Source organism: Nicotiana tabacum, chromosome 8 (assembly GCF_000715075.1).
Source record: "Nicotiana tabacum cultivar K326 chromosome 8, ASM71507v2, whole genome shotgun sequence".
Taxonomy (NCBI): Eukaryota; Viridiplantae; Streptophyta; class Magnoliopsida; order Solanales; family Solanaceae; genus Nicotiana; species Nicotiana tabacum.
In genome coordinates this window covers 155,227,552-155,371,730 of record NC_134087.1, presented here as the reverse complement: position 1 = coordinate 155,371,730, position 144,179 = coordinate 155,227,552, and the positions used below count along the sequence as shown (strand labels likewise).

The window sequence follows — 144,179 nt, the reverse complement described above, 5'->3', positions numbered from 1 at the left end:
TGTGGGAGAAATAGATATTAAATTAAACAAGCTAATGAAAGCCACATAACAATGTAATAATATTATTTATTGAATAATAGAATAGCAAAAATAAGGAATAAATAAAGAGAAATTAATAAAAACTTTCATCATAAAGAAAAATGATAAAACTTATTTAAATTTGAGATGAGAAAGTTGTTATTTATCTATTATGATAAGAAAGATGATATTGTGGATAATACCACACAACTTATGTCTAACAGATAAAATAAGAACTTAAAAATATTAAAAATAGTGTGAGAATATTTATGCTAAGAATTAGTTTAGAAAATAAAATAAAGTGAAATAAAATATTTAAAAATACTATTGATAAATTTAAAAAACTTAAGAATTCAAGCAATATTTTTAAAATAAATAGATATTTATTTTAAGATTAAAAAATTTCTAAATTTATCTGTATTATATTAAAGGATAGTAATTGATAATAATACTAAATAAAGTGGCAAATTAATTAAAAGTCGTATAAAACTGTGATAATATCATATATTTGATAACATAATAGCAAAAGTAAAAAAATAATTAAAAATTAAATATTAGAAATGAAAGGAAAAGACTATTTTGCTTAATATTAGAAAGTTCTTAAATTTATGATGAGAATGCTCAAACTATGGATATGACCACAAAAAATTAAAGTCTTACTAGATAAGAATTAAAATTTAAAAAAAATAAAATAAATATCTAATATAAGTAATTTTACTAACTAAAATTAAAAGTAAAATTTTGTATCTTGAAACTAAAAGAGATTTTTTTATTGCATGTAATACAAAAACTAAATATAAAAAACTTAATAGATCTGAAATATAATAATCAAGGAACTTATATATTAATATTTTATACTAATCAAAGTTACAACTTAAAGTCAAATATGATATTATTTTGATTATAGGTAAAATATTAATTAAAAATTTCTTAGTAGGGAAGAGACTGTATAAAGAAAAAAATAGATATAATGTGAGAATATATTAAATTAATTTAAAATAAAATAAATTAAATAATTGAATAATATTCCAAAATATTATTTATAGATTTCAATAGTAAAATAGTTTCGAGTAAGAGGATAAAAGCGTAAAATATATTAAATTTCAAGAATAAAAAAATAATATTTATCGATAATTATTAAAAGGATAATAAGCAAAATATTAAGTCAATTAGTAAGCCGAAAAACTCACATGAAAGTATAATAATATTAAATAATAAATAATTTAATAACTATAAGCAAAGAAAAAAAATTGTGTAAAATTTAAAAGAATAAGACTTATTTAAGCTTTAGACAAAAAAAAAATAAACTACTATTGAGAATTTTATTAAAATAATATAATTTAATATGTATAAACGAGACAAATCACCACATGACATAGTTAGTAATTTTTAATATTGATAACGAAACGAAATTCAAGTACTAAAATTAACCCATTGGATTATAGAAATATAGATAAAGAAAATAGGTTATCCAATATGAGATTTGCGAAATGGTTTCATGTCTTGCTTCTTAATTAATATCTAATGATTATCTATAAATTTAATCTGAAAGGTTTATATTTTAAAGTTATTTATACATAATTCAAATAATCCAAATCACAATCCGATATGATTTGTGTGCGCCCATCATACGGGTACTAATACTAGTTAATTAATTTATTAAGCCAGCCCAAATTAGGTTGGTTATTTTACCTCATTTTTTGGCTTGATTGATGGAGGAATGGAAAAATATCCGACAGAGTTGGTTTTGGACCCGGTGATGTCGGCAGCAGATTCGAGGTTGGCCAGAGTATCTACTTTTGCATTTTCTTCCCGGGCTATTTGCATTTCCTTTCACTCATTGAAGGAGTTACGTAACTCTGGCCAACTACTGTTGCATGCGAGCTTCACATACTACATAAGTCCCTTTTACTTGGTTCACCACTAATTAAGAGGCGTTCTTTAGCTTTATGCACTCTGCCCCTAGCCCCCAGGCTAATTCGAATCCTGCGACAACAACCTCATACTTGGCCTCATTATTATTTATAGAATAGAACTTGAGAGACTATCGTACAATTTATTTTGATGGTCTAATAAGCGAGTCCGGACCTTTTAGATGATTCGTCCTAGGTCTTGGAATCGCTTCGAAAGTAATAATTGCTTCCTTCTCTGCTTCGAAGAGTATGCTCATATTAAAATCAGCAACAAAGTCCGCTAGAACCAAGGACTTGATGGCAGTATAGAGTTGATATGAAATATCATAGGCACACCAACTCGACTGTCCACTTAGCGAGCTACACCAAGAGTTCCTGATTATGCAAGGTACTCCATAATGATAAAGTAGTGACCACAAAAATAAGATGACACTGAAAGTAAGGTTTTAATTTTCGTGTGTCACACTTCCTTTTCCTATCCCGGGAAGGGTATAAGAGAGTTTTTTCCAATTTAAGTGACAATCGAAACAGGATTATCTTTATTTAAAAATTAGAGCCGCCACTTGGAATAATTTATGCTGTCCCAAGTCACCGGTTTTAAAATCTCGAATCGAGAAAATATTGACTCTGTTTTACAGTCTGCGAACACAGAAATCCGGGTAAGGAATTCTGTTAACCTGGGAGAAGGTGTTAGGTATTCCCAGATTCCGTAGTTTTAGCACGGTCGCTCAACTATTATTAATGGCCTATTTATCTAATTTTAAAACATCTTTGAAACCTATGAGCATTTTTATTCCTTTTAAACCGCTTTTAATAATCCAATTGTTATATAACTAATTATTTGATTACACATTGCGAATCATGTCATGGGAACCGTACCCACGATCCACAACGTGATTATTTTATTAACAAGATTAAATTGTGGCCGGGTCACATAAATGTACCCCCGGATTTTTAGAAACTAAATGTCACGACCACGTCACGGGAACCGTACCCGTAGCTATGACAATTATTTAATTAAACGCGCCTAAAGCAAACTACGAAAGTTCAAGGCATTTCCGTACTAATTTTTGTATTTATGTGAGGGCCATATGTTATGGATTTTATTTGCGTATGACGCACCTCAATTTATTTAAAAGAAAAGGTTTGTATATTTTTTTGAAGGCAAACTAAAGATATTCCTACTTATATCTAATTTTTAAAAAAACAAATATCACAACTACGTCATGGGAATCGTACTCGTAATTGTAATAATTTAATTATGTGCCTAAAGCAAACTACGAGATTCATTTTTTTTAGTGTCTAAGTTATAAATATGAGGGCCTTAGGCTATATGATTCAAACGTATGAATGGCACGCTTTCAAACTATTAAATTAAATGAACTACGGATATTCATGTTAAAACTAATTGAATTAGGTGTCACAACTACGTTACGGGAACCGTACCCGTAGCAATGACGATTAAGAAAATAGAAATAAAATTACCTAAAGTAAATAAAACTCGTTTCATGCTCATCTTCTTTTAACTTCATTTCATGTATTTGGCCGAGCCCAATTCCTAAACATGAAAATAATTATCAAATGGGTTGGTTATGCCCCCAATCTCATGACAAAACAACCATTCAAATGAATATTAAACAAAGTAATTATCCAGACTATACAAACTGAAAGAAAAAGATAATCCCAGTAAACTCAACAAATAAGCCACGGGAACACATCTCTATGCCATGGTGTCAAATTACATAACTTGGCATGCTAACTGAACATGAACAAATATCAAACTAATTTCAATTAGAAGACCCATACTGGCTAGGCAATGCTGCACTCTTACTTTGGATTCCCGCCCCAACCCCTCATTAACTTAATCATGTTAAATTCATCATGGTCAATTTTGATTCACCTAAGTAACAATCTGCTTGCTCGTCAATTTACAGGATATTGGAGCAGTTCGACTAATCCAAATGTTAATTAAGAAAGCTCACAGAACCTTCACAAGGCATTTCACTAAGTGATTGTCGACAAAAAAGAAACACGAGAAAGACTTCAACTCGAGTTCTCATTTCAAGATATAAAAACTCTCAAACTTCATGACACCAGTGGTACCTTCTAATGACATTTAAACATGACGAACTTGAAGAATAATTATGAAGGATTCACGTCAAAGCACCCAGACTGCCTAGGCAGTACTTTCATGAACATGAACATTAACTTGTGTGGCCTACTTACTCCTTTGGTTCGATTAAACCAAGTAACCTAAAAGATAAAGGCTGTCATGAAAGTGAAGGAAGATTTTCAAACATGGAGAAACTTGGAGAATTAGAATGACTACTAGTCTGGCCCTACTGTTCAAGTCATAGTCGAATGGTCGAAGGAAAATGAGTACTAGTTTAGACATCAAAGCAGCATACTTTCAGAACCCAACCAACCAATTGGTAAAACCAAAAAAAACCAACAAAACAACATATGAAGAGGTTAAGGATCAGAATTAGCGATGACAAAACCAAAACATGAATTAAAGCCATCAAAAGAGCTGCTTAGGCATTCTACAACTCAACTCGGGTCAAACTCCTTGGTTCATTCTTAGCCAAATTCAAAATTACAGGGCATTGAGCAAAACTGCATTAGCAACTTATATTAAATTCTGTTTTTAATAAGCTCAATGGTAGAAATAACTGTTGGAAACATGAACCTCAACCCCTGTGGCCTTAGAGACGAAACTAAATGTGTGTCAACTCACTAATTCAAAAATGAACCAAGCACATTAATTACTTAATGCCCAAACTTCAGCTAAAACCAACATAAATGATCAAACAAGCAGGCTTCAAACTTAAAAGTTTCACGAATCTGTTTCAGTGCTCGAATTTAACAAAACAAACGGATGAGTTTGTACAACTGAAGCCACTGTATCAATGCATACAAACAGTTATCCAGCATAGAACCAACAAGAAATACAAGCAGACCTGAATCAAGGCCCAAAGGGCTCAACAGTTAACCAAAAGAAAACGAGCATTGACTTTCATGGTTTTAAAAACAAAATCGTGACAGAAATGAACACATGACACCAAATCACGATCAGTGACAAATGGAGAAGAAATGAACCTGGGATCAGTAACACCTCCGATTTACTTTGCTTAAACGCTAATTACAAATGAAATCCAAAAGCTAATACTAATCCCAACAACAACAGAATCGAGTAGAAATCAAAAGCTTGGACAGCAACAAACTCAACAACTCTCAATCGAGCACCATTTTCAAACAGCTTCCAGCCTAGAAAGAAAGGACGGACTATATTTTTTTTTGATTTTCATTTTTTTTTTTAAAAGTAATTGAAAATGAAAACAAATTCAAAGAACAATGAATATTTTTCTTTATATATCTTTCTCTTGTTCTGGAAAAACTAAGCCAAAATTAGAAACGACGAAGAAGAAGAATCACTTTTTAACCCTAGCCTTTCTGCCAAAAAAAAAAGTCCCCCCTCCAGAAAATCCTATGCCCTCTTTATATATCTATTACCTCCAGGTTCTTTCTCTCTCTTCTTCAAACGGATAAGGCTCTTCTCAAAAAACGAGCACACGATGAATGTGGGGCTCGGATACCGAGATCGATCCGACGCCTCTCACTCATCCAACGCACTTCTTCTAGAGCCTTCTAATCGCGTGAAGTAGCTCGAAATCGAGCGAGTGAGGGGGGATCTGGGAGAATCTTTGGGTGTCAGAAACCGTTACGAAATAGCAAGAGGAGAGAAGAAGGGAACACGTGGTGTGAGTTTGTATTCACTCGCATGACTTTTGTCGAGTTTTGGGAACGAATTTGGGCGAGAACGATGGTGAACAGTAATATAGCGCCGCTTCTTCTGAACTTTTAGGATTTAGGGTTCATTTCAGGGCAAATACATGAGGCTCATATGCGAAGGTTTGTGGGGCGGGTCGGTTTAAAGGGTCAGGTCCGATTTCCTTGGGCTGTTTTGGAGGGGATGTGGGCTGGGGATTAAATGGATGAAATGTTTGGGCTTCAGGTCTTTTAGTTTGGCCCAAATTCGGGTTTTGCTCAAGATTTTCCCCTTTTCTTTTGTTTTTCTTTTCTTTCTTTAATTAATAAAATCCTAAAATTAACTCCTAAATTAATCTAAGTTATAAAATTCAACTAATTTCCTAGTCACAATAATTGTAAAATTACTTAGTCCTAAATCAAAAGGAAAAATCAATAGACTAAAATTAAAAGGTGTAAAATGAGCTATTTTTGTGATTTTCGTGTTTTAATAAAAGAAATAATTTACTAATTAATTTCAAAAATGTAAAATCAAACCTAAATGCAATGCATGGTATTTTGGTATTTTTTTTTTAATTTTTTATGGAAATTAAATATGCACAAAAATGCAAATAATTAGTAAAATTTTACAAAAAATCCTATAAAATTGCAAAAATTGGAAATAATTTTTTTTTCTTTTATTTTATGGGAATAATTCATATAGGGCAAAAATCACGTGCTCACAGCTGCCCCTCTTTGCTCGAAAACACAAAGAGTTTTCGTTCAAAGATAAAGTGAGCTGATACGAGCGATTTTTGCACATTTGAATACTCCGTGGGAAGCATTTTTGAAAGATTTGACCGCACCTTGCTTCCAAGGTTGACTACATATACTTGGCCATAAAGGAATCATATCAGTGTAGTTCGGGGAGTTTCGGTAGCTGGGACTACTAGGAAGCTGTGATTTCACTGTTGTTGTTGTTGTTGTTGTTGCTGCTGCTATTACTTGCTGAACTCCTTATTACACCAAGACAAAAATAAAAGAAGCTAGACTGAACTATGATCTATGAATTACAAGAATCCTATCTATACATCTTCAAACTTGATCTTGCAATTTTTGTTGCTCCATTGACTTGCACTCTCCCGGTGAGCTTCCTTTGTTGCTGACTTGAATTGTATTCTGAAGTGAATTCCCTTATTCTCCGGGTGGGCGTCCGATTGCCGATACTTTCAATTGTATTCCCTTGTTCTTCATGGGGGCGATTGATTACCAAAACTTGAATTGTATTCCATTTATTACCTTAAACTATTTTTCCTTGAATCCTGTGTTGTCTTCCTTTGAAACTTGAACTGCTTTCCTTGTTCTCCAGGTGGGTGCTTGATTGCCAAAACTTTAACCGTATTCCCTTGCTCTCTAGGTGGGTACCTGATTGCCAAAACATTAACTGTATTCCCTTGCTCTCTAGGTGGACGCCTGTATTCCCTTGCCCTCCAGGTGGGCGCCTGATTACCAAAACTTTAGTTGTATTCCCTTGCTCTCCAGGTGGGCGCCTGATTTCCAACACTTGCACTATTTTTCCTTGAGACTTCAACTGCTTCGCCTCATTCTCCAGGTGGGTGCCTGATTTCCAACACTTGCCCTGCTTTTCCCTCGAAACTTGACTTGTTTCCCTTGTTCTCCAGGTGGGCTCCTGATTGCTGACCTTGAACCATCTTCCTTTGAACATTGCCGCTTTCCCCTTTGTTCTCCAGGTAGGTGCCTGATTTCCAATACTTGAATTGTATTCCTTTCCTCTAAAACTTGAATTGTTTTCCCTTATTTTCCAGGTGGGCTCCTGATTACCAACACTTGAATTGTTTTCCCTTTGTTCTCCAGGTGGGCTCCTGATTACCAACATTTGGATTGTTTTCCTTTTGTTCTCCAGGTGGGCCCCTGATTACCAACACTTGAATTGTTTTCCTTTTGTTCTCTAAGTGGGCTCCTGATTACCAACACTTGAATTGCTTCCTCTGAAACTGCTGCTTTCCCTTCATTCTCCAAGTGGGTGCCTGATTTCCAACACTTGAACTATTTTTCCTTTGTTCTCCAGGTGGGCTCCTGATTACTAACACTTTAACTGCTTTGTATTCTTGAAACTCGTGTTGTCTTCCCTTATTTTTCAGGTGGGCACCTGATTTCAACAAAACAAAAGAAATTTTCCTGCCCCAGTTTGGTATTGGGAACATCTGTGAGTGTTAACCGATTCTTGTTATCAAAATAAATTCTAAACTAAATTCCCTTATCCTAAAAATTTCAAACCAAGTCTCATCTCAAAAGTGAAAAACTTTAAATGCTGAATTATACTTTCCAAAGTAGAACTTACGCTAAATCTTGTTATCTACGAAGGTATTGAAATTTAACTAGATCCCATTATCCAAGAGGGTCCTGAAAATTAAAATCAAATCTCATCTTAAGGGTGAAAACTTCAGAGCTAAATTCAACTTCTTAACTGTGAAACTTATGCTAAATCGCATCATCTAATGGAGGTCTTAAACTAAGTCCCATTATTTAGGGGGGTCCTGAAAATTTCAAATTGAATCTCATCCTAAGCATGAAAACTTCAAAGCCAACTTATATTTCCACAAGGTAGACCCTATGCTAGATCTTGTTACTCATGAATGTTTTGAATTTTAACTAAGTCCCATTCTGCAGGAGGGTCCTGAGTATTTACGGTCGAACATGTCAGTACTTGCTTTCCTTATGGAGGTTTCTTCGAAACAAATGAAATTTTCTACCCCTATTTCAAATCAGAGAAAATCTTGTCAGTTTAAAAATGTGGTGGTTAGTTTGTGGCATTCTTGCTGAAGGTGGCCTCCCCATTGCGGTGCTTTGCTCCAACTGGCTGCTTTGAACTGGCCAAGAATGGTTTGACTTCTAACTGAATCTTAACTGCAGGACCCTGAACGACCTAAATGCTCTACACCCAACTTGTTGTTTTACATTTCTGTCCTTCCAATTTGAACCTCTATATCTTCCCCAAAATTTACAAACCACCCGACCGCTTGAACTTTCATTAACACTATACTTTCATTTTTGCATCATGCTATTTCTCGCATGCTTTGGCCGCACTTTGCTTCGTGCAATTTGACAGTTGGTAGTAAGCTTTGCAATCCTTTATTTTGCTTAGCAAGTTTAACATTGAAAGAGCTCTAGAGGGATAAACCCAAAAGGAAATGAAATGCAATGACTTTGAGAGTTATGAATAGAGAAGAAAAATCAAAACAGAAGGACTGCTTGAGGAAGTAAAAGAAAATGGACTTATCTGAGTGAAGCCGCTAGCACCAATGATCATGACATGCATTTCAGATTAATCAGCCCAGCATATTCAACCAATCACCTTTCAGTTGTCATACTTTATGCCCCGGGATTTTCATAACCCAATTTCTCCGCCAAATCACTGACCTTGTTCGGCTCGCGGTGCCCTGAAGGGTTTTCACCAACAAACCTATCTCATTTGTTCATCTCTAAATTCATCGTCGCCTTACGGTGCCCATGAGGGTTTTCACCAGTAAGACTCTCTCATTTTTTAATTTCTCTCAGCTTTCCATCGCCTTGCGGTGCCCATGAGGATTTTCACCAATAAGAATCTCTCATTTTTTATTTTTTCTCGCTTAGACCGGAGTGTTGCCCCTGATATGAATCACACTTCTACTTGCTCGACTTGGCATCTCTCGAAGACTGATCGGAAGGTCTTTCTTTGGACCGTAATGTGGGCTTTTGGATAGGGTTAGAAAGAAAGGATATCACAAAGACTCAAAACAAACTGAATGGGTTCAAGATTACAACTTTTGGAATCAGATTTCTTACAACAAACTACAACTTTCTGCCCCAGTTTCTTTGCTTGGGGAGTTTTGGATTTTATTTTGATAGGACCGAACCGTGAGGCTACATACGTATCCTTTAAAGGAATCAGGTCGAACATAGTTCATGTCATAGGAATTGCTTTGCTGTTGTTACTTTCCTCTTTTCTTTTTCTTTTTTTTCTTCTTCTATTTTTTTTCTTCTTTTTTTCACTCTTTTTCATTCTTTTCTTTCTCTTTTTCTCTTATATTTTTCTTTTTTCTTTCCCCCTTTTTTTTCTTCACTTTCCTTTTGTGTCCGTGTTTCCGAATTTTGCTACTGATTACAAAAGAGGGGTATGAAAGGAAATAAATAAGGCTCAAAGGGGTGTCAAGGGATAAAGTGCTTAGATAGCAGAATAAAACGCCTTCGTCATTCCAATCTTCAAAATATGCCAAGTACAAACAACAATTTAGACAAACCAAAGAAATCATACATAATATCTTTTAACTACATCAAAATTGATAGCCATATCTACACATTTGCCTTTTACATATGTTAAATATAAAGCACCATTGGACAACACTCTCGTTACGATGAACAACCCTTGCCAATTTGGGGCGAACTTGCCTTTCGCTTCTGCCTGATGTGAAAGGATGCGTTTCAATACTTGCTGACCCACTTCAAATTTCCACGGACGCACCTTCTTGTTGTATGCTCTTGCCATTCTCTTTTGATACAATTGGCCATGACACACTGCTGCCAATCTTTTCTCATCAATCTAACTCAATTGCTCCAAACGGGTTTTAACCCACTCATCATCATCAATTTCGGCCTCAGCAACAATACGAAGGGATGGGATTTCAACTTCCATGGGTATCACTACTTCAGTGCCATATACCAACAAATAAGGAGTTGCATCTACTGAAGTGCGGACAGTAGTGCAATAACCCAACAGAGCAAAGGGCAACTTCTCATGCCATTGCTTGGAACCTTGTACCATTTTCCGAAGAGTTTTTTTATGTTCTTGTTGGCTGCCTCGACTGCTCCATTCGCCTTGGGGCGTTATGGGGTGGAATTTTGATGCGTAATCTTAAACTGTTGACACACTTCCTTCATCAGATGACTATTAAGATTAGCATCATTGTCTGTGATGATGACCTTTGGTATTTCGAACCGACAAATGATATTCGAATGAACAAAGTCGACCACTACCTTCTTGGTCATAGATTTGAAAGTTTTAGCTTCAACCCACTTAGTGAAATAGTCAATGACCACCAAAATGAACATGTGCCCATTGGATGCTGCTGGCTCAATTGGTCCGATGACATACATACCCCAAGCAACAAAGGGCAATGGTGTGGACATTGTGTGCAATTCAGATGGCGAAGAATGAATCAAATCTCCGTGTACTTGGAACCGATGACACTTGTGCACAAAACTGATACAATCTCGCTCCATAGTGAGCCAATAATAACCTGCTCGAAGAATTTTCTTTGCCAGAACAAACCCACTCATATGCGGCTCGTAAACTCTGGAATGTACTTCAGTCATGATAGTCGTGGCTTGCTTTGCGTCGATGCATCTCAACAGCCCAAGATTCAGAGTTCTTTTGTACAAGACTCCCCCACTCAAGAAAAATCCACTAGCCAAACACCGAATTGTTCTCTTTTGATCATATGTGGCTTGCACCGGATATACCCCCATCCTGATATACTCCCTGATATCATGGAACCACGGTTCACCATCAAGTTCTTCCTCAACTACATTACAGTAGGCATGCTGATCACGAACTTGAATATGTAGAGGGTCGACATAAGCTTTGTCCGGGTGGTGCAACATTGACGCCAAGGTAGCCAATGCATCGACAACCTCATTATGGATCCTTGGAATATGCCTGAACTCTATTGATCAAAACCGTTGACAAAGATCATGCAGACATTGTCGATACGGTATAAGCTTTATATCTCGTATCTCCCATTCTCCTTGAATCTAGTGCACCAGAAGGTCCGAGTCTCCCAAGATCAAGACTTCATGGATTCCCATATCTACAGCTAGCCTTGTCCTAGAATGCATGCCTCATACTCAGCCATGTTGTTGGTATAATAGAAACGAAGCTGGGTCGTAACAGGGTAGTGATGCCCTATCTCAGAAATAAGCACGACCCCTATTTCGACACCTTTCATGTTAGCGGCCCCCGTCAAAAAAAGTTTCTAACCTAGTTTTTCAACCTGCTGCGCCTCGTCAATATACATCACTTCCTCATCGGGAAAATAAGTTCTCAATGGCTCATATTCTTCATCCACCGGGTTCTTGGCCAAGTGATCGGCCAAAGCTTGGGCTTTCATCGTCGTCCGAGTCACATATACGATGTCAAACTCCGTGAGCAAGATTTGCCACTTTGCAAGCCTTCCTGTGGGCATGGGCTTCTAAAATATATACTTTAGAGGGTCCAGGTGAGAGATGAGTTAAGTGGTGTATGATGACAAATAATGCTTCAACTTTTGTGCTACCCAAGTCAGGGCGCAACATGTCCTCTGAAGGGGAGTATACTTAACCTCATAAGATGTGAACTTCTTGCTAAGATAATAGATGGCTTGCTCTTTCTTACTGGTGATGTCATGCTGACCCAATACATATCCAAATGAATTATCCAAGACTGTCAAATAAAGAATCAAATGTCTCCCTGGTTTTGGTGGGACCAACACAAGTGGATTCGACAAATACTCTTTGATCTTATCGAATGCTTCCTGGCACTCATCAGTACATTTGACCGCATCATCCTTATTTAGCAACTTAAAGATGGGCTCACAAGTTGTCGTGAGCTGAGCAATAAACCTGCTGATGTAGTTCAGTCTCCCAAGCAGACTCATCACCTAGGTCTTATTCTTTGGTGGTGGTAATTCCTGGATAGCCTTGATCTTTGACGGATCCAACTCAATGCCCCGCCGACTGACTATGAATCCCAACAGTTTCCCGGATGGAACACCAAATGCATACTTTCCAGGATTGAGCTTAAGATTGTACCTGCAGAGCCTCTGGAAAAACTTTCTTAAATCTTTGACGTGGTCAGACTGCTTCCTGGACTTTATGATCACGTTATCCACGTAAACCTCGATCTCCTTGTGTATCATGTCGTGGAATATGATAGTTATTGCCCTCATGTAAGTTGCCCCAGCATTTTTCAAACCAAAAGGCATGACCCAGTAGTAATATGTTCCCTACGGCGTGATGAATGTCGTCTTTTCCGAATCTTCCTTGTCCATTAAAATTTGATGATACCCCGCATAGCAGTTCACAAAAGATCCAATCTCATGCTTGGCACAATTATCGATCAAAATATAGATATTTGGCAGTGGAAAGTTATCCTTTGGACTTGCTTTGTTGAGATCACGATAGTCAACATATACTCTGGACTTACCATCTTTCTTTGGGACTGGCACAATATTGGCTAACCACGTGGGATACCGCGTGACTCGAATGACCTTTGCATCAAGCTGCTTTGTGACTTCTTCTTTAATCTTCACACTCATATCGGATTTGAACTTTCTCAACTTCTTTTTGACGGGAGGGAATGCTGGATCAATTGGCAATTTGTGGACCACCAAATCGGTACTCAAGCCCGGCATGTCATCATACGACCACACAAAAATATCCTTATACTCGAACAATGCTTTAATTATTCTTCCTTGATTTGCGGTTCAAGATGGACACTTATCTTAGTTTCTCTAACATTATTTGGATCCCCTAGATTGATTGCTTCCGTTTCATTCAAATTAGGCTTGAATTTTTCTTCAAAATGACTTAGTTCCTTACAAATCTCTTCAAAGGCCTCATCCTCATCATATTCTAATTCATCATCACACTCTATTTCTTGGATTATTATTTCAGAATTAGATTGACTTTTAAGACTGGGCCGAAGATTCCTCATGCATGTCATGTCATTGAAACCAACATAAAAAGAACTTTACAGAGAAGAAAAGAAAACAAAAATAAAACTATTAGGAGTGATGGAAAGAGAAATTGCATTTCATTAAAATAAAGGATAACAGAGTTTGTACATCAACAAGCAGAAAATAAAAGTCTGGGTCACAACCCTGGAATGACCCAGATAGAAAGGAAAATAAAACAAACTACCAAGACTCCTTCCGGGTGGGGAGAGGAGTAGCCTTCCAATTGCTAAGCTTTGCACTCGGGCGGACGAAATGCACGTCCGCTTTGCTAGAACCTTCTCTAACTTCCACCATGTTCACATCATCAAACAACCTCTGGAACCTTTCAATTAACTCCTTATCAATGTCAACCACAGAACTTGGAACTGTCGTCACTGGGCGTTTCCTGGCATCGGGCTTGAAAAAAGACCTGGAGAGGCGCGAAATAGGCTTTGGAATTACCCACGCCTTATGTTACAACCTTTTAGCCCTTTTTACCTCTGCCGTTGTAGGTTTGAATCCAAGACCAAACGTACCCAAATTTTTAGGGAGGGACATTGGCTGTATGATACCCTTCAGGGATGCACCCAGACCTTTACTTGGCACAAAACCATTTTTCAACATTTCAGAGGCCACCATAACTGATGCAGAAGTTATCTTTGGAGTTGGAACACATTTCCCCTCTGGAACCTTCTTGACCGACACTGTTTCAAAAACTTGATAGACCCAAGGCCCTTTATCATCTTCAGCCTCAATAAACGGGACAGATGCATCACTATGAGCACATAAGTTATCTTCACAATGCACGGCGATCTCCTGTCTATCCCATTCGAACTTGACCATCTGGTGTAGAGTGGACGGGACTGCTTTGGCGGCATGAATCCAAGGTCGACCTAACAGCAAATTGTAAGAGATGACTACGTCCAGCACCTGGAACTCCATGGTGAATTCCACCGGTCCTATTGTCAATTCAAGCACTATATCACCAATCGAGTCTTTCCCTCCACCGTCAAAACCTCGAATACAAATGTTGTTCTTGTAAATCCTCTCATCATCAACTTTCAACTTGTTCAAAGTAGAGAGGGGGCAAATGTTTGCACTGGAACCATTGTCAACTAACACCCTGGTAACCACAGAATCTTCATATTTTACCGTAAGATAGAGAGCTTTGATGTGTTCAGTACCTTCCACAGGCAACTCATCATCAGAGAAAGTGACCCTGTTCACCTCGCGATTTTTTCCAGATGGTTCACTGAAATTTTGTCAGGAACATGAGCTTCGTTCAGAATTTTCATCAGGGACCGACGATGCTCATCCAAGTGGATTAACAATGACAGCAAGGAAATCTGAGCGGGCGTCTTTTTCAACTACTCCACAATAGAATAATCTTGTACCTTAATTTTTCTCAGAAAATCCTCCGCCTCTTCTTTAGTGACTGCTTTCTTTACTAGGACTGGATTCTCTCTGGATATTTTAGCTTTCCTTAACTATTTTGGGGCAAAGCATTTCCCCGAACGAGTTAATCCTTGGGCCTCATTGACTTCTTCTTTCACCTCCTTTCCCTTATAGGTCACTATCACTCATTCATAGTTCTATGGGATAGCCTTGTTGTTGATTACCGGCAACTGGGTTACAGGCTTGATGATGACAGGATCTGTACAGGCACCCTCTACAATTATGACAAGCTTGTTTGCCAACCCTGACACAACCACTTTTGACTTTTCTCGCTTTGATACAATATCACTTGGAGATCTTTTCTTAACTACCATAGATGGTTCGCCATTTGTCATGCTCAACTTGTTCACTGATCCTTCAACCATTGTTTTTTCCATTGACTTGACCTCACTGGACCGAATCATCATGCCGGATTGTGAAGGCTTCTTGGGATCCCCCTCCCTTGTGTATTATCTCGATCATGTTTGTTTCCTGATGGGCTGGAAATGGGTTCTGGTTGATGTTGGGTGCCTCTGATTTTGGACTTCAATCCGGTTTGTGTCAATGAGCTCCTGGATGGCATTTTTCAAGTGTCAACACTTCTCCGTATCATGTCCCAGAGTACCAGAACAATATTCACAGCTTACGGAGTAATCAAAATTCTTTGGAGGAGGGTTTGGCAATTTCGACTCAATTGGCCTCGGCATATCCAACTGCCTCAATCTATGGAACAAACTGGTATAAGACTCCCCCAACAGGGTGAAAGTTTTCTTCTGCTGCAACCTTTCATTTTTGAATGCTGGATTAGGTCAGAAATCTGGGCCAGCAGGGTTTGGTAGGCTCGTGGGGGTGGGCAAGCATTTTGTGGAGCTGGGTAGGTGTTTTGTGGGACTGGAGCACGCCATTGTGCGTAGGCAGGAGGTTGAGTATATGTTTGGGCATGGTGGACAGAAATATGAGGGTCTGGTGATGGGAAATAGTGTTGGGGTGGATTATATGAGGGTTGGGTATAGGTTCGGTAATGGGGTCGAGGCTTGGTATAATGGTGTGATAGGCCCCTAGGTCCAAACCATGATCCTGATTCAACTGTTGCCACATCTTCTTTCAGATCACTCATCCAGTACCATTTTGAATGGCTTGGGTAGTTGACTTGATGGCCGAGTAGCTCATAATTTTGCTTGACTTAAGCCCTTCTTCCACCATGCCACCCATCTTCACTACCTCGTTGAAAAACTTGCCTATGGCCGATATCAGATGGCCAAAGTAAGTGGGCTCCAGAGCCTGCAGAAAGTATTCCACCATTTCGCTCTCCTCCATCGGGGGGTTAACTCTTGCCACTTGTTCTCTCCAGCGAAAACCATATTCTCTGAAACTTTCACTAGACTTCTTCTCAATTTTAATCAAAGACAAACGATCTGGAACAATCTCGATGTTGTACTGGAAATTACGAGCGAATGCTTGGGCCAAATTATCCCAGGTATACCATCTGCTATGATCTTGACGAGTGTGCCACTCCAATGCCGAAGTATGCCATCAATAGCTCATCTTTCCCACTAGCTCCTCTCATTCTACTGTAGAATACCCTCAAGTGGGCCACCGGGTCTCTGTGCCCATCATATAGATCAAATTTAGGCATCTTGAATCCCACCGGCAGTTGAACATCGGGAAATAGACACAAATCCTTATAGGCTATGTCACCTGGCCTCCCAATCCCTGCATGTTTCTGAATGACTGCTCGAGGCTTCTTACCTTCCTAAACATATCCTCCTGCTCTAGGGTTTTAGGTGGTTTCTCAGTCTCGATAGAGAGGTCGAAACGAGGAGTATAAGAGTAATGCTCTGGGGCCTTGAAAGTGGGCTCCGGGGGATAGTATTGGTTATCCCGGTTCTGGAATAAGGGCTCACTAGAGGATCAATGGAGTGTAGTGGGTGGGGGTGCCACAAAAATAGGGGTGGCTGGTAGAGTAGGGTATGGGACTGGTTTAGGTGGTGGTGCTTATGGGGTTTGGAAAGTGGTTCCTTGGTAGTGGTGGTAAATAGGGAAGCCTGGAGATGAATCAGCAGTGGGAAGTTCTTAGGATTAAGCCAGCGGCAGGAAGAAAGCAGGGTTGGCGGGGTATGATGGTGGTGGATGCCCTTTCAACCATGCCTGGTACATCTCTGCCATCTGGTGTTTCAACTTATATAACTCCTCTTTCAGATTAATATCATACTCTTCCCCCTCTCTTGACAGATCAATAACACTTGCATCCAGTTCTTGGTTAGCCATGATCAACTTGTCTTTGGACCTGGTATTGTACGGGTGAGCTGCCAGAATGCCACACAAACTAACCACCTGCCTGAACTTGATGACAACAACAAACTTGTTAGCGATTAAGGGCTTTACAGATAGGCAACCGCACGTTGGGGATGCAATGAACCTAAGCGGTTAACCATTTCTATTATGCATTTGAACGGCTGCTTGCGTCATCCCGGCTTTCACTAATTGCAATTTCTTTTCCTCACTATTTTTCATTCCTGCTTTTTCTTGCTTGACTCTTGTTTTTATCCTTTTATTCTCTCATTTTTCCTCTCTTGTTTTTCACAATTTTTCTTGTTTTCCTCTCTCTTTTTCCTCTTTTCATTTCGGGGTTATGATCGAATCCTATGGGAATTGCCTACGTATCAGGACATCGTATGAATAAGAGCAAGCGTAGTTCTGGGAATGTGTTCGAAATAAAACAAAACATTTTTTTTTGAATTTTCAAATTTTTATAAGATAAACAAAACATCTTGATTACGACAACTCCCCCTACAGATTTAAATATAAAGACTAACAGACTCGATGAGTGGACTAACAACTTCAAAAGAAAACTAAAAATATAGACTCGAAATGAACTAACAAACTGACAATACAAACTTGAAAATAAACTAACAAAACAGACTCGAACAAACAAAGTAAAGAATACATAAGTGCTTCAACTGCTGCTCCAGTTGGCCTTGCTGCGGGCCCTTGCGCCATGTCTTCTTGGAGGCGAAACAAGTCATCCATGATCTATTGGACAAAAATCATAACTGAAGCAAAGAACGTGGATCTGGTCATGTCTTCACACTCATTACACTTCATCACAATGTAGTCCGCAATTCTCCTGACCCGTTCCCTAATAATACCCTTCTCCTGTAACAACCGTCCGATCTACTGAGATCTGACATCCAAAACTTGTTCAGCTGTGTGATATTGCTCTTGAAGCTGCTGCAAGTCTTTCTCTAGCTGTGACATCAGTGTATAGCACCGTTCCCTTTCTGCTTTGAAATCTTTTACCTGCTTGGTCATTTTGTTCTCAAGGACGATGATCTTTTCTTCAACCCCATGACTCCATTGTCATATTTCTCTTTTAACTGTTAAACCAAGCATGCTCGTTCCTCTGCATTCTTGGACAATTTTGTTTGAGCCCTTGCCAGTTCGCCCTCGGCCTTGTTCAGATCAAAACCATATTCACCCACTTTCTGCCTAAGGCTACTTATAAGTTTTTCATCTTTTGCACTTCTAGCGGGGTTTTTGGTTGCTTTTTCATTTCCTGAATTTGGGCTCGGAGGGCCTCATTTTCTTTTTCTAGCTTTTTCTTTTCACCGTCATCCGTAGCGGCTTGCAAACCATTCTCAAATTGAAGATCTCTAACTTGCTTTTCCAGCTTGCTTATGGTGGCCCTATACTCATTTTCTTTGGCCAACCAATCTCATTGTTCCTATGATGCTTCGACAAATTCTTAAAGATGGGGTCTTTTGGCTGGTCTTCCAAACTCAACACTTCTTTTGTACCATGCGAGGTAACCGGGCGAGACTTCACCCTTGGATAGATCACGCATTTGGGTGTTTGCTGTCAAGTACTGACACTCACTCTAGATCTAGCGAACTGTCGCTTCATGAGACTGACCATCAGAATTGATCTCGACTACCTGAGTACTAAGGTCTTCATCCTTTGAAACTATTTGACATCTCCCCAGCTGTCTCAAAACCTGGTAGGGGGCGTAAGGTTGTATACTTATGAGACCCATCAAGAGGAAGTGAGGACCGGTAGCAGGCATGTATATGATTTCATCAGTAGGAAGCCAACCCAACTTCCATTCTATTTTATTGGCAGTGACAGAGCGGAGGCAAGATATCCATTCTGCGACCCCTTCTGGCATGTTGAACCCATCGACCCTTGTATAAAACTCCTATATGAAGCTTTTCCCCGTTGACCCATGGTTCATGTACTGGGGACAATGACATAGATGCTCAGTCATCTACATTTGTAGCAACAAGTTACACCCTTCGAAAAAGTCTACTCCGGCTTTGCAGGCTGTGAGAGCTCGGAATATTTCAGACACTATCATGGGTGCGAGGGTGCTTTTGGCCTGGGTAAGCAAAGTGTTGACGATCCCGGCTACTCGTACATCGATATTCCTAAAAATACTACCATGAAGGTGAAGCATCTATGCTCTTCCCATTTTAGTTGTTTCCTTTTGCTCTCCGGGTTTTCGAATCCCCGTATGTATCCGTACCGCTGATATATGAACTGTGGAGTAGAAAACCCAACTACCAAATCTGCATATTGGACCCCCCTGCTTATTTTTAGCAAAGCAAAAAACTTGTGAGGGGTGACGGCTCTCGGGGCAACCAAGTATTTATGTCTCAAAGCTTCGGTACTCCCAACATAACCAGCTATCTCTTCTAAAGTGGGTGTGAGTTTAAAGTCCGAGAAATGAAACACGTTGTGGGCTAGATCCCAGAATGTAACCAATGCTTTTATTATATCTCCTCTAGGCCTGATCTTCAATAACCCGGTGAGACCCCCCAAGTACTGGTTGACCATATCTCGTCCCAATTTTCCCAGATCTTCCTACCACATGTACAGTTCCAAAGGAATCTTGGTCATGACTTTCATTGGCAAGTTTTGACTCATGCTTATTCTGCACATTTAGATTAGGGTGATCGGTTTACACACAAAATAAATCTCATTTGAAAAACTAACAAAAGGGGTTATTTTTTTGCAAAAATCAAGAAATCAGGGCTATTTGGCGAATGCGGCCCTTCAACATTTTGAAATGGAAGTTTTTAGGGTTGTGCTCGCTAGGTGGCCAAAATTTGACAAAACACAATCAGCGGCTATTCTTGCAAAAACAACCTTCTGGCGTCCCGTTGGGACATTCGGCTATTTAGACAAGAACGGCATCACTCACTTTACGACGACACTTCATATATTTTTCAAAATTTTCAAAAAGCGGGCCTGGACCCCATGAGGGTTGCCTACGTATCCCACATCCGGTGAGAATCAAACCCGCGTAGTTCGGCCAATTTTGACACAACTGAAAAAATAAAAACACTTTGAAATGATTTTTAAACAAATTAAATGCACAGGTAGCACATAAAAATGCATCAGGTTGGTCTTTTATTTTCGGGTACGCCTGTCCTAGACGGACCCAACCCCTTTGTTGAGTCCCCAAAGTCAAATGCATATGATGCAAACAAGCGTTACTAATAGGGATCCAGCATGAGGCTGAGTTATTCTAAGTTCAAAACGTGGGTATGTTGTTCTAAACTTGTGTACCCAAGCGGACAACTCGAGCCGAGGGAGGGCTACGTACCGGGAACCAAAAGGCCATCCGGCTTTGTAACTTGTCCGAGCCTCTTGCTAATTTAAGGTATGACACTAACAGAAAAGGAGTCATGCCAACATGCACATCCCCGAAGATGAGAAGAGAAGGGTTTCGTAGTAGTTTATATACAGTTCAGATAATATCAAAGCGGTAGAAAGCGACATTTAGCACATTAGGACCAAAAATGTAATAAAACCAGATAATAAATAAAGCCAAATATAATAATTATTCTAAGCTCAAATTCTTGAACTCTGAACCAGAGATTCTGGGTTCGATCCCCAGCAGAGTCGCCAGAGTTGTCACACCTCCTTTTTCCTACCCCCGGAAGGGTATAAGGGAGATTTTTCCAATTTAAGTGACAATCGAAACGGGATTATCTTTATTAAAATTTAGAGTCACCACTTGAGATAATTTATGGTGTCCCAAGTCACCGGTTTTAAAATCCCGAATCGAGGAAAGATTGACTCTGTTTTACAGTCCGCGACACAAAAATCCAGGTAAGAAATTCTGCTAACCCGGGAGAAGGTGTTAGGCATTCTCGGGTTTTGTGGTTTTAGCATGGTCGCTCAACTATTATTAATGGCCTATTTATCTAATTTTGAAACATCTTTGAAACCTATGTGCATTTTTATGCCTTTTAAACCGCTTTTAATAATCCAATTGCTATACAACTGATTATTTGATTACACATTGCAAATCATGTCACGAGAACCGTACCCACGATCCACAACGTGATTATTTTTTAAACAAGATTAAATTGTGACCGGGTCACATAAATGTACCCTCGGATTTTTAGAAACTAAATATCACGACCACGTCACGGGAACCGTACCCACAACTATGACAATTATTTAATTAAATGGGCCTAAAGCAAACTACAAAAGTTCAAGGCATTTTTTGTACCTATTTTTTGTATTTATGTGAGAGCCATATGTTATGGAATTTATTTGCGTATGACGCACCTCAATTTATTCAAAAGAAAAGGTTTGTATATATTTTTTGAAGGCAAACTAAAGATATTCCTACATATCTAATTTTTAAAAACCTAAGTATCACAACCACGTCACGGGAACCGTACCCGTAGTTGTAATAATTTAATTACGTGCCTAAAGCAAACTACGAGATTCATTTTTTAGTGTCTAAGTTATAAATATGAGGGCCATAGGCTATATGATTCAAACGTATGAATGGCACGCCTCCAAAGTATTCAATTAAATGAACTATAGATATTCATGTTAAAACTAATTGAATTAGGTGTCACAACTACGTTACGGGAACCGTACCCGTAGTTATGACGATTATGAAAATAGAAATAAAATTAACTAAAGTAAATAAAACTCGTTTCATGCTCATCTTCTTTTAACTTCATTTCATGTATTTGGCCGAGCCCAATTCCTAAACATGGAAATAATGGGCTGGTTATGCCCCCATTCTCATGACAAAACAACCATTCAAATGAATATTAAACAAAGTAATTATCCAGACTATACAAACTGAAAGAAAAAGATAATCCCAGCAAACTCAACAAATAAGCCACGCGAACATATCTCTATGCCATGATGTCAAATTACATAATTTGGCATGCTAACTGAACATGAACAAATATTAAACTAATTTCAATTAAAAAACTCATACTGGCTAGGCAATGCTGCACTCTAACTTTGGATTCTCGCCTCAACCCCTCATTAACTTAATCATGTTAAATTCATCATGGTCAACTTTGGTTCACCTAAGTAACAATATGCTTACTCGTCAATTTACAGGACATTGAAGCAGTTCGGTTGATCCAAATGTTAATTAAGAAAGCTCATAGAACCTTCACAAGGCATTTCACTAAGTGATTGTCGAAAAAAAGAAACAGGAGAAAAACTTCAACTCGAGTTCTCATTTCAAGATATAAAAACTCTCAAACTTCATGACACCAGTGGTACCTTCTAATGACATTTAAATATGACGAACTTGAAAAATAATGATGAAGGATTCACGTCAAAGCACCCAGACTGCCTAGGCAGGACTTTCGTGAACATGGACATTCACTTGTGTGGCCTACTTACTCCTCTGGTTCGATTAAACCAAGTAACCTAAAAGATAAAGGCTGTCATGAAAGTGAAGGAAGATTTTCAAACATGGAGAAACTTGGAGAATTAGAATGAGTATTGTTCTGTCCCTATTGTTCAAGTCATAGTCGAATAGTCGAAGGAAAATGAGTACTAGTTTATACATCAAAGCAGCATACTTTCAGAACCCAACCAAATAATTGGTAAAACCAAAAAAAACAACAAAACAACATCTGAAGAGGTTAAGGATCAGAATTAGCAACGACAAAACCAAAACATGAATCAAACCCATCAAAAGAGCTACTTAGGCATTCTACAACTCAACTTGGGTCAAACTCCTTGGTTCATTCTTAGCCAAATTCAAAATTACAGGGCATTGAGCAAAACTGCATTAGCAACTTATGTTAAATTCTGTTTTAATAAGCTCAAGGGCAGAAATAACTGTTGGAAACATGAACCTCAACCCTTGTGGCCTTAGAGACGAAACTGAATGTATGTCGACTCACTAATTCAAAAATGAACCTAGCACATCAATTACTTAATGCTCAAACTTCAGCTAAAACCAACATAAATGATCAAACAAGCAGGCTTCAAACTTAAAAGTTTCACGAATCTATTTCAGTTCTTGAATTTAACAAAATAAACGGACGAGTTTGTACAACTGAAGCCACTGTATCAATGCATACAAAAAGTTATCCAGCATAGAACCAACAAGAAACACAGGCAGACCTGAATCAAGGCCCAAAGGGCTCAGTAGTTAACCAAAAGAAAACGAGTATTGACTTTCATGGTTTTAAAAACAAAATCGTGACAGAAATGAACACATGACACCAAATCACGATCAATGAAAAATGGAGAAGAAATGAACCTGGGATCAGTAACACTCCGATTTACTTTGCTTAAACGCTAATTACAAATGAAATCCAGAACCTAATATTAATCCCAACAGCAACAGAATCGAGTAGAAATCAGAAGCTTGGACAACAACAAACTCAGCAACTCTCAATCGAGCACCATTTTCAAATAGCTTCCAGCCTAGAAAGAAAGGACGGACTATATATTTTTTGATTTTACTTTTTTGAAAAAGCAATCGAAAATGAAAACAAATTGAAAGAACAATGAGAATTTTTCTCTATATATCTTCTCTCTTGTTCTAGAAAAACTAAGCCAAAACTAGAAACGACAAAGAAGAATAATCACTTTTTAACCCTTGATGCACCGGAGAATTTCGGCACATTTAATACAAATTGCTTAGATTTTAGCTTGTTTTAGATGCAATTATCTTTTATACTTATGTAATTTTAGTATTTTTGCAGTGTATGAGGTTTAAGGACTTAAGAGCATGGAAATGAATTCAAAAAGCCACAAAAAACAAGAAAAGAACAAAAGGCATCGCAAATGTAGATATGCGATTGCAAATCCAACATGTGAACCGCAGAATGCACAAGAGAATCACAAACCACAATAGATTTCTGGGCAAAGTCCAGTGCAAGAAATGCGGTCCAATCTGCGATCGCATAACCTGTTTGCGAGCCGCATAATGGATCGCAAACTCCAAAGCATACGGCTTTCTGGATGTAGATGATGATATCTATACAGATGGGTTGCTGGTTGGGCCGGTTCGATGGCTCTGTATGAATTAGCGGTTTTTGATCCTTCTGATCCTGTTCTTGATCCAATGTGGATTACGATTAAAAGGAACAATCTCAAATAGACCAAGATCCAATTTCGGGTCATTTCTTGGTGAACATGATCTGCCATAATCTCTTATTAGTTGATACCTCAAAGGGACTTTAAGAACCAAAAAGGAGTCATGAAGCTTTAATTACTGAATCGCTTCCCAACGGTCTGTTCCGGGTTTGTTTAGATCTGATTATAAATTATGTTTCAGGAAAGATCCGGCATAGTTTTATACGGATACTGCCAGGAGATAGAGTCAAAATTGAAGTAAGTCCTTATGATAAAACGTTCGAATAATTTGAATCAACTTGAAAAAAGAATTCAATTATTCTTAAATTATTCAATTAGATAATAATTGAATAATTTAAGACATGAAGATTGCTGAAGGTAGAAAATGTGACGCGAAATGCAATCGCAGATTTGCAATGCGGACCGCAAAACATCAATATGATGAAGGCCTAGAAACTAGGGTTTGAAGATGCAATGGTTATGTCAAGAATGCGGACCGCATGTCTGTTATGCGACAGATATGCGGTCGCATATTTAACCGGAAAGGGTATTTCTGTCCAAATTTTATCCCGAGTTTTGACCCATTATAAATATATTTATTGGGGTTTTGTGGGGGCATCTTGTTTGATTTTGGAGCTAAAATACAAGGCTTTCATATTCCTCTCTTTTGGAAGTTTTTGGGTCAAGAATCTTTCACTTTGTAAGCTTTATGACATTAAATATTATCTTCCTTTTGTATTTTAGTATGTGTAGCTAACTTTAAATACTAAGGTTGTGGACCCTAAATGGGTGTTATATTAATGGGTGTTTAACATTGAATATATGTATAATGGTTGGTTGATATTTATTTACTTCTTATTCTTCATTTATTGTTGGTGGTTGCAAACATTAACTAGTGCCATTAAATTCTTACTTTACTTGGGAAAGTGGGTTGGAATTTGGTAGAAGTAAATATCAAAGACTCAAGGCTTTAAACCTTGTTTAATAGAATCGCTTAGGAATAAGTGGGTTTTATTTGGCATATATTAATTATTCTTAATTGCAACTCTTTTATATTTGGAAAAATCGTAAAGAGGGAATACTACCCAACTATTGGAAAATATTGGGTAGTCATTTAGAAATCATTTGCATATCAAAAGAACCTTCCATTAGAAATATATCATATTAATACCGATAGCATTACACTTCATTGAAGGGCGCACAACCTTGGTTTCTTTAATCAAATTATTTACACTCTCAATATCACAATTAGTTATTTCACTAAACTAATCTCAATTCATATTCTTGTTACTATTAACCGCGTAGAATTACGACTTTGGTCAAGTAACACAGTATTCGAGTAACCTTTTCACACCTATTCCCTGTGGGATTCGACCCCAACCTTGTTGGGTTATTGTATTTGACACCGACCGCCTTACACTATTTAATTAAAGTGTAATTTGAGCGTATCAAATTTTGGCATCGTTGCTGGGGAATACGATTTTGAAATTACTAATCAGTGTGTGCTTTACTTTACATCTTAGTCTATTCTATCACACTTTGCTTGTTTTGCTTGGTGTTGATAGGAAAACATGGCCGAATATGAAGAAGAAATGGAGGCGGAAATGGAAGAAAATCCTTTTGCGGACATAGAGGAGTATATTGAGTATACAAATGCTATTGTACCTCCGGCCGTTGGAGCTGAAACTTTCAAGGTGGAACATGGTTTAATCCTTATGCTCAAAGCGGAGGGGTTTTTCAGGAATTCCACTGATAATGATCCGACACAACATCTTAGAAACTTCTTGGGCATGTGTACGATGCATAAGCAGAACAACGTCTTGGATAATGCTTTAAGGTTGAGGTGCTTCAATTACTCACTAGCTGGGGACGCAAGGAAATGACTTCAGAATATGCCACCAAACTCCATTCATTCTTGGCCTGAACTTGTCCGGGCATTCTTAGCTAAATGGTTCCCGCAAAGTAAGAATTCTGAGCTCCGGGATAAAATATTCTTTTTCAAGAAAGTACTGGGAGAACATCTACATGAGGCATGGGATCAGTTCAAGTTATACTTGGTGAGGTTTCCCAACCATGATTTTCCGGATTCTATCTTGTTGGAAAAATTCTACATGGGCTTGGATCCTATGAACCAATCTATAGCTAAAAATGCAGCTGACGGATCTTTCATGGACAAATTATTCGCAAGGGTCATACAAATACTTGACAAAATGGCGAAGCATAATCAAGCATGGCACTCAAAGGACACCACAAGTGGAATTGCATATGGGTCTCCTTCCTTGACCACCATGATCAAGGAAAACTAAGAAATGGATTAAGTGATTGCAGGGCTTGCCATAAATGTCAATGTGTTGACAAAAATGTTCACAGAAATCCAGACGAAGAAAGTAAATGTGGTGGAAGATGTGCAACCCTTATCAAATGAGGACTTTGAGGAGGCAAACTATGTCAACAACTCGCAAGGTGGCCATCAAAGGCAACAACACCAAGGTCAAGGACAACAAAATCAATGGAGGCCTCACCCACAAGGGAAAGGCAGCCAACAATGGAGAAATGACCAAGGCGGCTCAAATCAATGTAATTGGAACAACAACAACAACTTCCCAAATCGGAGCTCAAACCCCTATGTTCCAACAAAGGGTCAATATTCAAATCAAGGTTCCTCAAGTGAGTCTAACTTGGAAGACGTGCTTGAATGGGTATTGCAAAATCAAGAGAAGTCCGACACTTCTATGAGGAATATGACCGAGCTTGTTGGTTCTCATACTGCATCCATTCAAAAATTGGAGATGCAAATGAGAGACCTCTCTAGGGAACAAAATCCGAAGCAAAAAAGGACACTTCCAAGTGACACAATTGCGAACCCCAAGGGTAGTGGGAGTGGTCCAACTTCTCATGTCATGGTGATTACTACTCGGAGTGGGAAGGTACTACAAGGAGGGAGTGAACAAGTGGTTGAAGTTGAAGAGTCCAAACATGAAGTTGAGGTTGATGATCCAAGGGTTGTTGAAGTTGAAAAGGTTCCGAAAGAGTTTAAAGTGCAACAAAAAAATCGGGACGAGGTAAAGAAAAGGTAAAAGAGACACCAAAAACTCTGCCACCTATTCCTAGACCTCCTCCTCCATTCTCTCAAAGACTTGCTAGGAAGGTTATTGATAGCAAACTCGAAAGGTTCTATGACATTCTCAAGCAATTATCGGTGAATATTCCATTTGTGGAAGCATTTCAAGAGATGTCGGGTTTTGCTAAATATTTAAAAGATTTGATCACCAAGAAGATAACCACCAAAAATGAAGTGGTGAATGTGACTCACCGGGTTAGTTCTATCATTGCAACATCTACCGTTCAAAAGAAAGAAGACCCGGGAGCTTTCACCATTCCTTGTACTATTGGGCCACATGATTTTGCAAGAGCCCTTTATGATAATGGGGCTAGCATCAACTTGATGCCTCTTGCCATTTACAAGCAGACAGGGTTAGGTATGCCAAGGCCTACAAGTATGAGATTGCAAATGGCCGATCGTTCCATAAAGAGACCGGTGGGAATTGTTGATGATGTACTTGTTAAAGTGGGAAAGTTTCATTTACCCGCCGATTTCGTAATTCTTGATTGTGCGGTTGACAAAGAGATCCCTATCATTTTGGGGAGACCATTCCTAGCCAGAAGAAGAGCACAAATGGATTCGGAACGGAATGAGATCAAATTTCGTGTGAATGATGAAAAGGTCACATTCCAAGAAATCAAGGGTATGAAACTACCACATGAATATAAGAGTATCTCGGTGATTGATTTTGTTGATGAAGTGGAAGATGCGGTTGAAATGAAGATGGAAGAACAATGCCTAGGTGAGGCGTTGGCGGCTATTTTGGTGAACTTTGATGGTGAAGATATGGAAGGATATATGGAATCGGTAAATGCATTGGAGGGGCTTGGGTCCTACACTTATGCTCCAAAGAAGCTCTCTCTCGACTTGGAGAATAGAGCCACTCCTCCCGCAAAGCCTTCTATTATTGAGCCACCGTAACTAGAGCTCAAACCACTTCCACCACACTTGAGGTATAAATTTCTTGGCTCAAATGATACTTTACCGGTAATCGTTTCTTCTTTGTTGAATGATGTGCAGGTAGAACAATTGTTGGAAGTCTTGAAGGAGCATAGGAAAGCTATTGGATGGACAATTGCGGATATTCGAGGGATTCCCCTTGGAATTTGCAAACACAAGATCCAATTGGAGAGTGAGACGAAACCAAGTGTGGAACATCAACGACGATTGAACCCGTCCATGCAAGAGATGGTAAAGAAAGAAATCATCAAGTGGTTGGATGTCGGGGTAGTCTACCCCATTGTCGATAGTTCTTGGGTGAGCCTGGTACAACGTGTGCCAAAAAAAAGGAGTGATCACCGTGGTTGAAAATAATAAAAATGAGCTCATCCCAACAAGAACGGTGACTGGATGGAGGGTGTGCATGGATTATCGAAAGCTCAACAGTGCCACATGCAAAGACCATTTCCCTATGCCTTTTATTGATCAAATGCTTGATCGGCTAGTGGGAAGGTCATTCAATTGCTTTCTTGATGGATATTCCAGGTACAACCAAATCAACATCACATTGGAAGATCAAGAGAAGACAACATTCACTTGCTCTTATGGGACTTTTTCTTTTAGTCGGATGACATTTGGTTTGTGTAATGCTCCGACTACTTTTCAAAGATGTATGATGTCTATTTTCTCTGACATGGTGGAGGATTTTTTAGAGGTTTTCATGGACGACTTCTTAGTGGTAGGTGACTCTTTTGAGCATTGTCTTAACAATCTTAAACAAGTGCTTAAGAGATGTGAAGAGACCAACCTTGTGCTCAATTGGGAGAAATGTCATTTCATGGTGGATGAAGGTATTGTATTGGGGCATAAAATTTCAAAACATGGCATAGAGGTTGACCGGGCTAAGATCGAGATTATTTCCAAGCTTCCTCCACCTACTTCCGCTAAAGGTGTTCGAAGTTTCTTGGGCCATGCCGGGTTCTATAGGCGTTTCATCAAGGATTTCTCCAAGATTGCAAATCCTATGTGCAAACTCCTTGAGAAAGATGCCAAATTTGTGTTTGACGAGAAATTCCTCAAAGCCTTTGAGGAATTGAAGCAAAGGCTCACCACGGCAGCTATTATTGTCACACTCGATTGGTCTTTTCCTTTCGAGCTCATGTGTGACGCCAGTGGTGTAGCTATTGGAGCAATGCTTGGCCAACATCACAACAAGGTTCTCCACCCGATCTATTATGCAAGCAAGACACTCAATGGGGCGCAAATGAATTATATGGTAACTGAACAAGAACTTCTTGCCGTTGTCTATGCCTTTGAGAAGTTTCAGGCTTATCTGTTGGGATCCAAGGTGATAGTGTACACAGATCATGCTGCTCTTCGCTATCTCATGTCAAAAAAGTATGCAAAGCCTAGGTTGATTCGATGGGTCTTGTTGTTGCAAGAATTTGACTTCGAGGTCAAGGATCGCAAGGGAACTCAAAATCAAGTAGCGGATCATTTATCAAGGCTAGAAGAGGCAGGGAGGCCAAAGGGAGATATTGAAATCAACGATGCATTCCCGGATGAACACATATTGGAACTATCTAGCACTTTTGCTCCTTGGTATGCCGATATTATCAACTACTTGGTTAGTGACCTTATTCCGGATGGATTGGAATCCTATCAAAAGAAAAAGGTTTTGAGAGATTATCGGCAATACTATTGGGAAGAACCATTCTTGTTCCGTGTTTGTGCTGATAATATCATCAGAATGTGTGTTTCAGAAGAAGAGATTATGTCAATTCTAAAGGCATGCCACGACTCACCGATGGGGGTCATCATGGGGGAAATCAAACTGCATCTAAGGTGCTTGAATATGGTTACTATTGGCCGTCAATCTATCATGATGCCAATCAATTGGTCAAGGCTTGTGACCAATGTCAAAGGCAAGGATCAATCTCCAAGAGGCATGAAATGCCAATGCATTTTGTGATTGAGATAGAAATCTTTGACGTGTGGGGAATTGATTTTATGGGTCCCTTTGTAAGCTCTTGTGGGATGAAATACATCGTGGTGGTAAATGTCTCTCCTTTTGGAGCTGTAGAACTAGAATCGGAGGATGGGCTCTGAACCTTCAAAGTGAATGGCCAGCGAGTCAAGAACTACTTGGGCACAAATGGAAATTTGGTGGAGCAGCTAGATCTCAAAGATGGTCTGTACCCGACCAATGAGTGAATCCAAAGGAACGCCAACTTCGTCGTGCCGCGACGTTAAATCAAGCGCTTCATGGGAGGCAAATGTTGTAACACCTTTTTTGGCCTTTAAGTTTTTAATTTTTGTTAGATAGATTTAATTGAGCAATTTAAAGTGTGTGTTAGAGCGCAGGGGATTCAAAAGATCATAACACGGGATAAGATTTCATGAAAAAGGGAAGAAAAATCACCTTGGGTAGTTTGCTACACATATGCAGTCCCATTTTCACTATGCGGACTGCATTTTGGTCGCAAACCAACAGAGTGTGTTTGGCTAAAATTGGTGATATAAATGCGACAAGTTGGTGCACTTTGCAGACCGCATTTCCACAATGCGATCGCATAGTGCACCGCATTTGTGGCCCTCCAGCAACTCTCTTGATTCCACCGCATAACACTTATGCAGTCGCATAGTGTGTTATGCGGTGACTTACATACCGCAAATTGTTCAGGTATACCCCTTGCATCTCTTCATTCAAAACAAACAAAAAGAAATTTTTTATTTATTTTATCAGAAACAAAACAAAACGAAAAAAAAAGAAGAGAAAAGGAACGAAGAAGGCAAAACGACTAGTGCGTGAACTAATCTTCCAAATGTGCTCATAAACCCGTCACTGGTATGTTTTCCTTGTCCCAATTCCATTATTGCCAGCTTTAGTTTGTGTATTTGTTCTTGTTTTTTTCTTTTTTTCTTTTTCGGTTGTTGTTTCATTTCTCTTTTTCTTTCTTTCTTCTTGATTATGTTTTGTAGTTAGATGTATGTTCATAATGTGATGTTGGTTAAGTAATATGTTTTAGGGTGCTGGGTAGTAAAAATTAGGACCGCCATTGTTGAGGGTTGAGTTCAATCGTTGGGACGATGAAGTCTGTGACTCGCATAATCAAAATGCGGTCCGCATTTCTGCCGCATAGGTAAAACCTAGCTGGCTGAGGAAGATGACCAAATGCGGAGACTTTGCGATCGCAAAATTGATATGCGGACTGCAAAGCCACCGCGTACTGACACAGAATACCCAGTTTAATAACATGCTTTCTGCGGCCATTTTGCGATCGCATTTCCTACTTTGCGGTGGAATTTGCGATCGCATTCTGTGATTTTGTTTTCTGATCAATCAGGTATGCGATGGTTATGCAAACTGCATAGTGGTTATGCGATCCCATAACCCATCGCATACTTAGATCATTCAAAGAGCTTGCAAGTTTGCGACAAGTTTGTGGTCCGCATAGTGGTTATGCGACCGAATAACCTGTCGCATTCTTAATTTTTTTTTAGTTTTTCTGTTTTCTTTTCATTGTTGTCTACCATGCCGCTCACATTTGACTTCTATGCAGATATGGCTCCAAAGAAACATACAGCCTCCTCCCAAAAAAGGGCATCCTCTAGTCATCAAACTCAACAAGCAAAACGTCCTTGACCAGACCCTACTACTACACGTCCCTCCCAGTCTGATAAGGAGTAGACCTTGCCTGAAGTTGACCTACAGGCTGAGGCAAGAAGGAAATGAGGAGATGACTCCCAGCTCAGGTTTGGGGTCGAAGGGTCCAGGGAGCTTTATAGAGAAGGGTTGAACAAACAAAAAATCCTGGCCGAAAAACAACTGAGTATGAATGGGCTACAAGAGTAGTACCCCCACATCTGGGAGAACATCAAGGCAAGAAAATGGGAGAGCTTCACGGAGATGCCTGATGAATATAATGAAACCATTTTCCATGAGCTTTATGCCTTTTATGGAGCCTCCAAAACTGCTCATCACAAGCACAACAGGGTTTTCTGTGACACTATGCTAGTTCAGGAGAAGAGTGTGTTCTGCAGTGATGAGACTATCAACGAATTCTACATCCCTGACTGGAGCCCGGGCACAGCTGAGTACCATGCCAAGTAGGTAAACCGGGAGAATGAGCGGAGTTGGATAGCATATGTGATAGCAAAGGGGACCCCTGCCTAGATCAACCCTGTACACAAAATATACAAGGAGGATCTCACCCGAGAGGGTCGATTTTGGCTTAGCTTTGTCACTTCTCGACTGATACCGTCAAGAATTGAGACTGATATAGGCATTGAGAAAGCTCTTCTCATTGCCTGCATTATGGCGGGAATCATGATCGATGTGGGTGCTCTTATCTTCCGGGAGTTAGGGATTCGAGCAAAGCAGGTAGACACATCACTTCCATTCCCCTATTTGATCACAGCCCTCTATAAGGCTATGAAAGACCCTACCATGCCACACACTGACAAGATAGGGAAGTCGTTTAAGGATATTGATATCACACACATAAATAATGTTGTTTCTCCCCCAGAGTTTCAGACTCAGGGTCTAGTTGATGTAGAGCCTTTAGATTCCCAAACTCTTGTGTCCCCTCAGGTTCCAGTTGCATCCACTTCTACTTCACAGCCTGCCTCTCAGTCCACCACTGCTCAGCCTTCTGCTGCACTGCCAACCATCTCGAGGCTTGGTCTCATTGCTCAACATGCCAATGCTAAGGTAGACCAGCTTATGAAGAATTTTCCCACCCTCATCAGACAGGCCTTGACCCATATACAGTCCCCAGTGACAGGACTCCAACAACGACAAACAACTTATAGGGATTGCCTGCAACAACTTAAGTTGAGGGTTGAGAAGATAGAGCGAGGTGGGGTTAGTGACTTGCCTAGGCTCCGGGAGGAAGTTTACACTATGAAGACTGACCTCCACAAGATGCAGACTTTGGAGTTCGATCTATCATCCTTCCTGCCCAAGGACGGTGAGCAGGGAGCAGACACAGCAACACCAGGATTGGGCCTTGACTTCTCCACTCTGATGACAGATATTGCACCTCTGACTGCCAGGGCTTCCCAGCCTCCACCTCCTCCTGCACATATTGAGCTTCCTTCAGAGGAGGATTTCGGACATTCTACAAATTCAGAGGGTGAGGGGGTAGACGAGGGAGAGAATGAGGAGGATTCATGGTCCATGGAGGATGATGGTCCTCAGGAGAAGGGCAAGCAAATTGTTGCCTCTACAGTCGAGGATGAGGAACAAGCTGCAATTCAGATAGCAATACAACATTCGCTAGTAGATATGGTCGCCCCTGCAGATCCATCGGCCACTCAGCCATCAGCGGGCGAGGCTAGCAACTCACAGGCCCCAGCTCCAGCATTGGGTCAGCCAAATATCCCTCCTCCATCAGTGGAGGTCACTCCTCAGGCCGAGATCTCATCGGTCCCAGCTTCAGTATCAGAGGGTGACCCCACCATCACTCAGTAGGCTTCCGACTCCCATAGCGTTTAGTGTACCTCAGGGAGCCCCTAAACTCTATTTTATGTTCTTATGCATTGGGGACAATGCATGCTTTTTAGTTGGGGGTAGTAGCCTTGTATATATTTTTGTGAAATTGGCAACTGTTGTACATGTTTATGTTTTTGTGCTATAAGCAAACTTATGTACTCATTTGTATTTCGTGATTCTGTATATATTGGTGTTTTGTGATTTCCGTACATAAGTTATGTTATCCTTGTGTATACTAAAAAACAAAACAAAACAAAAATAAGTAGATAGTTGTCCATCTTTAGTAATTAGCAATGAATTCCCCTTGGTTTTTCTTCGTCGGGTTCTTTTCCAAGGGTGTAATAGTAGAACTAGGACAGTAGAATGAAGCATATTGACCCGGTTGGTGTACTTGTTTAGTTTCAAGCATGTGTGTTGTATATAGCATATACCCTTCCATTAATATATTTAAAAAAAGATATAAACTGTGTGAATTTGAGGCTCGCTCTGTGACTCTATGTCTACCTAGAGTTATATATGTATATATGATGAAAGCTTTGAGTTGCCAAGTGTTGACTCGAGGGCTTCAAACTATGTAAGCCAAACAGTTCGTGTGCCATGTGTGTGAGTTCTTTGTGTAAATAATTCTTCTATTTACTTCTGCCATCTAGAACTTCCACGGTTGGTTTTTCGATGCTTATAATAATTACATTTGGTTGGAGAAATGACCTTAGGCAGTCTTTGTGATTTTTGGAAAACCAGTTAGCCTTTCAAGCCACCTATTGTGCAGATAGTATCACTAGTCACTCCATTTGAGCATTTAACCTTTTCTTTGGCTACCTCCTTACAAACCTTTTCCTTTTTGTGAAATAATTCCCTCTTTTGAACCCGTCCCTCCTTGAACATTGATAATGAGGCTAAAAGCCTAAGTTGGGAGTGTGGTGTCAGGCCGGAAATTGGCAAGGTTGTGAAATGAGCGTAGGAGAGTGTACCTCAAAATGTGAAACAACTCAAGCTCCAAAAGCAAAATATAAAAAAAAAAGAGAAAAAGAAAAAAAAAAGGTATAAGAGTTGTGAGTATTTATACAGAAGGAGCCTTGAAGAGAATAAAAGAGGTAGTTGAGGTGGCTAAATGGTGGAAAATTTGAAGCTAATGAAGGCTATGTGGTTTGAAAAGAAGCAAAGAGCACAAGAAAGAAAAATGTGATTAGTGTTCAAGGAGGGTGTAGTCACTTGTACCCAAATGCTTATCCGACCCTTCCCTAAACCTACATTACAAGCTTAAAAAGTCCTTATGGGATCTCCAACCGAGCGTTCTTAGAATAAAGTGATGAATTAAAATAAGGGCAAGCCTATGGTATGGTATGTTGTAACACTTGAAACTCTTTTTTAGGGTGAGTGTATTTGTGAATTCGTCCGTTTTTGTTGTCATTCTAAATATTGTGATTTTGGGACTTTCTTTCTAAGTGAGGGCACATGAATTGTGAGGTTGGACAAAAGTTGAGTTTTTGAGTCAAATGCAAGTGCACTCACCTAAGGGTAATATTTTGTCACATTGTTTGAGGCTCAAAGTTTCACAAGTTGATTAGTTTCCTTGTATATATTGATGGTTCAATAAGGGTGGAACAATCGAAAATGCATGCTTGTAGTACTAACAACAAACATCGTCCATGGTCACTATTATTTCATATCTTGTAGATGGAGTCTAGAATATGATAGTGTTGTCTTAGTTGCTTGAGGACATGCAAGAGTTTAAGTTGGGGGTGTTGATGTGCCAGAGAATTTCGGCACATTTGATACAAATTGCTTAGATTTTAGCTTGTTTTAGATGCAATTATCTTTTATACTTACGTAATTTTAGTGTTTTTGCAATGTATGAGGTTTAAGGACTTAAGGGCATGGAAATGAATTCAAAAAGCCACAAAAAGACAAGAAAAGAGCAAAAAGGCATCGCAAATGTAGATATGCGATCGCAAATCCAACATGCGAGCCGCAGAATGCACAAGGGAATCGCAAACCACAATAGATTTCTGGGCAAAGTTCAGTGCAAGAAATGCGGTCCAATCTGCGATCACATAACCTATTTGCGAGCTACATAATGGATCGCAAACTCGACATGAAGATTGTTGAAGGTAGAAAATGCGACACGAAATACGATCGCAGATCTGCAATGCAGACCGCAAAACATCAATAAGATGAAGGCTTGGAAGCTAGGGTTTGAAGATGCGATGGTTATGTCAAGAATGTGGACCGCATGTCTGTTATGCGACAGATATGTGGTCGCATATTTAACCGGAAAGGGTATTTTTGTCCAAATCTTGTCCCGAGTATTGACCCACTATAAGTAGATTTATTGGGGTTTTGTGGGGGCATCTTGTCTGATTTTGGAGCTACAATACAAGGCTTTAATATTCCTCTCTTTTGGAAGCTTTTGGGTCAAGAATCTTTCACTTTGTAAGCTTTATGGCATTAAATATTCTCTTCCTTTTGTATTTTAATATGTGTAGCTAACTTTAAATACTAAGGTTGTGGACCCTAAATGGGTGTTATGTTAATGAGTGTTTAACATTAAATATATGTATAATGGTTGGTTGATATTTATTTATTTCTCATTCTTCATTTATTGTTGGTGGTTGCAAACATTAACAAGTGCCATTAAATTCTTACTTTGCTTGGGAAAGTGGTTGGAATTTGGTAGAAGTAAATATCAAAGACTCAAGGCTTTAAACCTTGTTTAATAGAATCGCTTAGGAATAAGTGGGTTTTATTTGGCATATATTGATTATTCTTAATTACAACTCTTTTATATTTGAAAAAATCATAAAGAGGAAATACTACCCAACTATTGGAAAATATTGGGTAGTCATTTAGAAATCATTTGCATATCAAAAGAACCTTCCATTAGAAATATATCATATTAATACCGATAGCGTTACACTTCATTGAAGGGTACACAATTTTGGTTTCTTTAATCAAATTATTTACACTCTCAATATCACAATTAGTTATTTCATTAAACCAATCTCAATTCATATTCTTGTTACTATTAACCGAATAGAATTACGACTTTAGTCAAGTAACACACTATTCGAGTAACCTTTTCACACATATTCCCTGTGGGATTCGACCCCAACCTTGTTGGATTATTATATTTGACACCGACCGCCTTACACTATTTAATTAAAGTGTAATTTGAGCGTATCAAAGCCTTTCTGCCAAAAAAATCTCCCAAACCCCCCCCCCTCCAGAAAATCCTATGCCGTCTTTATATAGTTCTTACCTCCAGGTTCCTTCTCTCACTTCTTCAAACGGATAAGGATCTTCTCAAAAATGAGCACACGATGAATGTGGGGCTCGAATTGACCGAGATCGATCCGATGCCTCTCACTTATCCAACGCACGTCTTCTAGAGCCTTCTAATCGCGTGAAGTAGCTCGAAATCGAGCGAGTGAGGGGGGATCTCTGGGTGTCAGAAACCATTACAAAATGGCAAGAGGAGAGAAAGAGGGAACGCATGGTATGAGTTTGTATTCACTCGCCTGACTTTTGGCGAGTTTTGGAAATGAATTTGGGCGAGAACGATGGCGAACAGTACTATTGCGTCGTTTCTTCTGAGTTTTTGGGTTCATTTCAGGGCAAATACATGAGGCTCGTATGCGAAGGTTTGTGGGGTGAGTCGGTTTAAAGGGTCAGGCCTGATTTCATTGGGCTGGTTTGGAGGGGATGTGGGTTGGGGATTAAATGGGTGAAATGTTTGGGCTTCAGGTCTTTTAGCTTGGCCCAATTCGGGTTTTGCCCAAGACTTTCCCCTTTTCTTTTGTTTTTCTTTTCTTTTTTTAATTAATAAAATCCTAAAATTAACTCCTAAATTAATCTAAGTTGTAAAATTAAACTAATTGCCTTGTCACAATAATTATAAACTTACTTAGTCCTAAATCAAAAGGAAAAATCAATAGACTAAAATTAAAAGGTGTAAAATGAGCTATTTTGTGATTTTCGTGTTTTAGTAAAAGAAATAATTACTAATTAATTCCAAAAAAGTAAAATCAAACCTAAATGCAATGCATGGTATTTTGGTATATTTTTGTTGATTTTTTATGGAAAGTAAATATGCACAAAAATGCAAATAATTAGTAAAATTCTACAAAAAATCCTATAAAATTGCAAAAATTGGAAAAAAATTATTTTCTTATATTTTATGGGAGTAATTCATATAGGGCAAAAATCACGTGCTCACATTGTGCACCTGCTATGAGTGCTAATGCTAGCTTTTCTAAGTGTGCATACCTGATTTCGGCCTCTAAAAGTGTTTTACCGATATAATAAATCAAATATTATGTACCTTTCCCATACGAGCATGACACTTATCGTAACCTCGAACACCACCCGGTAAATCAACAGTTCTTTGCCTTCTAGAGGTTTGGCTAAAAATGGTGAGTTCGTCAGTACTCTTCAAATTCTTTAGGGCTTGTTGACGTTTCCGAGTCCAGTTGAAATTCTTTGCTTTTCCAACACTAGTAATAGTTTGTGGCATCACTCCGATGATCGAGATATAAATCGACCGAGGGCGACTATCCAGCCTGTTAGTTGCATTTTTTTCCTGTAGGTCAGCATGTCTGGTATGTCTTTAATAGCTTTAATCTGGGTTGGGTTGACCTCGATTACGATGTTGGACACTAGGAAGCCGAGGAATTTACCCAATGCTACTCTGAAAGCATATTTTTTTTGGATTCAACTTTATGTTGTATTTCGAAAGGGTAGCAAACATCTCTTTTAAGTGGTTCAAATGGTTCTCCGTCTGTAATGATTTGATGAGCATGTTGTCGATATATACTTCCATAAACTTCTTGATGCAATCTTTGAATATTTTGTTGACTAGCCTTTGATATGTGGCTCCCGCATTTTTCAAGTCGAACGACATAACGTTGTAGCAATAAGTCCCTTTTTTGTAATGAAGGATGTCTTCTCTTGATCTTCTAGGTTTATCTGAATCTGATTGTAGCCGGTATGCATCTATAGAACTCAACAATTCCTTGCCTGTAGTGGCATCTATCCATATGGGGCAAAATGGAAGGAGTCTTTAGGACACACCTTATTTAAGTATGAGTAGCTAATACTCACCCTCCACTTGCTATTCTTTTTTGTGCGACCATAGGGTTTGCTAATCATTAGGTATTTTACCTTTCTTATCAAACCAATATTCAATAGTTTGGAAATTTCGCCGTTGATGACTTATATTTCGATGTAGCCCTTGCTTTAGCTTTTTCTGTTTGACAGCTCGGTAGTTGTGATCTATGTTGAGCTTGTGGGTCATAACTTCTAGGGGAATCCCTGTCATGTCTATATGCGATCAAGCGAAACAATATGTGTTATCATGTAAAAATTCAATCAACTTATGTTTATGCTCAGAGTTTAGCCCTTAACCAATGTAAACTTTCCTCTCCAACCAACGGACCAAGAGAATCACTTTTTCCAAATCCTCGGTGGTTGACTTTTAAGCATTCATATCCTCTGGCTCAATAATCTTGTTAGCATATGTGTCATTTTGTGGTTCAGAGGCTCCTGACTTAGTTCTAATAGTGGGTCCTCGACGCTTCAGGACTCGGGCTGTTTTGGTTGTTATTCGATTGGTTTATCTTTGGAGAGGGCGTTCATAACGTCAATCTAGTTGACCTCTTAGGATGCTCTTTATTCTCCTCAATTTTTTTAGATACCCCACTTTGATATGAATTTGATTACTTGATGCAATATTGATGGGACAACAACTATTTCGTGAATCCATGGGCTCCCTAATATAACTTTGTAGGCTATGTCTCCGGCCATTACTCAGAATAAGTTTCTTTGACCATTCCATCTACAAAGGTTGTCAAAATCACTTCTCCTCTGGTCATCATACTGGAATTGTTGAAACCGGAGATTATGCACGCCTTCGGGATGATCTGACTTGTGAGTTGCATTTCTTCGTTCGCTCGCATTGGATGATATTTACTGAACTACATGGATTCATCAAAACTCTTCTAATATTAGTGTCTAAAATACATAAAGTTATTCCCAAGGCATTATTGTAAGGTATGACCATGTTATCTGCATCCTCATCGTCGAAGGTAATGCTCTCTCCAGACAGCATCTACCAAGTCCATTTTTCATGTGAGACGACACTTTTGCAAACTTCTTTTCTAATGTGAAGGCCACACTATTCACTTCTTCTCCTCTAAATATAACGTTGACTACCCTTTTCGACTATGGAACACGGGACAGCTCCTCCTTTATCATGTTCTTTATGTATGAATCTTTCCTTTTTTGCTAAAGAGTTCAGTGAGATATCCCTATTTGAGAAGATGATCTATCTCATTCTGTAAGAATCTGCAATTGGTTATCTTGTGATCATTATCGTTATGGAATTCGCACCAGAATTCCTAGCTCCACTTGCTCGTGTCATTCTTTGTCTCCTTTGGACATCTCACCTTATCTCCCATGTCTTTGAGTACCTCCACCAATTCAATGATGCTAACATTAAAGTTATATCCATGTAGCATTAGCCGAAGGTGATAGTCATTGATTTTGATGTTTTTCAGCTCCTTCCCCGCTTGATGTGGCGCTATATCATTCCTCCACCCGGAATTCCTGTCTTCTCGAACCGGCCTTGGCCTCCTATCACTATCTAGGTGAATGGGTCTAGAATATGGGTTGCACCGGACCTTGGAGTCTCGATGTATGGGTTCATCTCGTCTACCGGCTACTTTAGACTGATGGTTGTACTTGGTCATCTCCCTTCGGTCAAATCCGGGAAATGCTAAGATATCATCTTTTATTCGAAGCTTAGTGTTGTATTTTTGATATACGTCATTCCACGTCTTGGCCGTGAATTCCCACAGGCTCTCCCTCAATTCCTTTAAGGCTTCAAAACTATTTGGGTTCAAATTTCTGGTGAAGGCCATGGATACCTAATTATCTGGAACCTTGGGAAGTAGCATCCTCTCCCTTTGGAATTGATCTATGAAGTTTTGGAGAACCTCTATTCTTCCCTGCAAGATTTTTAAGATGCCTTTCTCCTATTTCTCTACCTTTGCACTTAGAGTGCGCGTTGATAAAAACATTTACAAGTTTAGCAAAAGAGCGAATAGAAATTTTAGTTAAATAGGAATACCATATTAGGTCTCCCTTTGTCAGAGTTTCCTCGAACTTCAGGACAAGCACCGGTCCAATTTCTTCCATTGTGAGGTTGTTTTCTTTGATCTCGGTTGTGTAAGCCATGATTATGGGTCACAATTTCTGTCGTACTTCAGGATATTCAGAATCTAGAACTTTTTTGGAATTGGCAGTGGGGTCGTGCTCGATTTCCATGTCTATTGAGAGTATTTTTATATTGATTCCTTTGATAACGGGTGGAACTCCTAGTATCTGCTCGATCCTCTCATTCTGTTCCTTAACTTATTACTGTAGGTTAGCATTAAACTCTGTAATTTAGCATTTTCAGACGTACTTGAGCTCATGGATCCAACATCGTTGAGGAGTCTCCCTATCGTCGAATCTCTTAGTTTAGAGTTTGGGGTTTTCATGTCGATGTGATCCCTAAAAAGTAGGGTTGGAGTTGCTACCTTAGTACGACTCATCAGGACCCTCAATGCCTCTCGATCTAGCATTCAACTCATATTGGTGATCAGAAATTCTTTCATTGTTTCTTTCAATCTTCGTTGTTCTTAACCCCTACTAAGAGATCTTGCAGGTGAGTTGTTCCTGGAGCGAGATGACGAGGATCAAATTGGCTAATCATTTGGAGTTCGTGTCCCGTCAACCTATTCTACTGGTTGAGCATTGGAAGTTGGAACCCACGGGCTGGCTGTTGACCCCAGACATGGTATTTCATTTGAAGAGACAATTAACAAGTGAGAATAACGAAGAGTCAAAAAAATAGTAATGTGACTTTGGATCAAGCGTTCAATTGCTAGGGTTGGGTGTCGAACCGTTTAACCCAAAACTGGTTTTAGATTAAACAATTAAATTTATATTTTCAATGCCTCTAGCAATGAGATTGATCCAAAGCATATACATGAAATAAATATTAAATATGAATAAGATAAAATAACATAGAGGTAAAGAAGATCTTATTGATTGTAAGTCTCAAGGGGATGCAATAATTGAATGAGATACAATCCCGAAGATAATTAGGCAACATTGCTAATGAATACAGAATCAACTCAATGAAAATACTAGAGAATGTTAATTCACTACTACAAATAAGACCTTTAGCGGCAATACAAAATGGCTTTAGCGGCAATAATAATAGTCTCTATATCTTTTACCGGCCATTAGCCTTTTGCCGCTGAAACTGGGGTCGGCAAAGCCTTTAGAGGCTATTCTCGCAAAAGCTGGTAAACGGTATATTTTATTGCCGCTAAGTTATTATCTTTAACGGCAATTATTTGCGACAATTATAATGGCTACTAAATCCAATCCAAAACGGCTAATTATACTTCTTTAGCGTCCATTATTATAGCCGCTACAGTCAAAATAATTGCCGCTAAAGCAATTATTTGTGGCAATTATAATGGCTACTAAATCCAATCCAAACAGCTAATTATACTTCTTTAGCATCTATTTTTTATAGTTGCTAAATTAAAAATAACTGCCTCTAAAAGTTCACATCTTTAATGACAATTATTTTGTGGAAATTAAAATGACTAGAGTATTCCTTCTAAAAACATCTTAGTTTGCCCTTTTATCTTCCATTCTAATGGCTAATATGTTTAACTAAATTGCCGTTAAAAGTCAATATCTTTAACGGCATTTGTTTTACATCAATTATAAATAGTTTAGCCACAATTAATAACAGTTACTATATTCGTACATAATATGACTCAAATAATGAAATATATTAATATTAATTAAAAAACATTATGTATCTCATTAATCTTAACAAACAAAAGGAAGTACTAATCAAAAATATTAATATCACAGTAACTTAAAACATAAAAATATATTGTATAGACTACATAGCTAATGTCATTATATAACTAATCGAAATGATGGTCTTCAAATGATTTCCGCAACTTTTCCTCATTTTGAAATCTTTCACGCGCTAAATTATCTAACATCAGACGGTATGACCTGAAATTATAAAATAATTGTGTCAAAAGATAAAGTATAATGTGTAAAAACAACTTGAATCCAAAAGGAGAATGTTAAATACAGAAATATGCAGCAAAACCAACCATTCATCTAAGGCAACATTTACAGAAGCTAAGAACTCTCAAAAAATTGTATTTAAGCAGACTAAGTCTCATAGTATTTGCTCACTTTATGGTATGGTGAGGTTGACAGAGGTTGGTACTACTACTGCTGAGCAATTCTCTAATGACCAGAACCAGGCAACTAAGGGTGCAAAAATAACTGTTGCTACTGCTGAAGTTGGTGCAGAAACAGTTGTTACTGCTGATGCTATTACTGTTGAAGCTGGGACAAGAAAGAACACAACTAGGGATGGCTGGAAATAAGTGGTGCGATCTTCAAGTAGGCAAGGTAACTCTCCAGTTGTAGAAAATACGCAGCAGCAGTTAACTTTTCCAGTTGTGCGATAGAATATCGCAAAAGCTATCATAACTCAAAATGTTTTTTATGCACTTACACACGAGGAGGATGTTAGAATTAACTTACCATCCTTTGGAGATGATAACGTGCAGCAGCTAATTCTGCCTCGTCCTAGCAGTGAGGATCATGCCCAACACATTGATGCTTCGAGTAAAAATTTGGGTGTTCGACAAGTTGCATTAATGATCAGCTTGGCAGAGGTGTTAAAAGGTGATTGTGTACCTATTTCTAGCACTCCTAGGCTACAATTTTCCAGTCCACAAGTGGAGAAAATCATCAAGGAATGTTAGATTGAAATGATGCTGAATGCCAATCATATGGTCAAGCACACATTGGTCACCTTGAACACATCGGCGCATGAGATCCCGTTTCAATCGGTGGAGTCATTTGGTGAGCATGAAGGTGAATCTGGGCAGTTACTACTGTCCACATGGAATGACAATTATGTCATGAGAAGTCAAGCTTCAACGATGGAGGACAGTGATAGCCGTGGACAACATGACCATGATCTAGTTCGTGTTGTGTTGTCAAGAACCAAAACATGGGATGAACAAGTAAAGAAAGATGAGGATGATTATGTAGAAGACAGTGAAGAGCATGAGGATGAAGGAGATAGCCTACCTTCAAGTAGCTCACCAAGGATCTAAACAACAACACTATTTCCACTTCTCCTAAGAAGAAGTTGAGCCCGTTGGCGCCTGATTTTGTGCCTTCAAGCAAGGCTATGATTTCAGACTGTCACAATCCGGATTTTTCACCCTCGGGAGTCGTGATGGCGCTTACTCGTAGAAGCTAGGCAAGCCACAAAATATAGAAATTCTAACTCTTTTATTTTAATCCTTTTATCAACTTGAATTAACAAGTAATCAACAATTTAAAGATAAACGATAACAGAATAAGCGGAAGACTTAAACAGATACAAATGATCAAAATCAATATTACAATGCCAATATACTGCTCTACCTAGAATCTGGTGTCACAATATTCACGAACTGTCTATGAGTACTACATACAAATGTCTGAAAAAAGGAAAGATAGTCTGTCTCGGAAACAAGTGAAGACAGAACGTATAATTGGATAGAAGAGAACGTCGGGCCCGCGGACGCCTGCAAGACTACCTCGGGATCTCTGGATGGACTGAAGGCTGGCTCCCCAAGTGTTACTGTCCCAATTATACTCCGGTATCTGCACAGAGTACAAAGTGTAGCATCAGCACAACCGACTCCATGTGTTGGTAAGTGTCTGACCTAACCCCGGTGAGGTAGTGACGAGGCTAGGACCAGACTCCAGATAAACTTGTGCAGTTCAAATATATACAGCGGGAAAGAAAATACAGAAATAAACAAGTAGAGATGGGAGGGGGAAACATGCGTTGGGGAATAGTAGGTAAAATAGAATATCAAGAGGATTATAAAGGAATCAAAATCTAACCACTAACAAGAATAAGGAATGCAAAGGCAGATTTCACTTTATTTTCACATCTTGTTACAGGCGTGCAACCCGATCCCATTTCTTGTATCTCGTAGCAGGCGTGCCACCCGCTCACCTTTCATGTATCTTATGGTAGGCGTACCACCCTCTCCCATTTCATTATATCTTATGGTAGGCATACCACCCGCTCCCATTTCATTATATCTTGTGGTAGGCATACCACCCGCTCCCATTTACAAGCCAACAATAATCGCAAGGAATCTCGGCAAGAGAACAATAATATCAAACAAACATTCTGGCAAGGGAACAATTATATCTCAACACTATCCCGGCAAGGGAACAATAATATCTCAACAATACCCCGGCAAGGGAACAATAATATCTCAACAATATCCCGGCAAGGGAACAATAATATCAGACAAACATCCCGGCAAGGGAACAATGATGATAATAACATGTGAGGCATAATAAACCACGACGAAGTCATAACAATTTATAATACAAGACCCACGTGCATGCTTGACACCGACGTATAGATACTCGTCACCATGCCTATACGTCGTACTACACAATTAACACGTAGCAAATAGACACAACTCTTAATCCCTCAAGCTAAGGTTAGACCAAACACTTACCTCGAACTTCCACGGCCAGCTCAAGCCTCAAACACCGCTTTTCCTTTCGAATTCGGCTCCAAATCAATTGTATCTAGACATAATCGACTTAATAACATCAATAAATGCTAAACAATCCAATTCTAAATGCTTAATTATAGCTTTCCAATCACTCTTCCCAAAAAGTCAAAAATTGACCCCGGGCACGCTTGGTCAAAACACGAGGTTCAGACCAAAACCCGATCACCCATTCACCCACGAGCCCGAATATATAATTAGTTCTAAAATTCGACCCCAAAATGAGGTCCAAATCACAAAGAATCAAAAAGCCCTAATTCTACCCAAATCCCTAATTTTCTACCCTTAAGAACATGATTTAAGCCTAGAAATCTAATGGGTGTTAATGGAAATTGAAGAAAATGAGTCTAAGATTACATACCTATGAATTTGTGGTGGAATCCCCTTTCAAAAATCACCCAATTTGGAGTTTAGATGAAGAAGTTATGAGTTTTGGAAGAAATCCCGTAATGGCTACTGTTTCTGGACTTTTAAAATAACTGGGCGAAATTGGTCATTGCATTTGCGAAAAGCCCATCACGTTCGCGATGTGTTAGGTCTGGCAGACCTTCGCATTCACGGAATATGACACGCGTTTGCGGAGCTTTGGCTTCTCAAGCCTACGCGTTCGCGGGCCAGTGGCCGCATTCGCGGTGCACAAAATGGTGACCCCTCCCCAGACCTTTAACCTTACGCGTTCGCGAGTGCATGGACGCGTTCACGAAGGGTATTCCTTCCTTAGCCTTGCATTCGCGTCTCAAGCTTCGTGTTCGCGAAGAAGAAATCTGGCACCTGGGAGATTTGCCTTACGCGTTCGCGAGAGGAACCACGCGAACGCATAGAGTAAAATCCATGGGCACTGAACAACAAAAATCTGCAACTTTTTGAGTTCTAAAAACCTTCCGAAACACACTCGAGCCCTCGGGGCTCAACCAACATACATACTAACTCAATAACATCATACAAACTTATCCATGCAATCAAATCGCCAAAATAACCTCAATAACAACGAATTAAACCTCAAAATCGATGAAATATTTCAAAACTTCTTAAAGCATCAAACTTTGCATTTATGGTCAGAATCACATCAAACGGATTCCGTTTCTTACCAAACTTCACAGAGTTATCTTAAATCACATATAAGACATGAATCGGGCACCAGAACCAAAATACGGACCCGATACCAACATGTTCTAATCAAAATTCATTTCAAATTCCTTTAAAAAATTTCAGAAAATAATTTCCTTTAAAAAATTCATTTCTTAGGCTTGGGACCTCGGAATTCGATTCCGGTCATATGGCCAAGTCCCATATTTTCCTACGGACCCTCCGGGACCGTCAAATCACGGATCCGGGTCCGTTTACCCAAAACGTTGACCGAAGTCAAATTAACTCATTTTATAGTCAAAATTTATCATTTTCCACAGATTTTCACATATAAGCTTTCCAGCTACCCGCCCGGACTGCACACGCACATCGAGGTGATGCTAAAAAAAGGTTTTTAAGGTCTCGGAGCGCAGAATTCAATTTAGAAACAAGTGATGATTTCCTCTAAAACAACTGTTCATCCTCGAACGGACATAAGAAGGAAGTACCTAAGTCAGGGAAAAGATAGGGATAACGGCTCCGCATATCGGACTCGGACTCCCAGGTCGATGCCTCAGCAGGCTGACCTCTCCACTGAACACGAACAGAAGGAAAACTCTTCGATCTCAACTGACGAACCTGTCGGTCTAGGATAGCTACCGACTCCTCCTCAGAAGACAAGTCATTGTCCAACTGGACAGTGCTGAAATCTAACACATGGGATGGATCGCCGTGATTCTTCCGAAGCATGGATACATGAAACGCTAGATGCACGGCTGATAAGCTCGGCGGCAATGCAAGTCTATAAGCCACCTCTCCCACTCGATCAAGAATCTCAAACGGGCCAATGAACCTAGGGCTAAGCTTGCCCTTCTTCCCAAATCTCATCACGCCCTTCATAGGCGACACGCGAAGCAATACCCACTCACCGACCATGAAAGCCAAATCTCGAACCTTGCGGTCGGCATAACTCTTTTGCCTGGACTAAGCTGTACGAAGTCTATCCTGAATAATCCTGACCTTGCCGAAGGCCTCCTGAACCAGATCTGTACCCAACAACCGAGCCTCTCCCTACTCAAACCATCCAACCGGAGACCGACACCACCTACCATACAAAGCCTCATAAGGAGCCATCTAGATACTCGACTAGTAACTGTTGTTGTAGGCAAACTTTGCTAAAGGCAAAAACTGATCCCACGAGCCTCCAAAGTCAATGACAGAAGCCTGGAGCATATCCTCCAAAATCTAAATAGTCCACTCGGACTGCCTGTCCGTCTGGGGATGAAATAATGTGCTCAACTCAATCCGTATGCCAAACTCTCGCTGAATTGCGCTCTAGAAATGTGAGGTAAACTGCGTACCTCGGTCCGAAATGATAGACACGGGCACACCATAAAGACGAACAATCTCCAAAATATAGATCTCAGCTAACCTCTCGGATGAATAATAGACTGCCACAAGAATGAAATGTGCTGACTTGGTCAGCCTATCAACAGTGACCCACACTGCGTCGAACTTCCTCCGAATCTCTGGGAGTCCAACAACAAAATCCATAGTGACCCGCTCCCACTTCCACTTGGGAAGCTCAATCCTCTGAAACAAACCACCAGGCCTCTAATATCATACTTAACCTGCTGACAATTCAAATACCGAGCCACATATGCAACGATATCCTTCTTCATTATCCGCCACCAATAATGCTGCCGCAATTCCCGATACATCTTCGCGGCGCCCAGATGAATAGAGTATTGGGAGCTATGGGCCTCCTCTAAAATAAACTCTCGGAACCCATCCACATTAGGCATACAAACTCGACCCTGAAATCTCAAAACTCCATCATCATATAAGGTAACCTGCTTGGCACCTCCACACTGCACCGTGTCTCTAAGGATACGCAAATGGGGATCATCATACTATCAATCTCGGATGTGCTCCAATAATGAAGAACGAGCAACTATGAAAGCTAAGACACGACTGGACTCAGAAACATCCAACCTCACGAACTGATTGGCCAAAGCCTGAACATCCAAAGCAAGCGGTCTCTCACCGACCGGAATATAAGCAAGACTTCCCATACTGGCTAACTTCCTACTCAAAGCATCGGCCACCACATTGGCCTTTCCCGGATGATATAAGATAGTGATATCATAATCTTTCAACAACTCCAACCACCTCCTCTGCCTCAAATTCAACTCCTTTTGCTTGAACAGATACTGAAGACTCTTGTGATCCATGAACACCTCACATGCCATGCCATACAGACAATGGCTCCAAATCTTTAAAGCATGAACAATGGCTGCCAACACCAAATCATGAATTGGATAGTTCTTCTCATGAATCTTCAACTGCTGCGAAGCATAGGCAATGACCTTGCCACCCTGCATCAACACTGCACCAAGTCCAATATGAGATGCATCACAATAAACTGTATAAGGCCCTGAACCTATGGGCAAAACCAACACTGGTGCCGTAGTCAGAGCTGTCTTGAGCTTCTGAAAGCTCACCTCACACTCGTCCGACCACCTGAACTGGGCACCCTTCTGGGTCAACCTGGTCATCGGGGCTGCGATAGATGAAAACCCCTCTACGAACCGATGATAGTAGCCTGCCAATCCCAAGAAACTCTGAATCTTTGTAGCTGATGCTGGTCTAGGCCAGTTCTTGACTGCCTCAATATTCTTCGGATCAACCTGAATACCCTCTACTGATACCACATGACCTAGAAATGCAACTAAACTTAACCAGAACTCGCACTTCGAGAATTTAGCATATAACTAACTATCCCTCAAGGTCTGAAGAACCACTCTAAGATATTGCTCGTGCTCCTCCCGGCTGCGGGAATAAATCAAAATATCATCAATGAAGACTATCACTAATGAGTCCAAATAAGGCATGAACACTCGGTTCATCAAATACATAAAAGTTGCTGGGGCATTTGTCAACCCAAATGACATCACCAAGAACTCATAGTGCCCGTACCGAGTGCGAAAAGCTATCTTAGGGACATCGGATGCCCTAACCCTTAATTGATAGTAGCCAGATCTCAAGTCGATCTTCGAAAATACCTTGGCACCCTGAAGCTGATCAAACAAATCATCAATCCTCGGCAGTGGGTACTTATTCTTGATTGTAACCTTGTTCAATTGCCGGTGTTCAATACACATTCTCATCGATCCGTCCTTCTTCTTAACAAACAACACCGGCGCACCCCAAGGCGAAACACTCGGCCTAATGAAACCCTCCTCAAGTAAGTCCTGCAACTGTTCCTTCAACTCTTTCAACTCAGGCAGGGCCATACGATACGATGGGATAGAAATGGGCTGAGTGCCCGGAGCCAAATCAATGCAAAATTCAATATCCCTGTCGGGCAGCATACCCGGCAGGTCTGAAGGGAATACCTCAGGAAACTCACGAACAATGGGCACAGAATCAATAGAAGGAATCTCAGCACTAGAATTACGAACATATGCAAAATAGGCCAAACACCCTTTCTCGACCATGCGCCGAGCTTTCACATAAGAGATAACACTATGGGTAGAATGGCTAGGAGTCCCTCTCTACTCTAAAAGAGGCAAACCCGGTAAAGCTAAGGTCATAGTCTTGGCATGACAGTCCAAGATAGCGTGGTAAGGTGATAACCAGTCCATTCCCAATATAACATTGAAATCAACCATGTCTAGAAGCAACGAATCTACACGAGTCTCAAGACCCCCAATCACAACTATACATGAACGATGGACTCGATCTACCAAAATAGTATCACCCACCGATGTAGACATATAAAAAAGATCACTCAAAAAATCACTAGGCATAACCAGATACGGTGCAAAATAGGATGACACGTACGAGTACGTAGACCCTAGATCAAATAACACTGAAGCATCTCTATCACAAATCAAAATCATACCTATAATAACTACATCTGAAGCCTCAGCCTCGGGCCTGGCTGGGAGAGCATAACATCGGGGTTGGGCCCTACCACCCTGAACTACATCTTTGGGACGACCTGCTGCTGGCTAGCCTCCACTTCTAGCGGTCTGAGCTCCACCTCTAGCACCTCTACCTCTACCTCTAACACCTCTACCCCCACCTTTGGCTAGTTGGGTGGCCTGTGGAACACCTGGTGCCTGAACCATAGCACCGGAATCCTGATGCGGAGAACTGCTCGAAGCTCGAGGGTAATACCTAGCAATGTGCCTCGTGTCGCCACAAGTAAAACAAGCCCTCGGCTACTGGGGCTGACGATCCTCGAAACTCTGAAGCGGGGGTGCACTATAGGAGCTAGTGGTGCACTATAGGACTATTGATCAGAATACTGCATCTGAGGACCACAACCACCTGAAGCACCGTGAGAAACCTGAAGTATCGACTGAAAAGGCCTAGGAGGAGGGCCTCTACCATACGAATACCTACCTCTAGACGAGGTACCACTAAATCTGCCTGAATGATGGGGCCTCTTATCCGATCCATGACCACCTCCCTATGATAGAACCATCTCCACTCTCCGGGCCACATTGGCCGCCTTCTGGAAAAATATCTCACCCCAGTCTCCCTAGCCATTTGAAGACGAATCGACTGAATAAGACCATCAATAAACCTCCTCACCCCCCCTCTCTCTCTCCCTCTCTCGGTGGGAAGTATGATAAGAGCATGACGAGCCAAGTCGATGAATCTGGTCTCATACTGGGTAACAGTCATAGAACCTTGCTGGAGACAAACTACCTCTGATAGGCCTCTCTCTGAGCAATGGGGAGAAACTTCTCCAGAAATAGCTATGTAAACTGCTCCCAAGTCAAGGCTGGCAATCCGGCTGGTCTAGCCACGCAATAATCTCTCCACCAAGTCTTGGCAGATCCAAACAAGCAAAATATAGCAAAATCGACCCCATTGGTCTCAACGATCCTCATGTTTCTGAGAACCTCATGGCAGCTGTCTAGATAATCCTAGGATCCTCGGTAGATGCACTGCTGAAAGTGGTAGTGAAGAGCTTGATGAACCTATCCTGCCTCCACAAAGCATCGGCAAACATAGCTTCTCCATCACCGGTCTGAGCTACCACACCCGGCTGAACTACTCTAATTGGTTGAACCGCTGGAGTCTGAATCTGGGGAGCTACCTGCTCCAGAGTGCGAGTAGCAGGAGTTTGGGCTCCTCCTCCAGCCTGAGAGATAGCTGGTGCTACAGGAAGCATGTCTGCTTGGGTGACACTCTCCATAAGGCCCACTAGATGGACCAGAGCATCCTAAAGAACTGGGGTGGCAATAAACCCCTCTAGAACCTGAGCTGGGCCTACCAAAACTGTTGGGGCCAGAACCTCATCATTAAAGTCAACTTGAGGCTTCGCCACTGTTGCTACTGCTCGGGGTTGAACTCTGCCCCTACCTCGGCCTCGCCCTCTGCCCCTTGTGGGAGCTGTTGTTGGGGGCTCGGGCTGTTGAGCGGTGGATGAGGAAGCGTGTGTTCTCTCCATCTGCAAAAGAACAAAGTAGAAATTCAATTAGCATTGAGAAATAAAACCGCACGACAAAAAAGAACAAATGTAAAGTTTTCCTAACTGTGTAACCTTTGGGGGATAAATACAGACGTCTCTGTACCGATCCCTCAGACTCTACTAAGCTTGTCAGTGAATTGTGAGACCTATGTAACCTAGAGTTCTGATACCAACTTGTCACGACCCAGATTTCCCACACTCGAGAGTTGTGATGGCGCCTACTCGTAGAAGCTAGGCAAGCCACGAAATATAGAAATTCTAAGTCTTTCATTTTAATCCTTTTATCAACTTGAATTAACAAGTAATCAACAATTTAAAGATTAACAATAACAGAATAAGCGGAAGACTTAAACAACTACAAATGATCAAAATCAGTACTATAATGCCAATATACTCCTCTACCCGGAATCTGGTGTCACAATATTCACGGACTGCCTATGAGCACTACATATAAATGTCTGAAAAAGGAAATACAGTCTATCTCGGAAACAAGTGAGGACAGAACGTATAATTGGATAGAAGAGAACGCCGAACCTACGGACGCCTGCAGGACTACCTCGGGATCTCTAGATGGACTGAAGGCTGGCTCCCCAAGTGCTACTGTCCCAATGCTGCTCCGGTATCTGCACAGAGTGCAGAGTGTAGCATCAGCACAACCGACCCCATATGCTGGTAAGTGCTTGGCCTAACCCCGACGAGGTAGTGACGAGGCTAGGACTAGACTCCAGATAAACCTGTGCAGTTCAAATATATACAGCGGGAAAGAAAATACAGAAATAAACAAGTAGAGATGGGAGGGGGAAACATGCATTGGGGAATAGCAGGTAAAACAGAATATCAAGAGGACTATAAAAGAATCAAAATCCAACCACTAACAAGAATAAGGAATGCAAAGGCAGATTTCACTTTATTTTCACATCTTATTACATGTGTGCAAACCCGATCCCATTTCCTGTAACTCGTGACAGGCAGCTCCCCTTTCATGTATCTTGTGGTAGGCGTACCACCCGCTCCCATTTCATTATATCTTGTGGTAGGCGTACCACCCGCTCCCATTTCATTATATCTTGTGGTAGGCATACCACCCGCTCCCATTTACAAGCCAATAATAACCGCAAGGAATCCCGACAAGGGAACAATAATATCAAACAAATATCCTGGCAAGGGAACAATTATATCTCAACACTATCCCGACAAGGGAACAATAATATCTCAACAATATTCCGGCAGGGGAACAATAATATCTCAACAATATCCCGGCAAGGGAACAATAATATCAGACAAACATCCCGGCAAGGGAACAATGATGATAATAACATGTGAGGCACAATAAACCACGACGGAGTCATAACAATTTATAATACAAAACCCACGTGCATGCTTGACACCGACGTATAGATACTCGTCACCATGCCTATACGTTGTACTCCATAATTAACACGTAGAAAATAGACACAACTCCTAATCCCTCAAGCTAAGGTTAGACCAAACACTTACCTCGAACTTCCACGGCCAACTCAAGCCTCAAACACCGCTTTCCCTTTCGAATTCGGCTCCAAATCAATTGTATCTAGACATAATCGACTTTATAACATCAATAAACAATTAAGAATCCAATTCCAAATGCTTAATTATAGCTTTTTAATCATTCTTCCCAAAAAGTCAAAAATTAACCTCGGGCCCGCTTGGTCAAAACATGAGGTTCAGACCAAAACCCGATCACTCATTCACCCACGAGCCCGAATATATAATTAGTTCTAAAATTCGACCCCAAAACGAGGTCCAAATCACAAATAATCAAAAAGCCCTAACTCTACCCAAATCCCTAATTTTCTATCCTTAAGAACATGATTTAAGCCTAGAAATCTAATGGGTGTTAATGAAAATTGAAGAAAATGAGTCTAAGATTATATACCTATGAATTGGTGGTGGAATCCTCTTTCAAAAATCGCCCAATTTGGAGTTTAGATGAAGAAGTTATGAGTTTTGGAAGAAATCCCGTAATGGCTACTGTTTCTGGACTTTTAAAATAACTGGGCGAAATTGGTCATCGCGTTCGCGATGAGTTAGGTCTGACAGACCTTCGTGTTCGCGGAAGACGGCTTGCGTTCGCGGAGCTTTGGCTCCTCAAACCTACGCGTTCGCGGTGCACAAAATGGTGACCCCTCCCCAGGCCTTTAACCTTACGCGTTCGCGAGTGCATGGATGCGTTCGCGAAGGGTATTCCCCCCTCAGCCTTATGTTCGCGTCTCAAACTTCACGTTCGCGAAGAAGAAATCTGGCACCTGGGAGATTTGCCTTATGCGCTCGCAAGAGGGACCACGCGAACGTGAAGAGTAACATCCCTGGGCACTGAACAGTAAAAACTTGCAACTTTTGAGTTCCAAAAACCTTCCGAAACACACCCGAGCCCTCGGGGATCAAAACCAAACATATGTACTAACTCAATAACATCGTACGAACTTATCCGTGCCGTCAAATCGCCAAAATAACCTCAATAACAACGAGTTAAACCTCAAAATCGATGAAATATTTCAAAACTTCTTAAAGCATCAAACTTTGTATTTACGGTCCGAATCATGTCAAACGGATTCCGTTTCATACAAAACTTAACAGAGCTATCTTAAATCACATATAAGACCTATAGCGGGCACCAAAAGCAAAATACAGGCCCGATACCAACATGTTCTAATCAAAATTAATTTCAAATTCCTTTAAACAATTTCAGAAAATAATTTCCTTTAAAAAATTCATTTCTCGGGCTTGGGACCTCGGAATTCGATTCCGGGCATACGCTCAAGTCCCATATTTTCCTAGTCCGGATCCTTTTACCCAAAACGTTGACCGAAGTCAAATTAACTTATTTTATAGTCAAAATTTATCATTTTCCATAAATTTTCACATATAAGCTATCCGGCTACGCGCCCGGACTGCACACACAAATCGAGGTGATGCTAAAAGAGGTTTTGAAGGCCTCGGAGCACAGAATTCAATTTAGAGGGTCATCACACAGACCATGATAGGGCACTTTTGGATAGTCCAACACCACATAAAATTGCATACTCAGATGGTTCAAAGACGAATGCACAAGGGCTAGAATTATCAGGTAAGAACAATATTTCAAATGCATAATTTCAAGCTTCCACAGTTAAACCTATTGGCAAAGTGAATGAAGGGGTTGCTACTAGGTATTTGACGTCAAGGTATTTGAATTAGCTGTGCAAGCAACTCGTTTAGATGCTACTGTAGTTATTGCATCAGGTGTTGGGCAAATTCCTAATTCCAGTAATGTACTAATACAAGTAATGTACTAACAAGATTTTCTAATTCCAGCTATTCCAATTGATAACTGTAGTAATTATTTCCATGAGGCACTCTAGTTAAAACTAGCAGAACCAGAACACACGTTATGTAAGCCAATTTACTGTCATGTCATCACATATTGAAAAAATCAAAGTACTGCAAAGAGCTTCAAAACAATTGTCTCGGGAGTTTCCTACAAAAATCTTGTCTAATTTGTTGAAACCAAACATGTACATCAAATTATAACCAAAACAAATTCGCAAAATAATGCTCTATAGTTCAAATAGGAAGAAATTAAGTAGTAAGTCAAGTTGGCAAGAAAGATACGTGAAAAACGATTAAGTCGACCGGATGGTATAGTTGGGAAAATGGTAGTTTCTCACAACCTTTGCGACATCAACAATAATGAGGGAAATATAAAAGCAAGAAGCATCCAAGGTAAGCCTAAATACAACAACAAATTAATAAAAATCGAAGGAAGAAAACTCAAATAATAGCGACGAAAGGACAAAGATGAGTAGTACCATGAGGAGGTTGAGCATTTTCAGCAACACTAGGCATCTTTGATGTTTGTGGCACTCGTTCATGTCCACTATTGGCATTAATGATCTAACAAATATTAACATGTTAGATAAAAATACTTTTATATAATTAGAATTTCATTAAAAATGTCTAAAGCTTATTAAATGGAGTTACTTGTTCACCTGAGGTGTCATTGCTACTTTGAGGCATAGATGCATCAGGAGCATATTTGCGCCTGAGTTATCTCATTTGGAGTAATTCTGATTGCATCACTCCTGATTTTGTTTCATCATATTTATTTCTTCATTTTGTTTCTCCTTTAACTCGATTATCTTCTGTTCTAACCTTTGTATAACCTCATTAGAAGAATCATCTGCAATGATATTTTTCTGGACTAGAAATCTGGAAAGAGAACATATGCAGAGACCTCCACATTAGCAACCCAAGTATTTTGGTATAACCTTGTATCTTAAGATTCTTGATTTATTTCTTCAAGTTCTCTTTATGTGTTCTCTTTACCGTTAAAAGAATAAGACAATACAAATTGCTATCAAAGAGACTACTCAATCCCTTGCATCGAAATTAGAAGAAAACATCAGCACTCAGCACATGAAATATTAAGAGAAATAACTAAAATCTCAACCACCCTCCCCCAAAAATAATCTACAATTATGTAGAAAAGATACTAAGAAGACAATCGTATATGAAACTTTTAAAAGAACATAGATACTTTTGAGATTGAGTGGAAGATTTCTTATGTGAACTTTTAAGTACTTAACTCTTTACTAATGAAAAATACAATATTTTATGTGCAAACATGTTGAAAGACACATGCATGCAACCTAATGCAGTATAAATTTATGAATGGTTAAAGGGACAAATATGTACATGTGCATATTTATTTGCTGGCATAATAAGGACTACTTTCACGAAGCAGTTAACACCATAGTGCTTGCTCTTAACTGGTGACTCTAATGGCTGATACTAACATATTTGACCAATATTGATAGGCTCAAAGTAAATCCAAAATACTAATGACTGCACAATATTTGTTTATGCCCACCAGAAAATAAAGATTTATCTACAAACGGCAAATAACCTTTCCTTCCATATATTTCTCAATCATGTCTATGGATAGATGCTAAACAAAACCATGATCAGCCTGATTCTACCATCTTAAGAAAATTCAAGTCAAAAAAAGATCCAATTGACAACCATTTCACTTGATTAAGACTAGATACACAGACTCATTCATTATCCACCATTCCAATATTGAGACGCGGCGAAAAATAGTTTCAGGGGCCTTTATTTGATATATCGACACTATGAAGCAAACAATCCTATCTTTCTATTAGTGAAGACAATTCATTAGATGAAGCAGGAAGAAGAGAGCAATAAGTGTCATGTTGCTAGGCGAAGCAGCCCGGATGTTGCATCCTAAATGGCAAAAATCCAGTAGCCGAAAGCATCGCCAGCTTACTCTCTGACCCCAGTAACATGGGCCACGGAGCTACTTCAACAATTCTCATGTTTATAGATTGAAAGGAAAAGGATCCCAGGAAATGTATTTGAACCTAATTCTTTCGAAATTTTCTATTCCAATCAACGACTTCTAACAAGATGATATTGGTAACCAAAAGATCTCGAAATCAAACATGACGAACTCCCACTTCAAAATTTCCATTTGGAAGAGGCATACAGCGCAATGCATCATCAATATCCCTGCATCCTGCGTCGCGAAAAAGCAAAATTCTGTCTTAGATTGATATCACATGTAGAAAGTACCTCTCATCTATACTGACATAAACTAAATGCGGGCACTACAGTTAAATGGAAGATGCAAACCACAGTTAAATTTGGAAACATACCAGGAGGATCCACACTACATATATGTAGATGACGCAAATCCTGTCTAATAGGATTTGTCAAATCTTGAGGAGATACAAACCAAGGTAACGGCGGCAAGCATGCCAACACTTGAGCAGAAAATGGTCTAGCATCTATATCATTCTCTATTAATACCACCTAAAGTGATTACAGAACAAATTTAGGCATGACTATTATTTATCAACATCAACAAATAAATAAAATTCTAATAATTTAAGCATGTAAAATAATATAAAGGTAGCTACAAGCAAAGGACAAGAACGCCCTTAGCAATTGAAGGTTTTCAACAAAAAGCCACAATAGAGAAACAACAAACAGTCTCAAAAGTACATGACAGAAAAGGTAGAGAAGGATAATCAGTTTAATTTTAAAGAGAACGAATGACATTTTACCACATACCTCTATTTCAGTATCCCTATCACCTATTTCTCCAACTGTCCTGACATAGTGACCGGGTTGATATTGGGACAAACGATCCCATGAATCAACCGCAATGATAATCCACTTATCCAGCAAATTTCCCAATTGACGAGTTTGTATCCGTATCTTAGGGATTTTTCGGTTCTTGGATACAAATAAGGCATGGGCAAGACCAATATTACCTCCTGGAATTGGCATTGGCTCTAAGGATCCACAGTAACTGTAAGGACAAAATCAATCATATACCAGATAAATGAAGACTTTGTTAATAGTGGGAACTAGATAAAGCAATTTTAAGAAGTACGAGTTCGGTGATAGTGGATAGAATCCATAGACCATAGAATTGCAGGATTAGTTGAAGGGGCAGAATTTTCCAATCCCGTGCTACTTTGCAAACGGTTAGGTAAACCGAGCCTTGGGCACCACTCAATCTTAAAGATACCACAAGAGGTAAGAAATAGTCACTAGAGAGATGAGTGACGCCTGAAAAGGCACCAGAGAAAGAAGCGGCATCTGAACTATCCTGAGAGAAGGAGCAATGCCTTGAACGGTCGTGGGGAGAGCAGCGCACCAGATTGTGTAAGCCGTCTGCTAGTAGCATAAGTTATGTAAATTGCCACCAAAACTGAAGATGCTCCGATACGATGTATGTGAAATGGATCTTGGACCTAACTCAATCTCAAAAGTTAGCTCAAGAGCTAAATCCAAGACCATAAAAGATTACTTAAACCAAACATGACAAGAAAGAGACAAAGTAAATAAACTTGAAAATTTCATCAAATTATGCAAAGCCTAAAAGGGTATGAACTTTTTAACTATACGACAATGATTGCAGTGACATACATGGGGCTGAATCGATATGTAATATTTTTCTATTTATAAGCAAATCATAGTCATCATAGAACAAACATGTAAATATGAAAAAGACATCTAGCTAAAGACAACTTGTCGATTTTCACCAAATTGGTTCATAAACTTTTTAAGAAAAGAATTATTAAACTTATAAATTATACAACTTTTTAAGACTGGAAATCTAATTATTACTACCAACAAACTAGTGGGTACTGACTGTCGAAGGATTCTGACTATTGCTAACAGCCCAAGCTATTTCTTAACAAACGACTGAACTACTGTGGTTGAGATGTCCTATTGGAGATTGAGCTTTTATATGGTGAAAAGTAGCCATAGGAAATATACAGAGGAACCAATTTATAAAACAACATCAGAACATAAGAGGAATCAATTCAATCAATCGATTATCAATCTAACAACAAACAAATATCACTAACGACTTAGCAAACACACAAAAAAGCAATACTTTCACAAATTCACAACCTATTTAATAATCTACACCCAAACCTGACCTCTTAAAATCAAATTTTCCTAAGCAAATATAAGTTCCTAAGATGCAATGTCTATCATATCATTGTATGAATTAGAATAAGCAATCATTTCTTACCATGATAGAAAAGAAACAAAAATACGATAGCTTGTGTACCTTACTTTAGTTACTAGCTTAATGAAATTCTCTCTTAAGGATGGAATTCTGTACTACTACTCTAACTAAAACCTTAAATGTTTTGATAAGTATAGGTTCATAATCATTTAAAAATTATTGCAAGAATGCTATTTCTTTTAACTCAATAGTACACTAATTTATAGATTATTCATAACTGTTGCTCTAGCAAACCTCACACCCATGACATGGACCTTTAACATGGAAAAGAATAAGTCTTGACAATAGATAGATTTTGCAATCAGAAAGATATCTCAGCGGTACTCTATATATTTATATTCTTTATCTAAGAACTTAACAAAGTTCAATCTAATATATGAATAGCCGAGGGCCTGTTTTACACCATTTGAAGGTCATTCTTAAAGTAACAAAGGGCGTCCATGCTTATTAAAAGATCTGAAAATCTATGTCCATGCTACATATATCGTTTCATTCAGAACACGAATCCCATGTACAAGAACATTAACCTCGGCAACTATTTGAGTTTCTTTCCCAAAAATTGGTTTATAACATAAGAGAAATTTAGATATAAGAGATAAGCGGCCGAAACAAACTTCCTAAATCAGGATTTTCTACATCCAAATAATAACATGACTTTTACCAGATTAATATACACAGAATCTATTGTAAATCAATCGACAAGAATCAATCCAAAATTTACTGTAAATCGATTGCAAGCGACTGATTTAACCGGGGAAAAAGAGAAGTTAACAAGGGAAGAAGATGGACGGGCACTACGGCAGGCTGTTGATGCAACAACGAGTTGGGAACTGATTTACTGTAAATCAATCGACCAACATCAATACAAAATCTACTGTAAATCGATTGGAAGAAGAGAAGTTAATTTATTGTAAATCGATTCTACTGTAAATCGATTGTAAATCGAAGAGAACAGAAGAGAATTTACCTGGAAAAAGATAGGCTGCCATTGACACACTCGTACTGTCGTTGACACATTGTAAATCACATTACCGTTGAAGCAGTAGCGAGTTAGGTTTTTTCGGCAGTGAAGTCGATTCAAGATAGAAATCGATTCTACTATAAATCGATTCTACTGTAAATCGAAGAGAAGAGAATTTACCTGGGAAAAAGATGGGCTGCCGTTGACGCACTCGCACTGCCGTTGACACACCGTTGACGCAACAACGAGTTAGGATTTTTCAGCAGTGATTTAGGATTCGATGTTTTATTGTTTTTCGTTCAACTGGGGAGTGAGTTAGTTTTTTCGTCCTACTGTTTTCTAATTGGGGAGGAAAACGATAAAATGTATCAAAAAATTAGAGGGAAATATTTTCTCTTTTTGGTGGGGAGGGATAGTTAAAATAATAAAAGATTAATTTAAATTAGCAATTTTTTAGTGGCAATTATTTTTTATTGCCGGTAAAAGGATATCTTTTACTGGCTAATGGTCATATGCCGCTAATATTTAAACTTAAAGAATTTATTAGCGATCATTGCCTTATTGCCGCTAAATAATTGCTGCCAAAGGCCTTTTTTGTAGTATTGTAATTGCTTTCAGATGAGCTTTATAAATGATATAAGTAGGATATATATAGTCGAATGGAGCGTTGTTGTTTCGAGCTTTAAGTTAGCATTTTATGGGTTCAATTAGTGGGAGAACGAGATCTTTGCTAATGGGAAACGCTTTGACGTAAAGGTCGGTAGCCACGATCTCTAGTGGGATCCGGGTGCGGTTGACTGCGCCTTCAAGTATGTTTGACCTGCTTTGGGCGCTCGTTCCTTCGATTACTTCTGCTTTAGAATAAAAAGGGTGGCTTCGACCATAGCTCCTATGCGTCCTTATCCTAACTTCAGAACTTCATCCTCCATATGTCTTCATTTTAACGTGCCACATGGTGGGGCCGAATTTCACCAATACAGTTGTAGTTCAACAATTGAGTGCTCATACTTCAGGTGCATTTTCGTACCAAAAAAGTTTGATTTAGTGTACGCATCTCACGCTGTCAGAGATTCCCGTAGGTTCAAAAATGTACTAAAGTTCGAAAAGCAAATCGGAGAACACACTGGATCTTTTTGCAATGAAAGAAGAATAAGCAAGGAGTCATCGCTAACACAAGCAACAAGCAATGATGTCATAACTTCCTTCGTCAATGCTGGAGTTTTCTTCACGTTTTACTTGAAAATCTAGCTACTGTAAATTGTATTCATTCGTCGAAGAACTTTCTTGTTGTTCAATACAAGAAAGATCATCGGTCACACATTTTATATTATGAAGAAAGTCAATTCAGTTTTAAAGTCAAAAATCTAGTATATTTTTTCACCTGTTAAGAGTCATGAGCTCTATTATAATATGCTGCAATTTAACATGTAGGGTTTTTTGAACTCCAGTATAGTCTACTAGAGTTTCATTTGTCTAATTTTTGAAATTCAACACCGATTACTAGAGTTATTCTATGTTTTGGTTGGGGCTATTTTTGTCCCAATTTTTTCCCGTGTGAAAAAAGTGGCAAAATATTAATAGCTTTTTTAATATTGACTAAACTCTAATAATAATGGTTAAAAGTGGCTATTTTTTATTTTCTCCCGTAAATTTCGATGACTCTCTAAAGTCTAAATAGCAGTAATCAAATGACGACATTTGCAATTTGCGCCTAAAAAATCAATTAATTATGCCACATCCGAGCTGAACCTACAAATTGGTTAATCAAGTGATGGCCAGGCCTGTAAATATAAGATAAAGAGAGTAAAAAACACGGTAGTATTTGTTTTCACCTTTTTGTCACTTAAAACAGATCCGGAGCCGGAGGTGGTGGAACGGTCTGCACTCTGAACCCCCTTCCCAGTCTTTCTTCCATTTTCAGATCTCTCTGGGTTTCCCGACGAGATCTCAACAATTCCTCTTTTGCTGTCCTAATGTTTTAAAAAGAAGAACACTTTCATCGTAGATATTCAGATCGAGTGCCACAGGATCGCATTGATGCTTTCAAATTGATCCCGTTGATTAAAGATCTCTGTAGGTCAGGCGAAAACCAATAAAAAAAAAGAGAAAATGACTGGTGGAGCTGCGGGAGGTTTCATAACTCGAGCATTGGAATCAATGCTCAAGGAGTGTTCCAATAAAAAGTTTTCTGCTCTCCAAACAGCTATTCAATCCTATATTGGTATTGTATCTTCCTTTTCTTTTACTTGTTTTTATTCATGTTTGATTTTGTCAACCTATTGCATTTGAATTTGGAGGTAGCTTCACGCTTTTTCTGTTTTGCTGCACTTATGAGTGACAGGGGCGGCCCTACAAATGTTGCGGCCTAAAGCCAAACTTTACCCCGGGGCCTTAACTTTTTAATTTTTTTAAATTATTTATTTGAAGTCTATTTTTTTAAGCTTTTCTTAGATACAAAGTTATTAATAATTTTCTTATAATTAATAACTTCTAATAAGTATTTCTCAATTGACAATATAGCTAATTCATTTGACCTTTCTTGTGACATTGTTGTTCTTAGGTAAGATTTTATCAATTTTAATTTTGAAAACTTCTTTCCGCTGAAGCGACCATAACATGAGTTATGGACACTATTCCATAAGCAATTTAGGCATTTAGAAAAGAATTAAATCTTTTTATTTGATTAAGTGTATCAATTAAATTGTTATCTTCTAATTGTATTATTTTCTTAATACTTTTAATTCAGAAAATAAATCTAGACCATCAATATCGAATTGATTATTATGCTTTAAGGAACATTCAAGATTAAGGCAATATATTTTTCAAATTTTCAACATCTAGTGATCTTAGTTTTTACTGTCAAATACAAAACTAAAAATATTTTCATATGTTTCGAATTGTTCAAATCTATTTTGAAATGAAAAAATAACCTTGCATATTATGTATAAAAGTAATCAACTCTAAAAGACTCTTCGAAAGATTTTGAGATTTCATTATCAACATTCGCATCAAATTGTTACTTGCTATATATCATACGTTTCTTACGAAATTTGCGTTCGATATCCATTTCAAATACAATTTCCTTGGTAGAAATCATAGCAGTTGCAAATCCTTCTTCTCTATATTTGATTAAGAAAGAAATCAAAGTTTTTCACTTTACATAATTAACTCTTTTTTAAATTTATACATAGTCTATTAGGTGTAACAAAAAAATGGGGCCCCTCACAAATATGAGGCCTAAAACAGTTGCTTTACTTGCTTTATGGAAAGGCCGCCCCTGATGAGTGATTAGATGGAAAATGGAATTTAACCTTATGTGGCTTAATTGTAATTACATTTCGATGATGTTTAATTTGACTAAGTGGATTAATATTGTCATTATTGTACTCTTGACCTGAGGTAAGTTAACTTAGTTGCAATTTGACATTATAAGTACTAATGCCCCATTTTGACAATATTTGATTGAAGTTGATAAAACGAACATTAGAAGCTAAGTTAAAAAAGAGTATTTTGAAGTTGAAATTGTGTTCAAGCATGAATTTTCACTTGAAGATAAGTGAAGTTTTGTGAGTGAAAACCATTACTCATCAAACTAGTTTTTTCAACTTCGAATTCTCTATTTTAAGTTGAAGATTAAATATTTAGCAAAATTGAAATATTATTTGCAAAATCCAAATGCTTAGTTTGTGTGGTGATTCTTGTATTATTGTTAAACTTATGTTTCACTTTAAACAAGTATGCACTTAACCTTTTCCATATTCGCTTGAACCCAATAGGCCTTGTCGCTTTTTGCTCTTTTTGCTTTTAAACCATTGTGAATGAATAACAATGAACGACTACATGGAAGGGACACTCCATAGCACCTGTTGGACGTAGTTCAGGGTTGGATATGATTAGGTGCTTGCATCGGTAATAAGTGAAGAGTGGTGTGGAATCGATGTAGTAGAGGTTACTTTAAAGAGTACAAGGAGTTATTTTATCTTTCTTAGGGATTATGTTTTAAAAGCATATGTTTCCCAAAAAAAAAAAGGAGAAAGGAAATATGGAGGTAGATGCATAAATAAAATGGTTTCTAGAACCTAATGTTGGATGGTTGAGGAAGCCATGTGAATCTATGTTTCCCCTTAGCCACCTTAGTTCTGAGGTGTACGGAAAAGATTTCTGATGGATCATGCCATGAGAGTTCGTAAATTGAGGAAGTTGAATAGAAATATTCTTATACATTATGATCACGCCAAACTCTAGTGCTAAAAAGGATAAGCGGTCTCTGCAAATCATAATCCGGTCTAAGAATCCAGAGTCGAATCCCACAGAGAACTAAGGCTTAGCTACAATTGTTCAGTATCACTAAGAAGACAAGCTTGAACAATTCCTAAGTTAAAAAAACTAAGAGTTTTATTTTTAACTAATTAACTAACAAATATTAAAAGCAGTAAAATTATCTACTAAAGATACTAAGGGTTGTGGATACGATTGGAAAAGACATAGAGTTATGATTTTCCCACCTTTCGAAATCCTTTCCGCTACGTTTCCTAGAATTCCGCTTAATTATTCTCTACTGGCCTCAAGCACTTGGCTTATCGTAATTCTCTCTCGAGCAACTACAATAATTTACTAGTCATATTCTCTCGAATTACGCTAACTCGCACTTTCTCACCGTTCACTATGACCACGTCAAAGTTTCGTTATCTCTAATCCCACTTTTAAACACTCCGTATTGATCTCTCATATACCTTAGGAGTGACGTTGTTCGACAACCACCTAAATACATATTCTTTTTTGAGTAACATATAATGAATATGTACAATTGATGGCCATTTAATCAATTGAAATAAGCACGTAGTTGAACAAGTAGAGAAATAAAAAGGCTCAATTATATTAAACGTATCAAAAATTCATCCTCCAAGAAGTTCAGTCACAACCCTAGATTAGAAGTTTAGGTATTTATGCTAGTATGTAAAAATACAAGGCTAGAATTCATAAAATTGGGAAATAGGAAAAAAGAAGAAAGGAAACGCGAATTGAACCCTTTTCCTTGCTCCAAGCATATGTTCTTGCCTATCCAAAGTCTTTTGTCACTCCAAAATAGTGTCTCTCCCCTTCAAAAAGATGTTTTAGGATGTATTATATTAATTAAGGTTTGTATGTGGCGAAACTAATCAATCCAATCTCGGATAAGAATGCTAAAATCTGCATCTACACTCGCGCATTGCGCGCTCGCAGATAAGATCCCAGCCATTGAGTTTTTTTTTTCATTCCGCGAAGCGATCTGCGCTTTCTCTTCACTTTACTGTTTTGTGCACTTAATTGTCTCCTTTTGCGAGTCTATTTTCGTGCTATGCACGAGGTTGGACGAGCTCCTAGTTCTTTCCATCTCCACCTTTTTGCAACAAATTGTCATCTTTTGATCACTTATCATCCAAACTTACTCCTACACACAAGAAACACGTAATGAACATATTTCAATTCAAAAGCCATGTAATCTCTCGCAACTCACACTATGAATGAGATGAAAATACACTAAAAAACATGCAGTTTTGGTCATTTATCACATTAGTATTACAAAATTTTAATATAAACTCGGTTGTACTAGTGCATAAAATTTTAGGAAAGTAGGGAATAAATTTTCATTAAGGAAAATCCAATTGCACCTGGAATAAAATAATTAGTGAAACTAACAACATAGTGGAAACTAAAATGGAATTAACTTGATTAAGATTCCAAACATCATAATGAACTGCAGAAATTCTACCATTGGATTTTGCGAGAAGTGGAATGAGCATGTTAACCAAGTTGATAGAACGCTTAATTTATGATAGAGAAGTTTGATAAAACATACACTATATTCTGAAGATCGGATAAATTAGGATTCCCCTCCATGAAGCAATATCTCCTGAAATTTGACAATTGAACAACTTGGGGATGATTCTGAAAGATTTGAGGTTGTTATATCTATGTGACTTACGCTCATTTCTAATCACTCATCCTACATAGCAATGTAGTACCACAACAATGTTATTAAAAAAGATTTTTGAGCAATTATGTGTTTGAGACAAATGACTAACTAAAATGAGATTAAAAGAATAATTAGGAACATGAAGGACAAAGTATAAAGTCAAGATTAGAAGATGGGAGCTCGATCTACTATTGTTATGTTATCATCACAATCTATTGGCAGATATGATTGTCGAAAGATATTGATTATTGATAATAAAAGTTAATAGGTCAAAGAGATTTATTATCGTTGATATGATTAGAAGTTCCTAAGTCAATAACCTAAGGTCCGAGAGTTGAGTATTGAAAAACAGAAGGTAACATGATTATGAGTTTGATGAGCAATAGAAACTATTTATGAAATGACTACTTAAGTGCCTTTTATTAAGAGTACTCATCATCATCTATCTGGGATAGGAAATCTTACAACCAATCAAATTGCAATTTTTTTTTTTGTTCTTGGAACCAAAAAATTGCCAAATTCAATCAACATGTTTACAAATATTTTTTTTCCTTGATGGTGGGCTTGCAAGTGCTACCACTATCCAAACACTTGGAGAGGCTTTTTTTTCCAGTTCGACAAAATACTCGACTCGAAGATCAACAATGATTGGGATACAGGTAGATCTAGAGGATTTGAACTTGTTACCTTTAAGTGTGAGCACTCCATGAGGGATGCTATTCGAGGAATGAATACAGTGCTCTTCCTTTCAAGCCTTCTAAGTTTTGCCTTACCGTCTATAGACCTTATCTCATTAATCTTTTATTTTCTCTCAGGATTTAGTTTGAGTTGCTCTCTTTGTATGTTTAGTTCCGTCTGCTTGAGTTTCAATTGGAAACAGAACCTCGACAGTCGTAACATCGTTGTGAACGAAAGTGGTGGCAACTGTTGATCAACACAACCTACCTCCAATGGAAAAGTACCTAACTTCTTTTCACACGTTTTCAATATATCATCCCAAATTGCTGTGGCTTTTGCCTTCGCACCCACAAGAATGCCCAGATATTTAACTGGGAAAGAGCCAATGTTGCAACCCAATTTTCCAGTGCCTTCCTGTAGATTGGGGATATCATTCATGGGGTAAAGAACCCTCTCTGCAAAAGTTTATATGGATCTCAGACACTGCTTAAAGAAACAAGAATATTAGAAACTCTGAGATAAGGAGTTGTGCCCTATTTGGTTCCCAAAAATTAAAGAGTCATATGCATAACGAAGATGAGTGAGGTGTAAATCCGCCTGGTTCCTCAAATTGGAACTGAAATCCTGAATTCACCCCTTAAGCCTTGCTGTAGTTAATATCTTGCTCAAACTTTCCTCAGCCAATTTGATTGATACGAACTCTATTACTTAACCGCCTATTCTGACAACTCCTTTGGTTGGCCTGTAGACTTGGCTTGTAGAATGTAACCTTCCTGTTTTTTTTTTTCTTTGTGGTTTGACAATAATGGGGTATTTTGGGAGTGTAGATGTGCAATGAAACTAGAGGAAATTGTAGAACAGAAATTGTTGCTCGTCTTATGTTTTTTATATTACCATTGGAGGATATTTTCTCCACACCTATTTCTTCTGATATTCTTTTAGCATATATCTTCGTTTCTAGTTCAAACGTAAGCTGAATACATACACATACACTTAAACTTGTCTGAATTTTTCATATAGCCATCTAAATTAAGCTTGTGGCTATTGAACACCTGATCTATGCATGATGTGTGCCTACATGGCACATAGAGTGGATATCACATTTATTGAGCGCATGAACGTGGAAAAAATAAGCTGACATGTATTTTCTTCTTCCTCATCTAATTTTCCTTATCTCTCATCTCTCTCAACTCCTTCGGATGAGCTTGAGCCGAGGGTCTTTCGGAAACAGCCTCTCTACTCCTTCGGGGTAGGGGTAAGGTCTGCGCACACACTACTCTCCCTAGACCCCACTAGTGGGATTTTACTGGGTTGTTGTTGATGTTGTTGTCTCATCTCTCTCAACAAAATAAAACCCATCTTCCATTTTGTTCTTCATGATGATCAGAACTCGCCCAAAACACACATCTTCCTTCCTCTGATTGTCTTGTTCTTTTTTGGGGCTTTTGCATTAATGAAAAAATTCCTGCAGTAAAAGAAACAAAAACTTCTCCCTCTCCACTACATGATTTCACTGGGTGGATTTGCAATTATGATTTCCGCTGGTTTTCTTGCTCTAGCTAATGATTTATATTCCTGCAATTATTTTGGTTTTTGGTATTGCTTAGATTACTCGATTTTTAGATTTGGAGTTCAGTTCTCTTCAGATCGAGATCAGTTTCGAAGAAGAGGAGAAATTACTCTGAACATGGCCTACAACTTCAACTCCATCAGAACTAATTAGCTTCACTTCTCAATCTTGACACGGATTGTGCAAAACCCTAAGACCTGATCACAAATCTTCTTCTTTATCATTTGGTCAGACTTTGGGTGTTTCTTTCCCTTACATGGTGGTGGTATATCTTAGAGACTGAAAACTGAAAGTTCATAGATTGATATATTTTGAAGACGTTAAAGGCTGGTTATAGGCATTATCTCAATTGGTGAGTGTTTTTTGTTAGTTTGTTGGTGGATCTCGTTTCAATGGTGAAAAAGACGAGAATACGTTGTTCTGGGGAAGATGAAGAATAATCTGGTAGGGGAGTTGAAAAGATCAATATTTTCTTCTTTTTTGGCTCAAAAATTATTTTTCTCTTTTTCCTTTGGAAAAAAGCCAAGTATCTTTCCTTCATTGGCTTTCTTGCCACGTTAGTGGCGAGTGAACTATACATATTATATTCTCTTATCAGTTTTTAAGCATAAATTAGGTGTTCACTAGGTCACAAGCTTAGTTTGGGTGGCTAAATGAAAATTTTGACATGTTTAAGTGTATGTCTATGTATTTGGCCTTAAAAATATACTCATCATCAAGTACTCCTTCTTTTCTTCTTTTATCCTGGATCATGGAGCTCCACAACCCTGCGTGAACGCTGGATGCTTTGTGCATCGGGCTGTCCTTTTTCATAGAGCTCCACGACAAGATTGACCTAATAAGATTATTTAGTATTTTAGTGCCTTCATCAGCCTTCTCAAAGCTCTTGCATAAGCCGTACTGTTGTAGACCAACCCGGACCTTTAGGAATTGAACTTGGCCACCAAGATGCAGACGTACAATAACAATGAAAGAAGGATGGTTATTGTTTTTTCATGATACATGTTGAGTTGACATGACTTGGGTAATCTTGTCTCTCAGTGCTGGAGTGGTAACACTTGGTCCATTTCATTTAGAAGAGATAGTTTTGAATGGCAAATCTCCAGAATTGCTCTCCTATTGAAAGATTTAGAGATGGTATCCCTCAATGATCAAGTGGAGGGTTGTTTGGTATGGAATGGACAACAGAATGGCAAATTTACGGTAAAAGCATGCTACAAGACCCTCAATAGTGGGGAGTTAGCTCTAGCAATTGGCCATGTAAGCAACTGTAGAAATCTAAATACTAAAGCCCCATATGAAGTTAAATGTTTCATGTGGTTGGTGGCTCATGATGCATGCCTTACTCATAACAATCTATGGAGAAGAGGAGTGTTGTTATGCAACAGGTGTTTCATTTGTAATAGAAAAATGAAAAGTGGCAGCCATCTATTTTTGCTTTGCTCAGTGGCTGGTCAAATTTGGACATTATTCTTTCATCTTTTCAAGATTACAACTGTTCTACCTTATACAGTCAAAGATTTAGTAAGCTGCTGGAATGCCAGGGGCATTAGTAAACCATTAAAGAAGATTTGGAACACAATCCCTGCGTATATATGCTGGAGTATATGGAAGGAAAGAAATGTGAGATGCTTTGAAGGGAAGAAAGTTAGTGTACAGCTACTTAAATACAACTGTTTATGGCTTTTGGCTTGTTGGTGTAATTTTTAGTATGTAAAGGATGAAAATAGTATGTTAGATTTCATAGACTCTTTAAAAGATTAGGACCTTCTTTTTGTGTGCAGATATCCTTCTTTTTTGCAATTGTACAGAAGGGTAACTGTCTCTTGTACTGTCTTAGCACCAAGTTGGTGCTAAGTTGTTGCATTTTCAATACACAATCTACTTACCTTCTCAAAAAATAATTTTTTTTTTTGCCGAGATGGCCAATGAACATCAGACACAAGGCTGCTGTTAGTATTCATTGGCAATTACAACAACATTTGATTCTTGGCTTCTTCCACATCTATTACTATATTGTACCCCCTGTGTCCATTTCTTCGTTGTACGATGCTGGCAGTAACAGGGGACTTTTGGGACTGGATGAGCTATCCATTGCCATGAAAGTATCGACACACTCAACGTGAAATGCGTGTTTCATAATAACTTGGAAATTTCGCTGAGTTCATTCTTGTTCAGGCAAATGGGCGACTATGGAGGACCCCATTTGTTTAGCCTTTTTTTGGGATTTGTTAGATTTAAAAGCCACATGGCTTTGTTTCATACACTATTTTGCCACGTCGGAGTGAAACTCATGTTTTTTATCTTTTCACTAGTTAGAGTGAAGAGTTTAATAGGCACATTTTGGACATATGTTAGGCGTCTAATGGGAAACAACCTTAGTTTAGGCGTCTAAATGGAAAAACATTGCAGCTGCTTTACAGTCTGTGTTTGGCCTATTAAAAATCAGCATTGTTGAATTATGTAGATTTTGTTGCATTTGTCTTCTATATTTGTGTGCTTGTCTGTATCTGGTCATTTGCATGTCTTTATGCTAAATTTGTTATTGAATTGCTTGTTTTGGAACACTTTTCTGCCTCTGGCCCTTGTTAAAATGAAGTAATTCTTCTGATTTTAATGCGTATTGCAACTCCATCTGCTTTACAGACAATTCAAAAGCATTTAATCAGCAAAGCTTACCCACTGAGGGTGATGCAGCATCGTCAGCTGTAGACCAGAGGTGAGTGATATCACATCGTTTCCTCTTATATACTTTATCTTCCAACTGTCAACTGCAAGTTCTTCAGTTTCCTTCTATTATTAGCTCAGCTCATATATTGTTTTCAATGTCATGCCATTGAAAAATTACCTTAGCTTATCAGATTTGATTGGCTAGTCTGTGAGCAATGGGTAATCTACTGTTCAGAATGCTACATGATTTTTTTGGGTAGAAATGAGATCACAGTTTCATTTTTGGATACTGTTTCTAATCCATTAGTTGACTGGGCCAAGCCTCTAGTTCTATTATTCTTTTCTTCAATTTTTCTAACTCGATATGTCTTGTAAATTAATGCTCGTGGAATCACCTGTCTTGCAGTTCTGCTACTGATACAGAAGCTCCGAAAAATGAATCAGTGTCAGTTAACTCAACTACTGCTTCACCTAGTGGTGAGGGTACAGAACAGGTCAGTAGGTCAGCAAGCGAAAGTGGTACGATAGTGACAGCTTTAGCTCAGGCTGGCAATACTTTAAGCGAAGCACAGGCAGAACTCGTGTTAAATCCACTACGGCTTGCTTTTGAGACGAAGAATGGAAAAATCATGGAGCTTGCTTTGGATTGTCTTCATGTAGGTCCTTGATGCTATTGTTTAGTGCTCTTTTGGGCCCTGGCACTTGGAAATTTATTTTTCGTTATTATTTAGGCTAGGCATCTTTAGTTTTTTCATTTTATTGAAATTTCTTGCCATCATCCAGGTTACAAACTTAGGTAGATGACTGGAGCTTAAAGAGGGGGAGGGGACTGATTACTATTGAACTGCAGCTATTTAATTTGATTTAAACATCTGTCATGTACCTCATTTTGCTCTTTATTTGTTTCCCTCCTCATGGTTGAGTCATTTGTACCAGTCTTTCTAGTACCTGTCTTATATAAATGCCTGATTGAACATGAATAACTTACTTGTATATTCCAATCATTGCGTATTGAAACAACAGATGTCTTTGTATTTTCTTACGTTGAAGATTTAAGAACATTGTTGTGGGTGCTCAAAGATCCTCATAAAGTTTATCTAAATTTCACGGAATAAATCTCTGTTGATATCTGCAGAAACTCATTGCATACGATCATTTAGAGGGAGATCTTGGTTTGGATGGTGGGAAAAATGTGACACTATTTACAGACATCCTGAACAGGGTCTGCGGTTGTGTGGATAATTTATCACCCGATAGGTAGAAACCTCTTCTATTTAGATTTTTTCTTGAGTATATTTCCTTTATGTTAAGTTATGAGGAAACTGTATCCACCTGTTAGATATATGCCTCTTTTATTTGATATATTTATTCAATGTATATGGAGTGATAAACTTTTTGATGAATTCTATGCAGTACAACTCTTCAGGTTTTGAAGGTACTTCTTACTGCTGTAGCATCCACCAAGTTTAGAGGTATGCAACTTTTGAAAGAGAGATTCCTTTCTTCTCTTTCTTTTTTCTTAATTACTCTCCAGTCTAGTCCCAACTTACTTGACCCCCATCCATCTTAAGTTCGTCCCCAATTTCCTTGACTGGTTTCCTAAATGTGAAAGTTTTATATCAGTAGAAATCCAACTCTGCATAAATTGCTACTTCGTTTGTCCCATCTATCTTTCAATTTTGCAATGTCCCATAATTTTGACACCATTCATTTTCATGACCTTCGATAAGTCAAATTTCTTTTTGTAGTTAAAATCTGAACTTTTATGTTACATCGCTATATCAATTATTAGTTTAAAATTTTCTTCTACTACTATTAACAAAATATATTAGTTAAATTAATTTGTTAAACTCCATGTCAAATCAAAATCCATATAAAATGAGATAGAGTTGTCATATAAGAGGAGATTGAGTAGTATTCTTCTCACAAAAAGATGAGATGGAGTAGTATTATATTACACTCCATTATCTCCTTTTATCTACCACTATTACCATCTCGATGAGTCATCTAGTTTGTCCTTGGCTTCTATTTTTTATAATAAAAAGTTGTAACTTGCAGTCCTTTTTTGTTTCCAACAACAAAATAACAACTATTCCTAAACTCCAACCTAGTTGGAGTTTGTTGTATGAATCCTCGCTACCTATTCATTCCATGTGGACCTCTTTCAATATTCAATAATTTAGAGTTTCTGTGTCTTTTTACAAAGATACAAACTTCTAAGCAAACTAAAAAGACTCCGGGCAAATATTGGGCCTAATGTAAGTGTGTCGACATGATCATGCCTTAATCCCAACTAGTTGGTAATGCTTATAATAAAACTTTACTTCCGTTATGTTTTATTTTTCGTTAAGCCTGCAGCGACTCCAAAGATTTTAGGTCTTTAGGACAACTTCCTTCCATGTATCAATCATCATGTTCTTGCACCTATCAACCTGTGCATTTGGAGGTATACATAGGACATGACAAAACAATCTCTAGCGAGCTTCTCTCATTTAATCCTCTATATGTGCTACATGTAACTTCTGTTAGATGTGATAATTTCTCATCTTGTCTAATTGTTTATGATCGCACATCCATCTAAACATTCACATTTCGAAGACACTCATCTTGTGGATATTATTGGGACTTGGGGGCCCAATATTTGATCACATATGACATTGTTGATCTTACAATCGTTCTATAAAACTTGTCTTTCACTTTGGTAAGTATCCTCTTACCGTAGAACACTCTCGCAGCAGTTCTCTACTTCAACTATCCTATTTTAGTTCTAAATGATACATCTGATCTATGCGAATTTCCAATCTTGTCTAATCTGGTATGATTACACATCTATCCTTTTCTACGATACTTGTCTTGTGGATATGTTGGACCTTGAAGATCCAACATTAACACTATTGGACTTACAATTGTTTTATAGAATTTATCTTTCACTTTGGTAGATATTCTCTTATCGCAAAATACTCTCATAAAACTGCCCCTTAACCATCCTATTTTAATTCCATATGATACATTTCATCTACTATACCATTTTCCTGGAACATTACGACTAGGTATTGGAATTATCAACAATTAGGCACCACAATTCTATCTAATATCCCCTCACTTCACGTTTCTTAAGTTAACTAAACTTGCATGGAACATATGTCTTCTATTTATTCTAGAATTCTTATGCTCTAAACTTCTATTGTCCATGCAAAATCTTTGCTAATATGAGCTAATATTACTTTTTTTCACCCCATCTTTTTCTGATGTCTTTTAGAAATATACTCTATCTATGCTGTAAAAGATTGTTTTGGTTTTTTTTGGTTCTGTCACAAAATGGTGCCAATTTCCTTGAAATGAGAGCTCTATTACCTTTCAAAATATCATCCAAAAAGTTAATGCTTTTCTCTAACTGTGTTCACATATGTTCCCTGTTAACTTTTCTTAAATTTCTATTTAAAATGATAAATTTATACTTGCATGTACACACCTTTATCTAAATTTAATACAATTGGATATTGTTTGAACCTTAAAAATAAATAATTAAACTAAATAGTTGGATGTTTGATGTTTGCTTTCTAGATTTCTCAATAACTTTTTCTAATTATGAGATCTCATACTACATAGCATTCTCTGTTAACTGTTCTTAAATTTACATTTAAAATGATAAATTTTACTTGCATGTACGCACCTTTATCTAAATCTAATATAATTGGATATTGTTTGAACCTTAAAAGATAAATAATTAAATGAAGTTAGTTTGATGTTTGCTTTCTAGTAAAATTTTCTAATTATGAGATCTCATATTACATGGCATTCTTTTCTTTTTTTCTATTGGTATTTACGTTCTGAAGCGATTTCGAAAATGGGGTCTTATGTATCAAAGAGTAGTCAAACCACTGGTTGGCTGTTTTTTCTCTAATATATTCCAAAATTAGGTGTTAAACAGAAAGCCTCAAATCTTCTTCTAGCAAATACTAAACTAAAGATTTCAGCTGTTTTCTTATCCTCCGTGCTAGACCAAACTGGGATTGTTATCTGGGACAAAGGCAGCATAATTTTTAAGTGTATTACTAACTTTTACTCAGATAATCCATTTACTGATAAATTTTGTAGCATACATGGTTTGTTCAATGCAATATGCAAATAACATAGAAAAGTCTAAGGGACCTGCTTGGACTTTCAGCACAAAGCGTGACTGAAATGAACGCTTTACTGAACATAAGTGCATGCCAAAAAATTAAGTACCAAGTAATGCAGCAAAAACATAACAATGTACACTATCAACAATGTTATAGACTAAAGAATTGAAGAAAACTACGACTGAACATATGAAGTAAAACTCAAATTCAGCCATTGTATGTTTCTCATTCAAATGTGAAAATGCTGTTTTAAGTTCAAAGTGGTGATTAGTTTTCTCATCGGAGAAGGGTCAAAACTGTCCTTTTACTATTTGGTATAGAACATATATCCTCCATTAAAAGTTGGTATCAGAACTACCCTGCCGTGACCAATTTGGCTTGCTTATACACTCGACTCACATACTTAATTTTTGGATATTTTTAAAATTTAAATGTTTTTTTCGTCCAAATTACCCCTCTTTTTACTAGAGCCCCCTCCCCTCCCTCACTTTTACATCTGACCACATGCCCCTGATTTTGTTTTACTTTTTTATTTTTTTTCTTCTCTTTTATTTTCTTACTCTTTCTTTTTCATTTCTTTTCAACCTCCATCAGTGGCACACTCCATCAACACCACCCCTCAACCACTATAGCACCATTGCTCCACCACCCTTTTCTTTACTACTCCTCTCTCCCTACCTAATTTTCTTCTAAAATACTTCCTTTATCACCATTGCATGCCTCTCCTTTAGCTCTCTCTCTAGATTTTTACCCTCATCTTTATCTTCTACAACTTCTCCAACTTTAGCCATAGACGTTGTACCATCTTTTTCACCCCTCATTATTGTCGGAACACCGCCCTATCTCCTCCAATACCTCCTCTCCACCGTCACCCTTTCTTCATTGTTCCGCCACCCAAAAGCTCCCTCACCTCCAAAAAATCAACCATCATAGTTCACTACCAATTGAGATCATTGATCATAGTCCACTTCCAACCAAGAGGTTGTGAGTTCAAGTCTCCCCAAGAGCAAGGTGGGAAGTTCTTGGAGGGAAGGATGTCAGGGGTCTATTTGGAAACAACCTCTCTACCCCAGGGTAGGGGTAAGGTCTGCGCACACACTACCCTCCCCAGACCTCACTAAGTGAGATTATACTGGGTTGTTGTTGTTGTTGTTGTTGGTCTTTAGTAGAAACCATTGAAATACTATTATACTTCCAACCGACGAGCTTCACTACTTCCAAGGTTGAGATCCGACTGAAAAAAAAATTCCAAAGAAAATGCTCAATCATTTGCCATTGATGGAGATTGAAGAGAGAGGAAGAAGAAAGAAAAGAGGATGAAAGAGAAGAAAAAAAGAAATTAAAAAAAAAACAATTTGGTTCAAAGATGCTGAACTATGTGAGGAAGAAGAAGAGAAAAAAAGGTAAAATTTAAATAGGGGCTAGCGGTTGGGTGTAACCACTAGGGAGGGGAGGGGATCTCTTAAAAAGAGAGGGGACAAGTTATTAATTGGGACATGTGGCATTTTTTGAAATTTAAAATTACAAAAACTAAGTCTGCTAGTCGAAAAGGGTATAAGTGAGCCAAATTGGTCACGGCAGGGGTAGTTTTGATATCAACTTTTAATGGAGGGTATAATTGTTCTATATCAGATAATACAAGGACAGTTTTGATCCTTTTCCGGTTTTCTTTTCCCCTCTGAAAGATAGTCTGTGAGCATTGAGTTGCACATGTAAGTGCCTTGGTGCTTGTACTAAAGTTCTGCCTAAGCGAGCGAGACATAGCACTCAACCTGCACTATGTTTTGTCTAAGCGAGCGAGACATAGCTCTCAACCTGCACTATGCATAGTTTCATGACTTAACTGTCCTCAAGCGGGCATTTAGCAACATTTTTCCAATGTAACTGAGAGAGTACTACATTTCGGGATACCTTAGTGTGTCCCCCTTCGTAAAGCTATTGCCTAGAACATTGATCAGTTATTGCTTGTATGCACTAAAAATTGAAGGGAGTGGGATCTCTCTGTAATTGGCAGGCAGGAGACCTTACACATTTTTTCTATGTATGCTTTGTCAAAAAATGCAGTACACGGGGAATCGTTGCTCGGAGTTATTAGGGTGTGTTACAATATTGCTCTTAACAGGTATTGGCTTAATACTTTATCTGAAGGTGATTAAGCTTTAATTTCAATTGAAGCTAATAATGTCTCTGCTTTGTCTGTTTAGCAAAAGTCCAATAAACCAAGCAACATCAAAAGCCATGCTAACTCAGATGCTTAGCATTGTATTCAGACGGATGGAAAATGATCTGGTATGTGAATGAATCGTGAACTGAACCGGTTTTTTGTTTCTTCTTTGGGATGCTTTTTTTTTTGGGGGGGGGGGGGATGGGGAACCATGAATTTACTATATAGACCCTTAATAACTTCTTGCAATTCAGGTTTCTAGTTCATCTGGATCTGTTGCTCGCCAAGAAACTACTGATACTAATGGGTCAAACGTAAAGGTTGAGGAAGTGTCATGTAATGATCCGGAAAATGAAGAAATAACACAAGGGGAAGATGCAGCTAACATTATTCAGGCTAAAGATACATCTGTTGCATCAGTTGAGGAACTTCAAAGTTTCGTTGGTGGTGCTGATATTAAGGTGTTTTGCATACTATCTGAAACTTCATTCTTACTAACGCCATTACAGTATTGTCATGTAAAAGCTTATGATAAGTACCTATTATAATTTCTCATTGGAATGTAGGGTTTAGAGGCTGCTCTTGAGAAAGCCGTGCAGCTTGAAGATGGTGAAAAGGTCACAAGGTATGTATTCAGGGTTGAGGACATGATTCTTGTAAAGCAAACATGTTTTGCGGTGATGTTTAACTACATTTTACAAATTGTGTGACAATTTATAACTTTAACCAGAGGAATTGAGCTCGAAAGCATGAGTCCTGGACAGCATGATGCCTTACTTCTTTTCCGAACCCTTTGCAAGGTTTGCATGACTTGTCATTGATGCAAGGTAGTTAGGAAATCTGTGGACTTTGTTTTGATAGAAACGAGTTTGCAGATGGGCATAAAGGAAGACAATGATGAAGTTACTGTTAAGACACGCATTTTGTCCTTGGAGCTACTTCAGGTAAGCATTCTTTTACGGCCTGTTTGATTGTTGTTTCCTATCGTTTCCCAGTGTATTGTTTTATATTGTGTTTTATTGTGGTGTTTGAAATTATGTTTGGATAGGTTGTATTGTTTATAGTTGTTAATAACATTTTTCTTGCTTGGTTTGACTGTATTGCACTGTACAATAACTACTAAGTTTACTAAAATGCCCTTAATTACTGTAGATGTTGAACTTATCAACGATTGAAAACTAAAAAACTGATGATCTTTGTCAAGAAAGTAGCAAGGAGTATAACACGGAAAAGTTTTATTAATTATGTCTAAAGTTTTATACTATGCCCTATTTATATACAGTGATTACATAATACTAGGTATCTACTTCTCGATGTAGGATACTATATATTACTAACTATTTAACACTCCCCCTAAAGCCGGTGCATATAAATTATATGTACTGAGCTTGTTACAGATGTAACTAATACGAGAATTAGTAAGAGACTTAGTGAAAATATCTGCAAGCTGATCATTTGACTTCACAAACTTTGTAACAATACCTCCTGAGAGAATCTTTTCTCTGACAAGTGACAGTCGATCTCAATGTGTTTAGTCCTCTCATGGAACACAGGATTTGACGCAATATAAAGAGCAACTTGATTATCACACACCAGTTCCATCTTGCTGATTCCTCCGAACTTCAACTCCTTGAGCAACTGCTTGACCCAAACTAGCTCACACGTTGCCATAGCCATGGCCCGATATTTAGCTTCGGCGCTAGATCGAGCAACTACATTCTGTTTCTTGCTTTTCCAAGAGACCAAATTACCTCCTACTAGAACACAATATCTAGACGTAGAACGTCTATGAGAAGGTGATCCTGCCCAATCAGCATTTGTGTACCCAACAATCTGCTAGTGGCCTCGATCCTCGCATAGTAATCCTTTGCCTGGAGCTGACTTTATATACCGAAGAATGCGAACAACTGCATCCCAGTGACTATCACATGGAGAATCCATAAACTGACTTACACACTCACAGGAAAAGAAATGTCAGGTGTGAGGTAATTCAATTTGCCAACCAACCTCCTATATCTCGCAGGATCGCTAAGAGGCTCTCCCTGTGTTGGCAGAAGCTTAACATTTGGATCCATAGGAGTGTCAACAGGTCTGCATCCCATCATTCATGTCTTCTCAAGAATATCTAAGGCATACTTCCTCTGTGAAATAACAGTACCCGAGCTAGACTGATAGCCTGTTTGGCCAAGCTTCTTTTTGGCCAAAAGTGCTTTTTTTTTTTGGCCAAAAGCACTTTTGGCAAAAAATTGAGGTGTTTGGCCAAGCTTTTGGAAGGAAAAAAAGTGCTTTTGAGGAGAAGCAGAAGCAGTTTTGGAGAAGCAGAAAAAAGTAGCTTCTCTCCAAAAGCACTTTTTTGAGAAGCACTTTTGAAAAAAATATACTTAGAAGCAGTTTTTTAAAGCTTGGCTAAATACTAATTGCTGCTCAGAAGTGCTTTTCAAATTAATTAGCCAAACACAAACTACTTCTCACCAAAAGTACTTTTGAAAACAGCATTTTTGAAAAAAAGCACTTCTCAAAATAAGCTGATTTTTGCAGCTTGGCCAAACGGGCTATGAGCAACCACAATATCTAGAAAATACTTCAATCTGCCCAAATCCTTAGTCTGAAAGTGCTGAAAGAGATGCTGCTTCAGATTTGGTAATACCATCCTGATCATTGCCAGTAATAACAATATCATCAATATAAACCAGCAGCTAAATACATAAATTAGGAGCAGAATGCCGATAAAACACAGAGTGATCAGCTTCACTACAAGTTATGCCGAACTCCTGAATAAATGTGCTGAATTCAGTGTTATTAAAGGTGAAAAGCGCAATAAAAGCTCTAAGGCCTATTGGGCTTTAAGCGCAAAGCGCCAAACAAAGCGTAGGCTTTAATGAAGAAAGCCGCAATTGGAAAAAAAAACTACAAATATGTATGTGTAGTCCAAGACTAATATCTATAAACATGAATATTAAATATATGAACAAAGAAATTGAAGAAATTTACGATAAAGTGAAATATCAATTGTTTAGTGTTGACTTTTCAGGATTACACTTATTGGCTAGGAAAAATATGCCTTAGAGCCTTGATGATAGCACTAAAGCGCCCGTTGAGCAAGGCGAAGTGCTCAACCTATTTTGAGCCTCGCTTTAGGGCTTAAGCACGCCTTTGATAACGCTAGCTAAACTTACCAAACCAAGCTCGAGGAGACTGTGTCAAACCATAGAGGTGACCTGCAAAATCGGCATACAAGACCACTAGACTTCCCCTGAGCAACAAAACCAGACAGTTGCTCCATATAAACTTTTTCCTCAAGATCACCGTGGAGAAGAACATTCTTAATGTCTAACTTAAACCGAACAACATCCTTAGACAAAAAGAGGCGAACAAATGCTACTTTAGCCACGGGAGAGAAAGTGTCACTATTACCAAACCCAAATATCTGGGTGTATCCTTTTGCAACAAGATGAGCCTTAAGCCAATCAACCTGGCCATACGGGCCGACTTTGACTGCATAAACCCAACGACAACCAATAATAGACTTACCTGAAGGAAGAAGAACAAGCTCCCAATTGCCACTTGCATGTAAAGCAGACATCTTATCAACCATAGCCTGTCGCCATCCTGGATGAGATAGTACCTCACCAGTAGACTTAGGCATGGAAACAATGGACAAAGATGATACAAAATCATAATAAGGTGATGACTGGCGATGGTAACTTAAAACGACATAATGGGGATTAGGATTAAGTGTGGATCGTACACCTTTTCGAAGTGCAATTGGTGGACTAGGATGAGACAAGTCCGCAGTAGGTGCAGAATTTGATGCAGGACGTGAATCATCTAGGCCTGATGCTAGACGTAGATGACGATGATAAGTCAAGAGTGATGGCCTTGTGGCTGGGGATGTAGGAGGAGATTGTGAATACATAATATTCGACAAAAGTGATTTATTACCCGAGATATGATCAGAAGCTCTTGAGTCCATGACCTACGGTCCAAGAGTACTAGACTGAGAAACACAAGCAAAAGAATTATCAGCAACAGGAGTATCACTCTAAGCAACTGAGGCTACTTGTGGAGTTGTTTGCTTACTGGGTCAATACTGAAGGATTTCATTATATTCCCCTCCAGATAAAGAAAATCCCTGATTACCTATAGTCTCGGTCTGAGCAACATGAGCGTTTCTAGGTGGTTGACCATGTAAAGAATAACACTTTTCACGAGTGTGTTCAAGTTTATTACAATAAGAACACTTGGGTCGAGATCTCCCAAAACAACCTCCTCCTCGTCGATTCTCCATAGCCTGAGATGTTCGATTTTCCATTGTCTGAGATGCGAGAATAGAAGAATCAACAGTTGGTGGTGAGACCATTGTGTGACTAGGTGGCGCAACAAGACGAAGCAATCGAGAGAATAGTTCATCAACTGTAGGGACCGAAAGACTAGCCAAAATTTGGTCTCTCACCGAGTCAAGGTTATTAGGCAGTCCAGCAAGTGTAAGAACTAGAAACATTTCTGTGATTGCTTTTGTTGTTTTTCAGTACTAGCAGTGACTGATATCAACTTCTCAAATTCCTCCATAACTACCTGCACCTGTCCCAGTAGGTAGACATATCCAACTCCTGTTTCTTTAAGTTTGTCATTCGAAATATCACATCATAAAAACGAGATGTCATTAGTGTATGAAGTATGAGCCTTCTCCCAAACTGAATAACATGTCTGGAATGGACGAAACAAAGGCGTTATCTTGGAATTAATCGATTACGACAACAAACTACATAATTGAGCATCAAATTTCTCCCGGAGTGCTTTGGCTTTTTCATTTCCATCACTAGTCTTCTTGGTTAGGTGATCTTGAACACCTTGACCCTTGCACCATAACTCAACAGAAGAAGCCCAGTCTAAGTGGTTTGAACTTCCCATTAAGGGTTCCGAAGTAATCATCAAACTTGAATTTCTAGAACCCGTGCTTTTAGAACCAAAAACATCAAGTCCCAAAGACATTGTTGGACCAAATAGCACAGACAATGAAGAACAATAAAAAGCTCATAGGAACAGTGAAGAAAAAACACTCTCTCGTCGAAAACTGAATCGTCGTCAGAATCTGCAAATAGTCGCGGCAAATACAAAAAGTTGTCGGAATTTGGTGTAACTTGGACTGGTAGGCTCGGAATCACCTCGCGAGCCAACTGTCCCAAAGGAGTTTCGCCAAAAACTGGCTGGAAAAGGGCTCACGTGCCAACGCGTGTGACAGACGCGTTGCTGGCGCCAGAGGTTCTGGCGCGTGGCAGGTCTTCTGCCGGTATGGTTTCTTCGGCTTTGGTCCCCGGAGCCTTCCAAGCATGTTGGTGGTGTTGGTTTTAGCACGACACTCACCAAAAGGAAGTGACACGATCAGATCGGGAAAAAGTCGCCGAAAGTTGATGCACAACGACTGTCCGACCTTTCCGGAGTTTCTCAAGGGTGCTCTGATACCATGTGAGAAGTATAACACGGAAAAGTTTTATTAATTATGTCTAAAGTGTTGTATAATGCACTATTTATATACAATGATTACATAATAATAGGTTTCTACTTCCCAATGTGGGACACTATACATTACTAACTATTTAACACTCCCCTATAGCTCATTTCAACCTCGATGGGCATATCATGATTTTCGATCACATTTCATGTTGGGTATACAAGATTTAAGTTAACGTGCAATTTTGTTCTGAAAAAATGAAAAAAATGAAAAATTGAGTTTGCAAACTCATTTTTTGAAATCGTCAGAACAGACATTGCCTAAAAACTTGTAAAAACAGCATTTGCAATCTAAAGCTCACTGGAGATAGACCAGAAATAACTAGTCAACTTACTGTAGTTATGTCACCACTAACACTAGAAACATTAAGAAAATATTAATTATTTAACGCAACCGGTTGTTGGAATGTTAAAGTTTCTTTCAGTCTCTCTTTTGTGTTTCTACTTTCTATTATTAGCTACACAAAACCAAAGCTAGAGTGATAGATTGGGCTTTCCATTTTTCATAACCAATTCAAGGCTAGCAAATCCAAGTCCCTAAAAGAAAATCAGAAAAGCTGCAGTTGTCCATTCTGAAGCGAACCAGAGCAGTAAGGCGATGAACTCCAAACTGCACAACATGAGAAGTTAAGGCTTGAAGTTGTAAAATGAAAGCGGTTTAACACAATTGCTATCTCGTTTGAAGCTGGGAATATGTTAGTTCGTAGTCCAAAATATAAAAAGGAAAAAAGAAAAACATTCTCATATATTCAGTTCTTTGATCTACGTAGGAAACTAGGAGTTGGTGGTTGACTTATCCGAAAAAGTTTCAGAGAATATAACTAGGATTTGCTGTAAATTCGCCAAATACTTTTTCCATTTTTAAAATCAAGTATCACTGGAAAGGCTGTCGAATTGGTTTAATTTGGATCCGATGTTATTGGCGACCTTCAAAATGCTTTTCTAGCCCTAAGTATGTTTTACTGGATATCTTTTTAAAGCGTTTTTCTTGTATAAATGTTGGCATCTTCTGTTCCATCTTGTTGTCTATTTCTTCATCACCGGGATCTGTTCCAGTGTAAATCTTAACATCATACCCTTGACCTCTTAGGTGCAATTGACAGGAATCCTCGTCTTCCACTAAATATTTTTGCATAATCTAATTTGCAGGGTCTTTTGGAGGGAGTTAGTGACTCTTTCACAAAAAACTTTCAGTTTATGGACTCCGTCAAGGCTTATCTTTCATATGTTTTACTAAGAGCATCAGTTTCACAATCACCTACCATCTTCCAGGTTAGCCATTTTGCTTTCTGAAACTATGCGCCCATGCTTTTAATGTCTTTTTTCTTTCGAAACTCTTCGATGTTTAAATTACTAATAGTTGTGCACATAATTTGACAGTATGCTACAGGAATTTTCTCGGTCCTTTTGTTGCGATTCAGGGAATGTCTCAAGGTATGCTGTGTATGCACTTCCTATTGAAGATTGAGGTATATATTTCAAAATTTTGAGAGGTTTGCAAATTATAAAATTTATTTTCAGGGTGAAATTGGTATTTTCTTTCCCTTAATTGTCCTACGTCCACTGGATGGCACAGATCTGAATGCGAAAATGAGTGTTCCACGGTATGATTTTTGTTTAAATGAGAATAGTTTCTAATTACATAACTGTTATACTTGATTTGTTAACCTCATTGTGCCTTTTACTTTTTCCAATAGATATATTTACACCAAACTATGCACGGGATACTCAGTATTCTCAGTTTTCATGTTGTTTATGACAGTGGCGTACCCAGACTTTTATGCAAGCCGGTTCAGACATATATATTGAAGTTCTCAAAAATAATCGACAACAAAAGTGACACTTAATTAACAAACAAACATGTTTACCTAGTGCTTTTTATTGTGGTTCGTAACAAAACCCTAAAAGAAAATTTGCCCAAAGCTCTTTATTTCGTTTTCAAGCTACACTGTTTTTCCAAAAAAAGAAAAAAAGAAGAAAAAGAACACTATATATATAAATAGAACCATTTACCTTTACAATTTAACATTTTGTTGAACTTTAGAAAATTTTACTCTAACAAACATCTGTTTGATGATATTAAAAATACTAAAGTCTACTTATTTATTAATTTTAATTTAATTTGCACTAACACTTAACAAAAAAAAAACAATAGAAGAGCTAAGCAAAATTAAAAAATTCATATAGAAATTCCAAAATGGAACGACACTAAGTAAACAGTAAAAGATAGAAAAGAAGAAGTGCAAGGACAAAAACTGTCAGATAAGCTGTCCAACATTTTGAGAAAGAGAGAAAGAAACCAAAAACAATTGTAGCTTGGATTCGAACCCGCGACCATCACAAAGTTTGAACCCGCTTGGACCATCCGATCAAAGCACAACTTTGTTTAAGTGGTTCAACCGCTTTAATCTTATACAGATGTTTTTCTTTGAAAAATAATTTTCACATAAAAATAGTAAAAAATATTTACGAAGTGGGTTCAGTTGAACCCGCTTCAACCAATGTGGGTCCGCCCTTGGTTTATGACCTTTATACATTTGAAGGACAACACAATGATGTTGCTAAACTTGACTGACAACACTAAAGTAGAAAAAATATATTCAGAGATGTAATAGTTCAACTTACCATCCAATCTCCCATAGCAGCTTGGATGTACACTAAAGGTTCTCGTCTCGAAAGGAGCTTGACATTAGGGTCCATAGGTGAGTCAATTGACAGATGCTCAATCATGTTGGTTTCCTTTATGATGTCCAGAGCATATTTCTCTTATGAGATGAGCATACCAGATTTACCGATATGTCCAAAAAGTATTTAGTTGTTCCAAGGTCTTTGATCTGGAAGTGAGTAAAGTGCCTTGGTATCTCAAACTTTCTTGGTCATCTCCTGTAATAATTCTCATGTACACAAGCAACAACTTACGGAAACTGACCTTGTGTAGAGCGCTGATATAAAATGGTCTGATCCAAACTGCTGAACCACAGAATTGAAATGTCCAACCTAAGCTAGTAAGGACTCTTTCAGATTATGGAGTGACCGTTGCCTTCACATACTAGACCTTTCTTTCCTTAGGCACAAAGTTAGATGGTTGCTCCATATAGACCTCTTCATTAAATGTTACCTTGGAGAAATACATTCTTGATATCATACCAGTAGAGATGCCAAATGTAGTTGCTGGCTTTGCGTGCTACCACGTGGATAGTTTGGAGGGAGCCGGACAGGAGCCTTTGACCGAGTGGAGAACTCCCTTCACCTTTGTTTGATGTATATTTGTGCTCACAGGATGCATGCACCAGTGTAGATGAGCTGATATGTTTATATGGATAAACTGAATTCTGATTGTTTGGTAACAAATTAATTTCTGATTGTCTGATTATCATCTTTATCGGGGAATCTATTATCTTTTGCTATTGATTAAGCTTATTAAAATTGCAAAGAAGCTGACCATGTGTTATGTCTACTAAGAAAGATCACATGATCTAAAATCTTCAAATAAGCAGAAAATATGGAAATGATATCTTGTGGTGCAGTAGATAATGGAGAAGATTCTTAATGGCAAAGAAGGAAGGATAAATACCAAAAGCATTATATTTCCCATGTGAATCAACACAGCATGGGAAAATGAATCTACAAAAGGCTGTCTCGTTTCGTCTGAGCCATGAGGCATAAAGTAACTAGAGAAAACTCTTTAGAGACCCATACTTACAAATATAGTTGAACTTCCTCAAATATTCTGAGTTAAAAAGATTGCTAAATTTACACTTTTGACTTGTCAAAATTTTTTAAAAAGAAAACTTAAGTGCCAACTCTAAACACTGTAGTATGACTATAACTGCTTAATTGCTACTAATAATCACTTCAACTTATCAAAAACAGAAAAAACCTAAGCCCTAACTCGAAACAATGATAAAACATATAAACGTTAAAAAACAATATAAAACCTTGAAATCCCAACCTAAATATACAGGTTGAATCAGACCTCTAAATTTCTACTTCTATACCGCAAACCTAATGTAGCCCGCTTATATGATGTGTCTTTTTTTTTTTTTCTTTTACTTGTTTGAATGGAAAGTGTACACATTATCTTGGATAAGATATCAGTCACAGGCTAGTTTTTTCACAAATCTCGAATATTAACTTTTTGTACAAGTATGGCATTCGGGGTGTAATCATGATTATAAAAGTTATATTTGATGGCACCACACCAGCATTAGATTGTTTAAAGCTGTTCAAATTAATGTCTTTTGTTTAGCACCCAGGAAAATAGTCTTGTGCTATTATTAAACAAAGTAGATAGATGGATTACCTTGTTCTTGTGTTAATAACCACATGCATGCAAACTAGTACAACAACATTACAGTCTTTGTCGTAACTGTTTTTACAGGATGCTAGAGAAAGTTTGCAAGAATCCTCAGATGCTTGTTGACCTTTATGTGAACTATGATTGTGATCTCCAAGCACCTAATTTGTTTGAACGAATGGTCTCTCTCTCTCTCTCTCTCTCTCTCTCTATTTCTGTCTCTGAAAGAGGTTGGCTTTGCTATGTCTTTGTTTTGTAACAACTGTATGACCTAAATATCCTCATGTGTTTCTGTTATAGGTTACCACATTATCTAAAATTGCACAAGGAACACAAAATACTGAGCCAAGTTCAGTTGCTACATCCCAGATAGCATCAATCAAAGCATCTTCTCTTCAGGCATCTCTTTATAATACCTTCTTCTTGAGTTATCGGTGGAATTTCAATATTATACTTAACCCTTACACTTTCGTTTCTGATCTCGTCCTTTACAGTGTCTTGTAAATGTGCTAAAATCTCTTGTCGACTGGGAGAAGTGTTGGACAGAGTCAGAAAGGCTGCACAACAGGAATCAGTCTTCTGAAGAAGAAACTTCAAAAGGAGACCCTGATAAGATGAGAGACGTGGATGATTTGCCTAGTAACTTTGAGAAATTGAAGGCCCACAAATCTACTGTTGAAGCAGCTATATCTGAAGTATGTCTTTTTGGCCAATTCTCACCGAAAGTTATCAGCTTTTGAGGCTGCTGTTTTACTATCTATTTGGATAAAGTATCTATTTTGCTGCGTTTTGCATACTGGTATGTGCTTGGGCTGGACTATTAGTGTTTGTTTCTTCGAAATAATGCAGTTCAATCGAAAACCCACTAAGGGAATTGAACATCTAATATCAAATGGGCTGGTTGAAAACTCACCTACTTCAGTTGCTCAATTTCTCAGAAGTACTCCTAGCTTGGACAAGGTAAAGTACCATCTATGTCCTTTGTGTTCCCGTTTTGCCTTTTAATTGACTTGAATAGAAATTCTAACTATACTGGAGTTTCAGGCTATGATTGGTGACTACTTGGGCCAGCATGAGGAGTTTCCTGTTGCTGTCATGCATGCTTATGTTGACTCAATGAATTTTTCTGGAATGAAATTTGATTTGGCAATTCGTGAGTTTCTTAAAGGGTTTCGGCTTCCAGGGGAAGCTCAGAAGATAGATCGCATTATGGAAAAGTTTGCAGAGCGGTAAGGCATTTATTTGAAGTTCCCAATATCATTAAGATGTTGTCCTTTTGTGAATACATTATGCACATGTTTGCCGAGCAATGGGAATTTGTACCTGTTTTTCATTCTTTGAGATATTGTCCTTCTGTGATATACTTTTGAAAGATGAGTAACCACTAACAAGATAAGACTGCAGAGGATAAACAAAAAAACAAAGTAATTGAGAGTCTTTCAACATGATTGATCTCTTCGCCAGCTCATACTTTTTGTCTAGAGAAATAGTGGATCTCCTTCTGCATCATGTCTGAGTCCTCAAATAAACTGATCTACGGAGTTCTGCCTAGTGCAGTAAACAAGTAACAAAGCTTGTCATTTATCAAAAGAAAAAACTTTTCTAGAAACGTTGATGTTGTGGTTGTCCTTTGTGGCATAGGATTAGAGATTAGAACTATTTTTGTGGACAAACATGTATCTGAATTTATGTCATGTTGAGTAGCAAAAAATTGGAGAAAAATAAGTGCCAATGATCAAAGCTGTTCATTCTAGATGAGGACTTGAAACTGGTATATACTTAGCCACTTGGTTTCTGCAAAAGGTGTTTCTGAAACACGTGATGGATTAGTTACTTGCTCTGGTAATCCATATCTATCACTCATGACAATGTCTATTGACAGTTACTGTGCAGATAATCCTGGTCTATTCAAGAATGCAGACACAGCGTATGTTCTAGCATATGCAGTTATAATGCTGAATACTGATGCTCACAACCCGATGGTCTGGCCAAAAATGTCAAAGGATGATTTTGTACGTATGAATGCCACTGATGAAGCAGAAGATTGTGCTCCAAAGGAACTTTTGGAGGAGATCTATGATTCAATTGTTAAAGAGGAGATAAAGATGAAAGATGATCCTACTGGCCTCGCGAAAAGTAGCAAGCAGAAGCCTGAATCTGAGGAGAGAGGACGCCTTGTCAATATTCTCAATCTTGCACTGCCTAGAAGCAGATCTTCAATTGACCCAAAATCCGAAAGCGAGGCTATCATCAAGCAAACACAGGCTATTTTCCGAAATCAAGCAGGAAAAAGAGGAGTCTTTTATACTTCACATAATATCAAACTTGTACGTCCAATGATTGAAGCTCTAGGGTGGCCGCTGCTCGCCACTTTAGCTGTTCTTATGGAGGAAGGAGATAATAAAGCACGTGTTGGTGTTTGCATGGAAGGATTTAAAACCGGAATACACATCACACATGTTCTTGGAATGGACACCATGCGATACGCATTTTTGACGACTCTTCTTAGGTAATCTTTGGCCGTGTCTGTTAATTTCACTCTTTCAGTGTAATAAAGAGTTATAATCAAGGCTGCTTGGACCAAGTTAGTATTTAATTCCCAAAGTTAGCTTTTTTGTCTTCTAGATTCTGGGCAGGGTCAGGTGGAGTGGATTTGGTGATGGAGGAGGATAAAATTTATGCTTTCCAGATTAGATATTGAAACAGCTTTTGCACTTTCATTGCAGACTTAATCTTTTACATGTACCAAGGGATATGAAAAGTAAAAATGTGGAAGCACTACGGACTCTGTTGACTATATGTGATTCAGATGCTGAAGCTTTGCAAGATACATGGATTGCGGTGCTTGAGTGCATTTCCCGGCTTGAGTTTATAGTAACTAATCCTTCAATGGCAGCAACAGTTATGCAAGGATCTAACCAAATTTCCAGAGATGCTCTGCTTCAATCTCTTAGAGACTTGACTGGAAAACCTACTGAGCAAGTGTTTGTGAATAGTGTTAAACTGCCCAGTGAATCAGTGGTTGAATTTTTCAGTGGTTTGTGTAAAGTCTCAGCTGAGGAATTAAGACAATATCCTGCACGTGTTTTCAGCTTGCAAAAACTTGTTGAGATCAGCTATTACAACATGGCTCGCATACGAATGGTAATAGCTCCACCCATTTAAGTGCTAGTAGTGTTGGGTAAATTTTTGACATTGACATGACAGGTGATTTGGTTGTACTATTTAGTTATCCATCTCTTTACCTCTTGTTGCCTAGTGCTACTCAACGCTAATGACAAATAATGCTTAGTTCAGTTCTGGATTGTGGCTCAACGGATGATTATATTAAAACTTAAATGTATTAGAAATATGTAATTTATTGTGCTTGTGGAATTATTCTCTTTGCCCTTGATTTACTTAGGGGACACTAACAAAATCAACAATTTGTTATACTCATCAATGTATAGTTCTAATCTATTCTTTTTCATATCTTCTTATTTCAAATGAATATATATTTGAATTTTATGACGATTGTACGTGTCTTTGGTTGTTTTATTCTGCAGGAGTGTAATATATTTGTGTTACTTATCAGAAAAAGAGTGCAATATATTTATATTAGTGCCAAAGTGGAGCTCACTCGAATGTATGGCTATCAATGCATTTCAATCTTTTTTTAACACGTTAGAAAGTGAAAATTGGACCAATTTTACTCTTCTGCTATGCACTTCTTTATATATTTTGCAGAGACAACAGGAACATGAAACAACTAGCTTGGAATCCACTTGAAATGGAAGCAATTATTTTGATAAAAGGAATAATGTTGTAAACTAAAAATGATGGACGGGAACATTCTTAATAAGCATTAATTTATTTGAATAGAAAGTTATATCTTTTGATAGCAATGGTGTCCACACCGACTTGCTTGCACTTCGACTATTCCATATGGTCCTTGCTACCTTCCACCAGCAAAGCTATTTGGTATACATTTGCTTTTCTGAATATTAGTTGATTTATTTGATTGCGTAAAGAACCTTATGAGTTATGAGCAAAAGTGGGTGTGTTTCCACCTCTAATAGCCAATTGGATGATTAGTATTAATAATTCTTTGAAGTTCATTTAGCTATGGAGCTGCATCTCTTGTGGCACAATAGGAATCAGCTTAATATTGATAACTAGATGGTGCATACTTTTGTAAGTGCCAGTGAATTAATTCATTGATGATAACCGCCTCGCATCTCCCTAATAGGTTGTCTATAATGACTTTCCAGGTTTGGGCAAGAATATGGTCTGTTCTGGCTACTCATTTTATTTTTGCTGGGAGCCATCCTGAAGAAAAAGTTGCTATGTATGCCATAGATTCTCTTCGGCAACTTGGTATGAAGTATTTGGAGCGCGCTGAACTTGCCAATTTTACCTTCCAGAATGATATTTTAAAACCGTTTGTCGTTCTTATGAGAAGCAGTCGAAGTGAAACTATAAGGAGACTCATTGTGGATTGCATTGTGCAAGTATGTGTGCTTCATTTCTTTTTCCTTAGTTTCTTGGCTTACTTTTGTTTGAAAATATACTAATTCCTACTTGGTAGCAGATGATAAAGTCAAAGGTAGGAAGTATTAAGTCTGGTTGGCGAAGTGTGTTCATGATATTCACAGCTGCTGCAGATGATGATCTAGAGCCAATTGTTGAAAGTGCTTTTGAGAATGTTGAGCAGGGTATGGATCGGTTCATTCTATTTTAAAATTTCTTCTGTATGCTTCTCACTTTTCAGATTCCATTATGGAAGATTTCGTTGTAGTCTGAACATTGAAATAATCTTGCAGTTATATTGGAGCACTTTGATCAAGTAGTTGGAGATTGCTTCATGGACTGTGTCAATTGCTTGATCAGATTTGCAAACAACAAGACCTCTCACAGAATCAGCTTGAAAGCAATTGCACTACTTCGCATTTGTGAGGATCGTCTTGCAGAGGTTTGTCATCTGGGCTTCCACCTACTTGTCGATTCCATTTTCTTTGTTATTTGGTCTTCAATTTATTGTTATAAGTATGTAAATATGGCTTATGACAGCTGATTTTCCGCGTAACGGGACCTAAGATAATTGTGAAAATTAACCTTAAATTTTAAAATGTTGTAAGAATCACTAAAATGGAGTATCTCAGAAAGTCTATCTATTTTAAAATGAATAAAATATATCTAATTATGATAAATGGGATACGTGCGATATTTTTGATAACTCTTTTCAGGTGTAATATGTAGATATCTTCTCTTATTTTAGATAACCATCTACATGCTTGCGATTTAACGCTCAGTTGAGTTTTCAATGCTCTGTTATTCCCTATAGAAGTTGCATAAGTTTATGCTGATCTTACTCGGTGTGGAAATGAATTTCAGGGCCTTATACCCGGTGGTGCTTTGAAGCCCGTTGACACCAGTGAAGATGTGACTTACGATGTCACAGAGCATTTTTGGTTCCCAATGCTGGCTGGTCTATCTGATCTGACCTCTGATCCTAGACCAGAGGTCAGAAACTGTGCACTTGAGGTTCTATTCGATTTGCTGAACGAGAGAGGTGGCAAATTTTCATCCACATTTTGGGAGAACATTTTCCACCGCGTGCTATTTCCCATTTTTGATCATGTAAGACATGCTGGAAAAGAGAATCTGAGCTCTACTGATGAATGGCCGCGTGAAAGTAGCATTCATTCACTCCAACTGCTGTGCAACCTGTTCAACACTTTTTACAAGGTATGATGATTGGTTGCCAAGGAATGGGTATATTACTATCATGTTTATTAGCTGCAACTTCTGAAGGCCTATGTTGTGCGGACTCTCCAAAATTCTGCCGCAATCCTCCAAAAGTGCACTACTTTTGGAGGAACCTTCATGCATCCGGCGACATTTTCGGAGAGTCCGAGAAACATAGCTGAAGGCTAGATTATCCTAAATTGTTACATATAAAGTGGTCAAGTCCAATATCTGACCGTCTAAATGAGTAATTATTTGCGAAATGACTTGGGTATGTGTTACTGAAATGTATGATTGGCATCTTCTAACTCGTTTCTTATCTCCCAGATCGTACTATGCGGGGGTGTTTCCCCTGTTATGTCTGTGTTGTCTCTTCCAAGTATGCTTTAGCATTTGCTTGATATCTAATACCTTTCGACTATTGTAACCATGCACTTGCATCATATCCTTTGGCCAACGTTCTCCAATTTAGATGTTTGCTTCATTGTGTAATCAAGTATTTGTATCAATTGATAAGCATGTTGCCCGATTAACTGACATCTAGCTTAGTTACATTTGCAACTTTACTAGGCTTTACCGGTGTGCCAATTGATCTATAAAACAAAACTAATGTGTCAATCCAAGTACTTTGTACCCATTTGGTGGACCTCAACCTTTGCGAACATAGATTGCTTGTAAACTCGGCCTTCTTATGCCCCTTTCCTAGGGAAATGTTGTCTTTAATTTTGTGCGCCATATGTAGCTTACCTTAAGTTGCTTACTTATTGAAGTATTGGTCGAAGATGCTTAAGTTTCTGATCAAAGGAAACAACATAATTTAATTTTGTACATCTGCTACAATTTCCTGCCATCCATATAGAATATCATGGATTGCTTTAGAATAGTATTAGGAGAACTGTTGAAGATGAATTTGAACAAGAAAAGGTTAAGCTTTTCTCTTTTGTTGACCACGATAAATAGTGCCATGAGCTGTAACTTGGAAAGAAAGGAGTGCTACTTGCGCAATGACTACTAATGAATTATTCATGCTACTACAGCCAAATTCACCTTCTCTCAAGATCAATTTTGTGCTAGCAGCATGTTCCATTTGTGATGCTTTTGCTTAACTCCAAAAAGCTACTAATTCGCTTTTGATCATTTCAGTTTCTTCAAGCTTACTTCGCTCTTGTTGTTAGAAAAAAACAAAAAGCTTACTTCTCTCTCGTAATTGCTTGAGAAAGTTAGAATGTCTAGGGACATACATGTTCCTATTTGACTTAGGCAAATTTGCGGTCTCACTACGTACGGATATTCACCTTCAATTATAAATGGCATGTGCATAGTTGGACTTTAATGGAGGAGGTTCCACTTCGTTGGTTTTTACGGTTTATAAAGAATCATTTGCTTTTTATCAAACACAAGTTTCTATTGCACTTCCCGTCAAACTCAAGGTGGTCTAACAACTTCAGTTTGCAAATAAAAACTAGAAATTCAAGTTGAGTATGTTGGAAAAAATTACTGTTGAAGGAACAGTAGTTTGGATAGTATTATTGAAATAGTATTGCCAGAACAAAATTGACTTGGTGCTGCCATAAGACTAAGCGGTGGCGCTACCATAAAATCATGAGATATGACCAAACTTGAAGACATGTATGATGATATCATGCTAGCTTGGCCATGATAGTTTCTTTTCTGCACAAGGACACGACACTAATGGGGATGAAGTGGTTGTTGTTTCAAAAGGTCAGCTGACGTGGGCTTCTAACTGGAACAATGTAGACTACTGACTTGACCTGTCAACTGACTTATATTGCTAATGTGATATGTTGGTTGACATAGTTTCATAACTAGACAAATGTGTAGTATTGGTTTGTGGGTCAAATGAGGTGGAAGGATAGCATTAGCCCTTGACAATTCATGTTGCATGAGGCACGTAGAATAAACCACGGAAAAAGATGTTGGAAAACATGGTAGGAAATGGACCAGAATAGTAATGTTATATAAAGAGAGAAAAACTTTGGTTGGGCGACGATGTAAAGCCTCCTCCAGTAAGCGAACGTTAATTGGGTCTCTACAAAGATCATTGAAACTTTGATACCATGTGAAAAGCAAAGAGAGGAGAGAAAATCTCTGCATGCAAGAGAGCTCCTTATACAGAAGTTGAGTTACATGAATATGGAAAGTTTCCTAGTTTGTTGGAAATTTCACTTATTAGACATGATCATTAGGAATATTTGAATATTGTAGTGGTTCTCTTGAATCATAGCACTAATAAGGACGTTGATGGAACTGCTAGCAGCCACAACTTGGGACAAACTCAACTAAAGCGAACCAATTTTCAGCCACTTACTAGAAGTGGGGTGGTTCCCAGATATACCAAACTGGATTTTCCTACTTTTGATGGTTCTACAGATTCGTTAATTTGGCTACATCGATGCGAGAAGTTTTTCTCTAATCAGCATATACGTGAGGAAGACAAGATGGGATTAGCTACATTCCATATGCTAGGTAAGGCACAATTATGGTACCATCATCTAGAGTTTGAGAATCCTTCCATGAGTTGGGTAGAATTGAAGGATTGTTGCACTCTCTGTTTCGGACCACCCGCCCGAAGCAATCCCCTGGGAGAGCTGTCAACTTGAAACAAACAGACTCAGTTGAGGAATACTGACGACTGTTCCAGGAACGCTTGGCACTAGCAAGCAAGGATGTTCGCATTGATCAACAAGTAAGCTTGTTCACTGTTGGGTTGGCTGATTACATCCGGCTAGATGTGGAACTACAGGACCCACAAGATTTGGCTCATGCTATGAATTTAGCTAGGGCATTTGAAAAGAAACAAATAATGTTGAAGGAAGTAACGACACGAAAAAGGGGCTTGGCAGAGCAATAAGAACAATTTTTCTCCCAACATAGAAACTTCTGTACCTCCTTTCAACGGGCAGCATTGCATTAGGGGGAAATAAAGAAGCAAAATCAGTAAGTTCATCAATCCCTTTCATAAAAATATTATCCAGAGCAAAAATGGCAAAACGAAGGGCAAAGGGCTTATGTTATAATTGTGACGACCCTTACACAGTTGGGCATAAATATAAGAAACTTTTTTGGCTGGAGTTGGCGGATTCTGGAAGCTACCGCTGAAGTTGAGTCCGAACCTGCTATTTCTTTGCATGCCATTATAGGTAAAAAAAGTGCAGAAACCATGCAAGCAAGGGCTGTTATACGAGAGCAATCACTACTGGGTTTGGTAGATTCTGGAAGTACACTTAACTTCATCAGTTTAACATCTACCCAACTCTTAAACATACATCCTCAATTTCAGTCAAGTGTTACTGTTTCAGTTGCTAATGATGATAAGGTTCAAAGCAAAGGAATGTGCCAAACAGTATCATTTTCCATTGATACTGCTTTTATTGTTGACTTCATTATCATTCCTTTGCCTGACATTGATATGGTGCTAGGTGTTAAACGGTTATGAACCTTGGGGCCAATCCTTTGGGACTTCGCTACACTCACCATGAGTTTTGTTTTTAAATGTCGATCAAATTGTCTTGTGAGACCCGCCTTGCACCATTTATCAACTCGATTTAATTCAAGATTTAGGCAAGTTTTGCTACAAATTAGAGGAATTGTTTGCTGAATTATTTCACGAACCTCCAGGGGTGCCCCCTTTATGAAATTGTGATCACTGAATCTCTTTGGACCTAGAACTGGACCAGTGGTTGTGTGACCCTATAGTTATCCACATTTGCAGAAGGATGAGATTGAAAGACAATGCACATAGATGTTACAACAAGGGATCGTTTGGCGTATTAGATCACCGTTTTCATCACCAGTTTTACTAGTCAAGAAGCATGATGGTACTTGGTGATTTTGTGTTGATTATCAGGAGCTTAATGACAAAACTATCAAGGAGAAGTTCCCTATTCCTGTGGTGGAGGAACTATTAGAGGAATTATATGGATCCAAGTACTTCATAAAGCTGGATCTAAAATCTGGTTATCATCAGGTTCGCATGAATCCACCAGATATTGATAAATCAGCTTTTCACACATATCATGGGCATTTTGAATTTCGTCTTGCCTCTTGGATTGTCCAATGCTTCTTCAAGGTTCCAAGCACTCATGAACCGATGAACGATGTCTTCAATGTACGCCTATGTAAGTTTGTGTTGGTTTTCTTCGACGATATTTTAATCTATAGCAAGACATGGGAGGATCATTTGTATCATTTGCGTGTGGTTTTTGACATGTTACGTGCCCATCGTCTCTATATGAAACAATCAAAGTGCTCCTTTGGTGATACCCAAGTAGCATATCTTGGTCATGTGATTTCTGCGACAGGTGTGTCTCAGTAGATGTAAACAAAATACAAGCACTTACAGACTAGCCTCAACCATAGTCAATTACTTCTTTGAGGGGATTTTTGGGTTTAACTGGATACCAACGCCGATTTATAAGGGATTATGCGTTATTGGCAGCATTATTGACATGCATCTTAAACGAAACTCTTTCCACTGGAGTGACAAGGCACTGACTCCTTGTACCGAATTAAAAAAGCACTTGTTTCTGCCCTGGTATTGCAATTGCTGAATTTTGAGGAATAATATCCTTCTGGTGGAGGTATTAGGGATGTTCTTCAACAAAACAACCATCCAATTGCTTTTTTCAACCGACAGTTGGTGGAGCGCCACCACAAATTTAGTGGCCTACGAGCGAGAATTGATTGGGTTAGCCACGACTGTACAACATTGGCATCCATACCTTTGGGGGAGAGCCTTTTTTATTCATATTGACCGCTATAGTCTGAAGTATTTGCTTGAACAACGGATTGACACTTCCTCCCAGCAATATTGGATTACGAAACTTAGGGGCTTCGAATTTTGTTTGGAATACCATGCTGGCCATTTGACCAAGGCTGTTGAGGGGAGGTTTTGTATGCCATCAACCAACCTCGCTCCTTGTTATTAGATGCTATTCGCGAGGAAGTTAAAAAATAATGAATCATTACAAAAATTATGTTCCCAAATTGTAGCTGTTGAGTCCCACATCGACAATTAAGGGACGAGTGGTCTCCTTATATGGACTTGGGCAATCATCACCTCTTGAGCTAGCTTTTGGGGTTAAGTTAGGCCCAAGGTCCATTTAACAATAGCAAAGGAGATGGACAATGTTTGGGTTCGTTCATGATGCTCTCATTCTTTATAAAGGTCGAATTTATTTGCTACCTTCTTCTCCCTTAATTGCAATGGTCTTGTCTCGTTATCATGATTGTGCACATGAAGAGGTTCAGAAGACTTCCGAACGAGTGCACAATAATTTTTGTTGGAAAGCTATGAAGTCCAACATTGCTGAATATGTGGCAGCTTGTCTGATTTGTTAACGCCACAAGAGTGAAAATCTAAGTCCAACCAGGTTGCTTCAGCCCTTGGCACATCCTGCGCAGATTTGGGCTGATATCTCCATGGACTTCATTGATGGGCTACTTAACGTTTGGGGGAAAACGATTTTGATTGTGGTGGTGGATCGATTTTTAAAATATTCTCATTTCATCCCTATGGCACATCCTTGTACAGCTCCACGAGTGGCACATATTTTTTTTTAAAATATTGTGCGTTTACATGGGTTGCCAGAATCTATTACTAGTGATAGGGATGTATTTTTCACCAGTCACTTTTTGAGGGAACTTTTTCGTTTGTGCGGGACTAAGCCTGCATTCTGTTCATCTTATCATCCTCAATTGGATGGTTAGATGAAGGTTGTCAACCACAATATTGAAATGTACTTGCGGTGTCTTGTGGGTGATCGTCCTCAACGCTGGGGTTGATTGCAGTGTTATCAAAAGCGAAAGCGCAAAAAAGCTCTAATGTCTGTTGGGGCTTTAAGCGCAAAGCGTAAGTAAAGCATGGGCTTTAATGAAAAAAGGCGCAAATTGAGAAAAATTACAAATTTGTATGTGTAGTCCAAGACTAATATCTATAAGTATGAATACCTAATATATGGATAAAGAAATTGAAGAAAATTTACGATAAAGTGAAATATCAATTGTTTAGTGTCACCTCTTCAGGATTACACACATTGGCAAGAAAAAGTATGACTTAGAGCCTTGATGACAACACTGAAGCACCCACTAAGTGAGGAGAAGCGCTCAACATGTTTTGAGCCTTGCTTCAGGGCTTAAGCACGGTTTAAGCGCTTTTGATACACTAGTTGATTGGATTCTTTGGGCAGAATATTGCTACAATACTTCTTTTCATACAGCTCTTCAGACTTCGCCGTTCAAGGTCGTCTATGGCCTCGAACAACCAAGATTATTGTCCTCTATACCTAGATCTGCTTGAGTAGAGGCAATTGATCAAGCCTTGCTTGACCGAGATGTGGTTTTGGCAAAAATTAAGACTCGATTACAGCAGGCTCAATCTCGAATGAAAGAGTATTATGATAAAGAGCATCGAAAGGTGGAATATGCACCGGGAGCATTTGTTTGGCTTCGTTTGCAGCTTTATAAACAACGTTCTCTTGCTGGTCAGCTTCACCACAAACTTTCTCCCAAGTTTTATGGGTCATTTCAAATTTTGAAATGCATTGGGATTGTTGCTTATGAGTTAAAGTTGCCTGAAGATTCTGAGCTTCATAATGTTTTTCATGTTTCTCTTCTTAAGCCTTTGAAAGGTGCAGCACATGCGTCTACACTAGCATTACCTCCTACAACTGATGGTCGGGTTGTGCCAACCCCAGGCTTTGTTTTGCGTGCTCGCCTTAACCGTGGAACATGGGAAGTTTTGGTTGAGTGGGCTGGTTTGGATGCAACTGAGGCTACTTGGGAATGTGTAGACCAGTTTCGACAAGTTTATCTTGAATTTGCGCATGAGGACAAGTTCTTTCTTCCGGAGGAGGGAGATGTTATAGACTCATTTGTGGGACGTGTCTATGCTAGGCGCAATAAGTGAATTCAGTATTTCAATAGGCCTAGGTCTCTTATTTTAGTAGTTATTTATTTTCTGTTTAATTATTTTCTAGAATAGGTTTCTCTACGTACTTCTGTTTTTATGAAGCTTAAATTATAAGTTTCCTACTCTTGTAATAATAACTTATAAGTCTAGTCCTATTTAACAGAAACGAAAGGAATAAAACCCTGAGCCACCTTTTATCATAGAACTACAGAGGATTGGAGTTATTCCGAACGAGCTCTAGGGTTTCAAACTCCCTTCGACGAGTTTGATTGTTTATTCACAATAGGTAGATTAAGGAATCGAAATAAGGAAAAAGGGGCAGCTAATCACTATGACACGATCTATATCGCGGGACCTTAACATTATACCATCTCAAGCAACATTTGTCATTTTTTCCTCAATGTGTGCTACTTGCGCTTTCTACCGAATGTGGTCATTTTTAATCTTCTCAAATATTGTATGACCAATCTACCTTAGCATCCGCATCTCCGACAATTCATCTTGTGGATATGTTGGACTTTAGAGGCCCAACGTTCACTCCTGTATAACATGGTTGGTTTTATAACTTTTCTATAGAACTTGCCGTTCAGTTTACTTGAGCTCTCAATTGTTGCCTCTGACTCTGTTGTTGTTGCAGTTCATACCAAATATTGGTATTTGATTAGGTGTCTCATGTTGAAACTTGAAAGTATACTGTGATGTGTATTGTGCACACAAATCCTCTGTTATTTATGTTGCAGTTCATTCCCTATAGTGAAATTTGTTTAGGAGTCTCATGTTTAGGTTTACTGCTGTGTGTTTTGCATACAGATCATTTGTAATTTATTTACATTCTGAGGTCTTATTTTAAAGATATACAACAGTGTAAATAACATTTCGATTTAGTACAAGCCTACAACAGCAGATTATGTTTTATGTTAAACAGCAGACTGGTATTTGGTTCTTTTTCCACAATTCAATGTATGATATACATTTTTTATGCCCTTTTCTTTTATGAGGAAGAACTGTGGAATTGATCATGTGATATTCTTTACTAAAGCATGCTATCTCTATTTTCTGACTTTTGAAATTTGAGCGTTTTCTTGTAGAATGTGTGTTTCATGCTTCCCCCACTGCTGGGTTTGCTGTTAGATTGTGCCCAAAAAAGTGATCAGTCTGTAGTTGCCATCTCTCTTGGTGCATTAGTGCATCTTATTGAAGTTGGTGGACACCAATTTAGTTACAATGATTGGGATACCTTGCTGGAAAGCATCAGGTGCAATTCCACTTTTATTAAGTTGTCTGATCTTTCTTTATTCTTTCTGGTTGGCTATTTTGTGCTCATGATATAGTTGGTCTATTGTATGTACCAGAAATGCTTCATATGCAACGCAACCCCTTGAACTTCTCAATGATTTGGGTTTTGAGAACTCAAAGCATCATACAGTATTGGTAAGAAATCTAGAGATCATAACTGCTGATAATGAATCCCCAACTTTTGCTAATATTGAGTCATTGGATAATATCAGCATAACATTGCTGAAAATGGAAATGGTGGTGGCCATTCATCAGACTTGCTGGACGACAATCGTGGAACGGACTCCCGTGCTGATTTGGATGAAACAGGAGGTTGCCACTGAGGAAATTATCCATTTTCATTGTTTCCTAATGGAATTATATTGCAAATAATTAAAGAGAAATGTCTTTATAGGTATGCCCTCACCTTCTGGGAGATTAGAGAAACCTACTGTTCCAGAAGGTCTTGAGCGTAGTCAAACAATAGGACAGAAAATTATGGGAAATATGATGGACAACCGCTTCATCAGAAGTTTCACTTCTAAACCAAAAATTCAGGCTTCTGATAATTTGCCAACTTCACCATCAAAGGTATTGCGTCATTTTGGGCTAATTTGCTGTCCTCACTGTTGTATGTAAATTGGAAATGTTTAAGAAAAAAGTTTATTTGTCAAAATCCAGTGAACAATGGAGCCCATGAGGTTTCTCTTAATAGAATTCTCAAATTAGAAATCCCTTTTGTATGAACTTAACAACATATTAAGTACACAATTCAGGTTTTCGTTGGTCACTATGTTAATGCACATGTATGCAGACCTGTCTCTGTTAACTCGAAGCTCACATGCGATACCAGTATGATGTGTTATGTGATGGTTAATAGTAAGATTTTCTGTAAAATTGCAAATAAGTTGTCATTTACTTACTAATATACTCTTATAATACAAAGGGCTATTGTTCCGTTTACTGCATTAATCAAGATTTTTTTCTCTAGTCAAACTACGATATTCAATCAGGAAACTTCTTAACAGTACTTGTTATATTGATATCCTTTCTTATCAAAAAGAGGATGATTCTAATGTTTCAAGAAGTATCCTGCCAAAGGTGTTTTGTTTTTCTTTTCTCACATTTTCTAAGGGGAATACTTCCAGTGGATGTCTTATTTGATATCCTTTCTTGTATCTTCATCATTCCAAGAAAGTATTATAAAAGGTGAATATGTTTGTTACATTTGTTATTGCAATGCAATAGTAACTTGTTTGCTTAGCTATTTTACACTTCGATTGGGTATATCATTTTCTGTTATTTTGATTTGTTTCTGCTGTTTACTACTCTATCTGATGTATAGTTATTAGCTGATGATACGGAGCCTGAGGCAAGAGATGAGGATGAAAGTTCAATGTTGGCTACTATTAGGAGCAAATGCATCACACAGTTGCTACTTCTCAGCGCTATTGATAGCATTCAGGTATTGCTCATGCTTTTAACAGCGGGTACTAAGATCGTCTTTCCAGTGCTAGTATAGAAATCATTGGAGCTGTTGCAAATTGCAATATCTTCTGATATTGATAAAATATGTGTTTTGATGCTTAGTTGACAACAGTCTGGTAAAAATCCTCTCTTTACCAGTCATCGACTACCCTTATTTTGTTCCCTGTCAGATTACAATTATTTGGCTTAGAGAACTTCAAGTGCCATTTCTGTATTATAGTCTTATAGAGATGACAAAGGTCTTGCTTGATTCAAATTTGTAGTTTCCACGTTTGTTGTCAAACATTGCAGTTTCCATATTGAAATTTACCCTCAATGTGTAATGCTACCTCATTTGTAAGACAGCTCTTTCAGGTATTTTTATGAGCACATAAATATTGATTTGCTGTTTTACTATTTTTTTGTTGGAAATCTCACCACTTTTGAGGATAAAATTTTCAATTTCCACAGGGAAATCAATAAAGCTAAGGGATGGAAATTTTTTGAAGTATAATCATTCAATGTTTTCTAATTCCCCCCCAAAATGAGAAAATGTGCCAAATATAACATCAAATATGGTTTTTTCTTCTTTCTCAATATATGGCACCATAGAGGGTTGTGTGCAATAGAAACTATTGAAGAAAATGAGAGAAGAAATCATCTCTGAATTGAATGATCCTTAAATCTTGATGAGTGAAAAATGGCAATACCTAAATGGAAATGATCTTATACTATTTACATGGATCCTTCACTTGGCTTGAAATGCCTTTATTGAATGGGTGCGGGCACTGATTCTTCAGAATTGGCTATTAGTTAGCAAAAATCTGCACCTGTAGATTTATAATACATAAATAAAACTTTTAGATTTTTATTTTTCATTTTGAAAATAACCAAACTCGTATAGAACAGCTAAATTTCCGTCGTGTATATATTCGGGGATTGGCATTTGGAATGATGAAAGAGCATTGGTTCAACTTAAAATTATATTATAGATACAAAAGTTGTGCAATTTTTCAGTCCGTCCAGCTGGCTTGTCCTAACCTTGCCCCATTTTGCATGGCAATAGCTGATTATATATGGAGTTTAAAGGCTTTCTACTTATATTAGTTTTTGGATTTTGCCCTTATTTTCCCCTGAAGAATGATTAAAGTACAATTCCCTATTATTAGGGTGAAATTGGAATTAGTTATCTGTATATGGAAAGTTGTTACAGTTTGTTAATCACTCACTAGGAATTTGATTTATCTTCTGATTGCAATGTATCGTTTAAGTCATTAACTGAATAAACTGATTCAGACAAGACATTTTATATTCAAAAAATCTGGTAAGTCATAATTTTTGAATTTTTCATTACAAGTTAGGTGCAACACATGTCTTCTGGTAGTAATCAATTGAGATAATGGAAGGAACAAGAAACTTAAAAGCATTCACAACTTAAAAGAGTTTTGAACAGATTGACTACTTAAGAGTTTTGACTAGGGGTGGCAAATAGGCTATTTGGGCTGGTCAAGATAGGTTGCCTCATTAAATCGGTCATTGCCCAACCCTGTCCAAATTTCACTTGGGTCAAGATGGGCTGGGTCAAGATGGGCTAAACAATGGGTTGTTACCCAACCCGCCCAAATTGGCCCAAAACTTTGCAATATTCTCAACCTTTAAAACAAGCATGTACTATGTTCTGGAGAGAAATCATAAAACAGAATTTCTCTCTCTACTTTCTTTGAGCTCTCAGGCACACTCCCCGAGGAGCCTGAGAAAAAGGAATCTTGAGAATCCATAAACACCATTAGCACGGATATTCAATTCCGACCGACCCTCTGAAAACAGCTCCGACAAACAACCCCGCACGCGCCGCCACGCGCGGCTCTTTTCCGGCGAGGCAAACCCCACGCGCCGACGCGTGAGCTCAACCCCGGCCAATTTTCAAAATTTTCGTTTTGGACAGAACACTCGCTGGGAAATTCCGAGCACATCCATACATTTAGTTCTGAATTCCGACAACTTTTATTTTTTCCGGTGGCGGGGAACCTTTCTCTGTTCAGAAATTTCGGGTTCTTTTCTTCTTTGTCAAGCTTTAAAGCTCACTGTGATAACTTCTAAACAACCCCTAAAATTCCAGAACCTGAACAGTTGTTTTGTACAATATGGGAGACAACAGGATATATTTCAACGCAGGATTCAAATCTTTTGACATCACCAGATGGAACTCCAATAAAGACATTTGGTTTGAATGGGTGGAGAGAAGCCGCAACATGATGAGAAGATCATCCATGGGTAGAAAGGCAATGGAATGGATATGCTTTACACTTAAAGAAGCGTCGACAGATCAAAATAATCTAGTGAAGAGATGGAAGTACAAGGAGCAATTGACAGAACATTTCTGCACTAGGAAATTTAACACCCATGGAAGATATATGAGTATTCTCTCACTGAAGGGAGAAGGGAGGTCAGTGATTATAATCCCAGAGTTAACTTTGAATTCTGGTTGGAAAGACATAGCAGCTAAGATAGAGAGATTCATATATCAGACCATCAAGTCGAATCCCATAGTACCACCTAAAAACACTGTGGACAATTTCCCTTATGCCCAAGCAGTTAAGGAGAGTAAATGGCAATCCAATACGCTTCGAGAGGCAAGGGTCAGCACGAGCAATGGCGGTATCTCTGTTCTGGACCCTATTGGAGGAGAGGACACAGGCTTACTAAAAAGATGCATTATCGGGTCTTTTGGGGAAGAAATCAATGAGAGACCCACTTTAGCAGACATAAGGCGATGGGCTAGTGCGTCATGGAACAAAGCATACGGAGTAAACATTTATGAAATGACAGGAAACATGTTTCTTTTTGAATTTCCAAACAGATTCATGGCAGAGCAGGTTGTGCAAGGAGAATGGAGATGGAAAAAATTCAAGCTTCATCTGGATTGGTGGAATCATACTGCCGGTTGCATTCCAAACTCACAAATTGAGGAAACATGCTGGATTAGAGCCATGGGGATTCCTGTACATCTATGGTCACAAAAGATCTTCAAAGAAATAGGAGATCTTTGTGGGGGTTGGCTAGCTACAGAAGAAGAAACTGATCTCAAAAACCACCTCAAGTGGGCAAGAATCAAAATTGCTGGTGATGGCAGGAAGACTCCCAACGAGGTGGGGATTGTAAGAGACGGTACCAAATTTTTCATCCCAATCTGGGCTGAAAGAAAGACACGGTATGAGCTAAACAATGGTAAAGGAAAGGCAAGTGGTCAATTTACACAAGGTTCAACTTCGTTGAATCAAAACAGTAGAGGGTCAAAAGTCAAGCTGAAATCCTATGACCCCGATATGGCTGCACAAGTCATTTTTAATGACCTCTCGTGTAAGCTCTCTGATACTGGGCTGAAGCCTTATATCGAGGAAATGGGAGGACCTTCTCACTCGGGAGCAAAAGAGTCATCTCCAGGGGAGCAAAACCTTAATGTGAATCGTCAAAGTATGCAAAAGGAAACAATTTCCAGTTGCAGTCAGCCAGAAGGTGGAGTAGATTTAGCAAGACTGAAACAGAAGGAAGGGGAGCAAAGCATAAACTTAAAGATGGGGAATGATCACGTGGGATGTACTTTGGAACATCTAAAGCAATGTAGCCCTATTCAAGTGTGGGAAATTGAGGAGGTGAATCCTTTAGCAGTTCAGCAACACAATCCTTTATTGGATAAAGACATGGATGCAACAATATGGGTCCATCAAAATATGATCAAATTGGGGAAAATGTTTGGAGTAGATTTCCAAGGACATGAAGAAGAAGCACTGGAATTGTTAATGCAAATTGACAGCTGCAGACAGGTTAGAAGGGTGGAGTCAGAGTTGGAGGTGAAGAAACAAAGATTCAAAGGATCACTGGAATTAAAGGGTTTGACTTCTTTCGATGTCAAATTCAAGAGTGACGGGAAAAGGAGTAGGGGAAGAGATCTTTCAATTATTTCTATATGAGGATCAAAGTAATTTCCTGGAATGTAAGGGGTCTAAATGATAAGAAGAGAAGGGAGATAATAAAAAGTCAAGTGCAGAATTGGAGGGCAGACATTATTTGCATGCAAGAAACAAAAGTCGAGGGGGATATAGAGGAAATAGTCAGGCAAATATGGGGTGGTAGATGGGTTAGGTATGCAAGTTTAGAAGCTAGCGGCACGAGAGGGGGGATTTTGATGTTATGGGATTGCAGAGTATGGAAAGGGGAGGTGTTACAGATTGGTGCATACACTTTGACATGCAAGTTTGACGCTCTTCTACAGAATTTTCAATGTCACATAACAGGAGTGTATGCCCCAAATTGTAGAATAGAAAGGAAAAAAGTATGGAGTGAAATTGGTGCAGTGAGGGGATTGATGGAAGGTCCTTGGGCGGTTTGTGGCGATTTTAACGTTACAAGGTACTCTTCTGAAAAACGGGAATGCTCAAGGAGGTCCAGAGCGATGGTAGAGTTTTCGGATTTTATAGAAGATATGGAGCTGATAGATCTTCGACTTGAAGGAGGAAACTATACTTGGTTCAAAGGGGACAATCATACAGCGGCTTCAAGAATTGATAGATTTCTCATTTCAGAAGAATGGGATGTAAGACTCAGAAACATCAAGCAAACTATCCTACAAAGGCTGATTTCGGACCATTCACCTGCGGTGTGTGGGAACAAGCTAAATCATATTTCAAGTTTGAAAATTGGTGGCTAAATGTGGAAGGTTTTGAGGACAGAATTAGAGAGTGGTGGGGATCTTTTGAATTCTCAGGAAGACCTGATTACATTTTAGCTTGCAAGTTAAAAGCTCTCAAGGGCAAGCTAAAAGGATGGAGCAGAAGTTACGAAGGCAATCTGGGACTGCAGAAATCAAAATTGCTAAGTCAATTAGCAGATTTTGAGACAACGCAACAACTAAGAGCGTTGACAGAGGAGGAATCAGTCAGGAAAGCAGCTACTCTAATGGAGATTGAGGTGCAACTCAAGAATGAAGAAAGTGCATGGAGACAAAAATCAAGAGCTTTGTGGCTCAAAGAAGGGGATAGGAATACAAAATTTTTCCATCGGACTGCAAATGCACGCAAGAGAAACAACAACATTGACCAAATAATGATTCGACATGAAGTAATCGAGGATCCAGAAAGAATAGAGAACGAGATTATTGAATTCTACAAGGAGCTATACACAGAACCTGAACAGTGGAGACCAACAGTCAATTTCGAAAATACTACAAGCATGTCTGAATCGGAAAGGGAGTCTTTACAAAGTAACTTTGAGGAACAAGAAGTGCTGAGCAGCCTGAAGATGTGTGCAAGTGACAAGGCTCCAGGTCCAGATGGATACACAATGGGTTTTTTCAGAAAGTGTTGGGACATTTTGAAGGAAGATATCATGGCGGCTTTTAACAACTTCCATTCACAGGAGATGTTTGAGAAAAGCTTCAATGCAACATATATAGCATTGATTCCAAAGAGGACAGGTGCGAAAGAATTGAGAGATTTCAGACCGATCAGTCTGATAGGGAGCTTCTACAAACTGCTCTCAAAAGTCTTAACTGAAAGACTTAAGAGGGTGGTTGGGAAACTTGTTGATGCTCAACAAATGGCGTTCATCAAAGGAAGACAAATAATTGATGCAGTGATGATTGCCAATGAAGCTGTGGATTCAAGAATAAAAAAGAAAGAACCTGGAATCTTATGCAAATTGGATATCGAGAAGGCCTATGATCATGTGAACTGGAGCTTCCTACTAAGAATGTTAGAACAAATGGGTTTTGGGCAAAAATGGATTAGATGGATGAAATTTTGCATATCTACTGTGAAATTCTCCATTCTTATAAATGGAAGTACTAAAGGTTATTTTCACTCACACAGAGGTCTCAGACAAGGTGATCCTCTATCTCCCTTTTTATTCATCATAGCCATGGAAGGATTGAACAACATGATCAAAACGGCTAAAGTCAGTGGTTGGGTTAAAGGTTTTGAGGTAAACAGGAGTGGGGCTAACAATCTAGAGATCACACATCTCCAATATGCTGATGATACTCTAGTCTTCTGTGATGCTGAAAAAGACCAACTTAGATTCTTAAGGATCATTTTGGTTTTATTTGAAGGTGTATCAGGATTACACATTAATTGGAGAAAGAGCAACATTTTTCCCATTAATGAAGTTAACAACATGGGGCAACTGACTCAAATATTGGGAGGAGAAGTTGGGTCCCTACCAACTGTTTACCTGGGGATGCCTCTTGGTGCAAGATCCAAATCAAAAGAAATCTGGAATTCAGTCATAGAAAAGTGTGAGAAGAAGTTGTCAAGATGGAAATCGCAGTATCTATCATTGGGGGGTAGGCTAGTTCTAATCAACTCAGTATTAGACTCTCTACCTACTTACATGATGTCTTTGTTCCCAATTCCATCAGGCATTTTACAGAGATTGGACAAACTCCGAAGAACATTCCTCTGGCAAGGCAATAAGGAGAAAAAGGTCTTCCATTTGGTCAATTGGAAGACAACAACAATGGATAAAAAACAAGGTGGATTAGGGATAAGGAATTTGAAGAATCAAAGCAAGGCTCTTAGAATTAAATGGTTATGGAAGTACTCTAAAGAACCCCAATCTTTATGGGTCAAAGTGATCAAAGCCAAGTATGGTGAAGAAAACAACTGGGTGTCAAAAAAAGTCAGTACATCATATGGAGTAAGTGTGTGGAAATCAATCAGAGAACTTTGGCCAATAATGAAGAATCACTCCTCCATAAGAGTGAACAACGGAAGGAACACATCATTTTGGAATGATAACTGGCTAGGAATGGGAAGCTTAAAGGAAAGATACCCAGATATGTTCGGTTTAGCACAAAACCAGCATAAGACAATCGCTGATATGAGGAGTTGTCAAGGATGGGAAATAGCTCTAAGAAGACAGCTGAATGACTGGGAGATAACAAGACTAACTGAACTCTACAAAGAGCTGGAAGCATTTACAGAACTACAGGAAGGTTTGGATTCAATATGGTGGAAGAGGTACAACAAAGGGATTTACCGAGTGAAGGATGCATATAAGATTTTGAATCATGATAATCAACAGGTAGATACATGGCCTTGGAAACATATATGGAAAACAAAGATTCCATACAAGGTAGCATGCTTTACTTGGCTACTAGCAAAGGAGGCGGTTTTAACCCAGGATAATCTCATAAAAAGGGGAATTTCTATGTGTTCAAGATGTTTTTTGTGTGGGGAAAATGCAGAAACTGTCAACCATCTGTTTCTACACTGCAAGATTACAGACCAACTATGAAAAATCTTTATTAGTCTTAGGGGTATCTCATGGTCAATGCCATTCAGGATTAAAGATGTCATATATAGCTGGGAAGAAGCTGGAGCTGAAGCAACTAGTAGAGATAGATGGAGGACTGTTCCGGCATGTATTTGGTGGACAGTCTGGAGAGAAAGGAATACTAGATGTTTTGAAGATAGAAGCAACTCAATGCAGAAGATCAAACTCAATTGTATTCTTCTATTTTGTTTTTGGTGCAAACAGATGTACACAGAAGATACATTGACAATCATAGACATTCTAGGATCCTGCTAGGTCTCAAATTAGAATATCTATAAATTCTCTCTATGTAAATTTGGTTTTTAGTGCAACCTATGTACTGATTGTTATAATATATACAATAGTTACCAATTCAAAAAAAAAAAAAAAACAAGCATGTATAAAAATTAACTTATGTTTTTGAATAAATGTCAATTCATGCCAAATGATTTCTTTCCTCGATTTCGATTTAGAATTTTATTTGATAGTTCTTCATCTTTTAATACTAACAAAGATCATAATAATAAAAAAGTAGTAAAATTAGACCTTCTCACCCACCCCCGTCCCCCACCCTAACAGAAATATTATTTAGAGTACTTTCTTTTAATGTTGTAGATATAGTATTTTTGTTTTCATTTCAACAAAATGAATATTTTCTTTTTATGATGTAGAAAGTTCTTTCATTTCAATAAAATAAGTATTTTTTTTTCATGTTTCAACAAAAAGAATAATTTCTTTTCGTGATGTTAAAAAAGTATTTTCTTTTTCACAAAATGAGTACTATCTTTTCCTGTTGTAGAAAAAGTATTTTCTTTTATTTCAACAAAAAGAATATTTTCTTTTCATGTTGTAGAAAAAGTATTTTCTTCCATTTCAATAAAATTAGTAATTTCTTTATGAGGATATCAACCAAACATGGGAAAATTAGAAAATATTTTCCAGAACATGGGTCAAGGTAGAACTCTAAGATTGAACATTTCCATGGGTCAAGGTTGGGCATCATCATGGGTCCATTTGGGCTGATGATTCTAGATGGGTTAACATGGGCTAGCCCAAAACAGCCCATTTGCAAAATCATTCTAGCATAAAGCCATTAAAGCTTGGGCGGGTTGGGCGGGTCAAATGGGTTTGGGTTAGTTTTGCCACCCCTAAGTTTGACAGACATGCATAGGAGGACACTTGTAAACCTGCTATGATCTTGCCTACTATATGATGTGAGAACTGTGAATATACTGCATTCTGAACATGATGGAGTGTCTTCTTGGCAGCTGTAGCTATTACCTATAGTTTGTTTTCGAGTGGCAGTCGTTTTTTTCAAATGGGTTGGGAGTCTCTGGATTTCAGATTTCAGTTCCATGAGCCACTTTAACCATAAAGCAAACTTTATAGTGCATTTGTGAAAATATTTTTCTGCTCCTCTTATTTCTCCTTTTTGATGTGTTTCAAACATGCAGAAGAAATACTGGAACAAGTTGAAGCCAACACACAAGATAACTATAATGGACATTTTGTTCTCTGTGTTAGAGTTTGCTGCATCATATAATTCTTATTCCAATCTCAGATTGCGGATGCGCCAAATACCTGCTGAAAGGTTGGCATCAGTTCCTATGTTATTTCCACAAATTCTTTTCTCCTCCCGTTAGACCTATATTTCTCAAATTGCTAGCATCTTGTGTGTTGATTTAGCTAATTGTTGGACAGGCCACCATTTAATCTTCTCCGGCAGGAATTAGCAGGGACTTCCATCTATCTTGATATCTTACAAAAGACAACAGATGGGATTAATTCTATAAGGGAAGAATCAACTGAGACCACAGTTGCTCAGAAGGGAAATAGTTTGATGAATAATGATGCAGCTCCTAACGATAAGTTTCAACAGTCGGGATCAATTGAAGAAGATAAGTTTCAACAAATTGCAGAAGAGAAACTGGTGTCATTTTGTGGACAGGTTCTGAGGGAGGCATCTGACTTCCAGTCCTGCACGGCGGAGAGTGCTAATATGGATGTTCATCGAGTTCTGGAATTGCGTTCTCCGATCATTGTTAAGGTAGGGAGTGCATGATTTCTTGAAGTTTCTAGTTTTGTCTTTATTGTCATTTAACTGCTTTCAATTAATTAGCACAGTAATATTTAGTAGCTCACTTATAGTAAACCACTTTTTTTCCCTTTGTAAGTTGTAAAGATACATAACTATTAATACATAATTGAACAAATGGAAGTGTGTCCTTTATAGTAGTTTAAGCTTTTAGATGAGGTGGTCACACAATTTAACGTGGTAGCAGAGCGGAGAGGTTTTAGGTTCAAGTCCTACTACCACCACCATTAACAAAGAGTATTTCTGCACACTTGGTCTAATAAAAAGAATTAGGCTTTCACATGAGGGTGTGGTTAAGAAATAATTAAATAAATGGAAGTGTCCCGCTCTCATTGTTTACGCTTTTGGATGATGAAGTCGCACGATTCAACAAGAAACACGTTTTATGATTGCAATATATGGCTATGTTGGTAGTGCCACAACCGAGATAGAGGTTTAGAATTATTCTCAGCCAACAAGCTGTAATTTATGATGTACAACTCTGATATCCTTGCTAGGGTATCTACTCATCAATTATTCCAAACTTGGAAGATGCTGCTTCTCATACCAAAGTTGTGGTTTTGCTCACATTACCAATTCTGTTAACCCAATTGACCATCAGTCTTTGTCAGCATCATTTCCTTTATTGTTAAGATATTATAACCTTGAAAATATTGTGGTTTCTAATGGTACTTGTTTCCTTTTGGACATATTTCTCATTTTTTCTAACAGAAAAAGGTTGTGTTGGAAAAATAGAGCCCTGTTCCTCACTTCCTATCAAAATCATTGAAACTCTCATTTTGAAGATTTTATTTCATTCTGAATTTCTTTTCTCCTTCTGACATAATTATTATTTTAAATTCATGAGGTACTGATGCATTGATGGTACTTCTTGGTTTGTGCTGGATTTTCACTTTTCTGAGTTCCGCCATACATTAAATTTCTGTTTGCTTCTCTGGAGTTTTGGAATTCATACAATTGGATTCTGATTTCAGTAGTGGTTTTTTGATTTCTCATGCATTTTTTTATTCTAATTGTTTTTCAGGTGCTGAGGGGTATGTGCTTTATGAACAGCCAAATATTCAGGAGTCACCTTAGAGAGTTCTATCCTTTGATTACTAAACTTGTATGCTGTGATCAGGTAATCTCATCCCTAAAATGTTAATATACAAAAGAAGTAAATTAATTTCTGAATATTAGCTCTGACTTAAGAAGCGCATTCTGCAATGGCAATAACATATTAGTTGATCTTATAATGATCGTGGTTAATGTGGGGGTTGCACGTGAAATTACTCTCCACATTGCTTGTAATGTGACCCTTTGTGCTTTAGTTTATTGCAAAAGATCAACCTACTGAATAGAACTTGTAGCAATGAATTTATTACTCCCTATCACAAGTAATGCGACTCTTTCTGTTTTGGTTTATTGGAGAAGATCCACCTACTGGTTCTGAAGATAAATTGGATTATATATGTTAATTAGTTAGTTATGTATAGTGTCCCACATCGGGAAGTAGATACCTATTATTATGTAATCACTGTATATAAATAGGGTTGTACAACACTTTAATTAATAATAAGATTTTTCTCCCGTGCATTTTTACATGGTATCAGAGCTAGTGTGAGAGATTCATCGCTGTGCAAAAATACTAGCGACTCCGGGAAAGAAAAACAAAAAACAGTCACTGCGCTAATTCCGGTGGTTATCCGGCGTCAATCCTTCTTCAGTTGGTGCTGTGCAAAAACCAACACCACCACAAGGTTAAGAATCCTCCGGCGAGCAAACCCCAGCAAGAATCTCCGGCAAAGGAGATCTCACGCACTCACACGCGCTTTCAGAAGCGAGAGATCTGCCGGCGCGTTTGTCCCACGCGCCGGCGCGTGCAGCTATTTCCGGCCATTTTCTGGCAGACCTTCTTGAGGAAAGTTTGGTTGCAAGGTGTTTTCGAGGCCACCCATCCATGTTACACCAAAATTCGACGACTTTTTTATTTTTCCGGCATGAACAATGAGTTTTCCGGCGCAATATTATAATAGCATTCGTATCAGAAGCCTTTAACTCACAATCCGTTGGATCCAATGCATTGAATTCAATCCATATGGTTTCTTTACCGGATTATATTGAGTTCGTTCAGTACAAAGCATGCAAACAAACACATTCAGGGATAGCTTCCGTTGTTCAAACAGATAGTAACGTGACTTGTGTCTCCCAATCTTCAACCTCTGAGTCTTGGGTCATTAATTCAGGTGCATCTGATCATATTTCTGGTAACAAATCTCTTTTCACTAGTATTTCATATTCTCAATCTCTTCCAACAGTCACACTGGCCAATGGGTCTCAAACCATGACAACTGCAATAGGTCAAGCAAGCCCACTTTCTTCCTTACGTTTAGATTCAACTCTTTATGTTCCTAATAGTCTTTTTAATCTCATAGCCGTTAGTCGCTTAGCCAAATCACTTAAATGCGTTATTATATTTCCTGATGACCTTGTTTTTATACAGGAACATAGTACGGGGCGGATCATCGGTACCGGGCGTGAATCAGATGGACTTTATTACCTTATCCTTGCAAAATCACATGGACTCACATCTTGTCTTCCTTCAATAACTTGTCTTGTTACCGATTCACCAGATTTATTACATAAACGGTTGGGACATCCCAATTTGTCAAAACTTTAGAAAATGGTACCTGGTTTATCTCACTTGTCCACTCTAGAGTGTGAGTCATGTCAGCTTGTTAAGCATAACAGCTCCCATTTCCCTCGGCGTCTTGATAATCGAGCAGAGTCACCTTTTACTTTAATCCATTCAGATGTTTGGGGTCCTAGTCGAGTCAGTTGCCTTGGGATTCCGCTACTTTGTCAGTTTCATTGATGATTATTCCAAGTGCACTTGGATATTTCGGATGAAAAATCGGTCTGAGTTGTTTTCTATTTTCCAGAACTTCCAGGCTAAAATTCAAAATCAATTTGGAGTTTCTATCCGCACATTTCGTAGTGATAATGCCCTAGAGTATTTGTCTAACTCATTTCAGCAGTTTATGAACTCTCATGAGATTATTATCAAACATCTTGTCCGTACACATCTCAACAAAATGGGGTAGCTGAAAGAAAGAATAGACATCTTATTGAAACTGCACATACCCTACTCATACAATCTCATGTACCGTTGTGTTTTTGGGGAGATGCAGTTCTTACATCTTGCTATCTTATTAATCGTATGCCATTTTCAGCTATCCAAAATCAAGTGTCATTCTCTGTCCTGTTTCCCCACTTACCTTTGTTCTCTCTTCAACCCTGTGTCTTTGGAAACACGTGTTTTGTTCATAACCTTACTTTAGGAAAAGATAAATTAGCTTCTCGTGCTCTTAAGTGCGTATTTCTGGGTTACTCGAGAACGCAAAAGGGGTATCGATGCTATTCTCCTGACCTCCAGCGGTACCTTATGTCCGCTGATGTTACCTTCTTTGAAACCCAATCATACTTCACAGGTCCAGGTAATCACTTAGATATTTCTGAGGTGGTACCGGTTCATCTTTTGGAGATTCAGTCATTATCTCCCATTCATCTTCCTCTACAGCTCCAATTGCAGCTCCACCACCTACAGCTCCAGTTGCAGCTCCACTACCTATAGCTCCAGTTGCAGCTCCACTACCTATAGCTCCAGTTCTACCACCTATAGTTCCAGTTACACCATCTAGTCCAGTTCAACCTTCTGCAGCTCTACCACTCTTGACTTATCATCGTTGTCCACGTCCAGCATCAGGCCCAGGTGATTCACGTCCTGCATCATATTCTACACCTAATGTGGACTTGTCTCCTCTTAGTCAACCAATTGCACTCCGCAAAGGTGTACGATCCACACTTAATCCTAATCCCACTATGTTGGTTTAAGTTATCGTCGTCTGTCATCACCTCATTATGCTTTTATATCATCTTTGTCCACTGTTTCTATCCCTAAGTCTACAGGTGAGGCACTATCTCATCCAGGATGACGACATGTTATGATTGAGGAGATGTCTGCTTTACATGCGAGTGGCACTTGGGAGCTTGTTCCTCTTCCTTCAGGTAAGTCTACTGTTGGTTGTCGTTGGGTATATGCGGTCAAAGTTGGTCGGGATGGCCAGGTTGATCGGCTTAAGGCTCGTCTTGTTGCAAAAGAATCCACTCAGATTTTTTGGCTTGATTATAGTGACACTTTCTCTCCCGTGGCTAAAGTGGCATCTGTTCGTCTCTTTTTGTCCATGGATGTTGTACGTCATTGGCCTCTTTATCAGTTAATCATTAAGAATGCTTTTCTCCACGGTGATCTTGAGGAAGAAGTTTATATGGAGCAACCACCTGATTTTGTTGCTCAGGGGGAGTCTAGTGGTCTTGTATGCCGATTGCGCAGGTCACTATATGGTTTGAAACAGTCTCCCTGAACTTGGTTTGGTAAGTTTAGCATAGTTATTCAGGAGTTCGGTAGACTCGTACTGAAGCTGATCACTCTGTGTTTTATCGGCATTCTGCTCCTAATCTGTGTATTTATATGGTGGTTTATGTTGAAGATATTGTTATTACTGGCAATGATCAGGATGGTATTACTAATCTGAAGCAGCATCTCTTTCAGCACCTCTAGACTAAGGATCTGGGCAGATTGAAGTATTTTCTAGGTATTGAGGTCGCTCAGTTTAGCTCAGGTATTGTTATTTCACAACGGAAGTATGCCTTAGACATTCTTGAGGAGACTGGAATGATGGGTTGCAGACCTGTTGGCACTCGTATGGATCTGAATGCTAAGCTTCTGCCTGGATAGGGGGAGCCTCTTAGATATCCTACGAGATGTAGGAGGTTGGTTGGCAAATTGAATTACCTCACAGTGACTAGACCAGACATTTCTTTTCCGGTGAGTGTTGTAAGGCAGTTTATGGATTCTCCCTGTGATAGTCACTGGGATGCAGTTCACATTCTTCGGTATATGAAGTCAGCTCTAGGCAAAGGGTTACTATTCGAGGATCGAGGCCACAGGCAGATTGTTGGATACACAGATGCTGATTGGGCAGGATCACCTTCTGATAGACGTTCTACGTCTGGATATTGTGTTCTAGTAGGAGGTAATTTGGTCACTTGGAAGAGCAAGAAACAGAATGTAGTTGCTCGATCTAGTACCGAAGCCGAATATCGAGCCATGGCTAGGGCAACATGTGAGCTAGTTTGGGTCAAGCAGTTGCTCAAGGAGTTGAAGTTCGGAGAAATCAACAAGATGAAACTGGTGTGTGATAATTAAGTTGCTCTTCATATTGCGTCAAATCCGGTGTTTCATGAGAGGACTAAATACATTGAGATCGATTGTCACTTTGTCAATGAAAAGATGCTCTCAGGAGATATTGTTACAAATTTTGTAAAGTCGAATGATCAACTAACAAATATTTTCACTAAGTCTCTTACTGGTTCTCGTATTAGTTACATCTGTAACAAGCTCGGTACATATGATTTATATGCACTGGCTTGAGGGGGAGTGTTAAGTAGTTAGTCATGTATATAGTGTCCTACATCGCGAAGTAGATACCTGTTATTATGTAATCACTGTATATAAATAGGGTTGTACAACACTTTAATTAATAATAAGATTTTTCTCCCATGCATTCTCACAATATAGAACTAAAACTTATAGCAATGAATTTCTTTGTTTTCAACCATGATTTCCATTAAACATCATACCTTTTTCTGTAACACCTTAGACAAAAGACAAGAGAGATGTTGCGTATATAAGGAAGCAAAGCCTTAGACCATAGTTTCACGTTTTAAAGCCGTGCAATCCTAGGCTCAAACTGGAATATATATATATATACTAGTCTCAAGGTACGCGCGATGCACATGTATTCTATCTCAATGAGTGCTAATTTATTTAAAATTCGTGTTTAAATAATAAAATAAAAGTATAAGTTCCTAAAGATAATTATATATGTTAAATGTGCATAATAACTCAATAAATAAAGAAGCTCTCGTAAAAATCCTCAATCATAAGTCAATAATTCAACTTAAAATTTATTTCAGTTTAATAATATTATAACTTTAGTTTCACAAGTTATCATGCTTCCTTTTTCAGTTTCAGCAAGAACAAGTCCTTAAAAACCTTATAATTTTAATTTTACAAGCTATCATGCTTCCTTTTTCAGTCAGCAAGAACAAATCCTTAAAAACCTAAATAGTGCTGAAGGATAACTTAAAATATATAATCAGGCAACTAATAATCTACAACTTTCATATGATCACAAAATCAAATTAAATAGCAATAAAAAAATACATTTAAAAGGATACTAAAGCAAGCTTGTGAGAGAATGTATAATTGAAAGAAGACTTTTCCATGACATATTAACTCCAGAGAATGACTTAGAATTAGAATTGAAAAAAGAGTAGTCCGGTGAATAAGGCATCCCGCATAATTTAAGTGAATGATTTATATAAAGTAAAATTTTAATATTTTAAAGTTCTAAGTATTAGAAATTTTAGTCCAAATAATAAAAAAAATTAATAAGTAAAATTTTTATTAATTTTAAACTTCTAAAAATTATAAAAATAATTAAATGACTTATTAAATGAAGTATTTTTATATAATAATTAACATTAATTTGGAGGGACTTCAGATTTTCTTTTTTGCTTGTAAAGATCAAGTTTAAAATGGAAAAAAGCGTTAGTTTTAAATTTTAGTCTTTTATTATAGGTATTTTATTAAATAATCTAGAATTGAAAATATAATAAGCACATTATCTCTTATTAATAAAAGAAATGGAAAACAAACGTGATAAAAGTAAGTCCTATAAATTAGGATTCATACCTATTTTAAACAAGGAAGTATTTAATATACAAAATATAGTTAATTTTGAAGTCCTAAATTTTAGGCAAATAACTTGTATTACTATTTTATCCAATATATAATATTTTTTTAAAGGGTAAAAAAGGCGAACGATATTTCGTTAAGGGCCTTCGTGCTTTTAATATAGTATATATATATATATATATATATATATATATAACTCAAACATAATAGCTAGTTAGAGGTTTCTTTCTTGGATCTGCGTACTTCAACGTCTCACCTGCATTTATTTATTCAATCTTTAATTTAGGCTTGACAGGGTTTGTTCGATCTCTAACTAAGGATTGACTAAGTAGGAACCTTAGTCTTTAGGATCAATTGCATCCTTCTTAAGGCTACTATCAATGTTAGTTTCATGATACACCGACTTCATGTTTTTGGCTGAAAAAGGAGGTTGTCAGAGGCACATTATTACATGTTTATAAGTTTAACGATGTAAATGCAGCAAACTGTAGTTTTTTTTTTTTTTTTTGGAGTTGGGGGGGGGGGGGGGGGGCTGTTTCTTTAACATTAAGGACTTGTTGCAGTTAACTTTATTTTTTAATTCAACTTAGATAGAATGCAAAAAAGGGCTTCCAGCATGACTTTTCATGACTTGTACTACATCAATACTAGAAATTACTGCTACCTCAATGGTTGTGCCATCATAGAGTGCTATCATATTTCCTTTTCCCCTTTTCTTTTGGCGATGAAGTACACTACAGTACTATTGTAACTTTTATGAACATTACTCGTCAAACATGACAATATTAATTCATAGGCTTTAATTTTCATTCTTTTGGGATCCTTTACCTCATTACATTCAACACTGACTTTTATAGGGTGCTTGTTAGAAGATATTTGGTTGGAGAGCAAGCAAAAGGACTTTTGAAACTTACTGCTAATAAAATATTAATAAATGTATGGATTCTGATTCTCTAACTAACTTTTAACTAAAGGAAAAACAAACTGCTAACACAGATGATTTTTGTTGCCCTCTTTAAATATCTTGTGCATTCTTAGTAATTGAAGGAAGAAAGGGGGTCTTAGTAATTGACGAAGGGCAAAAATTACAAGGTCTGACACAAACTTCTATCTATTCTTCAGATTCTTCTTTTGGCCACAAGAAGAGTTAAATGTTGCCCTCTATTTTTTGCTTCTCCTAAGTGATTGGCTTACACTCCTTTAACCTTTAAGTTCAGTTTCCTGTTAATGCTAGTGGTTACTCACTTTCCTTTTTCTGCTTGCATGCTATTAAAGTAATAGTTTTATGTGGATATTTGAGAGATCTAATAAATTGAATGGTTATGGCACAAGTATAATTTCAAAATTTGATGTTAGCCGTCGATTTCCGCAATTCCTATTGCTAATGGTCTATTCTACTTCAGATGGATGTACGTGGATCCCTTGCAGATCTTTTTAACATGCAGTTGAACCCGCTGTTGGCTTAAGACGTATGGAGAGCCAAGTGAGACGGGATCTTCTATGAAGAGCTTGGGAGAGGTTGGAGTAATAATTGATGTACTGCAGCTGTAATACTTTTCTCTACTGCTTTTCTCAGCATCTCATATTTTAATAGTTTCTTCAGGTTAGATTTAAGGGGTTATAGAACAATCTCCCTCCTGGAATATGATCCCGTTCACACTTTATGGATGTACATCGTTATTAAAATGACAATTGACCATCATTTGGCCTCACAGGGGAGGCCGGCACGATAAAAAGCCTCTACATGTGATGTCCAAAAAATGTAAACATGTAATTTAGTAAATTATAGCCCATTGTGGGGTGCAACCAATGTTATTATCTTTTTTATTGTATACAGCTTCCTTATTTGGCATCCCATAACTCTACTTGGATCCTCTGTTTTGGTGCATATTGGACCTGTAGCAATTCTTGCATGTATTCAACGGTGGTAGTTTGAGCTATAAGTAGAATGGCTATGAAATGAATTTTAACCCGACCAAATAAAGCGAACCAATCGCACTAAATCTTGTTTGAACCAATTATTAGGTTTTGGTAAAAACGTAAAGACTTTGAGGTAAGCCTATAGCCTTATCGAATAGAGAAAATTTTACTTTATACCCATTAATTCTAAACTATTTACCCTTTAATGCTTAGACCCAAATTATTTACTACTCCTATCCATGGGGCCCAAACCATTTACCCGGCACCTTCTAACTTCCAAGTTCCCATTGTATACGTCTTCTTGTACTACTAAAGGAGTATTACTTTTCATAAATATTCATCAATACAAGAAGAATAAGCCTGATCTCTCGGAAACAAAGATAAGAGTCTCATCTTTGTCAACGAACTGGCCGTTAAAATTAACGGAGGAACCATTGGTAAGGCCGTGCTTAGTGGGATATTGGGTACTATGGAGTGGAGAATCAAGGAAAGAAAAGGGAGATTTGAGGGAGAAGATATCGAAGCCGTAATTGGTTCTGCCAACGGTGAAGAAGATAATAAAACATGTAGTGACTCTGAATCCATAATGTTGTTGATTTGCTTTACAGCTGGGAAATGGTATCTGTTGTTAAAGAGAAATATGAGCTGCAATTGTGGTACTTGAGAAAGGCGACGGAGTGTAGGTAGGTGGAAAGTGTTAGCGTTAGGCATGACGTTTCTTCTTTTGTTTTGTTTTGACTAAATGGGAGAGATAAAAGGTTTCCCTTTTTACCTTGTGCTGTCGATCCTCTCCGTCTAAATTTTTATGTGTATTTGAAATTTTGAATATTCACCATTGTTGGACTTGAAGCTCTAGAGTTTAAAAATTTTATTTTGAAGATTTCTTGTTTGATTCAAAGTAAGTGCTATTAAATATTGTTTATAATACCTTTAGAAGTTCATACTGAAATTTGATAGCGTTTGGAGCTGATTTGAGGTAATTGAGATCGAAATTTTCAGTTGAAAATCAAAGAAGAACACAGCTACAGTATACCGCTACGGTATACAATATGATGTAGGAGTATATAGCTATACTGCAACAGTATACTATTATAGTTTACAATATACTGCAACGGTATATTGTAATAATCGAAGAAGAACACAGTTACCTAACAGTATACTGCTACAGTATACAATATACTATAGGAGTATATAGTTATATAGTTATACTGCAACAGTATACTATTATAGTATACAATATATTGTTATAGTATACTGTAATAATATGCAATATACTGTAATAATATGTTGTAATAGTATACAATATACTATAATAGTATACTTATTACTCGTAAATTCACTTGTCTTTTTCCTTTTAATTTGCTTTAAGCTTGTACCCAACATGAGAGACAAATTGAAAGTGCAAAAATATAAAATATTATAGTATGCTATATAATGTAACAATATACTCTTACAATTAGATCTTTTTAGAATTTTTTGAAATTTTTATTGACAACTGATATTATTTCAGTTTAATAATTAAATTAAACTTTTTTTAACTCTTTGCGTATAGTTGTATACCTTGTTGGTATAGCTATATACTATACTGGTATCATATGTTAGTTAATAATTTTTTGGTTGTATTAGCTATATTTAATTGGTACACAATTTGATTTTTCTTTAGTAATAATATAAAAAAAAGAATAATAAAAAATAGTGAAAATAGTAAATGAAATTAGATTATGAAGAGAAAAGGAATATAAAAAAAAAGTTAAATGAAATTAGAATAGGAAAAAAAATAAGAAGAAAACTAAAAAAAGAAAAAGGAAAAAGAAAAAAAAAGGAAAAAGAAAAGAAAAGAAGCATAGAAATAAAAAAGAATTGAAGAATAAATAAAAATTCCCCACAAAACCTACTATAGGTAGGAAATGTAATTAGTTTATGGATAGAAAAACAAATAAATAGACAATAAATAGTTTTATTTTTATGAGTTACTGTGTCAAAACCCCTATCGAATAATCAGGCAAGGTTGTGTTTTTGATTTGTACAACATACTGAAATAATGTGGGATTCAACCTAATTGCATTATGTTTAAATATTGTCACATTATACTTGAAAACATAAACAGTTTGCAGCTGCTCAAGAAGCCACTGGAGAAGGCACATGGTAGTGGACTTGTGGTAGCTGATTTGGTTTTGGCCTACTCCATTCTTGAGCCACAGTGGAGAACCGGGAGAAATTCAAAAATAGCCAAATTTATAACTGGTCGTTCAAAAATAGTCCAGTTTCAAAAGTAATCGAAATTTAATCACTTTTCATGTAAAGATAAATTTGAGAGAAAACACTATTCAAAACCCGGAAAATACGTCAGTATATTATACCGGAGTCCCAGCATAAGTATGCTTGAACTCCAGCTTATTATAGTGGAGTTCCAGGATAAGTATGCTGGAACTCCAGCATAATATGATGGAGTTCCAGCATAAGTACACTAGAACTCCAGCATAATATACTGGAGTTCCAGCAAGTATAATTGTCCAGTATAATATACTGGGGTTTGGAGCACCGATGCTCCAGTCTCCAGTATATTATACTGGAGTCAGCAAAGTATACCGGTCCAGTATAATATGCTAGAGTTCATACATAGGTGCACCGAACTCCAGTATATTATGCTGGACCGGTCTCTATTGCAGCAAAATAGTGGTTATTTTTCATTGACTTCGTAAACGCTGGCTATTTTTGAATGACCAGTCCGAAAACTAGCTCTACCGTACTATTTTTACAATTTGTTTTCATATATAACTTTCATTAAATTCCTCAATGACAATAGTTTATTAAAAAGATAAAACAAATTATATAAGCTTCCAAGCGATATACAGTAATGTAATTAAACAGTTATTGAAGAAGTAAATAGATAAGCAATTGACATTATTTTCATCGGTCTTTGTTCTCAACCAACTATAGACTTTTCAATTTTCAGGAAGGTGATGCTAAACATATTCATGAACAAAATTGATTTCGAGGACTAAATTGAATGCACTTTAATTTTGCTCCACGTGTACACGTTGATATCTATATTTTATTAAAAGGAAAGTAGTATGCATTGTGATTAATCCAAGTAGCAAGCTAAAATGAAGCCACTTGGCAATTTTAAGACAATATATATAATTACAAAGTATAAATGGAAACATAATTAATGGAAGTAGTTGAATGAATCTTATATATAATTTAGATAGATCTTAGACAAATTTAATATATTATCTATATTTATATTTATATGTATATTTATATCCATATCTACTATATTTAGTTCATATAATAATCTACTCATAGATTTTCTTCAATATTAGCTAGAAATATGGAGGTAAAAAGTTAATTTAAAAACTATAGTAGAAAAAATTAAAAAATATAGAAAGACGTAAACTGAGATAACATAGGACTATCTATACTTTGGAGTAAGTTAAAATATAAAATAAAATAAAAATTTATTTAAGATATTAAAGATTTATTGATTTTAAAAATTAAAAAAATTCAAGCAACAAAATAAGATCTTACATAAAATATACAAATTATATACAATGTAAAAAAAATTAAATATCTATATCTATCTATCTATCTATCTATATTATATTAAAAGGAGAGTAGTGAAGCATGAGGTTAAGCCAAGCGGCAAGCTAAAAAAAGTCACTTGGCAATTTTAAGACAACGTTAAAAATTTGAATTATAAATGGAAATATAATTAATGGAAGTAGTAGTTCAATAAGAATTATTTTTCAATTATGATACAAATCTCTATTAGTAGTATACTTTAGTTAACATTTTTTTGTATAATTATGGTAGTGACGAATTTTAATTAATTGATAAAGCTTTGTAACTGACCTTATTTTGGTACAATATACATTACTGTAGGTATCTTTAACTAAAATTTTATGCATAATTCAGTTATGGTAGGTATCCTTTTTTGAGAAAGAATCAATTAAATATTCGTTTTGTATTTTACACATTAATTTTAAGTTGAAATAGTAATTCTTTATTTAGTACAAACTTTGTATCAGACCTTATTTGGGTGCAATATACATTACTGTAGGTATCTTTAATTAAAATTTTGTGTATAATTCAGTTATGGTAGGTATCCTTTTTTGAGAAAGAATTAATTAAATCTTTATTTTGTATCTTACACATTAATTTTAAGTTGGAATAATAATTTTTTATTTAGTACAAGCTTTGTATCTGACCTTATTTGTGAGCAATATACATTACTATAGGTATCTTTAATTAAATTTTGTGTATAATTCAATTATGGTAGGAAAAATAATTAAATAGTAATATATATATATATATATATATATATATATATATATATATATATATATATATATATATATATATATATATATAATGAGAGATATATTAATGTTGACAATTCGGACAATAAATATTTTATACATAAATAAATATTTCTTAAAATAATAGTGAAAATATTGTTGCAATAATTAGAGTTTTTACGATTAATATTTGAACTGAGTATTGCTAGGTTAAGTTTGAAAGTATAAGATGATTTTTAGAAAGGTGGTCCAATGGAGAAAATAGAAAAATAAGATATATTTGAATTTGAGATGGGACTTTTTTTTTTTTAATATGATAAGAAAATTCATATTTAAGAATATGAGCAATAGAGTCAAAGTTACTATTGAAGTAATTTTTATTTATCATTTATATTATATTAAAATGAATGTGATAAAAGTGGGTATTAAATTCAAGTAAACTAATAAAAAGCATATGACAACGTTAATAATATTAAGTATTGAATATACAATAGCAAAATGAGAAACAAACAAAGAAAAAAATCAAAATTTCTATCATAAAGAACGAAAAAGAATAAAACTTATTTAAATTTGATATAATTTTTTTTAAGTATGATAAAAAATGGTCATGATGTGGATAAGGCTACATAACTGAAGTTTAATAGATTAAAAAATTTTAAAAAACCAAATATTAATAAATTAGAGATAATGTAAGGTTATTTATACTAAGAATTAGTTTAAAAAATAAAATAAAGTAAATATATAATGCTTAAAAATATTATTAATAAATTTAAACAATTTGATAATTTTGGGTATTAATTTTAAATAAAATAAATATTTATTTCAACATTAAAAAGTCATACATCTATTTATATAATAATATTAAATGATATAAGTAGATTATGATATAAAATAAAGAGGCATGTTAATGAAAGCCACATAAGAAAATAAAATATTATATATTAGGTAACTTAATAGCAATAATCAAAAATTTAAAAATATTTAATATTAGAAATAGAAGGGAAAGACGATTGGAACTTGTGATTTAGATTAAAATTATGGTGAAACGCTCAAACTATGGATAGGACTACAAAATTAAAGTTTTACTAGATAAAAAAAATAAAAATTGGATAACAAATTAAAACTACGGAAATACAAAATAAATATCTCGTGTGGGTAATTTTATGAACGGAAATTAAAGTCTATTTGTATCCTAACGTTAAAAGAGAAAGAAAATTTAATTACACGTGATACAAAAATAATTATAAGAAAATTCAATAGATTTAAAATATAATAATAAAAAAATTATCTATTAATATTTTAAACTAATTCAAAGTTATAACTTAAAATAAAATGTGATATTATATATTTTGTTTATTGGTAAAATATTAATGTAAAAAACTAATTAAAAATTCATAGTAGGGAAGAGGATGTATAAAGAGGAAAATAGAGATAGTGTGAGAATATTTATACTTTGAATTAATTAAGTATAAGTATATTAAATAATTAAATAATACTCAAAAATATTATTGAAAGATTTAAATGAAAATAGAGTTCCATAAGAGGATAAAAGTACAAAAATAAATTAAATTTTAGGAATAAAAAAATTTATATTTATATATGTTTATCAAAAGGGTAATAGCAAGATATCAAGTCAATTGGTAAGCTAATAAAAGATCACATGAATATAACATTATTAAGTAATAGATAATGCAATAACTATAAGCAAAGATTAAAGAGAGAGTTGTTTTGGGTGAAAATGTAGAAGGATAAGACTTATTCGAATTTGCGGTGAAACATAAAGTGGTAGTAAAATTTTTGTTAAATAATATGCTCAAACAAGACATATCACAAACGTGATATGTTTAGTATTATTTAATATTGATCACAAAATAAAATACAAGTACTAAATCAAGAAGATAGATTGTTACAGATATAAAATAAAAATATAAATAAAAAGAAACATGTTATCTGGAAGTTTTAAATTTTAAGGTAATTCCAATAACTCAAATTCTAATTTGATATTTGTGTCTACGCATCACACGGGTACTAATACTAATTTGGTTAAAAATAAATATTTTAAGCATATTTGTAATTTGTGCCTCACATTGTGTGTATATTTGGTGTGGCCGTGTGGGTTTGTATTGTTTTAGAAGTACTTTTGAGCTAAATAAGGTTTGTTTGTGTAGGACGTAATTGGAATAAAAAGAAGTGAAAGCGAGTAAGTTGGAGCGAGAATTGAAGACAGCTGGCCGAAGTATTTCAATGGCCACCATTTGGCGGTATATGTAGCACCCAAACACTTAGAGAATTTTAGAGAGTAAAATCCAGCGTCCAGGTCACCGTCCGGCGGTGTCTGTAATGCTGGAATTAGAAGGTTTGTAGAATCCATCATCCAGTTCATCGTCTGGCTATAACAACCCGATTGGTCGATTTGAACATTTTCATTTAGTTCGTTAGTTTGAGGTCATGAGTAGCATCATATAGTGAATTATGACTTGCTCGTATGATCCTTTTGGTCTTGAGTTGCTCAGAATTGATTTGGAAGAACGATTCTCATTTTAAAAGCTTTAAGTTGGAAGAGTTGACTCAGTTTGACTTTTGTGTATTTGACTCCAAATCGGAGTTTTGATGGCTCCTTAGGTCCGGATAGTAATTTTGGACTTGAGCGTGTGCCTGAATTTGCATTTAGAGGCTTCTAGAAGGTTTTGACCATAATTGGCAAAAGTTAGCAATTTGAAGGTTTGTAAGATTCATAAGTTTGACCGGGAGTCAACTTTGATGATATCGGGTTTGGATTAATCTTTCGGGAGTTGGAATAAGCTTGTTATGTCATTTGAAACTTGTGTGCAAAATTTGAGGTCATTTCGAGTTGATTTAATATGGTTCGACATGAGTTTTGAAAGTTGAAAGTTCAAAAGTTCATTAAGTTTGATTTGAGGTGCGATTCATAGTTTTGATATTGTTATGTGTAATTTGAGGACTTGAGCATGTTTGCATTATGTTTTGGTACTTGTTGGTAAGTTCGGGGGTCCTGAGGGGCTCGAGTGAGTTTCGGATTGATCCAGAGGATGATTTCATTGCTGGTTTATGTTGTTTTCTTATGCCTCAGTTGTTCTTCGTGATCACGTAGGCTAAGTCTGGATATGGGTATTTTATTCTTTGCGATTACGTGGGGGCTTGAGCATCGCATTCGCACTGTGGGTTCGTGTTCACATTGGGGATGTGGTGGTGGAATTGTTCATCGTGTTTGCGGTGTAGTGGCCTTGTTCATGGATGTTTGGCATCATGGTTCATCGCGTTCACGAGGTATGTGCCGCGAACGCGAAATGTATTTTCTTTGAGCGGTGAAGTTGTGCTTCACGATGGCGAAACTGGTCCCGCGATCGCGAAGGATACCCCTGAAACAGTATTATAAAGTACTTTATTTCGAAGGTTTTGGTTATTCTATCACATTATAAAGCTGGGTTGCCTCCCAACAAGTGCTTAATTTAACGCCGCGGCACGACGAGAATCATTTCTTTCACACCTTGAACTTATGAATTGTACCACTAATAGGGCATTCAGTCTAAAGCTATACTCCTTTGGTAGGGCTACAAAGATAACCATGCCAAGTAATAAATTTCTCACTCTGTACTTCTCGCCCTTTAGATGAGGAATGCAATTTTTGCTTTTTGGCATAACAAATTCATGAATATAGGCACTCTCATCCTCACCCTTTGACTCCCTCATAGGCTCAGATGGCTCGATTACTATCTTACTATCTAAACACATTGTGAAAAAATAATTGGAATGAGGTCTAACACACTCGAACTCATGAATTGTACTACTATTGTCAAAACCCAATTTTTCCTTCTGTTGGGTATCGTGATGGCACCTAGTCTTAGGGACTAGGTAAGCCTAAAAATTCTGAATGACAACAATAATAAGGAAAATCTAACAGCCTCGATATAGAAATATTTACAAAACTTACAATTTCCCAAAACCAATAGTACAAGTCATAAGCTCTACAGAGTTTGCTAGAAAACCTCTAAAAATACAATTGTCTCGAAATAAGAGTGGACAATGTAAATACAAAATAAGAAGGTGACTCCGAAGCCTGTGAACGCAGCAACAGGTTTACCTTGAGTCTCCCCAACAACGATCCACACCACTACTAGCGATCCAATATCTGGATCTGTACAAAAATGTACAGAAGTGTAGAATGAGTACGCCACAACGGTGCCCAGTAAGTATCAGGACTAACCTCGGTGGAATAGTAATGAGGGACAGTCAAGACACATACTCGTCTAATAAATCGAACAGGTATAAGTATAGGAACAACAATGCATGTTTCTACATGAAAACTACACAATATGACTAACAATATAATAATTACAATAAGAAAGGGAAAACGCCAAGTATCAACGGAATACCATAATATTGACACAGAAGAGTGAGCGGAAACACAACCTAAATCCGAAACCACAGATACAACAAGGACAAATAATAACTCAGCAACTACGACAGCTTTCACATTTGATTTTAGTCAACAACCTTCACGAAGTGTCGCATCTCGAATAAATTACAACTCACGGGTCTCAATACCTGAACCCTAACACTTGGCATCATGTGGCCTCATCACACCTCATAATCATACTGACAACTTACATGCCGAATAGAGCCACTCTCACATAGGAGGCAAGTAAACAAGGGTGTGCATCTATATTTAACTATATCAAGAAAACCTCTTATCCAATAAGGGTACTTAGCAATGTGTATGCTGGTGCAGTTTGTCCTAACATAGTTCATACCAACTAGTAGGCATAAGGAAAGGAACGGACATCACGTCAAATGTTTACACATGAATAGAATCAAATGAAAGACAATAGCTCAGAACATAGTGACAACAACAGAGGATCTCCCAGGATATCGTCCCGTAGTCCCAAACGTAAATGTGCGAAGGGATCTCCTGGAATACCGTTCCGCAGTCCCAAAGTAAATATGCAGTGCTGGGGGATCTCCCTGAATACCGTTTTGTATTCCCAAAGTAAATATGCAGTACATGAGGATCTCCCGAAATACTATTCCGTAGTCCCAAAGTAAATATGCAGCGCAACCAAAAGAGATAATAGTTACAGCACGACAGAAACCTTGTGGATCACCATAACAAGTACAATAGGAACATGACAATAATACAAAGCACGACGAATAAATCAACTCAAGAACTTTAAATCACAAGAAAATGGTAGAACTAATTCACAAGGAGTAACCACAGTAAAAACTGTTAGGTGTAAAGAGAACATTTCAACAAGGGAAAACCAATATGTAGTAACGATCCGACAATAGACAATTCAACAGTAAGGAATCTAACACGAGTCAAATAGTTCCAAATAATGACAAGTCAACTAAGATATAAGATGTCTAAACTTCTTTTAAGGTTGAGCAATTTCGAGGATATTCGACAATTCAATTAAGGATAAGTCGCAGAATGATAATCATAACTTCAATTAAGACAAAACAATTATTAGGTGAGATGATGATAATTTCAAATAAAGTTAAGCAGTTATGAAAAGATTGAAAATAGAAGAGGTAAAATATTTAGTTAAGTCAATTAGAGTCAAATAGACAATAAAAGTAAATCCCAAAACAATTAATTCTTATTTAAGCAAGTAGAGGTGAGACCAGTAAATAGGAACTCAATCATATCAAGAACAATCATACACAATGAATATAAGGACCTAAGAACCCTAAAAGGCCAATTTCTCATAAATAAGTTCGAGCACGCACTCGTCACCTCACGCACACAAATTTCAATCAACATAGAAGACTCAAATCCTGAGGGGAAATCCTCCACATAAGGTTAGGCAAGATACTTACCTCAAAGAAGACAAACCGATTCTCTAAAATAAACTTCTCGGGTGAAAAGACCTCCGGACGGCTCAAATCTAACTAAAATAACTTCAAAGCACAAATAAAACTCATAAGAAACTATTCCGGATCATAAAGTCTCAATCTTTAACAAAATTCAAAAATCGGTCCAAAAGTCGACCCCTGGGCCTGCACCTCGAAACCCAACAAATTTTATAAAAATAGAATGCCCATTCCGATACGAGTTCAACCATACAAAAATTGTCAAATTCCGATACCATTTCGCCCTTCAAATAATAATTTTTCATTATGAAAACTTTCTTCAAAAACTACCATTTTTCTCAACTCAAAACACCAATTAAATTATAAAAATAAAGATAAAACCATGAAATATAATAAATTCTAGATGAAGAACACTTACCCAATTAATTTACTTGAAAACCCCACAAAGAATCGCTCAAAATTGAGCTCCACAAGTCAAAATATGATTAAAATGGTCTAATCCTCGATTTGGAAAACTTATATTCTGCACAGGTGACTATGCATCGCGAACGTGGAGAAAGGCTCGCGTTTGCGAAGAAAGGAATGAGGTTGCCCAGAAATGCCCATCGCGAACGTGAGCTAAGGGGCGCAAATGCGAAGAGTAAGAATCAGAAGCTTTCGTGAATGCGGGGTGACTGACGCGAACGCGAAGAAGAAATAGCCACCAACCCCCAGCTCCTAATTTCTGCTATGCGAACGCAGATGAGTGACTGCGAACGCGAAGAAGAAGGAAGCAGACTTTCGTGATCGTGAAGGTACTATGCGAATGTAATGAAGAAGAATGGGCAGATCAACAAGACACTACGCTACGCGATCGCAAAAGAGGACACCAGACACTAGAAACCCGCAATCCAAAAATAAAAGAAATTGACCCGTAGCCCATCCGAAACACACCAGAGGCCCCCAGGACCCCATCTAAATACACAATCAAGTTTTATAGCCTAACATGAACTCGCTCAAGGTCTCAAATCATATCAAACAACGCCGAAAATGCAAATCGCGCCATGAATCGAACTATGAACTTCCAAATCTTCCAACTTCGAAAACTCATGCCGGAACCAATCATACCAACCCGGAATGACGCCAAATTTTGCAGACAAATCCCAAATGACAAGACGGAGTTGTTCCAACTCTCGGAATTGCATTCCGACCCAATATCACAAAAGTCAACTATAGGTCGAACTTCTCAATTTTCCAAACTTCAACCTTTTCAACTTTCGCCGAAATGCCTCAAATTACCCTACGACCTATAAATCCAAATCCGGGCGCATTCCTAAGTCCAAAATCACCATACAAAGCCATTGAGATCATCCAAAACCCATTCCAGAGCTGTTTACTCAAAAGTCAAATTTCGGTCAAATTCTCACCTCTTAATCTTCCAAACTAGAATCCTTCTCCCAAATTCGACTCCGATTCATCCGGTAATTAAATTCAAGCATGCACGCAAGCCGATACATATAATATGAAGCTTCTCAAGGCCTTATGCCGCTGAATGGAACTTAAATTCTCAAAATGATCGGCCGGATCGTTACAACTATTTACATCCAATATATACACACAAAAAGTCTAATGTTATCTACTACCTCATATGACTCTAGAACACTCTTCTCAATATTGGCATCCTCATGAAAAACATGGTTTAAGATTGGTATTCTCGTTTTAGCTCCTCAATTTGGTCTAGAATATTCTTTTAAGCTTCACACAACTCATCATTAAATTGTTAGGCGTTACACACATCAACCTTTGCACTCAAATCTACATCCAAGTTAAGCACAACCAAGCCAAAACTGTCAATTTCATGTGCAAGATCAACTCTTTTTTTAGACCAATCATTCACCAACATTGCTAGAAAAACCATTCCGCATATTTCCTTAATCGAGAATATCCATCATAATTCCAACCCTTACTCCCATATTCAATTTCAGATTTTCAAAAGGTCAGGCCATGACAAGCTCAAAAATACGGGCCATAAAAGTCTTCCTTCAATAAAACATCTTCATTAATAATCTTACCTCCGTATATTTCATCTCCATATGCCATGCTGAGAGAACTAAAAACACACTAAGAGAAAAATCAAATAGTTATAAAAATAAAAATATTTACAAAAAAAAAACTTGTAATGATAAAAGTAAAAGTCTAATTTAGGATCCCAAGGGTTCAAAGCACCTTCTCTCTAGGAAGACCATGAATAGTAAATCCGTCACTATTCATCGGCCATAACTCCGGCTTCCGGCAAGGTAAGATCACAAGATTGGTCTCAAAAGAACCTCCTTCTCTTAGAGAACAATCCCCAATTGGTTTCATACTCAAATCCATAGCAAAATTTTCCAGATCTTAAATTTTATTTCGCAATCTACTGTAGCGAGCAGAATTTTTTCAGAAATTTGTGCGTTTCTGGCCTTCTTTGGATTTTTTCTGTTTCTTCTATATCAATGGTGTGTTGAATCAGTTCATGGCTGCATCGTCCTCTCCCCAGCCTTTGGCTGTGGGAGAGAGGAACTCAACATATGCATCGCTACTGGAAAACAAAAAATCTGGACAAGTTCCGCCAAAATAGAGCTTAAGCAGGTGGAGTTCGTCTATGGTGAAGCTACGATTAAATTTACAATGGAGGAAGTACATCAATATGCTAAGGAGGAAGGATTACATCAAGCTTTGGTGATTAAATTCTCACAAGATCAATATGATATACAAGATATTCGGAAGATGCTGCCTAAACACTTTCGAACTCAAGGTTGTTGCCTCGTCGGATGGCTTGCAAGAAGACATGTTTTGATCAGGTTTGATAGACATGACGATTATGTTCTTGCTACTGCAAAATCTGTTAATTACTTAGTAGCTAATGGACAAGAATTACAGATGCGAATTTTTCCATGGACTATTACTTTCAATCATAAAGAGGAGACCTCCAAAGCTTTTGTGTGGATATCGTTTCCTAACTTGCCTCCTATGTTATTTGCAAAACAATCATTGCTTTTTATAGCTTCAGTACCAGGTAAACCATTGGCAATAGATAAAGCAACACAAGAGAAGTCACGACCTAGCACAGCTAGGGTCAAGGTCGAGCTTGATCTTCTAGGTAAGCTGCCACAGATTTTGAGGATCAAATTTGTGGATGAAAAATCTGGTATGGTGATCGAGCATCTTCAGAAATTTATTTATGATAATCTGCCCCTGCATTGCACTTGTTGCAAGCATCAAGGTCATGATGTAAATACATGTCGTTTGATCTCGACAAATAATTGGGATAGTGGATTGAATGGTGATATCGAGGAAGTTGATGATCCCACGATTGTGGAAATATTTCAAGGAGATTTGAGACAGATGCTCAATGAAAAGAGACAACTGCATGGTATAATTGAGGCACCAAGAACAGATGGATCAAAAGCAGTTTTAGCTGATTCTAATATCCACGATGATCCCAACAAGCCAGGGACCTCAAAGAATTTGGCTACTGTCCCTGTTGATCGTGCCTTAGCCAGGATTTCTCAACCTATGTCTGAAAAGCAAGAAATAGGGTGTCGAAAAATTGAGGGATTGTCAGTGATATAGCGACAGTCGCAGGAGCTATTGATGCATTGGAGTGTGAAGAGATTGCAGCTACAGGTCCTGATTTTGATCGCGGTCCAATTGGTGTTCATGAGGGTCCACATACTGGGCAAAAATATGCTGAAATTGGGCATCAATTATCTAAAGGACATGAGCAAATTATTATACAGAAACTGACTGTTCCAACTGTGCAACACTCGATGGGTGCAGTCTGGACAGTAGTAAATCGAGCAGCTAATTCCAAGAAGCATGCTACAGTTCCTACCAATCGAGCTATAACCAAGATTACAGATGATATTTCTCCTGCTATAGCGAGAGGTATACATGCTGTGGAGTCAACTTTACACAACAATGCTATGGTGAATGCAAATGATGTCAACAATTTGATACAACAAGAAGTGGGGACATCTCGAGGTTGTCGACCTATAAATGCTGCAACTGAACAATTTTGTAAAGTAGCAGGTGACAAAGCTGCTACTTTAAATGGGGAAGGATATGAACATGCAAGTGTTGAGGCTTTGGAATGGACAAATGCTACGACATCTCAGCTGGAGTTTATGGCAAAATCAGTTGGCGTTTTGCAATTCACTGTTGATCCAAAGTTTGAAACATCTGGGCATTTGAAGGCAGATGATGTTGCAACAATTGGACAGTGGTGAGTAAATCACCTATAAAGAAGCAAACTCCAGTTATTCAAAATCAGATTCATCCATCAACAATTATTGGAGTCTTGAACTCTTTTGATGCATTGGTCAATGAGGGTGAGCATGATGTGAATGAGGCTAAAAATAAGGAGCAACATAGGGAGGATGAGACACAATCAGTTGGTGGAAAAACAAGAGTTACATGCAATGTAATTCAGCAGAAAAATGTAAAAGACTTAGCTGCTCGACTTTGGGCTGCAACTGATAAAAATCAGTTTGGTGAGCAAAGTCAAGTACCTGATGATCCTACAACAACAATGCACATGTCCAATACAGATCTAGATAAAATGGTAGAGAATGACCATGCAGCTATGATGATCAACACAACTCCAAAATATAGGCAGCCACAAGCTCGAGGCAGTAACACACAACAACAAAAGTCCAAGAACACAGGTGAACGACTCATTACTTCGAAGGACATTGTTCCAGTTGATGCGCAAAATGCAGAGGCACACAGATCCAATGCACCTACATTGCACTTTTTCAATCCACATGTTGAACAAATCATTAAAGATGTTCAAAAAGAAATGATGATGAACAATCCCATGGCCAAACAACCTTTGGTCACCTTAAACAAATCTGTTTTTGAGGTTCTTTCGCAGTCAATGGAATCTTGTGGAGAGGTTGAAGGTGAAACTGGGCAACTTATGTTATCAACGGGGAATAACAATGATGTTACACAAGAAAATTTGAGGTTGATGGATATCAAGTCCAAATTTTGGCTAGATCAACGGGAGGATGATGATGAAGAGGATTGGGGAGATGGTTTTGCTGGTTATTCATCAGAAGAAGCTGATCGTGAGGCTAATCATGATAGTACAGGTGAGGAGATTGATTCCTTAGCGATGATAAAATTTGAACGAGTGTCAGCAGCAACTCCAATGAGCAATTGAACTCCAATGCTCCTGCTTTCATTCCAAGAAATCCTTCATCTCCAGCTATTCAAAATACAGTAGTTGGAACACCTACATCTACTGTGCAGCAGCAACAAGTTAATCCCATCACTTCAAATGTTACTCCTACTGGTGAGCGAACAAATACAACAACATCAAAATCTGGGCAGATCCAAATTGTGACAACAAGTCTTCATGCAATAACACCTACAATGCAGGTTATTCCAGCTGCTACTCATCTAGGTGATCGAGAAGTCACAACAACAAATAAAGAACCAAATTGTTACAACCATCCCAGATATTTCAGAGGAGGAAAGAAGACTCTTGGATGCAATGGTGAGTTCTAATCCTGTAAATCCTACTGTTTCTAACACTGGAATGTTGAGTAAGAGCAGGAACAAATTGCAAAAAATAGAACATCATCAAAGCAAGACAATGGTGACTAATACACAAGGTCAATCTGCATTGGAGACAATTGTTATCGACCAAAATGTTCCACAACAAGTGCACCTGGGGAGAGACTTGTATGAAGACGGAGAGGAAGAAGCAATGTTACAACAGTGTAGAGTAGAGGCAGCAAGAAAAGGGGATCTATCACCAATGCATAGCGGCAAAGGTAAGAAGACTCATACAAGGAAAAATAGTTGGGACGAAAAGGTTAGTGATTTTTTAAATGTTAGGCGACCTCCAATGAGAGTTGCCAAACAAAAGAAGGCCGCCCCAACTACATCTACAAAGTCCAATCGTTCAAAAAAGAAATCATGAATTTTGAATACATTTTGAAGAATTGGGATTGTGATGAAAAAGAGTTACAAATTGAAGAAATTACAAGTTCGGACAAGAAGGGACAACATTTTAATTCCTTCATCATTTTATTCTACCATTATATTAGTATTCTCATTTGTAATATCATCACAGAGTATGTTATAAACTCTGTGATGATCATTGAATATTTGGTACTTTCCAGTTCTTATTTTTTACATGCATGTTAGTAGGTGAGGCTATTTAAAGCCTCAATAGGAATAGTAAGGTAAGGTTTAGCCCAGTTTGTGTTACCTTGGTCCTATGCCTTTGGAAATTATCCACACGGCTATGAGATTATATGCCCTCGTGAGACTTTGCCGGCAGCTACCCCATGAATCCTCTACATGAGGCTGCCATCATAAGGCAATGTGAGGCGCAGAGGAGTGATTATATAGCCAAGGCATATGGGTAACAAAACCGATGCTATTGTCCCCCTTATTTGTACACTTCCTAATTGTTGTATTTTTCTTTTCTTTTATTAATAAAAACTAGCCCTAGGCGCTTGCCTAGCGGATTGCCAAAAAAAAGTCTAATTTAGAAAAACAACTAATTGTAAGTCCCCGACAACGGCGGCAAAAACTTGTTGTGGCCAAATGCACACGTAAGTATACGCGGTCGTCAAGTAATATAGTAACTAAAAGTCGGATGTCAAATCCACGAGGACTTATTATCGATCATTAACTAAATTAGACTATCCTAATTATCTAAACAAGAATTGAACCTAGAAGTATTTGGTTCTAATCTATAAAATAAAAAGAACACAAATAGTGAACTTTGAACAAGGGAAAAATAGATTTTTATGATATCAATGTAATGAAAACGATTTAAGGTCATGGGTTATCTAACAATTCTATTGTATTCTTCAAGTGAATTAGCGAATTAATTTATCTCATTTATTGGTTGACAGGGTTAGTATTGCTCATAAGAATCTGTCGATCTCCTACTCGCCTATTCAAGCGAACCCAACGCCTATATGTCTATAGAATTAGAATCAACAAAACTGCATTTATAATTCCCGTATAATACCCAAGTAAGGCAAATAACATATGTCTATCCTAACCGCGAATCCATTCCCTGATGCCCGGGTTCAAGACATGCTCTACTCAATCCTTGCGCAATCTATAATTTTCACTTTTAAGTTCAATTCTTGATTCGTAGATAGTATGCAATTGGTGATCATGCACTCAAATAATTAAGCGCAAAATTAAATAAATAAACGAATACGATAAATCAAGAAATTAAAATCAATATTCGAATAAGAATATACATGAAAGACCACAACTGTAGGACATGAAGCTTAGCTCCACATATACATGGTAGCCAAACAACAAATCATACAAAAAAATATAAAAATTATTAAGTTTGGTGGAAGAAAAGATGAAACCCGGCCTCCACAGCAGCTTTATGTTCTCCCTTCATCAAAAGTTGTGTAAAAATTGTGTTTAATGACTATTTATAGATGTAGGATAAAAGCCTAGACAAAATAATCAAGTCCAAAATTAAAAAAGAGATAAAATAACTTCGAAATCGGACCGCACGTTGCCACGTGGAACGCACGATGAACCCGCGGTGGACCTCACGTCGCGAGGCATAACGCGAGGTACAAGTCTCGCGCCGCATGCTGCTGCTGCCCACTTTGTATCGTTTTCAATTTTGGCTTATTCCCTAACTTTTCTTTTCCAATGTCTGATTTTGTTTGCTGCTTCAACGTTGCTTTGCTATTCTTGACTTATTTTCTTGTGTTGTCTCGTGCCTTCAATTTTCTCCTATCATTACATCATAATCACCCATTATCTTCCCATATTACTTTAATCCATCAGTAAAATCCCATGGGCACGACTGTTTGACTACTTCGACGGTTATTTCTTCGCCAATGTACTTACATTATTCATTAACACCCAAATAAGTATACAACATAATGATTTAATTAAGTTGAGGATATTTAAAATCGAATAACCAAAAAGCGGTAAAAGTGCGAGTAAATAAATATCGAAACATATAAAAATATGCCCAACATTACCATCCAAACCTTGAATATTTGTTCGAGGACATAACTATGGTCGTCAAAACAAAATTAAGCTCCTCACAATAAAAGCACACTACACCTATGACTGTGGTTGATAGCAACAATTTAGCTATAGCATATGCATTTAACATACACTTCCCTTTAATTCATGCCATACTTCAAAAATATTCACAACAAAGGCTATATGCTCATAACAATCCTAGCCTAAAAAATCAACTCAATGTCACAATGCACTCATGACTTGAACACCTAACTTCATAGAGAAGTCAAATAATATTATTGATCCCTCGTGAAACCATGTGCCCTCACAACAAAATCAAGGAGAATAAAAAAAATCCATACATTTGAATCTCACGATCAAAGATAGTTTAAGTACTCACATATATCAAAGAAGTCTCTCCCACTCTCACAAAGAAGTCACACGCATGCAATTAATACCATATGCTTGGCCATAATGTAAATCTCTACTAATGTAGACTCACTCAATATAAAATCAATTAGGATTTTTCATGGTTGTAATGTGGGCTAGAGGACGGGTATGATATATTTAGGAATAGTGGTTCACCCTCCTAAGAACTTTAACATATCACATAATAAACTTTAAGCGAAAATTCTTCAATCCACTTCAATTTCACAACTAAAATCACCTCCAACAATGTTCCCTCTTAGTTTAAGCATTACTTTAATTTATACCCCACTAGCAAGAACAAGATATCAATTTATTCATCTATACTTTTCATTCTCTTTTTATCAGATTGTTTTTCCAACTATTATTTTTTCTTTTTCATTTTCACTAGTGGTATATTATTTTTAAAAGTAAGTGCACCTTTCTTTCTTTTATTGGTTCCACTCGAAATCCACCCAAATTTCTTCCTTACTTCTTTTAGCGCTCATTTTACAATTAAAGTGCTTTAAGAGGTAAAATGATTTAAAAAAAAGTCAATTAAGAACAAAAAGTGTATAAGATGTGGGTGTCAAATAAATGTCTATAGGCTCAAAAGGGTTAACTAGAAATATATTTTATTTGCGATAAGCATTTAAGCTAAAAAAAATTCAAAGAAAGCCTAATATTATTTTTCAAACCGAGTATCACCTAAAATTTTGCTTCAACTCACATACCGGACAAGTTCTAGACACAAGTACAATGCCATGGGCTACACAAAAATTCATCACAACTGGCACATGACTCATTAAGGACGGTCACATTCCGACTCTCAAATAATACAGGTATTCATAGAGCCACGAGATATTAAGCTTTAAGCACAAAGTGAACATAATTCAAGAAAATGACACGTGTCACAAAACATGTTATCCAACTCATTCATGCATCATAAATAATTTTAACACATAGGGTAGATACGGCACATGCCAAAACCTAAATATGATACTATCAAACAAGTCAAAAGGTGCCTAATGTCACGACCCAAAAGCTAGTGGCCTTCTTTATTTTCGATGAAAAAAATCTCGATCTGATGGCACCTAACTTAGCCTGGTAAGTAAGCCAATTAACAATACACACAATTCAAATGAGATTGTTAGGAAATAAATGATGAATTAACTGAAATTTTATACAATGACCTAAAGACTGGTAGTACAAGTCATTAGCCATTAAGACTTAGATTTACTAAAAAGAAAACTGATCGGAAAATAATACAACATCTATTTGAATATACATAAACAGAACTCAAATCTAAGACTACAAAGAACAGGTGGTAGCCATGTTCGAACAACGAGTATATCTTCAATGCTAGCTCCCGCCATGTACCGCAACATCAGCTCCAAGATCTGCATGCAAGGTGCAGAAGTGTAGTATGAGTACAACCGACACGATGTACTCAATAAGTATTGTAACTATCTTCGGCGAGGTAATAGAAGCAAGAATTTTAAATGACACTCACCAGTTACCTGTACACGTTCATAAATCCAACAAGTATAGAACAGATATCTGATCAAATAAAGAAAACACAAGTAAAACCACCTTGGTGCTCACAATTTTTTTATTTTAAGGGGTTCTACTCAGTCAACATTCCAGCATATAAGGAACATATTCAAGTAAATCAGGTAAGCAGTCAAGAAAATTACAAGTAAAGAGGAAATGCAATAACCAAATATCAGTCAGTTGTGGCGTGCAACCCGATCTACATAAGAATAAGCTAATGAGGTCTGTTGCAGTATGCAACCCGATCCAAATATTAATAACCAGTTCTCCCAGAGTTTATATCAACCAGAAACTCGTCGGTTTCGCACAATCTGATTGTATACCATCAAGAGAGAAACATGAGAGGTTGACCCTAAGGGGATGGATCTGTATAAGTTTCATCTGAATCCCGACAAAAGTCACAAATCCCAACTACCCATTCGAATACCAGTCTAACTAAATAAGTTTCATCCAAATCCGACTCTGATTCGAGGTTCAAATCTCCATTTTTCACTCTACAAAACCTTAGTCAATAATCCTTAAATTTCTCCTTAAAACCCCATAATCTATGTGTAATAATCCATGGGTAATCAAGATAAAATATTAAAATCAAGTAAAAATCACTTACCCTTTTGCTTTGTGTGAAAATCTCCTTCATAAATTGCCCATCTCAGAGTCTAGGGCTCAAGATATAAAATAATGAGTCTAATCCTGAAATTAGACAACTTAAAAGTCTGCTAATGATACCCTTTGCGAACACGACTACTGCCTCGTGTTCGTGAAGCACAAAAATCCTCAACCAAAATTAACCCTTCGCGAATATGGACCGAATCCCGCAAACGTGAAGCACAAAGCACCACTGGCCTACCCGAACGCGACACCCTCACGTGAACACAAGGGCCAGACGCCTAACAAACCTTAGCATTCCTTCCTTCATCGCGCATACGAGGCCCTGACCGCAAATGCGAAGGCCACTGACCACCAAAGCATCACGAATGCAACTCCACCTTCGAGAACGCGAAGAACAAAAAGACACTACCCCAAAATTAGCCTTCGCGATCGCAAGACCTGCTCTGCGATCGCGAAGCACACCAAACACCGGCAATATTCAACGGTTCAACAAGCTCAAAATGATCTGAAATCCATCTGAAACACTCTTGAAACCCTCGAGATCCCGTCCAAACACACCAACCATTCATAAAACTTCACACTAACCTACTTGGAGTCTAAAATCACACAAAGTAACATCAACACTACAAATCACACCTCAATTCAAGCTTAAAGAGCTAACAAATTTCCAACTTTCAAAACTCATATCGAACTATGTCTAACCAACTCGGAATAACTCCAAATTTTGTACATAAGTCCCAAATGACAAAACGATACTCTTAGAATAAAAATCTGAACCCGATAACATCAAAGTCAACTCTCAATTAACCTATGAACCATCCAAACCTTCGAATTTTTAACTTTTTCCAAATAGAGCCAATCAACCTAGGAACATCCAAATCCAAATTCGGACATACGCCTAAGTACAAAAATCACCATACAAGCCTATTGGAACTATCAAAATACCAATTCAGGGTTGTTTATCCAAAAGTCAAACCTCAATCAACTCTTATAATCCAAATTTCTAACCTTGAAACTAAGTGTCCAATTCACACTACTGGCACCATACAAGTGATGGTTCATTCTCGACTTCCTCCGCCTACCTACATATACTACACCAAGATCATCACTGGATAACAAAATCCCCTAATAATTGGATTTGGAAACTAACCACACTGCTAAAAATAAAATACTTCTTATGGCTACTAACATATGAGAAACTCCCTACCAAAACTCTACTATTCCATAGGAAAATCACTAACAATCCCTACTGTCCAAATTGTAATAACATTCGGGAAGACATACCACACATCTTTTTACATTGCAAACCAGCTAACACATTGTGGCACCACCTACAAATAAAAACACCCACAACTAATTTTAGACACTGGTTACACAAACTATGCACTTCTCACACTCAAATTCGAATAAATCCCAAGACTTCTATACCATCTTTTATCCTAAAGCCCATCCTCTTATGGCAAATCTGGCTAAATCGTAACGATTATCATTTCAGCAGAAAAATTCACTTAATAGACCCCGTCACTATTATTACACTTGCGACCCAAATTAATTACTTAATAAATATACCTAGCATCAAAACTAATTCTGTGAGAGAAACTACCTCATGGCACAAACCACAACCATCACACTACAAACTCAACATAGATGGGGCCTACGACCCAACAAATCACCATGGAGGAGCAGAGGGTGTTTTTCGTGACTCCACAGGACAATGAATTTACGGTTTTGCATTGCATATACCAATTACAAATGCCTTACAAACTGAACTACTGGCGCTTTACCACGGGCTAACCATTGCTATTAATCAAAGCATTTGTCCTCTAATTGTTGAAACTGACTCACAGGTATTACTCCAAATACTTCAAGTTGGTAGTCCAAAATACTTACAACTTATAACATCTTGTAGGTCAATGATCCAGGAACTCAACATCCAACAACTTAGCCATACAGTAAGAGAAGGCAATGAAGTGGTTGATGCAGTAGCAAAATTTGGAAAAACAAATATAAGATCACCGCCACAATCAATCCTGTATTTTGAGGACCCCCTACTTTCATGCAACTAGATTTTGATGTAATTGTTACTTGCAGCTTACATTTCAATTATCCCTTGTAATTTCGTACTCAAATTTATCAATGCAATCCTCCGTTTTAGCAAAACTTGGAGAAGTCACCTCATTCACTTCTTTTTTTTTTCCTGATGCTGCATGTGGCGTCAGAAACATAAGTTGATACTTGATGCGATATTAGAAAGGTTACACCAAGTTGGTGATATGATATGCAATTTTTTTATCTTGTTTCGAGAGAGCTATAAAGGCAAACTGTTCGCTCTATGGGTCAATGGCTAAGTAACAGTCTCGAGCCTCTAGAATTTGGTTGTGATAAAAAATAATCCTCAAATAGTATGTAGAAGTAACAAATACCT

General features: G+C 37.7%; 2 protein-coding genes and 1 long non-coding RNA gene across 7 annotated transcripts; 1 reads left to right on the top strand and 2 right to left on the bottom strand.

The window, feature by feature from the left end:
* Positions 1-44,188: 44,188 nt before the first annotated feature.
* LOC142162834 (uncharacterized) lies at positions 44,189-56,238 on the bottom strand. Of its 2 annotated transcripts, XR_012694295.1 has the most exons (5): positions 56,019-56,238; positions 55,839-55,923; positions 52,568-52,634; positions 50,428-51,990; positions 44,189-44,517 (listed from the first exon to the last, which is right to left on the bottom strand). It is a non-coding gene; the product is annotated as an uncharacterized LOC142162834 (long non-coding RNA). The 2 variants fall into 2 exon arrangements; XR_012694294.1 differs by lacking the exon at positions 44,189-44,517 and having other exon boundaries at positions 51,862-51,990; positions 52,546-52,634; positions 56,019-56,157.
* A 787-nt stretch (positions 56,239-57,025) lies between these two features.
* Positions 57,026-60,891, bottom strand: LOC107785369 (exosome complex exonuclease RRP44 homolog A). 4 transcript variants are annotated; one of them, XM_075219806.1, is made up of 5 exons: positions 60,741-60,891; positions 60,567-60,601; positions 58,123-58,811; positions 57,705-57,861; positions 57,026-57,565 (listed from the first exon to the last, which is right to left on the bottom strand). In XM_075219806.1, the coding sequence occupies exons 3-5, from the start codon at positions 58,339-58,341 to the stop codon at positions 57,486-57,488; spliced, it is 456 nt and encodes a 151-aa protein (XP_075075907.1). In that variant the 5' UTR covers positions 58,342-58,811; positions 60,567-60,601; positions 60,741-60,891; the 3' UTR covers positions 57,026-57,485. The 4 variants fall into 4 exon arrangements, with proteins under 4 accessions (XP_075075907.1, XP_016462147.1, XP_016462148.1 ...); XM_016606661.2 differs by having other exon boundaries at positions 58,123-58,363; XM_016606662.2 differs by lacking the exon at positions 60,567-60,601 and having other exon boundaries at positions 58,123-58,363; positions 60,741-60,881.
* A 1,376-nt stretch (positions 60,892-62,267) lies between these two features.
* On the top strand, positions 62,268-120,992 carry LOC107785370 (brefeldin A-inhibited guanine nucleotide-exchange protein 5). Its single transcript, XM_075219804.1, has 34 exons — positions 62,268-62,781; positions 71,411-71,483; positions 71,841-72,090; positions 72,570-72,691; positions 72,848-72,906; positions 77,623-77,680; positions 77,763-77,847; positions 77,977-78,183; positions 78,289-78,347; positions 78,453-78,522; positions 78,598-78,666; positions 84,383-84,505; positions 84,614-84,667; positions 84,755-84,837; positions 87,615-87,711; positions 87,831-87,929; positions 88,025-88,225; positions 88,380-88,490; positions 88,575-88,759; positions 89,413-90,039; positions 90,257-90,674; positions 91,781-92,020; positions 92,101-92,224; positions 92,333-92,481; positions 92,904-93,257; positions 101,277-101,443; positions 101,541-101,619; positions 101,697-101,796; positions 101,879-102,054; positions 102,809-102,928; positions 111,696-111,832; positions 111,943-112,288; positions 113,361-113,456; positions 120,542-120,992. Exons 1-34 carry the CDS (start codon positions 62,670-62,672, stop codon positions 120,602-120,604), a joined length of 5,313 nt encoding a protein of 1,770 aa, XP_075075905.1. The 5' UTR covers positions 62,268-62,669; the 3' UTR covers positions 120,605-120,992.
* Positions 120,993-144,179: the final 23,187 nt, after the last annotated feature.

Excerpts from the sequence above, each read along its gene's own strand:
- LOC107785369 (XM_016606656.2), bottom strand. The coding sequence starts at position 60,616 with ATGTGTCAACGACAGTACGAGTGTGTCAATGGCAGCCTATCTTTTTCC. Across the intron at positions 58,364-60,566 it reads GGCAGCCTATCTTTTTCCAG|TTACTGTGGATCCTTAGAGC; the intron begins GTAAATTCTCTT and ends TTGTCCTTACAG. Across the intron at positions 57,862-58,122 it reads ATAGGGATACTGAAATAGAG|GTGGTATTAATAGAGAATGA; the intron begins GTATGTGGTAAA and ends TAATCACTTTAG.
- LOC107785370 (XM_075219804.1), top strand. The coding sequence starts at position 62,670 with ATGACTGGTGGAGCTGCGGGAGGTTTCATAACTCGAGCATTGGAATCA. Across the intron at positions 77,848-77,976 it reads GACGGATGGAAAATGATCTG|GTTTCTAGTTCATCTGGATC; the intron begins GTATGTGAATGA and ends CTTGCAATTCAG. Across the intron at positions 92,021-92,100 it reads TTGTGGATTGCATTGTGCAA|ATGATAAAGTCAAAGGTAGG; the intron begins GTATGTGTGCTT and ends ACTTGGTAGCAG.